This window comes from Bos indicus x Bos taurus, chromosome 24 (assembly GCF_003369695.1).
Source record: "Bos indicus x Bos taurus breed Angus x Brahman F1 hybrid chromosome 24, Bos_hybrid_MaternalHap_v2.0, whole genome shotgun sequence".
NCBI lineage: Eukaryota > Metazoa > Chordata > Mammalia > Artiodactyla > Bovidae > Bos > Bos indicus x Bos taurus.
The window spans coordinates 47,620,031-47,764,209 of NC_040099.1; the positions used below are offsets into that span (position 1 = coordinate 47,620,031).

Consider the following 144,179-nt stretch of genomic DNA (forward strand, 5'->3'; position numbering starts at 1 on the left):
CCAGGTCTAGGACCTCCTGGGTTTTCTCTTTGCCCACTCCTGCTCTCTAGCACTCGCCCCCTGCACCTCCTTCCTCCACGCTCGCCATCCCCACTGCACCTCTGCTCAGGCTTTGTTCTCAAAGGCAGTGCTGCCCACCCTCCCCTCCCCGCCTTGGTCCACCCTGAGTGCTCCTTCTAGGATCCTGAGGCATTTTGTGCCCTCAGACTGTGCTTTTGATCTGATTCCACACTGCTTTATGATCGGAACTGGCTACATCCATGACAGCATCTCAAAGGTCTCTCAAACAGGTAGAGTTGTTCTCCAGTATCCACAGTAACCAGTGTTTCAAAAGACTAGTTGATCAAGCACCATATTTGATGTAGAAATGTAAATAAAAATAGCCCCAGGCATCCTCAGGCGCAGCTAACTGTGCCTGGACCCTCCCTCTGGCACCATCTTCTAGAGTCTGCATCCTCCTCCTTCCCTTGATTTGAGGGGTGCCGCTCCTGGTTTTCTCATGTCAAAACAACTTCTATGTTCTCCAAAGACATAATTCTCGACCTGGAGGCTTTTCTGTGGAAGTGAGTACCACTGTCTCCTTAAGGTTTGGAGTGCCCTAGGGTGTTCCTTAGGACCACACTGCAGTATCTGCAGCTTCCACTGAGACCAATCTAACTCCTATTCCCCAGCCCTGAATAGAAGGTAAGGACTAAGCCAAGTTCACTTGGTTTCCAGGGGAAGGACGAGAACCACAAGGCTCATGGCCCCTGTTGCTTTGTAAAAGGCTGCCCTGGAACCCAGAGACGTGCCTTAGCACCTGCAGGTACAATTCACTTCCATGAACTGGGTTGGACTGACCCTCAATCCCAACCTCTCGCCCTGCTCCTACCCCAAACTCAGTCTCATTTCAGGGCTTGCCAGAACCTGGAGTCACCAAGGGAAAAATGAGAACAGCTGATCAAGAGGGAACCCCGTGGAAGGCAATAAAACCAAAAAATAAAAAAAGTGCTGCAGGAAAGAAAGAAGCATACTAAGCATTTTGAGGAAAACAACTTAAAAATTAATGGGCTCTCAAGAAAGAAAGGCATCATAAGAGGATCAATCAGGAGATTTTTTTCTGAGCCCCTGTCAGTTGGTCAAGAAACATTTATTGCATGCCCATTGCTGGAAATGTTGAAGTGGACACAGTGATGTAGGATAGATTTTTTTTTTAAATGTTTGGGAAAAACTGATTTTAGCCTCTGACCCCAAGGAGCTTATAACCTAAGTGGTGCTGATCGAATCTAAACCATTCTTCCCAAAGGCCCTGGTCCTGTTAAACTGTCGAGGTTCCTCTCACGTGTGCCCGTGTCACCCCACGTGCTCCCATGTGAGTTCTCGTGTATCTAATTCTCACGAGGTTCCAAGCGCTGCTGCCAGTTGTTGCCATGGTGGGAGGGAATTTTCAGTCTCGGTGGTTGGGGAAGACTTCACACAGGAGAGCGCATTTAAACTGGGTCAAGAAGAGTGGATAAATTTGGAAGTGCCGAGCGAAGGCTGGAGAGCTTTCCAAGGCAGAAAGGAGCTCACGATTTAGCAAGGAAGTTGAGTGTACCTAGGCCTAATTATAACATGATAAATGCTCTCCTACCAGTACAAACACATGACAAAGGGAATGCTTAGAAGGACAAGGAAGTTTGGAGCGAATAGAGAGGTCCATGGTGGGGGTGAGATGTGAACCAGACTTTGGAGGGATGACTAGTGTTATATCAGATTGAAAAGGGAAGGACATTCAAGGTACCAGGACCAGAACAGGCAAACACGGAAGCCAGGAAGAGCAAGTCTGAGGTGAGAATGTCTATGTAGAGCCAACACTTTGCTGATATTAAATAATCCATCTTCCTCCTACAGTCTTCCTCCTGTGGTCTTCCACTAAAGCTAGGCCCTGAGGTTTAATAATGGCAGGACAGAAAAGGATATATACTACATTAGTAGTAGCATAACTGTGACATTTAGAGTCTTTTTTATTATTTTACTATTCTCCGGCATCTCTAGGATGAAGATAAGGAGTTTTGAATGTCAGGTTTTATTGAGAATGAAAAAGGAGATCATAATTCCAAGAGTTCCATTCACATATCAAAAGCAAAGGTTGGACAACTGAATGCGGAGTTTTCTCTAGAACAGAGATGGGGGAACTTGGGATGTGAAGTAAGGAGAGTCATTTCATAAGGGAGAAAGTGGAATGACTCCTAGGGCAGGGACAGAGGAGGAGTCAGAAAGGAAGAGTAGGTTGTAAATAAATTAGAACGCCCAGAACTTCATCTTCCTTCCTCTCAGAGTCAAAACTCGTGTGTGTGTGGAGGACGCAGGGTGAGGATGGAGAGTGAGACAGAAACAGCATGATGGGTAAGAGGACCGCTTTCCTAGGCATAACCTGGTGAGCCACTCAGAGAAGTCCTTCTTACGACTCAGAGGCATATGTGCAACACAGCACAGCTTGGAGGCACGAGCTCGGGACTGGCAGAGGGAACTGACCAGATAGTCTGATAATCGCCTGTTGGCTCCCCAAACTTGAGCAAGATGCTCAGGACATCCCAAAGTTCCAATCTCCTCCTTTCCCAAGAGTCAACCAGATGAGTTGTCCTAAAGCTGGAAAATGAAGGCTGCTGAACAATGGAGACCTTGAAACCAAAGGCAATGGCAGACTGGGGTCATCAACAGGTTATACCAACATGTGAACAAAAGCCACGGAGTCACTCACGTGCACCAGCAGATTCAGTAAGGGCAATAGCCACTGAACAGACAGCAGGATGGATCGCTGGCAGCAAGCCTGCCCAAGGAACTGAGCACACGCACTGGAGAGCCGCTTCCCTGTCACCCACCTGCTAAAGTCACCTCAAGGAGGAAAACTGGAAGATGCCTTGAAAAATGGAGCATTTATTCCAAAGGGGCAATTAGATGCTCGAGAATAAGAGAATGAGTTATCTTTGATTGGCAAGTGTAAGGTCATTTCCCACTTCCCACACCCTCCTAAATAAAGCTAGATGGGGCTCATGAGGAATTTTAAATTAATGATATGAAATGAAGAAAGTGCGACTTTCTTTTCCATGGACTGAGACACAGTGTGTGGGAGGTGGCAAAAGAGAATAGCATGGACAGGGCAAGTCTGAAAGCCCACAGGGGACGCGCTCTAAAGCCGGGGTTTGCTCACTGACCATCACTTCGGGCTTTCTAAAATGCAGCTCCCACGCTCCTTTCCAGACCTGCTCAGTCAAGATTCCTCAGAGGAGGCCAGGGAAGCTACATTTTAAAAGCTCTCCTTGTGACTCCATTTGGGAAACTGGTCATCGAAACCCTGGTATTAATTCAAGAATTAGCCTTGGACAGGACATGGCTTCCTTCCAGTCAAAGGGAAAAGAGCAGTGCAGCATCCAGAGGCAAGTGGAACAGAAAGGTGACTTCAGTAAGACGGTCAAGGGTGGCTGGTACAAACGAATCTCAACACACGTGGTGGGAACAGCGGGACAGTCCTGACAGGGTTGCAAGGATGTCTGTCTGCATTTCCTGTTGTCTTTTAGAGTGGGAGTTACTGGATATGTAGAGGCTGTAGGAAGGGGCAAATGGTGACTGAGAATTGAAAATCTGAGAAGGAATGACTGATTGGAAGCCCTTTAGAGAAGCCACACAGAACCACCTGGGCTTGGAGCCCATGGCTTAGTCTTGACACAAGACAAGTATTCCTCTGCCATTGGACTGAGGAGGGGAGGGGAAGGAACTGGTGGTGAGGAGAAGGAAAATTCTGGAGCCTCACGTGGTACTAGCAGGGGGGACATCCAAGGGACAGTAAAGACACCTCTCAGCACGGGGCCTCTCAGAACCTGGAGATAAGATCAACTTTCCTTGCAAATTTTAGCTCCTAGTCCATGTTTAGCAAAGACAAAAATACCAAAGGCTTTTTTCAGGGTGGGCTGTGAAAGTGGATTGGAATGGAAGGAAATTCTCTTTTTTTTTTAACCATATCTATGTATTGTTCAGAAGTTTTGATTTTTTTATGAAAAAAAATATCCTTATATAAGTGTGTAGCTTAAAAAAAAAAAATACCAAAGCATATTGTGACAATTTTAGATTGTATGTAAAATATATACTTTTGGATAATACATTTTTAAGTTGGAAAATAAGACAGAACTTCACCTAATAACTGCCTAAGTGATTTACCAAAACATGAACAAGAAAGTAACCACAAATGGTAGTGTGGCATGTTTAATATGTAAGTCCAACACATTTTCTATGTTCATTATATCTGAACACAATGCTAGTTGATCAACAAAATTCCTTGGTTCCACTGCACACTTTTATTTTAGGACGCTTGCAACAGACATGACAAAGAAACATTTGGTTCCAAATACAATAACCAAAGTAACTAGTCAAGGTGAGGCACATAAAAATATCATGCATGAAATGTCTAAAATCTGTCCAACAGCAAATTTTTGTGTTGCTCAAAGCAAGTTAAAAAAATACATGTCAATTATGGCTTGCTTAATGCATTTTAGAGATTTTTCTTATGATTTGTAATAGCTTCCTCTAACTAAATGTGTTGCTGGAGATGCTTGAAACATTTCCCGTTAAAAATACATATATCCAAAGTAAGGAGGAGAGGAAAAACATGACACCGTGCAGTGGTTTTTCTCTGGTTTTTATCTGGGTGGGTGATTTTTTTTTTTTCTGCTGGTGTTTTTGTATTTTACAAAAATAATGGGTATTTTATAATGTTAAATAAAAGTAGTTCCATCTCTATGTTTCCAATAAAAGTCCACAAAATATTTTCGTGTATTTACATGAATGTGATCATCAACAGTAGTAGTGACCATTAAAGGGGAGTGTGGGGAGCTCGTTCAAACTTATGCTTGAAGAGAAATACCCAGACTTCTGAGATATATGGTAAGGAAACACTGGGCACACAAAGCTGAAGGCTGAAAAGTCAATTCCACTTTCAGGGGCTACCAAGCTAGGCCGTATCACGAGACGCGCTCACCTGCCAACCTCCTCAACAGCAGAGACTCAGACTCTCCACACAACTGCAATATCTGTAATCAAGAGGACACAGATAATTGCGGTGTTTCTTTTTAAAATGTGTCAGAGTTACGACATACTGTGATCCGTTGTTCTTACTGGTGAAGCTTCCCTAAAGCATGCCAGGTCTCCAGAAAGGGTCAGCGTGAGGTACAAGAGGCAAACAGCTCCTTTGCACGTAAGAAGTCCCAGAAAGGTTTTGAAAGTGGTGTGAATCATGTAACATTCTGTCATGTGATGATGGCCAGGGACAACCGGAATTAAGAACCTAGAGTAGACAGAAAATACATGGCTTTGGTTTTAACTCACCTTCACGGTGTGTATTGGAAGAGGTTTCTACTGGATGCTCCATGGATTGAATACACTTGAGCTAAACAGATCCCAGCGTGGGACCTTCATCTCCTACTCCTCACTGGCAAGTAAGTACAAAGCCTGGGCATGCTGCATGGAGAGCCTCCGGCCCCGATTCGCACCTCCTGGCACCTTCCTCCTCCACTACTTCACCGTGGCGCCTTTCCATGCTGAGCTGAGCCGGGGGCTCCCTTCTGGGGAAGTCAGCAGGGAGGCAGGAGACCGGAAAGTGCCTTGTGGGGCTGAGCCTCCCTGCCGTTCCCCCCTGCACCCTCATGAAAACATGCCTGGGGCAGCTGCAGGAGGATGGCACGCAGAGAGGGGCTGAGTCAAGTCCCCCTCCCTAGTGAGCCAGGCAAACCTGCAACTACGCAGAGACGCCCCGTCTAAATCGCTGACCTAATTTGTATACTGCATGTTTATAACTGCATGCCACGGGGCTTTTACGGCTGTCGTGAATTACTTCTGTGGCAACCGAGAATTGCCCCCGTGACTCGACATCTCTTGGTATGGGATCTCTCGCAGCTTTTCTGAGACAGGTTGGTGGCAAAGACCTTCTTCCCTGCTACCACCTCCTGAGGCTCCATCGACTGTGGATTCAGTCCTCCAGCACTGAGCTCCTCTTCTGGGTGATCCTCCTAACCACCCTGAACAGCAACTTCCTCATTTTGGAGGATTGAAGGAAAGGAGGAACTTGAAGCAAACTGGTGAAATTATCTAAAGTTACCACAAATTGGCAGAATCAAGGCCCAAACCCAAGACCTCTGATTCTGAGTTCAGTTGTATTTTCCATTACATCAGAAATGATAACCAAGGCTTACAACGAGCAGAATGTTATTCTGTCCAAAGTCATTCAAGACAGAAAAAGTTTGTTTAAAAAGGCAACTGAGTTTTATTTCATTATTCAAGATAACTGAAGTAGTTGACCATTACAGGGCTGTTTTCTTCAAGCATTCCACCCTTAGCACCTTGTTGCTTAAATGTCTTTTAAAACATTGCTATTCACAGTTGAGAAACAGCCCGACAACCAAAGAGACTAAATTATATAAATCTCCCACCATTTCTCAGTTATATCTTAGATTTTATCAATACTCCTCTTCGGCCAATCACTAATTATGTAAATGGTAAATGTGAAGATTAGTTGTTCCTTGGTGGCAATAGAGTGAAATACCAGTGAAAATATAAATTAAAAGAGAATATATGAAATATGTACCCATTTTAAAGGTGATCTTCTGAAAGATGTAATAACAAACCAGACTCTCAGACATCGCTCTCTTTTGTGATTTTGGCTCTTAAAAAAAGTTAGAAACAAATCAATGAAATATTCTAAGATAAGGCCGTTTTCTAGGGTTACTTTAACTGCAGTTTATAAGGGTGGGCTGGAAATAGGGGGAAGCAGAACAGAGAATTAAGTAACATTTTGGTGAATGAAAGTCACACCCTTTATTATATACATATTACTAGAAATTTTACTTCAAATTTAGTTTAGCTTGATTTTACTAATATGTTTTATACTTAGGTTAAATTTAAGCACCTAGATACTGGGATGATATCTGTTTAGTTTAAAAAGTAGTTAAACTTTTAGAGGACATCTTGTCAGTGGCTGTTGCTTTAGAATTTAAAAATTGCATTTCACTTTGCATCGTACTTCCTTTATACATATAACTTGGAGCAGAAAATTCCTCCTTTAACAACTTCAGAACAAAGCAAGAAACCACAGTGGTTTGCAGGCCACTAATTCTGTTACAGATGAAAGCATTCAATTATCTCTATAAAATTCAATTCCTTAGAAAATGTGTTTGTGATTGACTAAGTACATTTTTAAAATGTGTTAATACCACACGCTATTATTCAAGATCTTGATTTAAAAGTTGGAATGAAGTAGCTTGTGGTTCTTGCGTAAAACAAAGACTCTGTTTTTTTCAATGTAAAAATATTTTCAATACATCTTATAGAAAAACCTGAACGAACTTTTGGGCCAACCCAATAAAAAGGCAACCTAGAATACTTTTGATTCCAGATGTTAAGCTGGGCCTGTGAAAATTATTTTTTTCCACTGCAGCCCAAACATACTTCAAAAATGAAAACTGTTTCAAAGTGAGTCATCGATTATATTCTTATTTACGTAGCATTTATATTTAAAATACTGTGATCAAATACTGCCAAGAAGAAATTAATATCACTCAGAGTCAAGATCTCTCATGAAAAAAAAACCCTTAAACAAGATTTAAAATTAGAGTTAATTCTAAGCTCAAGATGGGTGGTCTCAATGGAATCGCTGCTGGGCAGTAGGTAAGGCCTCTCTGATGAGTACCACTTCTCACCATGAATCTGCATAAAATACATACACAAAATTCTGCATAAAATCTCAGAGGGCTCTCTATAATCCTCTCCAGCTGTGAGCAAAATGTTAAATTCCACTTAACACACACATGTATATGTACATGTTTAAGATCCCCCTGCCCTAAACAAGCACTCCATCCTGGGCTGGGGCTATGGCTGGTGTTCTCATGTCCTCCAGCTAGCCAGCTCAGCAGCACAGTCTCTATACAGATGGAGACCCAAGGTGTAGAGCTAGCTATGGCTTTTACCTCCTGGCTATCTAGGTTTTATTATTAGGTGCGGGCTTCGCAGTAGCACCTTCCCAGCTCGTGGCTGTCAGCTTCCTGCTCACCACACATAGAGGTTCAGTAGTTGCCCAGCTTTCATGCACATTCAGATTCACAAGTTCTGTTCCAAGATCTCATTTTGACTGGCCCCAAAAAAGTCCTCTCCATCTCTTTGTGATATTATTTCTTTCCTAAACTACTTTTTAAGCAATCTTATTAGGTATTAATAGGTGCAAAGGCAGCCAACAAAACAAATGGAAGATTGTAAAATCTACGGCAGATACGTATCCCAAACTCCATTTATTCTGTAACAACCAATAAGGTCACGTAGCTTGGACTGGGACACAGTACTCTGTATTCTCTTGCACCTTCCCAAAGATCGTGTGGTCTTATCACAAACTTGCTACCCGTAAGTCTGATTCAATGTTCTTGCCCTCAGTCAATGTGGTTGACTTTAAGAATGCAAACTAGCATCTCAGTATCTATTCACTGCAGCAGCAAACAGCTTTTATATATGCTGTTTTCTTTTGGACTCCTACATTGGCAAACTTCTAATTTTTAGGTTGGGCTTATCTTGTATTACTTTGATGAAAAGGATGAGAGTGTGTTAAAAAGAAGCTGGACAACTGCATGGTACACATATATTCTTGAGCAGCAGACAAATGTGGTCTTCACTCTAGTTCTTGGGCACACCTGGTGCCGAGAAGGAGTGCACCGAAATACATTTGTTTGATATTAATAGGCATGCTTCCCACACTAGGACTTTCAATCTGTTTTGAAGCAAGTGGGATAAAAGCATTTGCCAAATGTGGAGAAAGCCCAAACATGCAAACAATACTTCTCTCCTACTCTTCGGCCCACTGAATATGTGCAATTAGGGACACGGGGGTTTGTCCTAAAAATCTCATGGTGCAGATAACCAGCATCGCTATCAGTAGGTTAACACGCAGGGATGTTCCCAGGGTGAAGTGACGACGGGAAAAGGATCTGTTTTAGTCATCTGTCAACTGAAGTCATGCTGAAAATCAATGGCTCCTTTTAAATTAATAGAGCTGTATGGTGTAGCAATTTAGGCAGGATTTAAGTAGGTTTCCTACCAATACAAAATTGTTAACAAAATCAAGCTAGTCTCTGGGCTCTTCGGTACCAAGTAGCATAGTGCATTTTAGCTTTTGAAGTCCTTTTTGATACATCCTAAAGTAAGCATCTTAAATGGTCTGAAATAAACAGTCTGCTAACGATTCAGAAGTATTGATTCATCCTAGGAACTGAGCTCTTGCAAGGCACAAAGAAAGTCTGGTTGATGTAAAAAGTTTGTTTCTCAATTATTTCATAACAATGATACAATTATGAGTATGTATTATTTTTCAATGAAGTCTTTTAAAAATACCAATTGCTTTTTTTGCTAAGAGTACATTTTGAGAGTTAATGTGAATTTCACCTTCTATTCTGTTGTTCACTGAACAATCATGAGTATCAGATCATTAGTTTGGCACAGGAAAGCTCTGAAATAAACTAAAATGCTTAATCAGCTAGCTCTGTGAGGTATGTGCTGTGTGCGTCTATTCCAAGCAGTGTATATCTGTCTGCCAAGGGAGTGGGATAAACTTTTCATATAACACCAAACTTAAAAAATAAAAAGAGTCACTCATGCAATAGCATAATTCCATTATGTGAAATACACACAACAAAACTTTTTGTTTCCATATAATTTAGAGTGTGGTCAGCAAAATATAATCCCCTCTTTAAAAAATCAGTTTAAATTAAGATCAATAAAAACAATAAAAAAATTAGTCCCATAATAACATGGTTAACAACTCAAATGGCTTTTTTTTTAATGCTAGGAAAAATGTTCACCTTTCAATGGTGACAGTACTGTTAACACAGGTAGAGAGTCAACAAGGTAAAAAGTGAAAGCACATACAGACACACACAAATATATAAAATTTGACCAGAAATCACAGGACATTTAAGCAATGTTTTCTTAAGTAGAACTATTTTTTTTTTTTTGTACTTTAAATAGACTAAAGTATTTGGTGTGGGTGGAGGGAAGGAAATCAGTATTTCACAACTTTAACTTGAAAACCAGCTGAAATAAAGCCTCAGCTCATTGTTTAATTTTTTAAAAATGGAACCACATCATACTTCTGACAATCATAGGATTAAAGCTTACAAAGAACACATCTACCGTCTACATCACAGTGCACAGAGAGGATGCAGTCTGCAGACTACCACAGGGGAACAAGAACAGACTCTGCACCCTTCATATTGCATTACAAAATCAATGCCGTCTTAGAGGAATCTTGCCTCCCGTGTCGGTGTCATAGCTGGCAAGCACCTGAGGGCTAGGAGGCTATCAGAACTGAGGGTGCTGCTCAGAGTGGATCAGAACACCAGTTCCTTGATCTGCCCCTGGCTGATGCATTTAGTAATCACAATACGACATTCACTGAGAATAAACATAAAAATGCCACATTTTGGCTTCTTGAGCAGGACAGTCTGGGGAATGCAGAAGATAGAGCATCAAAGGCCGTATCTTTCCTCGAGAGAAAAAATCCACGCTCCTCAGTTTTCTTTTACCATGAGAATTTAAATTTCAGATATAATAATTTAACCCCATAAAGACATGATCTGTACTTACATATACACACAGGTTCTGAAGAACTTCACTGTCTAGTTGCCTCTTCTGTTTCATTCAACCACCGGGTATCTTTCCTGGATTACTGTTAGTCTCACTACCAAGAGCACGTTGGTGCCATTAGCTATTATTTGTCTTAAATCTCACATTCCATCCACAGTAATAAGTGACCGGAGGACACGTGCCGTAAGGCAATTGAACTTAATTGAAACTAGTACAATGTTTAAGGTGAGGTTAAGTCACAAGAATAGCCAGGGCTATCAGCTCCTCCTTGCTGTGTGGGCCTGGGCTTTCCTGGGTTTAGCACTCACAAAGTTTTGCATCCAAGGGGACCACCTCAGTCCCAGACATGCCAGGGCAGGTTGCCACCCTAAAGAGCACTCCTCATTCCTCCCTTAGGATCACTAGAGGAAGGGTAAGAATCTTCAAGAGCATATAGGGCTACTTATGAGGGAATCAGCTCAAAAATCTTTTTAGGACACCTGCTAATCGCTAGTTCCTAGAAGTCCACAAATATCTTACTTTAAGAACAGGTTGATCGAACTTAAGCAAACTGGTGAGCATGTAACAGTTCATCCTTGAAGCCTGTTTTCACATAAATCCTCTATAGGTTCTTCAGGTTTTGTCCAGTTATATAGTATTTTACTATATCTTTTTGAGATTTTTCAGAGCTAAATGAATAATCCAGTTTTATATCTTTTCATATTCTTTTTTTTATGTGAAAATATTCTTTGCCAACCATTTCCCACGTTTGGGCTTCATATGTTAACAAGAAGACTGCCAACTGGAGCCATTTCCCTCAGATTATAAAGGCCCAGAATTATGTTACTTTTAACTGTGCTCTACCAGAAGGTCTGGCCTTGGGGAGAGACGGCAAAAAAAATATATGCAGATATGCACATTTTTATTTTGCCTACAACGCTATGATCTAGTTCATCAACTGCACAACTGCTTTCATCTTAATCTTTATAGTTTTTCTTGTTTTGCCGTCTTGTATTACAGAAATGGTTAGTGTCACAGTTTCACTATCAGTAATAAAAAGATATAAATATTTATGCCTTAAAGGCCCAGGGTCAAAACAGCAAAAATGAAGCCTGAGGTAAAGCTGGTCTAAGAAATGACCATTTTCGGTTCTACATTTTGCCAAAAAAATAGGGTATTTTTAAAAAATGTAAAATCCATGCATGTTACCTACATGCTATGTATGAGATAATTCTTTCTCCTGATTTAATCTGTGTATATACTAGTTACATAAAACCAACAAATGACTACATTCTTAATGCAGGTACATATACATTCATCAGAAAAGGACCCTAATCTTTTTCACCAACAATTTTTTTTGTTTGAACAATCCAAGAATGTGAATAAAGAAAGTGACAAACAAGTATCATCTTAGGAATTACTGAGAAAGGAAAATCTCTTTGGAAGAAAAAGACTTTAGGAAGACTTCTATGCTGAGAACCAACTTTATGCCACAGCACTGTAAACGGCAGGACTTAATACAGAACCAGAAATACAGCAAGTTACCTAGAGACTAACACTGAAAAACAGCCAAAAGCTTTAAAGCCACAGGGAGAAAAAAAACTGTCAAGTGTGAAATGAAAAATATATAATAGTTAAGTATTTTTACAATTCTAAAACTTCACTTCTGTCCTTAAATCAATATATTATGAATTTCACGGTTCAATAAATAAGCATCTTTAATCAGAAAAGGAAGTAAAACCCTTCCCAGCACCACCCGCACCTCCCCGCCCACCCCCCACCCCAACCCTGCAAAAGAGCAGACTGGAAATTCTGGAGAGAGTAAGAGGTTTTTTTTTTTTTTTCTTTTTAAAGAGGGTAGAAGAATATAATCAGGGGTGGGGGGAGAAAAATCTAGAAGTCCTTTGTGTGGAGTTAATGAATACTCATTTCCTTCATCAGCGGCATTATTCTTTCAAAGGGCCCTTACATCTCAACCAACGGTGAAAATCTGGGTCTATTGAGGATTTCATGGCAGTGAACCAACAGACACTGAAGTTAACTCAGGCTAATAATACACTCTGGTCAGATCCTCTGTAAATCAGAAATGACCCAGAGAGTCTTGGAAAATTCATTTCTGCTGAGCACAGCTAAGAAAGTCATCTTTAGGCTATCCTTAATTACAGAAAACTTGACTTGGTAGTGGTACTTCCCAGGTTATCTAAAGCAGCAGTCTTATGCCAGGGGGAAAAAGAGTAGGGGCCCGGGGCACACAACCTAACATTATTATTTAAAAAAATCTTTTATGTAATCTGAAGTCAGTACCTTTCACAGAGACCACTCAAGAGCTTTTTTTTTTTTATGTCAGTTTCAGTTCTGATTCTTAATTGTCAAGCTGCCTAAAAATGGCATACTAACAGAACCACCAAATTAGGACCCTGGCAGAATAAAAAATTTACCCTGATGGTCTGTCCATGAAAGGAAGATGTCTGCAAGCCAACTTAGGAATTTTTTACTGAGATCTAACAAATAAAATCATTGAATACTGTTAAAATGTGTGCAGACAACCCCTACTGTTAAGATTTTTATATGAGTGTATATGTATATATAAATCCATACATACACATTATATAATTTATTTCCTACTAAAAAGACTTAAGGCAGTTATGCTATATATAAAGTTAGCTATAATATCCAAGAGAAAACAGTTCCTACCCAAAAAATTATGTGAACACATCAGACAACTTATCATAAAAGCGATCATGAGGCTATCTGTATCCAGTATAGCTCACATTTCCTGGTTGAGGCTCCCAACACAGGAATTCCACTCCCAAGATAAAATTTGCCCCTCGATCCCCACACACAAAAGGTAGTCTGAACAGACAAAATATTTATAAAAACTCTGAAATGGAAGATATTAAAAAGAACTCAACAGAATTCTGACAACCTCTGGACACCACACTCTACTGTTATTACTCTTGATTGTACTCAACACAACAACTCAAGATGCTCCAAGGTGGAAACTGGGCTGGTATTATGGGGAAATTATTGGCTGCAACTGCTAGAAAAGTTCATAATCCTAAACACAAGTTAAACAAAATGTGATGATTCATGCTATTTGATCGTCACACACATACACCACACATATTTAACTGGACAGAATTTCTGAACCACTTATAAGTGACTTAACTAATCTGAACATCAACCTTCGTGGTGAAAAAAGTTAGGACCCTGGGTGTGAACAGCACCATCCTTTTTGGTCTTTAGTAAAGTTCAAAGGATAGAAACACTCTGATGTATGCAGATAAAACATGGTTGGAAAGGAAGGGGGCAATCAGCAAAACCACTAGGGATACATGCTGTCAAGAGAAGCAAGCAAGAAAGAAATTCAGCTGAGGAATATAAAGGGCTCAGTAAAACAAAGTTCATGAAGGAAAGAAAATAGGCAGTTATTTGTTATGTCTAAACCTCAACGCGTTGCACCAGAGTGAGAGACAAGATCATGGGTTGCTTATGTCCACAGACTACTTAATTATCTAAAGAGATACTGGGGGAATGGTGGAGGGGCAGCAATCTGTGAATCAGAACCACTCAGCTATGAAAGTCAAGACTGTACATAAAGACAGATGTTAAGAACAGTGAGGATTGTCTTGCGTTATATTACATCCCACCATCAACCAGACCAGGAAGGCGCTGATGATTGAATAAATGCTCAAAGTATTTAATTTTTTTTTTTTTTTAAAGATGTGAAAGATATATTTGGACAGTTTTTGGAAGAGGTAGAGAAACGAACTGGGTACATATACTCTTTTATTTGATTTGAACTAGCAAGAGACTAGACTGATTGTTTTTCACCTTCAAAATCTTAGTCTTGATGAAACTGACAATAAAGGCACAAATAAAGTGAAATTAAAATAATTTTAACAAAGAAGAAAATCTGGCAATGTCTAAAGAACAGATGAAGTAAGCAAAAACGTTAAATATGATTTAAGGTTTAAAAAAAAAAAAACCTTAGATATTAACAACTTGCAAGTACACACTCAGAATACAGAATAAGAATACAGAACAAGAATATTTAGGTTTCAAGAAAAATTAGGCAGGTCTTCTTCTGACAAAGTGACAGGTCCTGAGGGAGAAAGTAACCCCCACAAGACTAAGAGTCAGTACCAAATCCCAGTCATCTTACCACTCAACGTCACACTGGCTGGGTAAAGAACAGGCATCAGTAAGTGTTCACTGAATGAAGGTATATCATAACGCACAATTACAACTAGTTAGTATGGTGTAGTTCAAACCCAGTCAGGAAAGTCAACCTTTTATTAAGCAGTGAAACTTTAAAAAAAAGAAATCTATGTAGAACTCCAATACAGAATAAAAATGAAGCTGCCACTGGCCAGCCAGGCCAAAGTCAGTGGGAATAAACTAGCCTCCAATTCCCTAAACCAGCCCTAAGATGTATGTAATCCAGTGTGAAAACCACCATTTATTTTGGAAATGTGATAGAGAGCATGATCCTTCAGTTCTCACGTTGTTAAACTGAGGACATTACCAGCACTGTGTAGAAGAAATTCTAAATGATGTTGCTAATTTAAATAAAGACAAAATTCTACAAAGAGGAGATCGTATCACTTAGAAGAACGAAAACAAACCCTGTAAAGGAAAAAAACAATCAGCAAAAATTAGGCCACAGTGGACAAAACAAAACGCAAAACCAGCATCTCATTAAAAAGCAGATTAAGACCACTGAACATATTCATACAAATGTAACCACCCCCACCATCAAGTCAACTGCTTGACTGGTCTAACTACTGAATACAATAGGGGCTTCCAAAGAGCTGAGTCCCAGCTTCATACTATGTAGAAGAATCCCACCACGACTGTAGAGACGTGATCCATTACTGAAATGCTACAGACGGTACTGCTTTGCTGAACATACCAATGCAAGAGTAACAGCCAGGACTTTCCACCATTTTGAGTTGTTCTTTGACCCCAGACAAGGAACAGTATTCCCTAACATCACACAACTTCCCAAGTACAAAGGGCAGAGCCTCCACACTTTCAACAGGTCTGAGGGTGGCGATACCTGGGACATTTATACCATCCACAAGACGGGCTGTACAAGTAGTGATCAGTGGGCAGCAGGACGTCTGGAAGCAAGCAGCCAGTTGCGACAACGGTGAAAATTTGCCCAAGGCAGAATTAAAGAAAGGGTTATTCCATTAAATGGTAGTGACCTGGTGCAAGCTTTTTATAGTAAGGACTTGAAGAAGAGGAAACACTAACAAGAATGACACATGAAGCAGTCCATTACAAAATAAGGCCACCATTATAAATTGTAGACCAATCTGATCCTCAAGTTTGGATCTGTGAAGAGGTTTTTGTATAAAGCATAAACACCTAATAAGTGATGAGTTTCCTTTAAAATATGCCTTTGCATTTGATGCCATTTTCTTTGCCAAGAATGCCTATTTTCCCCTGGCTCTCCGCATGGCTTGCTCCTTTCTCACGTGTTAGCTCAATCATCACATTACAGAAGCTTTCCCTCTGCTTTGCTCGATCACAGCCCCCTGTTTATCTCCTTCATAGACAAATACGCTAATTGTTAGAGTAACTGCTATCTCGGCAAAGGTAAGGGCCACAGCTGTCTTGTTCACCTTTATCCAAAGGCTAAGAAAGTTCCTGGCACACGTAACAGGTGAACAATAAATATCTGTAGAACGAAAAACCACTCTACCAAGTTTACACGAACATATACATGCATATACAAACATAGGAAAACGCGGAGTATCTGACAGAAAACAATCAAATGCGGAAAGTACTGAAAATAACACCTGTACATACAGGTGAATGTGGTTATAAAACACAAGTACCAACCAAAGAAAATCTGTCTTTAAAAATATGAAAACTTACTAGAAAGGGACCAGGAGTGGTTACTGGCTGTTTCTATTGAGATGCAAACAAGAAAAGTTTAAACTGGAATGAGTTAACAATAAACTAAATAAAATAAGGATTATCTGCTGTAGAATGACTTCCAACAGAGCTTTTGACACCTCTGGTCGTGCCTGTCCCTGCAGAGCATGAAGTATGGTGGCTTCTAACAGTCACCACATATTCAGGATTAGTTAAGAACAGCTCAGACCACAGGTATTCATAAGATAAAAAACTTGCTAAACGGCTTCTCCCCCAAATTTTACAATTCAGAATTCATAATTATGTAAAATAACATAGATTTTATAAACTTAATACAACATACCTTAAAAACAGATGGCCCCTATCTGCTGATCAGACCTCAGCACCACTTTTCTAGGTATTCTGCCGAAGCAATTACATTTACAAAAGTCCATTTCGTAATACAGTCTGGTGATTAAATCCAATGAAATTCAACTCAAAAGAGGTTTGCTACTGAAATATTTGAAAGTATCTTTTAAAAAGGGGGTTTATATTCTTAGATTGAATTTTCAGAAAGGATAAATATATTGAAGTAATTGCAGTATATCCCTGAAAATAATTATACTGCCACCTGTGCATTTTTTATGAGGTGTAAAGATAAATCAAAAGACTGCCAGGTTACACAAGTCTCTTATTACCTGTTGAAACTGAAATTTGGTGTAAGACAAAGGGACTTACTCCATATGAATTATCACTGTACTCAGAATTAACTGGTGCTGGCAGTATCAGTTCAACCATTGATGGTGATGGATGTCATGCTACACTGTTTTGGTGGAAAAGTAGAAATGGAGGAGAGGTTTAGAAAGATTTCCATAAAGTTTCCTTATAATGAGATTTAGCAGTAAGTAAACAAACACAGAAAGAATGAATATTTAAGACCCACTGAACACATTAAGGTCAAGGATTTCAAAAGTTAATCCACTTTTCTTCCCCCAAGAGTTTATTTTTGGTAAAAGGCAGAAAAATTAGTTTTTCTACAAGGGAAATCTGCTTCTAAATGATAATTTGAAAATCTTGATATATATTATATATTAAAAAAGACACACAAAAATAACAAAAAAGTGGGAATAACAGATTAGGTACTGTAACTTTATAAAGGCTTGCCTAAATCAAGAAGCAGCACACACACACCTAATTTATGCAAACTAAAGATGTATATAAACAGCACAATACTGTGATACTGGATCATGATACATTACCTGTACACATAACTACTACTGTTATTAATAAACCTTTGGGACACTCAGGTTTATGCCCAACAAGACATCAGTAAGTCTTTAAAATCTTCTCTTCCTCCTTTACGGGAGAGTATTTCTAGACATTAATTTTCCCATCTAATATTCGAACATAGGAAACCACTTCCACAAGGTGCTTTAATTGATGAGACCTCAAGTGCTGTTTTCTCTTGAATTTTTGGATAGTAAACAGTCCACGGGGACCACACACAAATACTATGACAGAAGAGTTGGTACATTAAGTCTTTTGATGGGACTTGATTGGTGATGAAGCTTTATGACATGCTTGAGCAACGCACTGAAGGGGATCCCATCTGAGTTAATACTTTGTCCAACCACTGTAGAGGTCCATTCAGATGAAGTTCAATCCAGCAAGGAGTGCTTGTTACCGTCTGCCTTCTGTTTAAAAAAATGAAAGAAAATAATTACGAAATCAAAAGAATAACAGGGATATGGAAGAACTAAGATAAATCAATAGGCTGTATATACGAAAACCTAGATTCTTTTTTGAACGAGTATTAAGTTCGGACATCTATTATTTTGAAAACTGTTTAATCCTTAAAGTCTAACAAAGTACTTATAACACTATAAATAATCACTGGCAGGGCAAGAGATATAAACCAGCACTGTCCCAAGCAAATCAGAATATACACAATCACTTTACTTATTAATCATCCGAAGAATAGAAAATACTCAAACAGAAAATGAAGTCCAAATGGAACAGAGTTCAGACTTAAAGTACATCAAAACAAAAATTCTGACCCAAGCTTACCACAGAATGTTCAAAGCTGGGGTCCAATGTCCCCTGACAAAACCAACAACCAACATCCCTTTTTAGCAAAATCATGCAGGTTTTTAATAAGAAACACCGCAAGTACTTCAACTAAACAAGCTATCCTCTAAAAATCGCAAACTGTTCAAGGACATCCTGTCACTTTCACATACAGATTTTAGTTCTTATTTATTATATACAGTAAGTCAGTAAGTCTATTTGCTTCAACGTGACAACGCTGCAAACATGAGGAAAGGCCATGATCAACTCTTCACCTCCAAGTGACACATGCTCAGTATAACCTAGAACTACCATTGTATTTCAGAGGATGTGGTTTTCTGTAGCAGCTGGTGTTGGTGCTCTGCGACTCCCTTCAGATTCTCAGTGTTCTCCAGCCCACTTCTAACTGTAGGTATCTGCATTTCTGTGCCTGCGAACCTCTGCTCTGTCCATATATGGAACAGACCACAAGTGCCAGTGAATTAACATCTCCAGGAACAGACCTCAACCAATGACACAGGAATTGGCATTTAAATGCCCAGTTTCCTTTCCCTCCAAGTGGCGTAATTCTGAGTGTCCTTTACTCTTCCCAAAGTTTTCCTAAGGGAACAGCTCTAGTGGTATGTGTCATATTCCCTCCCTTGCCTCTCTTCTTTACTTCCTCCTTCCTTGGCAGTGTTCCCTCCATTTCCTGAGTAAACGTCTAGCAGGCAAACCCTTGTCTCAGGGTCTGAGCCTCACATTATCTGTGCCCCTGCCTGATTATTCACTTCAGTACTCACTCACTTAACTGAGACATGAATTCTTTACACATCTGTATTTCCCCTTACTGTGTCTCCTGATTTTTATGCTGGGAATCAAGCTGGCACTTAAAGAAACTGAAAAATAGTTTAGAAATCCAAACATCAAATCTATCTCCTCAGCACCTGTGTCATTAAGGGTAAAAGGTTCCACAGTTCACAGATATATGGGTATCTAAGTTATTTTGATCTGTAAATGTTAAAGGAAACTTTATTATCCAAAGTAGATGTACCTGAAACTCCACTATCCATGAATACATACTGTATATTACTGCTTCTTGTATAGATTTTATATTATCTCTGGGTTAAAGAACAGCAGAGACCACAGTGAATGAAAGACAGTATCTCTTTCCACCAATCAACGTTGGTCTTAGCAGGAGACCCATAGATACACATGGCATTCTCCCTGACCTATGTAACTCATGTTTAATGCCACTCCATTTCTACCATGTTTCACAACATTATAATCTTTTGAAGGAGAAAAAGAATGTCTGACCTAATAAACTGGTATCAGACAGTACTATCCGAATCTAATTTTAATATCAACTCAATCCAAGTTCCAAGGAAAAAAGAAACTTAGCATTGTTTAAAGTTATCCCATCTCAAAGGGGAAATGATTAAAACAAAAGAGAGCTACAGCAAAGTCAAAAAATGAATTCTTGCACTAACATAACTTGGACAAAACAGTGACAAGTCTCACTTTAGATACAAATATATAACACATTGTATATTTTTATAGAAGTAGTCAAACCAGTAGATCTCAAATCTCATCATCACAAAAGTCATACACCTCAAAATTTAAGACAGGGAATCAAGTTCAAATGAAATAAATTCTAAGAAGGGTGCAAACTGCTGAATGAAACAGGAGTATTATTACTATACCATATGAGTATCTTCTTAAGCAGACATTCAGACTGTAAGTAATGTGAACTGGAGAAAAGCTAAGTATTTTATTTATAGTTTTATTCATTTTATTATGCTGATGAACTATTCCCTTTATTTGATGTGGAATCCAATCAACTGTTTAATCTAGCAACAGCCTAATTGATCTTACTCCCTGATGACAGATTGGTTCTTGGTAAAACTCAATTATGTAACTGCTACTACTATCCTTAGAGAAGAGTCAAGGAGAGCTTTCCTCAGGTCCCATCTCTACCACTGAGAACGTGTCCTTGGGCAAACTATTAAATCTCACCTAAGCCTATTTCCAAATAAATATTGAGTTTGGACCTTCTTTTTTTTTAAACTTTACAAAGACTGCAACCTTATAAAGAAAGAATAAAAACAGCGACAGTAATTCTTAGCCATGCCGAGAGGCGTGAGATACTGCATTTAAAACACAGCACAGTGTCTGGTACCCAAATACCCCCTTCTATTACTGAATAATGTTCAATCTTTTAACCTTATATTAAAGTCATCTCAACTTCTTTGTCCAGTCCTATTATTCTTTACTTTCTATACTCCAGTCAAACTGAACTGTATTCTACTGCCAGGATCATCACTTTCCACCCCTGTACACCTATGACTACTGATATCCTAGACACCTTTTAGAACCCAGACTCTGGGCTATCTCTACCTCTCCTGGCCCCAGCAAAACAGCTCTCCTTCCATGAACTGGTAACCCTTCCAATATGCCATTTACGGTGTTTAACACTCTGCATTCTGTGACAGTGCCTGTCCATACACGTTTTAATTCTATGTTCTATGGTGCCAGCACAGGAATTTGCAATAGTTTTGAATCTAGAGGCCTCCAACTTTCTTTTGTTATTTTACATAAAGATTTGCTCTCTATAAACTTCAATGAAAATACGGATAAACTTCAGAAGATTCAAGGAGTGGAAGAAAAAGAATTACACTCTAGAAACTTAAGAATTGAATATGTATTTCATACCGGTATTCTGCTCCCCACCCTTTCACAAAACTCATTCTTATGGTGCACATTCTAGTTAGCTGATACACGGCTTCAAAACCCTGATTAACGGACTGAGCCAGCAGAGCAGCAAATTCCTGGTTGTTGAAGATCTTCAGATTACAGCCTACAATTGAAAAAATATATAAAAACATTATGTATGAAGAAGATAGTATAAGAGAATCATTTTAAAAGAGCTATAGATATTAGAATGGTGGTGGTGGTGCAGTTGCTAAGTCGCGAAACCCCTTGGACCCTAGCCAGCCAGGCTCTTCTGTCCATGGGATTTTGCAGGCAAGAATACTGGAGTGGGTTGCCATTTCCTTCTCCAACAGACATTTAAATATGAGCATGCAAATCATCTCCTGATTTCAAAAATTAATAGCAAAGAAAAATTCAGCAAGTTGACATGATAGGCCCATTTATATTGCTGGATCCATACCTGGTGGAATTTTACACACGGTTGCAGGGTGCCAGCCGTATCTCTGATTACAGTTGGGGCTCTGCACAAAGATTGCACTGTCACTTAGGCACTCGGCAAAAACTTCCCCACCTATGTAATATAAGCGCACTCCTCTTCCTACAACGAAATATATATGGAATTAGTTTTACAACATTTACTACTTCAACATCACTTCTGAAGGATTCTTAGAGGAAAAGTAAAATGGTATAAAGTATCGTGATGATCTCTCCCACAGCTATGCTTTTCTGAAATCTAACTTTGAAACATACTATTATTTTTCCAAGTATTTTTCAACAATGATTTTATTGATTCATAAAGATAGTATGTGCTCATTCCAAGTGCTTAATGTAGAAAAGTGGATAAGCAAAATAAAGAATTTCAAACAAATCATATTTTTGAATAAAGCAATTTAATTTATTTGAAGGAATTAACTAATGTCTAGATTAATATGCCTTCATTAAGATACACAGTTTTTCTTTTTAAAGAACCCACTATGCTTAAGAAAAGAAATAATAAAAATTATCATCTGCCCCTTTTAAAACTATATATTATTGTGGTAACCAGATCTCTATTTACAAAAGCAGAATGAGGTAAGAAAAAATTATATTGGGAGATTTTAATATACCTCTTTCAGAATTTGACAAATCAAATATACATAAAATATAAGAAAGACAAGGATTAAAAAAAAAAAAACTGTGCAAAGCAGAATTCTAAGACGGCACTTAACATTCTCATCCCTGGTGTGTTTATCTTCTCAATTATTCAGCCAAACACTAAGTAGTGCTTAAATGAATTTTTCAGATGTATAGTTCTTAAATCAACTGACCCCAAGAAACGAACAGTATCTTCGGTGGGCCTGACTTAATCAGGTGACAAACCTTAGAGGGACTGGGCTGGTCCTGGCAAGAGAGACTCAAAGTGGGAGGGGAAGAACTTAACAGTCTTCACTGCTGACTGTAAAGATGCAGCAGAGCATGCAGCTGGCCTCTAGTTGCTGAGAGTAGCCTCTAGTGGACAGTCTGTAGGAAATGAGGATCTCACTGCTACAACTTCAAGGAAGTGAACTCTGTAGTAATCACCTGTGAGCCTGGAAGGGGACCTCAAGCTTCAGATGAGGTAGGGTGAAAAAGCAGGGTAACCCTACTTATTTAGAAGTAAATACGGTAAAGTTAACCTCCTGTTACATTTCTATGCAGAGCCCTAATGAGAACATAGAAAAATCAGAACTATTTTAAAGAAGGGTTAAACTAGTTAAAGAAGGGTGGATATTCAGAGGCCTTCGTCACTTACAAGACATCTGAGTACCTCAGTGAGATTATGTAAAGTTTATACATCAAGCAAGATCTGAGAAATTTCACACGGAGCCAACAAACATCTCTGAAGTCACTAGCACTTTGCAGTATCACAGACTCTTCAGTGATCACCATTACTTCTCATAGGAGGTAATGGTTAATTAAATGAAAACAGAAGCACACTATTATTAAAAGAAGTTTCTTTAAGGTGATGAGAATTATGTTCAGTTATTTTAGTAGCACTCAAACTATTTCCCTCATTGTCAAAAAACAAAAACAAACAAAAAACCCCAGTGTGCCAAAATGTTGCTATTCATATGTCTTAAATACATGCAAACTTACCACACTATGTGTTAAAACTAAAGATTCAAAAAAAATTAATTCATTTGAAAATCAAAATAGTAAACTTACTACATATTAACATAAACAAGTTTATGAAAACTAACTATTTCCCAAAGTAAGGAAAAAATTAGTGAGAAGAGTTTTATATCTTTGCAAACCTCTTAATGTCTGGCTTAAGACAGGAGAATTCTCATCAGAGTCTATGTTTAACTTCTTGCAAAATCGCAAGCCTTGTAAGCTCTGGAACACTTCACTGTCGAGTCACAAGAGAATGAGAGTGAAAATGGCAAATGGCACCTTAGTACCATTACAAAAACAGTTTTCACCTCATAAACTCCCTGAGAGGGTACCTGGGACAACCACATTCTAAGATCCTCTGAATTATTTCTGAACAAGTTAATGGTGGTTTTTGTTTTAGATATCTTGCTTTAGATTAATAGTGTACAGATCTATGAATTCACTGAAGCGGAGAAAAAACTAGGAGATGTACACAAACTGAAAAAAATTCATGATTTGCTAAAATTACAACCCTAAAATCTGAACATGACAACTTTATGACTGGTAGAGGCTCAGCAAAGGAATTTTAACACATATTTACTGACGGACTTCCCAGTGTCGAGGGTGCCAAATAAAGAGAAACTCAAGATAAAAGTTCGCAGAGAGAGGAAGGATCACCAGAATCACTATTGAAGGCGGTGAAGCTGTGCAACCTGACTGCACTTAAGCTGACAGAGAGAAGGCAGGCTTTCCTGCACACAATCTCTTGATGTGGTAAACCACGCAGTGCTCACGTTATGAGTAAACGGCACTGGTTTCTCACAAGGAAAACAAACATACCTATGTGTCTTCTTGTCATTTCTACCGTAGCATTTCTGTTTACGTTGGAGAGTAAACCTAGGCAGAACCTCTCAGAATTTGATGGATCTGTGAAGCCGTCTACGGTGAGCGAGGGCTGTGAGGCATGGAAGGTCTCTCCAACCCTCTGGTTTAATTCATAATATGCTATTGAACACCAAAACGCAGGCTCTGAGTAAGTAACTGGCTGCAAGTCTGGCAGAGGGGAAAAACAAACCCATAAAAGAAATGTTGTGTGAACAATTCAAGCCATGTCAAGCCAAGAATAGACTGAATATCATTATCTTTACATGTTCTATGCCAGCCTATACTGGCAATAGCCCAGGAAACAGACTTAACATCTACATCACGAACCCCAGATTCCAAAGATCACAGCAGATTTTCAGTTTCTCAAATTTCCCCTATCTCCTTAAGTCATCCAAATCTTCAAACATCTTTTTTAGGCTTTATGGTGCATAACTTGTTCCACTAGTAATTCTACCCCAATTGTACCACATGTAAAATAAGTCAATTTGCATTATACAATTAATTTTGGGTAGGATCGAGTAGAACAAAGCTAAAGCAAGGATTAATACATCAACAGCCCAAGATTAAAAAAAAAAAAAAAAAAAAAACCTGTCATGACAGGATACAAAACATGACATATTTTTGACATTTGTCGATTTTAACATGAGTTTCTCACTGAGTTACCCTAATTACAAAAAGAGAAAGCCTGCATATACACAAGAAATAAAAATACAACACAAAGTATGCAAGTGGAAACACAATGTAAATCGAAAGAATCTACGTATTTCATGGGAATACAAAGACCATATATATTTAAGTGCTGTAATTTTGATTAAATTGCGTAAGGAATACCACAGGAAAAAAATGACAATTTTGCAGAATAAATTCCAATGTGTAGAAACTAAAGAGAAATTGTGAAACTGTATAAAATGAAGACCAAGGTGCATATACACCCACAAACATACATATGCACATGTATCAATACAAATACATACACATTAGCAATCACACATATGTATCTCCCATATCACATGTATATGCGAGCAATATGTCTCTATATTTATCACAGTCTCATATTAACAACTGCTATTATAAAATATAATAGAAACTAAATATACCCATAAAGTCTAGCCATATAGGACATAAAATTCCTCATGAACAATGCATATGATTTCCATGAATAAAAATTAACTTCTTATATTCATTATGTGCCAGGAGAAAGGTGTTTTAGTAATATTGAGGCACATTATCAGTATCATTTTTAAAAAAGCACTAATTTGAACAAGCATCTGTTATTCATTGAGCTCTCTTTCTCCTATATATGGAAAATAATTACCAGAAAGGACATTTAAATAAAAAGGTGGAAGAGTACTTCTAAGCATTTGCAACTTACCCAAACTATGATTAACAGGGGAAAGAGTAGTAGGAGATAATTCTGCTGGAGATCCTGAAACAAAAGGATTCAATTTTAAAACAGCTTATGAAAGAAAGTATTTTCAAAACCTTTGACCAAATAATAAAATTTATTGTATCTAGCTGTATTAATAATCATAAATAATAACACAGATAATTTGCCAAGAATTCAAATGCTTAAAGGGACGTTTAATTTTGGGAGCTTCAATATATAAAAGATAGAAAAAAGTCCTGGTTTCAAGTGACCCTCTTGCAAAGGCATCTAATGTTGCCAGTTCTTGGTGTACCTTTCCAGAAATATTCTACAAACCATACAAGCAAATTTCTGTGCCTCCTGCTTTTTATGTACAAATGGTAAACACAATTCTGAACTTTGCTTTTTTATTACATATTCTTCTGTATCAACATCTAGAGATGCTGGTACATTTCCTTACTATTTATTTACACATCTATCCATAACATTACATTATGGTATATTATGATCCCATGTTGACAGGTGTTCAAGAACCAAGATTCCAATGAGCAACTAATCTTGCACATTTTGCATACTCTGAATTGTATCTGAAGAATAGACTCTAAAAGGGAAATTGCCAAATCAAACGACTTTCCATCTGTAACTTGGATAAGTTTTGCTGAAATTGTCATCTACAAAGGTTGTATCAGTTTACACTCCCAGTCACAAAATAGTGAGGGGAGGCTCATGTGTTATTGCTGATAAATGAGAACAAGGTCTCAACAAGTATAGTTTTAATTTGCATTTCCCTTATAAATGACACTCAGCAGCTTGATATTTGTCTATATTTTATTTCCTTCCTGTAAATAGTCTGTTCTTTTCTTTTGCTCAATTTTCTGTTGTGGTGTTGATCACTTTTCTCACTGATTTACAGAAGGCTCTTTATGTTTTAGCAATATTAGTCCTTTCATTGTACGGGATGCAAATACTTATTCATCTGTCTTATTTTTCAGCCCGATTTTGATTAAACAGTATTAAAAAACTTCTATGTGACATAATTAATCAATCATTGGGGGGTATGTGACATTTTGATAAAAGTGGTGATGGGGAAATTCTTTTCTTACTCTTAACTTTAAAGAAATACTTCTAGTATTTGCCCGTTAAGTATGATGCTGGTTTTGAGGATAAGAGATAAAATTCTTTATTTAGAAATTTTACATAAATAATCATAAGCAGTAAAGATCTGTAGATTTATGTTATAAGCACAAATGTTATGCTGCTTCATAAAGTCAAGCTAGAAGCTTTATGTCTTTTCTATGTTCTGTAACAGTTTAAATAGTATTGGAATAACATATGCTTTAATAGTTTGGTAGAACTCCTGTGTGAAATCATTTACAGTTAATCATTTTCTAGGGTTTATTCTAAGACATCACTCTATTTCCTCTACGAAAGATGACTGTTAAGACAGCTCTACTCTCTGGAGTCAGTTTCAGCAAACTATATTTTCTTAGAAAAAAGTATTTGTTTCTTCCAGTTTGAGGTAAACTGGTTAAATCTAATCAAGAAAATAAGGAAGGAAGGGGCACAAACACAAAAAGTTAAGAAGAAGAAGGAACACCACAGACAGAAGAGTGAGACATTACTTCACTCAATTTCAGGCAAATTTTGAAACATGTTTGCCGTAAACTGTCGTTAAATAATCATAACTGTAGGATACACTTTGTTTTCTCATTATCCTCTACATATTTTGAGAACGTTACCCAAAAAAGCAAGACCTACAGCTCCCCAGTTTTAAAATTATAGCAATGGCGCCGATGTAGAGTAAGGCCAGAAGCCCCCTGATGTGCCCCTCCCTCTCCACACCACCGTGAACTAGAACACCAGGCACACAGGTGAAACGGCGGCCCCCACGCGAACAAACGAACCAACAAATACAGAACAGGTGATGATTTCTGAGAAGCCAGAATAGCCTTCTGTAACAAAGTTCTTGTGTTCTTTTTTGTTCCTCAGTTTGAAAAATCTGTTGGCAAGTCATAACAGGTACAGCTATGAAAGGTCAAAACATATTTAGAACAATGAACTAAAACCCACTGCTGTTTCCTGAAGCTAAGATAAAATAAACAGAGCCACTATTAGAAATGGAGGAAACGGCCCAATTTTTCATATCTTTTAACTGCTTACTCTCTCTATTAAATACTTATTAGAAATGACCAGTAGAGTCATGGTTTATTAATTTTGACTGAGTCCAGTCGTATGTGATGAAAGTTAGAACTGAAGATTATGAAAAGTTGGTTATAATCACATACAAAATTTTTAGAATTAAGATAAAAATGTATTAGGTGGCAGAAGTTTTTAGAAACTTAAAAAAAAAAAAAAAGAGCCAGGTTAAATCATGATTACTCTGTTAGTTATTCATATATACATGCTTCTACTGAAGTCTGGGACTCGCAGTTATGAGAAGCAATAATCTCACTATTTAAAGCTAGTTTCTATTACTTGCAGCTAAAACATCTAGAGAAATCCTTGTGCACACAAGTTTGCATATATTTGTAGGATACATTTTTCAACAAGCACATGCTGAGCAAAAGGAATGTGAGGTTAAATTTTTATAAGGACCCTCCCAGGACGTTCAGTCCCACCAACAATTTATGAGCATTTCTTCACGCCATGTCACTACCTTTTGACATACAACAATTTGAAAGATTTAAATGGGGCAACTCCTACATTTAAAATTTTTATTTATTTTTATTTTGTTATAAATAGTGCACTCATGTCCTTTATGTCCATTTATCCATTAAGCACTGTCTTTAACCTCTTGATTTGTAGGTTTTAAATCTAGAAATCAATTATGAGACTTCTTATACATATTTCCCCCAAGTTTTTTGGTTTTATCTTTCAAAATAAAAAAATTTTTAATAACATTATTTTTTAGAGCAGTTTTAGCTTTACAGTAAAATCGAGCATTAATAATGTACAAGAGTTCCCATTTACCCACAAATGTACAACCTCCCCTGCCATCAGTGTCTCAGATCACAATGTACATTTACGACAACTGAGGAACCTACACAGACATTATTACTCAAAGCCCACAATTTATATTAGGGTTCATCTTTGGTTGCTGTACATTCTATAAATTTTGACAAACGTATGATGACTTGTATTCACCATTATAGTAGCAGCAATCTGAATACTTATACTGTCCTAAAAATCTTTGTGTATTAATCCCTCCCTCCCCTTGAATCCCTAGCAATCACTGATCTTTTTACTGTTTCTATAGCTGTCTGTGTCTTTTCCACAACGTCATATAGTTGGAATCATAGAGGTATGTCCCCTTTTCAGATAGAGTTCATTTGTAATATGCATTTAAGGTTCCATGTATTTTCATGCCTTTATCTGGCAGATTTCTTTTTAGCTGAATAACATCCCATTGTCTGGATGTGCCATCGTTCATTTACTCATTCACTTACTGAAGGACACCTTAGTTGCTTCCAAATTTTGGCAATTAATGAATAAAGCCACTATAAACATCCAAGTGCTAGTTTCTGTGTGTACCTAACATCAACTTTCAACTTTAGGTGACTACTGAGGGGCATGACTGCTGATTGCATGCTAAGTATGTGCTGCTTTGTAAGCAGCTGCCAATCTGTCTTCCAAAGTGGCCATACCATTCATTTTGCATTCCCATTAGCAATGAATCAGAGTTCCTGATGTTCCACTTCCTTGCCAGATTTCAGATTCTGGTCATTCTAAAGGTATGGAGCGGTAATGTTCTAAAAGTCATTTACTTAAGTTTATCAACCCTTTCTTCTGTGGTTTTATATCTTGCATAATTCTTGCTCAGATTATTTTAAAACTTCAAGTTCTCTCCAAATGGGATTCATGTTGATATGACTTACATATTTAGTATCTATTTTATAACTTTTTGAGAAATATTAAAATTAGTTTGAATTTCTTGAGCAAAATTAATGGCAAAAAAATGTATATTTTACTTTTTTTAAGTTTCAGTATATAAACTAACCATAATTATCATTCAAATAAAAAAATAGACTTATTCTTCCAAAAGGAATACATGGGAGGCCAGAAAAGTTAGTTAAAGGCCTTAAAATAATTTCATTTTATCATCTTTAAATTAAAATTACAAAAAAACAGTCCCAAAGAACTAAAATTATCTATGATTTTGTTTTTATACCAAAAAAGGCTTAAACATATGATTTTTTAAAAACTCATTTACTGAATACAGAGACCAATCACATTCACAAACCTTTCAAAAAACTGATCGTCATGCTGGCTTACTCCTTCCACCATATCCCTACCTGATCACCAACCAAATCCTACCTCAGCAAATACTGCAAAAGCAGGCATTTTTCTCCATCTCTTGAGAAACACGCCAGAGGAAGCCTATTGCAATAGTCAGGAACAGAATTTCTAGAATCTGAGATCCTAGGTGCAAATTCCTCTCTTTCTATCTATCCTTCTATGACATTAATTGTGGTACTGCTTTTTATGAATTAAATACCTGCTTTTAATTTTTCATAATGAATATCCACTTGTTGAATAATTCAAAATGCTGCATCAGAAGTTTAATCTGTAAAACACTGTCGAACTTTTGACACAGAATGGTAAAAATTTGAGATTAAGCAAAAATAAGACATAGAAACTACGTAAATCCAGTTTAAAAACTACATACTTCCTTCGTGTTTCTTTATTATGTTCTATGTGTTTCCAAGTTTTCTATAAGCATGACTTGTGTTCAAAATGAGAATACAGTTGCTCTCCTTTTGTTTTTATTAGTAATTTGTAGAGGGTTCCCCTTATGGTTAGAATATAGAAGACTGTTGGAAAAACCCTTACTCCTACAATAAGAAAGTAACAGAAACACTAAAAAATTGTATTTTTACCAAAAGTGACCCCAAAACTACAGACTCATTTAAATTGTAAGTCATTTACCGAAAGGGATGAGCTCTTCCTACATTAAGTAGGGAGTGGTAACCATTTTCATTGCTGGGAGTATCTGCCAAGTTAGCACACACAGGACTATTCTTGCCAAAGGACAAACCAGCTAAAAATTTAATGGCCACACACAGGCAACTGGAATATGAGAAGCTCAAGCACAGATACAGTCCTCTTCACTAGCCAATTCTAACTCCCATATCTGACTTGTTGAAGGCAGGTGAAAATTCCGAGTAAACCACACCCTCTATCAGACTAGAAATGAGGGAAGGCGTTCACAGTCTATGAGGTTGGAATGCGGACGTCCCATCTGGGTCCCTGATACACGCAATAGAGATACGAAAACAAGCAAGATCTCTGAACCAATGAAAGCTTGGGTTCATCATTTATACACAACGTTGATGGATGTTTATGTTTATATGAGACACATTTTATAACAAGAGTCACTTCATCAGAAGGATGTAATTCGAAATGTGCACCATTTAATAAAAGACTCAAAATACATGAAGCAAAAACTGACAGGACTAAAAGGAGAAAGAGAGAAACCCAAAGTCACATTTAGAACCAAGTCAGAGTTAAGAAGATTTAAACAGTATCAGCAATGACCTCAACCAACAATGACACCTAGAGGAACACTACAACTGCACAAAATTCTTTTCAACTGTAAGTGGAACTGTAAATCAAAGTAAGTATACCACACCACAGCATAAAATAATTCTTAGTAAATTCCAGAGGCCTGAAATCATGAAACATAATGGAATTAAGCTAGAAATCAACAAGCTATCTAGAAAGCCCCTACACTTCTAAAAAATCATGGATCAAAGAAATCAAAGAGGAATTAGAAAATACTTAAATGATAACAAATAATAATGAAAAATAACATTAAAATTTGTGGTATGAAGCTAAAATAAGGGTTGGAAGGCAATTTTCAGTTTTAAAAGCTTATATTAGAAAAGAATCAATGGGAAAAAAATAGAAAAGAATCAACTATCTAAATTTAAACTACAATGCTCTAAAAAGACCAAATTTAATGCAAAGTTAAGTAGAAGAAAATAATGAAGAATAGAAACAAATCAAGTAGTAAAAAGAGAAACACAATAGAAAAATTTAACAAGCCCAAAACTGGGTATTTAAAAATATTAACTGATACAGCCCCTACAAGATTTATCAAGAAGAAAAAAAATAAATTATCAGTATTTTAAGTAAATAATCAAGATTTGCATGATCTTGCAGACATCAAGGGGATAACAAAACATTAGAAATGACTTTATAGCAATAAAATTTACCTCTCAGATGAAATGAACAAATATCTTTTAAGACACAAGCTACCAAACCTACATGAAAAATAGAAAATAGAGAATCTAAACAACTCCCAATTTTAAAAACCCTTCCCTTTAACAGATGGTTTCTCTAGTAGGAGCTATCAAGTAGTTAAGGAAGAAATAACAATCCTATGCAAAATTTTTCAGAAAATAGGAGAAAATCTCATCCAATTTAGAGTCCATTACTGATATTGAAGCTACACAAAAACATTACATGAAAACTAAAGACCAAAATCTCTTATAAACACAGATTTGAAAATCCTTTTAAAAATTATCAAATCAAACCCACAAAGATTTTTATTAAAGTGCAATTTATCATAACCAAATAAGGTCAAAATTGGTTTGTTATCAGAAAAATCACTTTGTGAAATTCACTTCAAAAAGGAATAAAACTGTATGATCCTCTCAGGAGACGCAGAAAAAGTATGGACAAAATTCCACGGCCATCATTACAAACATTCAAAGCACCAGGAACAGAAAGAAATATCTTCAGTCTGATAATCTATTAAAAATCCATAATTAACATCTCACTTATTCAGGAATTATTAAATGTATTCACCCTATGATCAAGAACAATGTAAAAATATCCATTCTTAGTATTTTTATTCAACAGTTTACTGTAGGTCTTAGCCAGGACAGAAAAAGAAGAAAGCATAAAAATGAGAAAGCAAGAAGTAAAACTGTTTTCAGAAAATCTTAGGAATCTACAGAATACTAGATATGAAAAGTGACTTTAGCAAAGTTCAGGAAAAAAAACCAACAGACAATAATCAAATTTTACTCTATATTCTAGGGATAAACAATTAAAAAATAAAATTGAAAAATAAATTTATAATAACAGCAAAAGGTTCAAACAGTGAAGTATGCATCTCATAACAGCTATACATCTATGCTAAAAACTATAAAACACTGCAGAGATGGCACACCCAGTAAGACCATTACTCTCAAGTTCACAAACCTGACCCTTTTTTCCTGGCAAATTACTTTCCTATTTTGAGAAGATCCTAATCATGACAATCAACTGCTCCTGCTCTGAGATCTCAATTCCCTCAATTTATTTCTAATCTCCATGCAGTCAACTTTAATGGTTAATTCACCTTTTTAATATTTTCTCTAAATACACTCATACAGTATTTACTATGAGTTAGGTTCTATAATTATCCCTAGTTTACAGATAAGGAAACTGGTGCCTACATCATCAAGCAGAGAGCAGAGGGACAATTCAAGTCCAGGCAGTCTAGTTCAGAGGCCAGTCATGCTATCCAGCAGCCATGCATCTGGTTAGAGATGCTGTCTTCTGAGTATAGCATGTGAACCTTATCTAGGGGTACACAAAATGACCAGGTTGCAAGAAAAAAAGGTTAGAACTAAACCAAACCTGTATTTCTTATGATGTTCATTCAGCCTGATCCCTAAAGTCCACAAGCTTTAAAGAATGAAGGCTTGACCAGAGAAATTAAAACACAAAGCAAAGCAAAAAATAACATGTACCTGCTCATACAGTTCTGTATTTTACTTTATTTGTCCTCTGGCTTTATTATTTTTTTTTAATTTTATTTATTTATTTTGGCCCCGAGGCTTGCAGGATCTTAGTTCTCCCAACAGAGATTAAACCCGTGCCCTCTGAAGTGCAAGCACAGAGTCCTAACCACTGGACCACCAGGGAATGCCCCCAACTATTAACTCCTCCTATTCCAGAAGGGTTTCAAAGATTAATTTAATCATGTCTTCCCTCAGGAAAAGCATGGACCAGAGTTTAAAGAGAGGTCAATTTTGTTCTAAATTGGGATCCTGCAGCAGTCAGAAAATTCTTGTCATTGCACTAAGAGAATAATAGATAGCAGGTGGAGGACTAGTATTGAAGCAACTTTTTAGCATCTCATGAATCAAATATTCACACTGTCACTGTCATTAGAGTAAATACTTTTAAATGTGTCATTTTGAAAAAGATAGTAACATTTCCTCCATTGAAACAGAATTAGAAATATTAGGTTATGTTCAAAGCTAGCCCCAAAACAATGAATTCATTTTGATTCAGCTTATTCCCCCACACTGGATTTTGACCCATTACCATAACTAAGTCATGTCCGACTCTTTGGGCTCCCATGGACTGCAGCATGCCAGGCTTCCCCGTCCTTCACTATCACCCAGAGTTTGCTCAAAGGCACGTCCATTGAGTCGGTGGTGACATCTAACCATCCCATCCCCTCTGCCACCCCCTTCTCCCTTTGCCGTCAATTTTTCTCAGCATTAGGATCTTTTCCAATGAGCTGGCTCTTCCCATCAGGTGGCCAAAGTACTGGAGCTTCAGCAGCAGTCCTTCAAATGAAGAGTCAAGGTTGATAGCCTTTAGGAAAGACTGGCTTGATCTCCTTGCTGTTCAAGAGACTCTCAAGCGTCTTCTCCAGCACCACAGTTTGAAAGTATCAGTTCTTTGGCTCAACCTTCTTTACAGTCCAACTCTCACATCTGTACATGACTATTAGAAAAACCATAGCTTTGGCTATACAGACCTTGGTCGTATAGTCATGTCTATATGACACGACTACAGACGTCTCTGCTATCTCTGTATACGCTGTCTAGGTTTGTCACAGCTTTCCTTCCAAGGCAATCATCTTTTAATCGCATGGCTGCAGTCACCGTCCACAGTGATTTTGGAGCCCAAGAAAATAGTTTGTCACTGTTTCCATTATTTCCCCATCTATATGCCATGAAGTGATGGGACCACATGCCATGATCTGAGTTTTCTGAAAGCTGAGTTTTAACTGAGCTTTTTCACTCTCCTTTTTTCACCTTTATCAAGAGGCTCTTTAGTTCTTCCTCACTTTCTGCCATTAGAGTGGTTTCACCTGCATATCTGAGGCTGGTGATATTTCTCCTGGCAATCTTGATTCCAGCCTATGATTCATCCAGCCCGGCTTTTCACATGATGTATGTGAGTTAAACAAACAGTGACAATATACAGCCTGACACAGTCCTTTCCCAATTTTGAACTGGTCCGTTTCTAACTGTTGTTTCTTGACCTGCATACAGGTTTCTCAGGAGACAGGTAAGGTGGTCTAGTATTCCAATCTCTTTAAGAGATCACAGTTAGTTGTGATCCACACAGTCCAAGGTTTTCTTACAGTCTTGTAGTTAGGGATGTCCTTGGCATAGATCAGCTTGTTGGAGGGCAAGTCTTTGCCCAACTTGTGCTTGGATGTGGAGCAAAAGTTCATGAAGGTCTGGGCCACCACCAACAGGCAGTGGCTACCACCATCACAATGGCTATCCGTGAACCTGGTCTTGGTCAAACACAAAGTGTGTTTTTGATCGCATTCACTCAGAAGCACAGGGAAAGCTGCGGGCAGGTGGGCGCATGGTCAGCCGGGCATCAGCAGCCCTTGGGACATGGGGAGAGGAGCTGGCCTGTGGCCTCCCCATCCTCCCAGCTCTGGCCTACACGGTGACCATGGATTTCCATGCAGCTGGGGAGACAGGTCCAGAGAGCCAGGCAGTGAGTGAGGGCTGTTCCCGCTGCACCATTGCCCCACAGTCCCAAGATGAGGTGTGCATACCCAGAGGTGCTCTCACGTGGGGTCACCCATGGGCATGGCCATGGTCCTCTAAGCCTGAACACTTGCTCAGGACTGGGTTGGCTCCGGGAGACACAGCCCTGCAGACAGCTGATCTCTGACCCCAAACACCACCTGTACGACAGCCATCAGCTGGGTTACCAACAGCCTCTAGCCACGTGTCACTGTTTAAATCAAATAAAGATAAAAATTCAGGTTCTTGGCTGCACCAATTATGTCAAGTACTCCTAGAAGCATGTGGCCACGTGGACAGCACACACCTAGAACCTTCCACCATTCCAGAGAGGTCCCTGGACTGTGGCCCACCAGGCTCCTCTGTCAATGGGATTTTTCAGACAAGAAAACTAGTATGGGGTGCCATTTCCTTCTCTAAGGGATCTTCTAGATCCAGGGATGGAACCCAGGTCTCCCACACTGCAGGTGGATTCATTACCAACTCAGCCACCACGGAAGTGCCTAACCAGTGATTATATTCATCTTACTGCTCTTTGGATGTTTCACCTATATTATCCAATGGGCACTAATTGGAATCCTTATGCCCTTTTGTGCCTGGCTTCTTTTACCTAATATAATGCTTTCAAAGTTCATCCATGTTCATCCATGCACCAGCATTTCATTCCTTTATGTGGTTGGATAATATTCCCAAGTATGGATATAACTCACTTAATTTATCCATTAATCATCTGATAGACAATCTGGGTCATTTCTACTTTCAGACTACTATGAATAATGCTTACATTTATGTGCAAGTTTAGTTTGGAAATGCTTTCAATTTTTTCGGGTGAAACTGCTGGGTCTTATTGTTATTCTATATTAAACTTTGAAGAACAGCAAATCTTTCCAAGGCAACTGAACCATTTTCCCACTAGCAACGTATGAAGACTTTTAACTTCTCCGATCTTCATCAAGACTTCTTCTTATTCTTTTCTGATTACGGCGCTTCCTTGGTGGCTCAGTGGTAAAGAATCTGCCTGCAATGCAGGAGACCTGGGTTCAATCCCTGGGTCAGAAGATTCCCTGGAGAAGGAAATGGCAACCCACTCCAGGATTCTTGCCTGGGAAATCCCATGGACACAGAAGCCTGGCAGCTACAGTCCATGGTTTCACAAAGAGGTGGACTTTTTGATTACAGCCATTCTAGAGGGTGTGAAGTGATATGTCATGATTTTATTTGCATTTTCCCTGATGACTAATGATGTCATCAGAGTATATTTTTATGGTATTCATGTCTAAGTGTCACAGAAGCAACTGTCTATCACAGGGCAAAAAGGAACATGGCTGATTTAGGAATACAGTTCTGTGAGGTCCAGTGGTTAGGGTTCTGTGCTGAGGGTAGGGAATGAAGAACCCCATAAGTCATTCAGCCACAATTAAAAAAGAAAGAAAAAGATTCACAACATGCTGTATCAAATGATCATCATCTACTTTTCTTCGTTATTTACTATTCTGAAAAGCTATAAAGTATGATTAGCTATAGCAGAATTTCTTAACTTGGAAATCGAAATAATGAAAGAATTTAAGCAACAGAATTATTGTAAAGCCAACCACCCAAGCCCTTGCCATTTAGAAAATCACTTAGATTATCATAAATATAGAATGCCTTAGTATAAACTGCGTAGAAAAGCTATGCTATAATTTGGCAGGTTGTGATATTAAGGTGTCCAATCCTTAAGATGCAACCAAGATGGAATAGATCAAGATATACAATTACAGGTACATCACAGCTACTTCACTGGTAACCTACTAGTTATGATGGGTTATACACATTCTATTATATAACAACTTTTCTATGTGTGTAACATTTATTACATGTCCAAATTTTTTCTTCATTGTGTTTAAAGTTGACAGCTAAGTATTAGAAATTGAAGTAGGTCAAGTACAATATACAAGGTACTTTATGTAAACAATCTACTATAAGTCAGAACTATTAAGTTAAAAGAGCACTAAAAAGCTGATCCCCCTATCTTACTTCCAAGTTCCTCTGAAAACCTGTTATTGGGTTAATTAATTAGAGTCTTTCATCACAAAGACATTTATTCATAAAGTCCCTAAAACTTTAAACAGAAGCACACTTGAAAACACTTGAAAAATATCTGAGTGTTCCCTGATTTTTATTTAACTCTAATAAGAGAAAATCTTAACAATTATTCTGCAGAGTAGTACATGTTAATCTTTCACTGACAAAGAGGGTCCTCTCTCTGATTGCTCAAATATGATTAAATCAAAATAAAAGATTCCATTTTTTTGGATAGGCGTCCCAACTTTTCTAAATATAAGGGTTAGTAATAATTTTAGTGAATTTCAAACACGACAAAATTGTGTATTTAATTACTGAGTAATTTTGAAAATATTTTTTACCTGTATCCATACTTTGGTTCAACTGTTGATCACTTGTTTCTCCATCTTCACTGATATATCCAGGAGGTGGCGTTTCTACAAAAGTTTAGAACAAATCAAGCACAGCTTCAATTTAATCTCAATGCCTTTTCTCCCAGCTACCAAAGATACCAACAAATCACTCCAAATAACATATGAACGTTATATAACATCACTATAAAAAGCAGTACTGGATACTGAGGGCTTATGATTCAGGTTCTGACCCAAACCTTATAGGTGAATCCTTAAAACCCACTTGTAACACAATTGAGCTCTCTGTGCATATTTTCTTAGCATTATTTACATATCTGGCTCATTCTCATTTGTATATTTTCTGGGGCAAGAGCCAAAAATATAACTTCAAAGATGCCTGTTCTTAATCAGAATGTTTAAAAGAAATTAGTAACCAAAGAGAATTTTTTAACTAATGGCTGTCGTAAATGGGTACTTAGACACACAACATAGGCACACAGGTTTCAGGATTACAAAGTAATACAGGCTGACATACTATACTAGGTTCTATAGGGCAAAATACGGTAATATAGTTCAGGAATGGTCTAGCCTGAATTCTATCTAAAAAGTGGATTGCTTGAGTAATTTCCAGACAGTAAGTCCTGAATGCTTGAGGCAGAAAATAAAATTCAAGTAAGACTGCTGCTACACAAAACTGAGGTCAATTACTTTCTGAAAATACGTAAGATTCTAATGTGTCATTTCCAAAATGACAAAATGTTTATATTCAGAAATATATGAGCAAAATGTTTATATTCAGAAAGTACTTGAATATCTGAATAAGCTTCATGTAAAATACAAAATTTATACAATTTTACCAATCATAATTCCAAGCAGGAAAAAAAAGTTTAGGTGATACAGGTTAAAGGTCTCCTTCATGAGCTCTTAACAATCTCTCTTCAATAAGTTAATTTTAAGTTTTAACTTAAGTATCAAACTTTTCATTTTAAATGTCAGTGCCCCCCAATTTTTAATATGAGAATAAAATAAATTTCTTCATAGTAATACTCGAACAACAAAGAATATAAAAATAAGAATATATACAGTTATGTGCTATTTTATTTTTTTTATTTTTTATTTTTTTTTATTTTTTATTTTTATTTTTTTTGGGCCTCGATCAGAAGGACTTGGGCCCCCCACAAGCGGCGCCGGGGAGTTATGTGCTATTTTAAAAGTTAAATCAAATAAAATTAAAAACAGCTAAGCTTTGCCAGTTTAACCACAATGTCTCAAAGGTGTAAATAGGGAAAAATACTGAACTGATAAATATGCTATTCTTTTTCATTTTTCTCCATTATTATTTATATATAAAATAGTAAACAACAAAGGTATAATACTAGTGTCTTGGAGGAAATGTTACAATTTCTTTCGCAGTGGAATAAAAAGTGAACACCAAGGTTTTGCTCTCAGTTGGAGCTGGGTAAAGATCCACTGTCCAGAAAAGCAGGTTAAGTATAATCCACATGTGATTTTCCACTTTGTAAAAGACCCATATTTAAACAAAGATGATGGAAAATCAGCCCAAATATCTCCACAGGTAAAAGTCAAACATTTTGATTAACATCCTTCTACATAATCACTGGGTAGGTGTCTTACAAGAGCGAATGCTTACACCTCAGTTTCCTAAGGATTGCTGAATTATACTAATTTCCACATCAGATTTAAGGACTCCCTCAATCCAACACACTACTCACATGTAACTACTTACAGCCAAATTCCTCTCCCTACAAAATGCCTTGTGTTCACCTTGCTTCCACTTGTCCTAGCCCCCATTTTCCACAACAAACTCTTTGCCCCGTACTAACTCCTCAAAATGTTTATGTTTCCCAATAAAAGCAGCTTTAAATCTTCTTTTGGAATAAATAGTAATAAAAGAAAAAAGCATTAAGATAGTCAGAAAACACTTTTTAACCTTAAAATTAGCTGTTTTTAAAAAGTCTTTATTTACTTTATGTTTTCAAAATTACCTCCAATGAACAAGCATTATTTCCATGATGAGACACATTAAGACAATTTCTCACTATAGCTGAAACTTGAAGCTCCTTACACATCTTCAGTGGTATAAATAAAACATAAAAGTGGAATAGATAAATACTACACACGGAGAAAAAAATTCAAACACCAAAAAATCCCATATACAGCTAAATGCTCATGCTTATACCTTTAGTTTATACTGGACATGTAATGTAATAGAGCGGAATTTGAGAATCATGTAGTTCATTTATTTTTCAGCATTACTGAGTCTCAGATGAAAAAGAACTAAAATGTAAGTTTCCTCTACAACATACATGTTGCTATGTCTGCAGAACTAAAATTTTTTAAAAGCCAAACCATAACTTATTATTAATAGATGAATGTTTATGAACAAAATTTGTATCTATCTCACAGTTTAGGAGACTCAGAAGGCAAAAATACCTGGGATATAATTACTCTGTGGCTCGATTCCTGCTGGGAAGTTAGTGTTTTCTGGAATGGAGTGGGTGTAGTCATCCAGAGGGGGCAGTTCCGTTAGGATCTCGGTATGCCGGGGCACCAGCACCGGGGGCAGAACTGAAAGAGCCAAGAAGTCCAAGTCAACGGCAAGCAGGTGAGAGCGGGCCCTGCTACCAGAAGCTTCCACAACAAGGAAGAATTAGCCCGATTACTTTCTGAAGTTTAGGATCGACTTATTTGGTATTATTCGGCTGCTGAGAAACTGACAAACCTGATTATGATTTTAATTTACCACGAAGTCCACAATCTAAATCTCCAAGTTCTGATCTACCTCGTACTTCTGGAGAAAGAGTGATCCTGATCATATTATACGACCACAGAAGTTCATAAATCCTCATTGGAAAGGTTGCAGAAAGATTTGTAAAATCAAGTTTTTTTCCCCCTAAATATAGCAGCATTCTAGTAAGTTTCAAGTACTAAGTAAACTGAGTAAGTAAACTGTAAGTCCTGCTGAGTTTTACTAAACTGCTTAGTTACAAATGGTATCATTAAAGTACATCAAAAAACCAAAGAGCAAAATGAATTAAAACAGTTAATGCAGCAGATAGGTAATGAAACTTACTCAGTTCTAAGCAGACTGCTATCTATAGGATTAGAATTTCCTAGATATGTACGTTGATGTGAAATGTTATTTCAAGAAACTAACATATCTTTCCCTCTAAGATATATTTTCCATAACATATAATCAACATTTTTTTAGTATTTTTAATTACTGCCAAAAAATATACTGAATTCAAGGTAACTTTAATTAGAGTTTTATGCTCCCCTGGGGGGTCAGACGGTAAAGAATCCCCGCCTGCAATGCGGGGGACCTGGGTTTGATCCCTGGGTCAGGAATAAAAGGGAATGACAACCCACTCCAGTATTCTTGCCTGGAGAATGCCACCGACAGAGAAGCTTGGTGAGTCCATGGGGAAGTAAAGAGTCAGACACAACTGAGCAACTAACACTTTCACTTTTCACTATTAGAGTTTTATACCAAAGTTTTCCTGGGTCAATTAGGTGTAAGAGTACCTAATATACTTAAATTCAAGCATTTAACTAAAACGAGGGAAAAAAACTAATTTTCCTACCTGGTGTCTCAACTCTCTGGTAGTGGTAAGGGTTTACACATACTTCATCCTTTTTAAGATTAAAAGCATATTCGCAGTTTTCAATTGCTTTGAGTTCATGATGACTGTGAAGATCAGGCCAGCGCCATAATCGGCAATATATTACATGAGGCAGTCCTTTTCGATGGGACACCTGAAGACGACCATCTAGAGACCTGTTGGGAAGCAAGGGGAAAAGAAAGATGGGAACTTTTAAAAAAATAAACATACTCAATTGGGCTAAACTAGTACATTAAGAGCATAAAGAAAGGAATGACAGACATTTAGTTAGTTTTAGTGAGTACAAGGAAGAAAAACGTACTATCTTATGGATCTGACATAAAGGTAAGCAGCAGCACTAGGGTATTTTTCTTATAAACATGCTACATAAATGACTCAAATGTCAATCAATGAACAGGGAGCCGCTTGGGGAAAAAATGTTTTTTTAAAAAAAGTCTCAAACAGCTACATTTGAAAAATGTTATCAACTTCTATCTCTAGTGACTCAAACTCTTACTTAGGGAGGCTTAAGGACATTACTTCTGTAGGTGACTGAATTATCAAAAAAAGGAACTAGTGTGAAGAATGATAAATACCAACAACAATGTAAAGTAACTTACTAAAACTAACGTAGTTCATTACCCAGTTGTGACCGTTTTGAGTACTGAGGTGTATTTTCTATAGCTCACACATAAATGCAGATGGTGATGAAAATGATGAGATGAAATGGACAAATACCAATATGCTCAAAAAGAGAATAAGGTGATTAAAAAAAAATAAAGAACCAAAACGAGTCAGCCTAGCATTAATTGTGACATAAGGGGTTCAGTAAATAACCATGTACTTATTAGTATAAAGATGAGATTTAGATGACAGCAAGAAATTTAGCAAAAACTGGTTATGTATCTACTGGAAAATTAGGCCAACAACAGATTATAATCTACCCTCACACTAAAATGAGAATATAGTTATCGAAGCTCCTATTCTTTAGGGGATGCAGTTATTTAAAGAAGATTCAAAACTAGAATTTCATTGATCAACACATCAGCGGAAACATTTAATATATTTTTAATACTGGCAAGCAGTTATTTTAAATGCCATGCCTTATTTTACATTAAGGAAACATCCTAGGCAAAATCATACTAAGCAACCCACGTTAGGTCTTCCAAAACACCCTCCCTCCCACAAGATCTCTAGGATTCCATAGAGGGCAGAATATTCACCTGGTTTGTTCAGAGAAGCTGTAAAGGCCTGTTGTATCCCACTGATCTATCGTATTTGGTGTACTCAGTCCCCAAATTTCAGAGCAAGTGCTGTGCATAAATTGAAAAACAAAAAATTGATGTGAACATGGAAGCATGGTTATTCAAATTACCATGATGTAAAACATGGAAAATGTACAGAATACTTCCTTCACCCAGAAAATATACACTGCTTCACTTTTTCACGGGCATTTAGTGCTGATTTCTATATTTTCTATATGAAGGAAGCCAATAAATGGAACATGTGACTCCAGATAAATTATGATTATGTTTTTAAAATGTGAACACCAATGCTCTCTAGCTTAATGAAATCATACCTGTGCCTTTTCCAATTTCCTCTACTCACAACAGAGGATCCTATGCCATTAAGTCTTACTAACAGTGCTTCATTTTATAATGCAGTTTTAAAAAAAAAATCTAAAAATGGATGTCAAATGGTATTTTTAACAAAGATAAAATTTCAATTAAAACAGACATATATCCAGTTAAAATTTCAAGCTTATTTAAGATACATACATATTCAGTTTTACTGAAAATTATTATTGCTCTTAAAACTACAAAGGACAAGGAAATGGATTTTGACATCATCCTAGCGTAGCACACTACCTGAAAATTTTTAAGAAATTGCTACAAGGATTAAAGATATGTGAAAGCACAAAATTTGTAAAAGACACTATGACTAAGTTGCTGTATCTAGTTTTTTTCATCAATTCACCTGAAAGACATACACCAGAAAGATTTTTTGAAAAATCTTATTTGAAATTTCAAAATCAAAATTTTTCTTCCACATTTCTTTCCAGAACAAGGACAGTCCAGATATCAGTCTGCCTATTTTCCCTGCCACCACTTCATCTGTGTGAGACGAGGAGAAAAGAAGAGCTTAATAAACAGTCTGGAATCGAAGTACTGACTGCCAAAGGGGTCTCAGATAGCAAGTCGTACTTTTTAAAAAATGAGAGTCAAAAGACAATTTCTGAAACTCCATTCCAACTTCTTACCTGTTACAAAATCATCAAAACTTAAAGGAAGAGAAAGAAACATCTCAAAACCACTTTTGAGCATCCTTTGCTAACGAGCTCACTCACTCAGCATTTCAAAGGGCACTGGTGAAAAGCGCTGCCTTCCTGAGGCTGGGCAACTCGTCCAGGCCGGTGGGGCTGCTCAGGGCCTCCTGTAGGGTTACTGAGCTGCACTCGCGGTGGCTTTGCAAAATGCATTTTCAGACACTTTGGAGCAGCTTGTTGAGACATTTTTACAGATTCTCTTGGATTTTTTAGGCTTCACAAGTTTAACTTCCACTTCTCAGACTACAAAAGTCAGAAAAGGCCAAACTGGAGGCTAATTCAGACCTTTTTTTTTCTCCCAAAGGTGCACTGACTACAAAACCATGACATAAATGGTTCTTTTATTTAAGATACTTATCAAATATCTACTGGAAACATATAGCACCAAGTGGTTTACAACACAATGAAACCAACCCAACTCTGGTGTTTCATGAATCTGAATTCAAACCTCCGAAGGAACAGTATACACCTTCCTCTCTTTAAAAACAGCCGAAGGAAAATGCCTGAGAAGAGTACATAATGTGGCTATTCTGCTCTTGAGGCTAAAATAAATATTTCACTCAAGAAACTCTGGAACTGTCATGAGAAGCAGAAATATAACAGGGCATGAAGAGCTTAAGCTGTGCTTTATTCAAGCCCTGAAATTTATCAGAGAACAATAAACAGTAGCTGTTAAAAGCGTGCAATCAATCTAGAGGCAGACAGAACTACGTCCCAACTCTTAACTCGGCTACTTTTCCACTGCCATCATGGGGCATTTAAGCCTCAGTTTTACTGACCATTGCAATCAATCTCTCTCATGCAAAGTGGAAGGTTTATTTAAAAATAATAAATTTGCTTCTATCAAGTAAAATTTTTCCTCATTTATATATGAAAATTTTCTTAAAGAATCAATTTATATCAAAATATACAAAATACCTAGGATAAATGTAATTATAAATGTGTCAAAACTACTAAAATAAATGCTTTATTACTAAAGAACATAAAAATCAACCAAAGAGAAAAACATACATCTTCCTAAATAGGAAGCTAACATAGCAATATCAGTTCTGCCTAATTTCTATATTTGATGGACTCTAAACAAGAATTTTAAAAAAAATTTAAGACTCAAACAAAATTGCCCAACATATAACATATCAAAAAAAATTACAAGAATGACCAAGAAAATATCCACGAAGAAGCAACTGGCTCTACTAGTTCCTGAAACACATTATAATCTTCAATAGTGGGAACTGTATGAAATTAATAAAGGAATACACAAACAAAACAGAATGGAGGTTCTGCAGTAGAACAGCCTCAATCAGGCAAACCTTCCTGTGGATAAAAATGACAGCCTTTAAACAAAATATAATAAAATTAACTATTTGAAAACAAAATAAAATCAACTATTTGATAACAGTGGAGAGACAAAAAAAACAGACACAAACTGAAGGAAAGTCAACCTCTCTACAGGGGTCCTGCACCAGGTGAGATGCATTTGCGTGGCTCCGTATCTAAAGGCGCCCCACAGTGGACGCTACCCAGGGGAACCAGACCTGAAGCAGAAAACAGCGCTTTTAACGAGCTGCAGAATCAGAGGGTGGATTTGGGGCTACCGGAAAGGCTGGAAAAAGAAGAGGGAAATCCCATAATGAAGGAAAGAAGCCACAAAGGGAGGGGGGGGGGACATCAAAACAGGAGTGTGAATTCTGGCCAGACCCTAAACTGTCCCTGTGGGAGAGGCTCTGGAGGCCTGTTCAAAACCAGCACTTCAAAGTCTAAAAGAACTAAGCTCAGATTTCAGCTACTCCTTTCCTCAGAAGCAGTTTGCACTTTAAGGTCACCCAAAACTATTTGTAAGAACAAAAATCAACACTCTTTAGAGAAAGATAAAGAGAATTTAGTCTCTATGATATTTTGTCCCAAATATCCAATACAAAAAAAAAATCACAAAATACTAAACATGTGAAGAAATAAGAAACTGTTACCCTCTGGTTAAAAGAAAAAACAGCCATTAGAAACAGACCCACTAAGATGGATCAACAGACAAGAATCTTGAAGTAACTATTATGAGCATGCTCATGGACTTAATGAACCAATAGGAATTTCAGGGAAACTATTAAAACAAATGAAAACTCTAGAACTGAAAACTACAAAGTCAGAAATTAAAAATTAACCTGATGGAGGGAGAAGACAGAAGAGTCAGTGAATTTAAAGATGGATCCATAGACGTTATCTAATTAAAATTGAATAAACTGAATAACAAAAGTCTCAGTAGCATGTGCAGTCCCCAAAAGAGGACAATTAAGAACAGACAAAAATATTTGCAATAATAATAGCTGAAACTCTTCAACTTCAGTGAAAAACTAAACTTATACTTCCCAGAAACTCAGTGAATAATAAGCAGTTTAAAAATAACACCCATGAAACAACCAAAAACACACTAGGGCATATCACTGTCAAACTGCTAAAAACAAACGCTGAAAAGAAAATCTTTAAGCTGGTGAGAAGTATGAAAACTCTTTCGAAACACAAAGGACTCCATCCAAACCTCTGCAGTAGAAGACTTGACCAAACTCTAACATGGCTTCTAGAAACCTAAGGCCTTGTCGTGTGACACAGACCCTTTGGAGTTCCTGTCTGGAAATGCTCAAGACTGCCAAAAGAATTTACCATTTATCCCAGCCAATACTGATACACAGGCTTCTGACCTCCTTTTCCTGCGGAGCATCTATTTAAAAAAGCTTACAATTGTAAATCCTTCCTGTCTCTTTGAAATGTATATATGACTCCTACAACTCAGGAGGGGAAGACCTGAAAACCATTCCTTTGAAATGTAACTGATCATCAGGAAAAAAGGGCCTCTGTCTGCCTCCCAGTCTGCCCTCTAAGGAAAGGCAGAAGCCTAACTTCTGATAAACGCCTTTCGGCAAACACAGATGGCCTACATCAGTGACACTGACCAAACCTCTAGCCTACTTGTGTATATGATTTTTCACTTCCCTGACTATGTTGCAGACCCCACCCTTGACCCCCGTGCTACTCACTATTCCAGTCACCTCTGGGCAAATTGGAATTGGGCTCCCATCTTACCACCCCGATGGCAATAGTTACTGAATAAAATTTGCTTTTTATCACCTTTAACCAACGACACGCAGCTTTAACTTTGACAGCGGCCTAACCACAATTCATACATGGAGAGGCATAATAACAATTTCTCATTAGAAACAATGGAAGCCTGCAGGTAATGGAATAGCAGCTTTAAAGAGCACCAAGGGAAAAAACCCTCAACCTAAAATCCATAATCAACAAAATTCAGGATAAAGAGAAATGACAACAGATGTAAGTTAAACCACAGGGGAAATTTTTAAAAAACTAGAAAGTAGAGGTATGTAAGCAAATATAAAAGATAGTATTCATTTCAGCTCTTCATTTCTACAGAAAGATGATGACGAACAACAGAAAAAAACCTATAACTAAAGGCATGCGGGTATAATTTAAATGACAAGGGCAGCAGAAGAAACAGGAGGCTTTTTAGAATTACTACACTATTGCGAAGCTAAAAATACATACTATCACTGGGAAAGCAACCCCCTACTTAAACAGCCAGTAGAAGACTTGACCAAACTCTAACATGGCTTCTAGAAACCTAAGGCCTTGTCATGTGACACAGACCCTTTGGAGTTCCTGTCTGGAAATGCTCAAGACTGCCAAAAGAATTTATAACTAAAGAGCATAGAGAAAACTATTAATAAAACAAAATACTAAAAAATAAGTCCAACGGAAAGAAAGAATAAATAAGAGATGATAACTGAAAACAAAGTGTAAAGAGTGAAACAAAGAATAGCTCCAAGCCCATCAGCGTTAACATCACATAAACACACCATATACTCCAATGAAGAGAGACGTGTCAGAGTGAATACAGGATGCAAAATGCCTACCAAAAGGGTGTACTTTACACATACAGATGGGCTGAAAACACAAGAGTGGAAATATAGTTCATATAAGCAGTGAGTTTAATAAAGCATAGTACCAGAAATAGTAAGACTCATGTCTAAAAATATTACCAGAGATAAACAGACATATTTCATTGAGAGGGCCAATTCATCAGTAGACCTGTATGCATTTAAAAGTTCAAAATACATGAAGTAAAAACCGACATATCTAAAGACAGAAATGAACAAATCAGTCATCAGAGTTATCTCACTAACTCTTAGGACAGTCAGACTATCAAAAAAAAATCTATATATCATAATAAGAGCTGTACAATACTATCAACGACCATCTAACTGACATTTATAGAATCTGCTTCAAGTACACACAGCATATTTAACAAAGAGAGCAAAACAGTGCCTGACAATCAGCGGGTGGGTGGGTAAGTGCCTGGTTGTTTAGAAGAGGTTAGAAAATTGCCTAAATTTTTCTAGAAATGCTAATTTCTTCCCAGAAATGGCTTTCAATTTACATCACTAAAAAAAAACCAGACCAAACCTAGGACAATTTTCTCTTTCCTTCTAGTCTTTATGTTCGGGGACATGTAGTTCAAGACCTCCCAAGAGGACTCTGTCAGTTTTCATCATCATGTATTTTAACAAGAATGGCATGTAATGAGAAGTTATCCACAGATCTACGGTATGTTGTTGTTTAGTCACTAAGTTGTGTCCGACTCTTTTGTGACCCCATGGACTGCAGCCTGCCAGGCTCCTCTGTCCGTGGGATTTTCCAGGCAAAAATACTGGAATGGATTGCCATGCCCTCCTCCAGGAAATCTTCCCAACCCAGGGGAACTCTCGTCTCTTAAGTCTCCTGCATTGGCAAGCGGGTTCTTTACCATTGGAGCCACATGGGAAGCAAAAGATCTTCAAAAGCAAAACATCTGGAAAAAGAAGAATTATTGATACAACATGGATGAATCTCAGAAATATTTGATTCAGAGAAGCTGAACATGAAAGACTAGATTCTGAACGATTCCATTTACATAAAGTTCGAGAAGGGACAAAACCAACTGAAAGTGCAAAAAATCCCAACAGTAGTTGCCTCTGGAAAGAAAGAGAAGGAAGAACTTCCCGAGTGACTGAACGAAACCTTCTTTATCTTGATATACTGTAGCGATGGACAGGGAGGCCGGACGTGCTGCAGTCCACGGGGTGGCAGAGTCGGACACGACTGAGCAACTGAACTATGTGCATCTGTCAAATCAAAACCTACTGAGCACCATGATTTGTGCACTTTATGATCTGAAAATTTTACTGAAAAATACAAGCAAGGGGGGGCAAAATTCAGACACTGAAATAATAAAAATGGAAAGTAGCAACAAAAAATTATATATTAATTTAGTATATAATAAAGGTCCCTATGAATTGACAAGGAATGATCTCTCAAATAAAATATTAAGTTGAAAAAATGTACAGTATTTTTAAGCTACTCTGTTTTAAAAAAGAAAGACAGTAAAAATATCTTCCAATGTCTGTACAAGCGTACAGGAAAGACACACACACACACACACACACACACACAGAGTGAACCGGAGTTACTTGAGGTGGGGAGAGGGAGGGAAGAGAAAAATTTTCAATGTTTGTTCATTCTGTTTTTACATATGCATGCATATATATGTTTACACATAAAATATATACAGATTTTAAAACTATGCCAACGTATTGCCTTTTACCAAAATTAAATCAAACAAAAGAACACTGCCACAGAATTAACGTAAGTCAAGTTGTCTTGACATTTCTATTAAAAGATATGCTTCTAACCTTAGATAACTAAGAATAAGAAGTACAGATTGTTATTTTCTATTCTGCGCCATTTCAGCTCACTTAGGGCATTATATAGGAGATAACAAATGCCAGTCTGAGGCCTGTTTATTCTAGCCAAATGTCCTCTTTATCTAACATGAGCCTTTGGTACCCATTTTCTTCCACATGCATTTATGTCAATGGCCTGCACCTAGCCCCCTTTTAACCTGACTACTAATTCTTTAGGTATGCCTAGCAAAACAGGTTAATTTTTAAGACCTAGTAGTCTAGGGGATTTAAATCAGGCAGTTTTAATTACTCCCTCTTCTTTAAAGAGTCTTTCTACCCAAAGTTTTAATTTATGAACAAAATAAACCCCATAAGACCTTGAGCTTCCAAAGGTCTCTGTATCCCTACCACATAGCAAGCAAGGTAGCTGGTGACTAAATTAGTATTTTTATAGCATAAAACTGAATCAGAATGTTCCTGGGCACACTAAATCATAATACTTTAAATAACAGTGAGGAAAAATGGCTCTCTCAGGTTTTCAGTTTGTTAACAAGGAGTGGCCAAGTTATAACTGCAAATATGGACAGTTCCTAAAAGGTATTAAAAGAAAAAAATGCAGGAAAAATGTCAGAAAAACAGCACTGATTACAACTACTTTATAAAACTCTTGTACATTCTCTATTTCAATAAGTCCAAAATGCAACATTATCTTATACTAAATAAGGAAAAACTTCCAATTTTATTTATATGATGTGTCCCAAAGTGAAGAAATGTACATCTGAAAACCAGTGAAATAAGTAATAACAATTACCTTTGTAAGTTAGCCAGGCCATATGCCAGGCATAATTAAGACTTTAAATGTATTATGGACCTCATAAGAACCTGCAAGCTACTTGCTATCTCACTTTAAGTTTAAGGTAACTGAGCCTCAGAGGGACAGTAAAACAATCTCCTAACAAGTGGCAGGGCCAAGATTCCAGCCCACTCTTGTCCAACACTTTCCACTTCACCAGGAGCTTTCTGAGTTTTTGTTTTCACAGCACTTCTGTCAGCATTTCTGTGACTAAAACCTGGGGATCCCTGGGCACCTCAAATACAGTACGGTCAGGAGTCTCCAATAATTTTTTTAAGTTGTATTTTCATCCCGAGTAAACAGTAACATAAACCTTCTAGCCACGTGTTCTGGATAACCTGGTAAACACCAATCTCGCTCTGCTGCATCATCTCAGTGCCTCAGTTTGGATCAGGGTTTGACAATCACCTCAGCACCAAAGGTAAGCAGAGAGACTGACTTAACGTGTGAGTGATGAGACCACACCAAAAAGGCCAAATGGTATTAGGATGTGCTACATAAACTATGCTTCCTAGTACTCTTAGAGAAAAGAGGTGCAGAATTTAGCGATACAGGGCAGATGATAATATGCTGACCTTAAAAGAACCTTAGTCATTCAGCACCACAATCACAATGGAAACAAACAATCAATATTAACAAATCATTGACTTAATGCTAGAATTTTCTGTTACAGAACTCAGTATAAACTGGCCTTTTGATAATCATAAACCTTCACTAAATTATGTTTCTACACATTTAAACAACAAGAAATGTCTACATATCACTTGAAAGTGAAACATATCAACGCTTCACTGTTATAAGGAAGAGAGATGGGTCTGAAAACATTAAACGGATAAAAATACTTGATAGGAGAAATTCATATGTTCCAAAGAAAGTATTACACTTTATTAATTACAAAATAAACTGTAGCAATAGCACTGTCCCATACACATTAGCTCAACATCTCCTAAATTTGACTATCTGACTTTAGGACAGTCTAAATACTCAAAAGTTTAAAAAAATTTGTATGCTAATTGGTTAAAAACAAAAACTGGTCTCAGATAAATTCAGCCTGGTCAAAATTTGATATAGATATAGTTCACCAATGCAATTAACATACAATAATATGCTGAACTAAGACACAAGAGACCAAGCGTAAGTCATTTACAAAGCTGTCCTTGCATAGATTCAGTCAGATGAGCAAGCATGTCCATAGCAGAATCTCATGCAAAGTCCTGCAGACCTTGTACCAGAGATTTCTCCACAATAAACCTCATTATGTTTTACTAATTCATTATTTTTCATGACTTTATTGCCTAAAGAGTTTATTTCTTCTACAAATCAAAAGGAGTAAGGATCTAGACCGTCATGGGGAAATCCATATATACAACGCTGAACACTGAGTAAAATTAACAGAATGGCATCAACAAAAGAACTTTTCTGGAGGCTCCAGTTCGATTACTGATGTACTCATGAGATAACGAGGGGTTTCCCAGGTGGCACAGTGGTAAAGAATCCACCTTACAATGCAGGAGACACAGGAGACACTGGTTCAATCCCTGGCTTGGGAAGATTCCCCCAGAGTAGGAAATCGCAACCCACTCCAGTGTTCTTGCTTGGAAAATTCCATGGACAGAGGAACTAGTGGGCTAGTCCATAGGGTCGCAAAGGGTCTGACGCAACTCTCAGCATGCGTGCAGGATATATGAACACATATGAAATAATTTGCATTGACCCATCTAAAACTATTTCTACTTACAATAGAGGAGGTCCTTCCATTTTGTATGTGACTAAAAAAGGCTAAAAGTTTATATCAGCTCAGGAACCAAGAGCTGATAACTGTAATAAAAAAATAAATTCTTGTCTCTATAATTCTGTATACTGTATGTATCTGTATACTCCACTTTATCACCATTATACAGCTGAAGTGTGGGATCAGAAAACAGGAAAACGCCTACCTCCAGATAGTGTTTAACCTTCCCTCCATTACCAAGAAAGGAGCTTTAGGAACAACCTTGTTCTTAACAAATTAGCAAAGGATATAAAGGAACAATTAAGAAATTTTCATTGGCTACAGAAAACTTAAGGAAAAACTGCCAACATTTATTTTAAGCATTTGCTATGTACCTGGCACTATTCTTCATACGTATTACATAATTTATACTCGTACCAACCCTATAAAGTGAATTAACATGAACATTGTTTTCATATAAAAAAAATGAATGTGAGCAGTTAAATAATTCAAAAGGTCACAAAGCTACTGAGGTAACAGCCAGGATTTGTATCTACTTCTGGCTGGCTTAAGAGCCTAAATTTTTCAAGGTATACCTTTGCAGAATGATGGTTTAAAATCTGTAGTTTTAAGCTTTTATATGAACATGTATTAACCATATTTTCTCATTTTCTGTATCCTTGACATGCTGGCATCTGGAGCTTTGATTTCAGAGAGACTACCCGCCTCCCAGGTCTAGAGACAGCAAGGGACTCCGTTGAGAGCTCACCTTTCAAACACAAATCAACAGAGCTCACACCTCTACTATTAATCAAACTCTGACACACCAAGCTAATATTCTTCCTGCCCTACATCAACCTAGGGGTATGTTCCTAGACATCTAGGAATCACTCTGTAGCCCAGAGACTGACCAAAATGACTAAAACTTCCTAATCCTAAACTAACTCAGCATGTCCATCCAGCACTGTCACTCCTTCCCTGGAAAACTGCAATGAAAGCGCGGAGCCACGCTGTCCTTGCCCCAGTATCTATTTATCAGTCCATCTTATTTTTGATGTATTCAAAATTAAGTTGTAGATACTTTAAATCTAGACACTGAAAGCATACATATATCGCACTGTTCACTCTTTCTTAGAGGTAACATTTACACAGAGTCAAACAGATCTTAATGGTACCATTTTGTTAAGTTTACATTTTATCAAATACATAAATGGGTAACTGTATCCTGACAAGAAGTCCCCTCCTACCCCTTTCTCAGTCAATCCCTGCCATCCCCTCCCCACCCCCAAAGGCAATCTTTTTTCCACTGCGATGGCGGCTGTGCAGTGGTATTTCACTGTGGTTTCACAATGTGCGTTTTCCCAATGACTAACAATACCACACACTTTCTATTTGCTCAGCGGTCCTTTCCATATCTTCTTTTGCGATGCATCCAAATCCTTTGTCCATTTCTAAAGTAGGCAATTTCCTTCTCACTGCAGAGTTAAGAAATACTTTATAAAGTGCGGATACAATCCTCTTTTTAGTTAGAAATACGTTCTGCAAATATTTTCTTCCACTCTGCAACTTGTTTATTCATTTAATAGTTTTTGATGAAATGCTTTTTAATATTGATGGAAGTCTAACTGAATGTCCTCTTATTGCTTTCCATATCCTTTAAGAAAAAAAAAAAAAACAAAACAACACTTTGCCTACGTCCAGGTCACAAACAGCTGAGAAAAGAAGAGAAGAGAAAGGCAAAGGCAAAGGAGAAAGGGAAAGATACACCAACTGAATCAGAGCTCCAGAGAACAGGAGAGATTAGATAGCCTTCTTATGTGAACAATGCAAAGAAAGAGAGGAAAACAACAGAATGGGAAAGACTATAGGGATCTCTTCAAGACAATTGGAGGTATCAAGGAAACACTTCATGCGAGGACAGACATGGTAAAGAAAGGACAGAAATGGTAAGCACATAACAAAAGCAGAAGATATTAAAAAGAGGTGGCAAGAATACACAGAACTATACAAAAAACGTCTTAAGGACCTCGATAACCACAATGGTGTGGTCACTCACTAGAGCCAGACATCCTGGAGTGTGAAGTCACTGGGTTTTAGGAAGCATTACTAGAAACAAAGCTAGTGGCGGTGAGAGAATTCCAGCTAAGCTATTTCAAATCCTAAAAGATGATGCTGTTAAAAAGCTGCATTCGGTATGTAAGCAAATTTGGAAAACTCAGAAGTGGCTACAGGACTGGAAAAGGTCAGCTTTCACTCCAATCCCAAAGAAGGGCAATGCCAAACAATGTTCAAACTACCATACGATTGTGCTCATTTCATGAGCTAGCACAGTAATGCTCAAAATTCTGCAAGCTAGGCTTCAACAGTACATTAACCGAGAACTTCCAAGATGCACAAGCTTAGAAAACACAGAGGAACTAGAGATTAAACTGCCAATATCCACTGGATCACAGAAAAAGCAAGGGAATTCCACAAAAGTATCTACTTCTGCTTCACTGACTAAGCTAAAACCTTTGTGTGGATCACAACAAACTGTGGAAAATTCTTAGAGATGGGAATACCAGACCACCTTACCTGTCTCCTGAGAAACCTATATCCAAGTCAAGAAGCAACAGCTAGAACTGGACATGGAACGACTGGTTCAAAACTGAGAAAGGAGTTTGTCAGTGCTGTATATTGTCACTCTGCTTATTTAACTTATGCAGAGTACACCATGCAAAATGCTGGGCTGATGAATCACAAGCTGGAATCAGGATTGTGGGGAGAGAAACATCAACAACCTCAGATATGCAGATGATAACCATTCTATTGGCAGAAAGTGAAGAGGAACTAAAGAGCCTCTTGATGAAGGTGTAAGAACAGAGTGAAAAGGTGGGCTTAAAACTCAACATTCAAAATACTAAGATCATGGCATCCAGTCCCATCCCTTCATGGCAAATAGATGGGAAGAAAGTGGAAACAGTGGCATTTTATTTTCTTGGGCTCCAAAATCACTGCTGATGCTGACTGCCTGCAGCAATAAAATTTAAAAGATGCTTGCTCCTTGGAAGGAAAGCTGTAACAAACCCTTGTGTGTTTAGTCGCTTCAGTCATGTCTGACTCTTTGCGACCCTATAGACTGCAGCCCACCAAGCTCCTCAGTCCATGGGATTCTCCAGGCAAGAATACTGGAGTGGGCTGCCATTTCCTCCTCCAGGGGATCATCCTGACCCAGGAACTAAACCCACCTTTCTTATGTCTCTTGCACTGGCAGGCAGGTTCTTTACCACCAGAAAGGTTCTGAGAAGCCCTAGACAAACCCAGACAGTGTATTAAGAAGCAGAGACATCGCTTTGCCGACAAAGGTCCAGACAGTCAAAGCTATGGTTTTTCCAGTAGTCATGTACAGATGTGAGAGTTGGATCATAAAGAAGGCTGACAGCTGAAAAATTGATGCTTTTGAACTGTGGTGCTGGAGAAGACTCTTCAGAGTTCATTTGACAGCAAGGAGATAAGCCAGTCAATCCTAAAGGAACTCAACCCTGAATATTCATTATAAGGACTGTTACTGAGGCTGACTTGGCCACTTGATGGGAAGAGCTGACTCTCTAGAAAAGACCCTGATGCTGGGAAAGATGGAAGGCAGGAGAAGGGGATGACAGAAGACGAGATGGTTGGATGGTATCATTGACACAATGGACATGAGTTTGAGCAAGCTCCAGGCGATAGTGAAGGACAGGGAAGGCTGGTGTGCTGCATTCCATGAGCTCGCAGAGAGTCAGACATGACTTAACTGAACAAACGTAATTCAATTTGTTCACAACAAATTAGTCAAAACAAGGTCACAAATTATTTTCCTATACAAGCTTGACAGTTTTAGCTTTTAGATAAGAACTCTGATTCATTTAGAATTACTTTTGTTGAATGGTATAAGATGGGACCAAGGTTCCTTCATCCACATGGACAGTCCAATTCCCCCAATATTATTTGCTGAAAAAGACTTTCCTGTCTCTATTGGATTGCTTTGGCAAACCTGTCAAAAATCAATAACCATTTGTTGGTTGTTCAGTTGCTAAGTTCTGACTGACTCCTTGTGACCCCACCGACTGCAACACGCCAGGCCCCTCTGTCCCCCACTATCTCCTGGAGTTTGCTCAAATTCATGTCCATTGAGTCAGTGATGCTCTCTAATCATCTCGTTCTCTGCTGCCCCCTTCTCCTTTTGCCTTCAATCTTCCCGAGCATCAGGGTGGCCCCAATAACCAAGAACCCACATCTCTTACTGTTTTATAGAACCATCTATTTTAAGGTTCTCTATTTTATCTTATTTATCTGTTTTCATGACAGAATCACAATATATTATTATTGGAGCTTCACACACAGTCAGATAATTTAAGTCCTCGAACACTGTTGATCATTTTCAAAACTGCTTTGGACATTCTAGGTCCTATGTATTTCCATGTAAATTTTAGGCTAAGTGTGTATATTCTATGAAAAACAAATACATATATTTTTAGGGTCTGATGGAGATTGATTTGATTCAGATTAAACTGGAAGAGAACTTAATACTACTGAGTGCATCAATACACAAATATATGTCAGTTTACGGCATGATAGTTTAACAGGAAGGTTGTCTCAGAGGTGTCTCCATCGGTTTCCTCCTGAGAAAAGGTCCCATTTTCTTTGTTCCTCAGAGGTTGAGTAACTTAAAAGACTGTATGTTGGACGCTGAACATCACATGATGGGGATGCTAGATTCCTCCAAGTGTTAACTGGGTTTGTTTTGGCAGGTAATTAACTTGTTTGTACTCAAACTGCGAACTCTTAAGTCTTCAAGCAATTTCCATCAGTTTTTACCTTCAGCCAGACTGCACTAACTCAACCCCACACACATGTGGGTTTAGGGGTCAGCCTAGTGATTTCGGCAGTTTTACAGGAAAACCTGAGACTCCCCTTCAGTGGCTCTCTCCATGCTAGAATTCTCCGGTCACTCATCAGCAACTCTGGTTGTCCTCAACCCTGATCTCTGCTTTGTCAGGCCAGAAAACGTGAAGTTCATATTGAAATTTTAGCTACTCTATCCATTCTGCATGGATAAAAGCAATAAAAACAGAAAATTTGCCTGTCACTTCCACCCAAGGGTCAAATCTCCTTCAAAATGTCGATTCTGTTTACTCTGTAGTGCCTTATTTTTCTTTGTATTCTGTGCAGAGTTGATAAGGTTTATCTGAGGGAGTGTGAGTCTGATAAAAAGAATTATCTGACTATGTGAGAAGAATTCTCTTACTTATTTAGTCCTTAATTTTTAAGATTTTGAAATTTTAATATACAGATCTTGTCTTTAAAAAAATGTATTCTTAGATATTTTAATTGTATTGATGCTATTTATAGAATTGTTTTAATATTAATTCCACTTGTTTGCTGTTAATGTATTGAGTATTTAATGAAAATACAACTCATCCTGTAAAATGCAGCCTTGTTAAATTTACTCATTTGCTTTAGTGACTGTTTTTGTAGATCCCTTGTTTCTTACATAATCACGTCATCTACAAAATGTAAGCGCTCTGACCCATTCTTTGAGCTCTTTATGCCTCTTACATTTCATTTCCCTGCCCCACTGCACTGCCTAGGTCTTCAACTATTGATAAAATGATGAACTGAAGAAGATATAAGAATGGATATCCTTGTGCTCTTAGGGAAAACATGTTATTTTGTAAGTATAATCTTAAGCTGTCAGTTTTTCTTAAATGTGCTTTATCAGACTGAGGAAATGTCTTTACATTTCTCATTAGCTGGGAATGTTTGTCATGAATGGATGATGAATTTTTATCAAATGCTTCTAACCAAGTACAGTGATCACATTGCTTTCCCCCTTTGTTATTGCTCTGAATTACACTGATTAATTTTTGAATATTATAAACTACCCTCTCACTGTTGAGCTAAATCTCACTCAGTCATGATGTGCTCTTTGTATATTGCTGGAGAATATGTGTTTTGTTAATTTTTTATACCTTTGCTCATGACTAATACTAATCTGTAAATTTTCTCCTTTTTGTGCCATCTTTGTCAGGTTTTGGTATTGGGGTTACAATGACCTCATAAAATAACGGTTTTTCTGAGTTTCTGTGAGACTGATGTTATTTCTTGCACAAATGTTTTGAATTTACCAGTAAAACCATCTGGACCTGGAGTTTTCTTTGTGAGAGAGATTTTGATTATGAGTTCAATTTCTTTTTCACTGATATAGGGCTATCCAAATTTTCCACTTCTTCCTGCACCAGCCATAGTAACATGTTCTTAAATTTGACCATTACAAATTACTGGCATAAAGTTGTTGAAAATATATTCATAGTATGCTTTTAATGTCTAGGATCTAGCACAGTATCATCTCTATCATTTCACACACAGCTGATTCGTGGTTATGGGCTCTTTCATTCTTACGTCCATCAGTGTTACAGGAGAGTTTATCAGTTCTACTGACCTTTCTAAAGAATCAGCTTTTGGATTTATTATCTCTATTGTCTCTTTTCTAATCACTGATTTTCTGCTATTTTTTATTTTATCTTCCTTCTACTATTTTCTTTGACCTTTTCTCATTTCCTAGGTGACATCTTAGATAATTTTTCTAATATAATTATCTTAAAGCTATAAACTTCCCTGTAAGCATTGTTTTATCTACATCCCACTTATTTTACATGGTGTAATCTGATTATCCTTTAGTTTTGATATATATTCTAATTTTGCTCACAGTTTTCTTCTAAATAACCCATGGGTCAAAGAATTATGATAATTTCCATTTTTTAATACATGTCTTATTGGTATTGATTTCTAATTTTGTTCTGTTCTTGGCAGAGAACATACTCTGTTGACTTTTAATCTTTTAAAATTTACTGAACCCTGCAAATAGTCTTTCCTGGTGAGGGTACCATGAGTACTTGAAAAGACTTACTACACTGATTTAGATCTACTTTTCTATAAATACCAAAATAGTACTGTAATTTAGATCTTCCATGTCTTTACTCACTTGTTTGGTCTTATTTAACTCTCTATAACTACAAATTTGTGATTCTGATACATTAATTCTATCAAGTTTTACTCATATATTTCGAAACTTTTATTAACTAGATACATGTTTATGGTTATGGCTTCTCAGAGATGTCATTTTATCATCTTCTGGCCCCACTGCTTCTACAAAAGGTCACATGTCCTTCACATCATTATTTCCTGGTATGTAACATGTCACACTGTTCACTGGCTGCTTTCAAGACTTTCTCTTGCATGGGTTTGACTATGCTGCACTTGGTGTAGCTTACCGTCATTTACCCCTAATGAGTTTAATGAGGAATCTGACTATATTTTGATGTTCAACTGTGGAGAGTTTCAAGTTCCACCATGTCTTCAACCCTCTGCCTCAAATGTGAGCAAACTGGTAAGGAAATCCTTGTGGCTGGTCGGAATTTTAAACCAAGAAAAGTTTGGGTACACACAGGAATGCGGGAATTATCAACCCAGCCCCACGACTCCCATTACTTCTTTCTCAAGTAATTTTTGGACCAGTCTGGAAGCCTGTCCTGCTTTTCCCGAAAGCTTTATCATATGAGCAATAATCTTTTTCATTCCCTTTTAATATACGTTTGGCTTCATCAGTCTCACATCAAAATCAAATCTGGGGAGGGATCCATCCCATGTACAGCTCACACAGATCAAGCACTTACTATGTATCGGGCACAGCACTAATCTGTTACATACACTAGATCACTTAACCTCCCAACAGCTCACAAGTAAGGCAGTTCACCCACTTGACAAATGAGATCATCAGAGCACAGAGATAAAGTGACACGTCTAAGGCTGCACAGCTAGCAAGTGGTGGGGCCAGAGGCTGCATTCTTAACTCCCAACTCTACTCTGCCTCTTACACAGTTCAACAAAAATAAAAACATGGCAGATAATTAAACCAATAACTTTGGAACAGCATTTAGATAAATAAAGCATTATAGAATGTGCTTAACTATAAAAACTAGAGCGGTCACTGTAAGAGTTAATTTCTCAGGAAAAAAACATTCTTTGGACAATGAAATTAGTAGAGTCACTCCCAAATCAAAACAGGAGGAGACAACACAATTTCCATAGAGTCTAATAAGATAAAAGGGATACTTTTATTCTTCTTGGTTTGGAACAGCTCTTCTTAGAAACAGAAGAAAGGACCAAGAAATGACTGAAAAAGTTACTGACCTTTCTCTTTAAATGTTATGTTGAAAATACTCTTTGAAATCTTGCTAGGTGCTTCTACTGCCTTTGAAAAATAGCAAAATATCCCCCACACAAATAAAATAGTCCCTATAATTGGAAAGATTTAAATATCAATTCTAAAAATAGTTGCTCAAAATATTTCAAGTTCTTCCAAAAAACAGAAACTATTACTTAAAAAAAAAAGCCAGCACCAAAGTAGGCTCAAGGACATTTATTTTAATAATACAGCTGATGGATTTTTTAAATTTATTTTAATACATATTCTGTTTTTAACAATTAAAAAAATAGTATCCTAAAAGACAAGAAATCCTAACAAAATATAACTTTGTGGTCATTTCAATCTATTAAATGCATAAAACTTAAAACAAGAATTGCACTACAGAATAGAGTTCTGTAAAAAACTCAACTTATTAATCACACATTATTGTGATGCTGTATTTGGCTGTAAAGAAATGACTTTCTAATTTGACAATTTTAATATTAGCATCCTAGAAGATAAAAATTAACTCACATTCGTATACCACTTTGAAGTTGACAGTGGGATTTTACATGTAGAGGTTAAAATGTTTTACATGGTTAATGTAAATTATATAAGCAATCACATAAAACTTATGGGAAAAATTACTGTAAGTTAATTACTTTTCATTATAAATTTCTGTTCACTATCTAACTCTGAACTTTTACATCATCCTTAATAAAAATACAGCCTCCCTTAACTTCCTCTCCCCTACTGGCCTAGCAAACTTAGGGTAAACCAAGTTACGGAAAAATTATATCCTCTTAATACATAAAAAGCCGTAAACACAAGCAAGGTTCATAAAAGAAAAAAGTCTGGGATGAGGGAGATAATCAAGAATTTTACATGTTTTAGTTCTAATTTAAGCATTATTCATGATAAGTTTCATACGAGTCTCAAGACAACCAATTCACATTGTTTATAACAACCCAAAAGCAAAGCTAAAATAATACTGGATTTTGAGAACAGAGATTGAACAGTTCAAGGGGGAAAAAAAATGTGATGGTAATAAAAGAAAACTCTAGTTGTAATAAAATCGTTCCTGGGGAAAAAGCATCATTGGATAATTTAACAGGTATACAGTCAGATTTTTGTAAAAAAAAAAAAAAAAAGTGTTAAAAGGCTGTGCACTTCATGTAGACATACGTAACATTCCTCCATTCTCCCCACTCAGTTTGCTTGTCCCCAGTGTCACTAAATGTGGATTCCCTAGTTTTCAAAAGGAGAACATAGACAGTTTTTAGAAAACCTGTTCAGTATTCCCATATCATTACCCTCAAGCAAGCTCCTTTTCAAACTGTTTTCCTCATTTCTGCATAAAATCTCAAAAAGGTCACATGGCTGTTCTAGTACACAATATATATAAAGTATATATATATATATATATATACACACACATATAGTATATAATACATATAATTAAAAACTTCTTTGAAAAAATTTATATTTTACTACTCTCATCTAAATCGAAACTTTTATTCTCTCATTGAATTTTGCTAACTTCAACTCTTCCAGAACTCTCCAGCTGTTACTTTTAAGGGCCCTGTGGGTTCTGGAATAGCAAGAGGGGATTTTAGAGGAGGAGGGAAGAGCCCTATAAGGTCAGAAGCCAAAATGCTACCTTTTTCCTGCAGTTAGTTTCTACTGGAAGAGTTTCTCTGGCTGTCCGGTTTGGGTCACTTTGACTCTCCAAGTTGAGCCTCTTGATCTTTTCAAGATAAGTCAACTTCAACTACCTTAGAAAAGTCCACCTGGCCCATGGGAAACTTCTACGGATACAGAAGCAGCTCAACTGTTCTCTTACTTTTTTTTTAGGCTTTTTCAGGTGACAGTCAAGTACCAGTCTATTTCCCACACCTCAATTCAAACTGAGGAGTTCCCTGACGCCCCTCAATCTGGATAAAAGGAGAAGGGAAATGCCAGAGCAAAAACCTACTCTCTCCAAGTTTTCATATGGGATCTCCCTCACGAACTCATTATCGTGGGAAGCAGGTCAGTGATAGGTTAAACTTAACAATACTTGTCTCAGCTAATCTTTCCTGCAATTCCTGCATAAATGGTATAGCACCTCAATTCTGATTGTAGGTTACTTGTAACCAGTTCTCACATTTGGGGGGGTCTCTGAATACATATCATAAGAAGTCTCACTTTAATTAGCTGTTACAATTTTACTTCCAGGTAAGATATAAGCAGGTCATACATAGCAAGCTAATGTTCCCTGTTGCAAAAACTAGAGGGAAAAAGGTTAACAAAAAAAAATTTATTCAAAGACAACAGTGAGCACAGCGAGCAATTAAAGCAATGAGATCCAAACGAACAAAGACTGAGAGAAGAGAAAACACTTTCTGGTGAACAGAAAACTGTCTGCGCCATTTCCTTCCCTGGAGTCACTTGTACATTCCAGGTACGAGCTGAGCACCAGGTTCAGTCTGGGAAAAGAAACTCTAATGAAGAAAATGAACACGGCCAAACCTGTGACAATCACAAGATTCTCCTCCCTCAAAGATGTCTGCCTAATTTTAAAAATGCAACCATCAGGAGGATCAAGCACCAAACTCAAATTATGGAAGAAGAGTTGATATGAATCTCCCACAATGCTAATGACGGAAATAAATAAATAAAAGGTATGTGCCAGTGCAGACTAAAACAAATTAAAATGGCAACCAAGCCTCAACCCAGATCAGCCACGAAGATTAAAGTGATCAGCCTGTCTACCTAAGAAAAAGTTAATGACTCTTTGGGGAAGACATCATTTGTAGCATCTATAAACATGGCTGCAATTTTTTAGATGCGTATTATTTTAGCTAGGTTGATTCTAGGCAGTTAAGTGAATTTTTCAAAGCAAAATACATCAGGTGAATGGGACAAGAAAAGTGAGGATGATGTTTACTGTAATGAGTGTTAAATTTAAAATTAAATAGATAATAATAAATCTGGGTAATAATTCTGTAATTTTATAAAGGAACCTAGGTTCTAGGGCAGGTATGTTTTCTCTGATAAGGTAAATGATAAAAATGCCCCATGGAAGAATGTATTATATACACACACAAAAGGACTTTGAATACCAGGATCCTACAGCATGTGCTACCTCAGAAAAAATAAAAATGTAAATGTAGGCATCAGATAAAAGTTAAGGATCTTAACAATGTGTCTTTCAAACTGTGTTTCACAGGAGCCTAATGAAGTGTTCATCAGAAGTGCTTTCACAACTTATACACAAATATTGCAGACAGAAAATGACAAGCTGGATGCTGAGGCTGATAGTCTCAAAGTTCTAGTTTGCATTTATACACTGTTTCACTGTTTTGACTAACTGATTTTATATTTTAATAGTTATACTAAATCATGATAATTATCTGGCAGAAGTGTTTACTAAGCAAAGACGGACAATTATAATTCAATATGAGTTCTCTGAGAAAACCTGGAAGGAAAATGAAGACATGGAATACCTGGGAACATTTCAAATAAATCATATTCATGACTATAGTGCTTTATAGCTTATAAACCAATAGTTATAGTATTTCAGAAGACCCCAAAAGAGTACTGTGAAAGAACTCAAGATAGTACTGACCCCTTTCACAGATGAAGAAATAGTAAAAAATACAGTTACACGCCTCAGGATTCACATTCATCAGTACTGAAGCAGCTTACAAGTCACCAAACTTAAAATTCAGAGTTCTTTCTGTCATAGTACTCCATGTATATTATCTCACACACACATCTATGTATGAGGGAGGAAGAATCATTCTTATTTTCTTCCGAAATAAAAAAGCACTAATTTAAGAAGAACAGAAGGATACTATAGTTCAGTTTTTAAAGACTTTTCTTTAATTCTTTCTGGGTTATCCAGAGAAGCAAAAGAGTAGGAATATGAAAATAAAAATAAAAGCTGACAATCTGCATAAAGTTTACTTCAATTACTCTGATGCTTTAAAAATTTGGAAGATGGAAAACAAAATCCCAATGTCAGTGACAGTATTAATGAGATACTCAGTATCCTGGAAGGATATATAAGACAGTAGTAATACAACAAGGTGAGGATATGGGTGATGACAGGAAGGAGAGGGAGGAGTTTTCCCGCTGTATAATCTGTGTTCGAATTTGGAATCATGTACAACACATACATACTAAACTTTTATCTTTTTAAGGAACATACTTTTTAAAGGAAAAAATATAAACACGTGTATAACATGTTAAGAAAATGAAAACATTGTTTCTCTGTAACAGGAAAGTTGACTTAATTTAAAGGATTTTAAAAAATATATAAGAATAGTCTAAGTATTGCCAAAAAAGTTCTTCTTAAACATTTAATTGTGCTGACTACAAAAGTAAAGCATACCTTCATAGATAAATACCAGGGAAAAATTATAGGACATTTCTCTTTTTAGGTAATCCATAAGTAATCACTATTAACAATTTGGCATTACTTCTTCTAAAGTTTCAAGATTAAGCATTAACATTTTTATACTTTATCAACTTATGAAAATTCCTATTCCTAATTTGTTAACATGAGCACTGGATTTTATAAAAAAGCTTTCTAGATCCATTAAGATCAGAGCTTTCATAAATACGAATATGCAGTGTCTCATATTAATGGACCTCCAATAGGTCAATCATACTAGCATTTCTGCAGTAAACCTTACCCACTCATGATTTGGTGGTTTTGTTTTTATAATTTGAGCTTTTTTATTTATAATTTTTGGATCTATTTTTACGAGTAAAGTTGGTATAAACTTTACTTTGCTATTCAATTTTACTTTACCATTCAATTCTGGTATAAAATGAGTTATGTAAGTTTCCTTTATAGTTAAGGGAATTATGGGTTATGATTGGATTTATCTAATTCTTTGCTATTAAAAACAATGCTGAAGTGAACACCAGATATCTTTGACCATATTCCTGACTGTTTCTTTAGGATGAACCATCAAAATGTCATAAATGGTCAAACACAAAGTATCACCTTAGGAAAGTCCTTATAATTGATGTTTATAAAAAAAATTCTGTATTCCTGCTTATTTACGTACAACGACCATTATCAAATTAGCATTCAGACCTCATAGCCTCCTGTTTTTAACTTTACAAGCTCTCCATCTCCACTGCTGTCTGGATTTTGTTTTTCTGTAGATAATATGCACTGAAGGCCAATTTTTCTTCTTTTGACTGATTCGTTACCTAAACATCAATTGCCATTCTGATTTCTGACTGAGTTGTCTCGCGATGGAAAAGCTTCATGAAACTTTATTCATACTATTCAGCTCACTGTAGCTTAGTAGGTTAAGTTTTACCCATGAATCACTTTGTGTCCCCACATACAACAGTAGGAAGGAAGCAGTGACACATATGTGCAGCTACAGCTATCGCTTTCTTCAGAGACAAAGTGATGAAGGCAGAGCTAATTATATGAGGGGGATGGGAGGGACATAAAGTCAGGTCTGGGTTTCTTTCTACCCACAATTTAGTCCCACTCTAACATCAGCAGATGGAAGCAGAGGGAAAGAAACGGTTGAGAGTCAACGAGACACTAACCATTTAAGAATATCTGCCATTTTAAAAATTAAGTAATTTATGCTTCATGTTCATCAATACATGATGAAAACATCAAGACATCAATACCTAAAGGTATTTTATTAACAACTCAGTTGCAATTTTAAGCTAACAGACTTACAGTAAATCCATTTTGCATTACATCTTAAATAATTTTGCTTAAGCTGCGGTTTGGATTCCTCCACAATGGGCCCTTTCTGCACCCACTCTCCCTGTTTTACAGTTGACACCATGACGAGTTGACCAAATGTTTAAGGATATTCAGGAGTTAAGAAATGACTAATAACCTGATACAGTTTTCAACTATTAACAAGAAAGCAAACTTCAAAAAATATATGGTTCCAAACAGTACAAGAAACTTAAATTTTTCGATAACAGCCAATATTAAATCTACTTTTCTTGCAGTATTAAAAAAAAAAAAAAAAACCACCAAATTAGACAAGCAAGTTTCTAAGCTTCAATGAACTTTTATTAAAGAGTGAAAAACAAGATACTGGACAATCAACACTTCACTTTCATTAATCGGGTAAAAGTGTTGGGGGAAAAATCTTTAAAGAAAAAGAATGTAAAAGAAAAAAAATCTCTGAAACTAGTGTGTAAAATGAAAAATGGACAAGAAGGAAAAGAAATCTGACTAAGGGGACGTCCACGGTTTAAATACAAAGTCTATACATTTCAATCAAGAGGCTGCTACCTACTGAATCTCCTTAAGAGGCAGGACTGCACGACTCTCCTTGCAGCTCCGCTCCGTCAACACTTCACTGCACTGGCAGCAGAGCCTTAAATGAAGCCGTGCAGAACCACGGCCCCATGTCTTCCTGGACCGGACCGCACCGCTCCCTTGGATGAGGAGGAAACATACTAACCAGTCTCCCACCTCCACTCTTGACAGTCTCACAGCCCTTTTCCTCACGTCTTTCCTAAGACTCTCTGATGTCTCCCCCCTCACCCAATCCCCAGAGCTCAGTGTGAACGGCCAGCATGGGATGCAGCGCTTCCTCACTACCATGCAGCCTCTGAGGCAGGCCGTCTCCCGTCTCCTCCCCTACACTCCCAGGACTCCGGTGAGCAGCCCTCCCCACCCTCCCCACCTCCACTCTGGGTGAATCAAGCTTCTCCTAACTACATTCCTCCTTAACATCCATCCAACTCGGCCACCAATCTTTCTTCAGGAGGAAAATTTTCACAAGCTGCAGAATAGAGAAGGCTTCCCACTTTGGACACAACTCCCTGAGCATACATCTTTCAGAAAGCCTACTGTATGTTATAAAACTATCTTTCTTGTTTTTTCAAGTTTACCTCCCTTACTAGGAAGTAAGCAACTCAACAGCAAAGACTATATGTTGATATTAACAACTGTTTACTGAATTGAAATGCCAGGCATCTATAAATATTTCTAAAATGAAAGAATAAACCAGGAAAAGTGACACTTACTTAAGAAATACATGAAACAAGCAAGGTAAAAGAAATGGATAATTAATCTACCAAACAAGGCAGGAAACATTCTGTTAGTATTTGCAAGTCGATAGGCTGGTGTTACTAGGTCTATTATCAACAAGCATCCACAGTGTATTTCCCAAAACTCATTAGAAACATGTCAAGTAGAATGGCTTCACGTGCCATGTGCTAGCCTGTGTGTGTGACACTGCAAACAGTCATTTTAGAAAATGCGATAAACTGACACTCCCTCACACTCTGTAATGTGCACAACTATGGCAGGACAAATTAGAACCACTTGCTACTTTATTTTAAAACACTGTTTCTGAGAGTGGTACTACTCTGAAAACGATTAAACGTACACTAATAAAACTTCAACCTCTTAGGTAACACATCCTTCTAATACAAGAGGCAGGTCTTCAAGACAGGTTCTGACCAACTACGACACACAGGAAGCTGTCTTACATACGGTTCTTTGTTAGAAGTAATGTTGTAACTCAAATAAAAACTATACAAAATTCATCACAATGTGAGCTGTCTCTGTTAACTCCTTACTGAAGTTTTGACCAAAGGAGGAGAAAATGGCCAGTCACTACTGCGCTAGTGATAGAAAATATTTGACTCTTTATTCAAATTCGATCACAGAAATTACAAAAGTATACAATGAAGCATTTAGGCAATGAAGGTAAACGAAGATAGTGAAGATAAAAATACAATCTAAGTATTTTATTTTGCTTGATTAAACCATCTCACTGTTCAAGAAAATGATATATGTCTTAATGAGTCAAAATTAATGTGATAGGTTAAGAACAGCTATCTTATTTTAATAATCACTACTGACTTGAAACTAAAAAAATTTCAGTAACGTTCCCTTAGATTCCTTTAAGCAACTTTCAACAGTAAGGCCCTCAAATTTCTTATCTAACAACACTTACCTTGGTATGGTAACACATTTAGTATTACAATTCTGAGTGGTGATGGCTTTCTCAAGCTCATCTAATCGTCCTGTTTTCTTCAGCTTCTTCACCAAACTTTTAACTGCTTTCTCACACCACTTTTCTTCCTGTCCATTCTGCTCTCCTCCACCAGCTCCTCCAGATCCACCAGCTGACTTCTTCCATCCCAACAGTCTCTTCACAACTGGTGGAGTGAATGGCAAGATGGACGACATGTTCTTACCAAAAGCGGTGGTCCACTCTAAGAAAATATCCTCCTTAATCTAACCTAGAAGAGACACCGAAAGAATAGTTTAGAGGCTAACTTTACGATCAACCACTAGTTTCAGCACAGTACCAAAAGGCAATTATGAAACAGAAATTCAAATTATTACTTTCACAACAGACGTTCAAAAGTTATCTTTTTCACCCTTGAAAATATCTTTACTAATTTAAATGAACTGTGAAAAAAACAAATTCTTCTAAAAACAAGACAATGTTGTAAGTGGATAAATGTAATACTTTTGCAAGTGAAACCTTGCATCTTTATCAACACTGGACAAGTTTCTCATCACCCATGTGACTTTATGTTTAATTTTTAATGGTATCAATAAAACATTTCACCAAAAGAAAGTTTTCCTCACCTTTTGGCATTTCAATCTATTCTCAAAACTTGTTAACAAAAGATACTTTTTAATTTACAAGCCCAACAACCCCAAAGTTTTAAACTTTCATAGCAAAGTATCATAAAGGAAAATCTAAAGTTAAAACAATGGAAAAGGCATCAAGTGTGAAGTAAACAAGAAGGAAGAAATAAAAGTAAAAAGAGTCTGTGAAGAAAAGACTTGGTTCACTTTTACCATTCCCTGAGAAGACTTTTAATTAAGCTTCTTTTAAAAAAATGTTCATTTTTATCTAAGTAACAATATGTATAGGGAATAAAGTCAAATACAGCTCCTCTTCCTACACCAAGGTACAAATTCCCTAAAATCTTTTAAATTTATTCTTGCTATTTATACCTCAGTAATGACAGCCCTTGAAATATCAAGTTGAGATATACTTATCGACTTTTCTACAGGAAAATCAGGATTTACACCACAGCCACTTGCTTTCCTCCAACTTTAAAAATAACCATCTCCCAACTGTAGCTTTGTACCTGATGATATGAGCAGTAAACTACTGTATCATCATGAGCTCCTTTCTGTACAACTCTCTTCCCTACAGCTAACTATGTTAGTTTTCCATTTGCCCAGTTTTCTAAGCAGCTACTGCAAATTCTTCCCACACTCTCCACAAGCCCCTCAATTACAATTTAATGTCAATGGCTTTAATCTCAAAGTAAGACATAAGATAATTTGCCACTTGAGGACAGAACTGGAGAGTTCAGATTTGAGAAGAATGGAAAATATTTCAAAATCTAGCTCTGAGAAATTCAGTAGAAAATCCAACTACAGCAAAGTGAAATAACAAACTTTATCAGGTATTTGCTAGATTATATACCAGAAAGTATTCCATAAAGGAGTTCCACTTCTAATTAGGATGTAAAAGATCACAATAGATCATCACTTTCACCCTAACAATCCAAACAAGACAGAAAAAGATATAAAATCATGGTTTTTCTGAACCCATCAGGAAGTTTAAGATGCAAAGTAACCTGAGTGGAACTAAATTCCAAAAAGTGTGTCTTGATAGAAAAAGGAACCCACAGATGGTCTCTTTCCTGGTGGAGCGGCTATGGAGGAATAATCCCACCACAGTGAGAATAAGCAGAAATCAACCTAAATTTTAATACATTTTAACAGCAACATGTAAGCTGACAAGATATATTAGAATTCCAAGGATTCCACAGAACAAGTCTGCACTACTCAACCACTCAATCCCACAGACCTGCACCAAGTATTGGCCAAAATGTGCCAAAGGGCAGAGGACAAGGCTGGAGAGCTGAGCTAACCCAAGAAGCTAAAGGTCCTCCTCAAAGGCCTTGCAGAGGAGAGGTAAGAGAAATTAATCCAAGAGACTCCAGACATTGAGCTAGGCTGAGGTGGGACAGGAGAGCTGAGACAAGAACTTCTACGGAGATACTCTGTAAATTGAACTACCAAGGCTAGGGTAGGAAAGGATTGCTGAGAGAAAGCACTGGAAGATATAAGAGCCTGGGGCAGCACTCCAGAATCACAAGAACCCAGAGAAAAGCAGAGAAATCACCCACAGTTCAGAAAGCTGATGGCTCAGATACAAAGCATAGGGAGAGAACTAAAATTACAATAAGACAACAAATCTTATAGAATGTGAAGTCTTAACCCTACTCTTAAAACACTTGAGCTTATCAAGCTAAAGTCGCAAACAAGCCGAGAACTAGGTCAACTACACACACATCTTATCACTTAGCCTCACAAGAAATGATGGGCCACTGCATTGATTTTACACAAACATTCAGCATTCACTCAAAAATTACAAGACAGAGAGAGTAGCAAACCACTGTCAAAAGAGGACAGTATTAATATAATCAGATCAGAGGTTCTAGATTTGGAGATTATCAGACATACTTTTAACTATGATGAAAACTGATGGAAGAGACAGCATGAATAACGAAATAGAGATTTTCATCACAGACACCGAGCTATAAAAAAAGATCACGGGGAAATGTGAGAAATGAAAAATACAATATCAGAAATTAAAGATCTCTTTAGATGGATTTAGAAACAGACAAAAATAAGCAGTGAATTTGAAGACAGGCCAAATTAAAGTGCTCAGATTTAAACACGAAGAGAAAAAAAAAGTGTGGAAAAAAATCCCAGAACATCCAACATCAAATGTGAACTTGGGTTTAAGTGGAGTTAAGTGGAGTATAACTGGGGTCCCAGGAGATGAATGGGACAGAAAAAGCATAAGAAGAGATAATGGCCAAGAACATTGCAAAAATGATACCAGACATCAACCCACAGATGCAAAGGAAACAGCTAACAGTCAATCTGCTGAGTATTTCAACCTACTGAATATTAAAGATAAAAGATAATGGAGAGCTCCTCCCCGTTAAGCGGCCATCTCACAGGAAACAAAGGCTTCAGCCAGGAGAGGAGATAAAGGAAAGCCTCCCACTTCCCAGGCCCAGGGGAAGATCCCCTGCCTCAGAGGGAGGAGCAGAACCCCATCTGGGAGGGTGGGGGGAGCCAAACCTACTTGTGCACCTGCCACGCGACAAGCGGCTCACGTGTACCATCCCTACGGTCTACTCCTAGAGGAAGGCAGGAAAGAGCCCCCCCACCAGCAGCAGACAACGTGCCCTGATGCTGAGGAATGAGTACAAAGAAAAGCTGTCTGAAAACGCTTCCTAAGACCTACTTGACTTCACACTCAGCATGCCTGGCTCTAGATGAGTGACCACACCATCGTGGTTATCCAGGTCATGAAGACTTTTTAAATATAGTTTTTCTGTGTATCTTTGCCACCTTGTCTGCTTCTGCTAGGTCCTTACAATTTCTATCCTTTATCATGCCCATCCTTGCATGAAATGTTCCCTTGATATCTCCAATTTTAAGAGATTTCCAGTGCTTCCCATTCTATTGCTTTCCTGTATTTCTTCCCATTGTTCACTTAAGAAGACTTTCTTATCTCTCCTTACTATTCTCTGGAACTCTGCATTCAATTAGTGTATCTTTCCCTTTCTCCCTTGCCTTTTGCTTCTCTTCTTTCCCAAGCTATTTAGAAAGCCTCCTCAGACATCACTTCATGGCAAATAAATGGGAAAACAATGGAAACAGTGACAGACTTCATTTTCTTGGGCTCCAAAATCACTGCAGATGGTGACTGCAGCCATGAAATTAAGACACTTGCTCCTTGGAAGAAAAGCTATGACAAACCTAAACAACATATTAAAAAGCAGAGACATCACTTTGCCGACAAAGGTCTGGATAGTCAAAGTTATGGTTTTTCCAGTAGTCATGTATGGATGTGAGAGTAGGACCATTAAGGCCGCTAAACACCAAAGAACTGATGCTTTTGAAGTGTGGTTTTGGAGAAGACTCCCGAGAGTTACTTGGACAGCAAGGAGATCAAACCAGTCAATCCTGAAGAAAATCAGCCCTGAATATTCACTGAAGGACTGATGTTGAAGATGAAGCTTCAATACTTTGGGCCAGCTGATGCGAAGAGTCAACTCATTAGAAAAGACCCTGATGCTGGGAAAGACTGAAGGCAGGAAGAGAAGGTGACGACAGAGGATGAGATGGTTGGATGGCATCACCGACTCAATGGACATGAGTCTCAGTAAGCTCTGGGAGATGGTGGAAGAACAGGGAAGCCAGGTGTGCTGCAGTCCGTGGGGTTGTAGAACAGTCAGACAAGACTGAGCGACCAAACAACAACTTCAGACAACCACTTTGCCTTCTTGCAGTTCTTTTCCTTTGAAATGGTTTTGGTCACCACTTCCTGTACAATGTTACGAACCTCCGTAACACTGTAGTTCTTCAGTCACTCTGTCTACCAGATCTAATCCCTTACACCTATTTGTCACCTCCACTGTACAACCGTAAGGAATTTGATGCAGCTCATACCCGAATGATGCTGTGGTCACTCACCTAGAGCCAGACATCCTGGAGGGTGAAATCATTGGGCCTTAGGAAGCATTACTACAAACAAAGCTAGTGGAAGTGATGGAATTCCAGCTGAGCTATTTAAAATCTTAAAAGATGATGCTGTTAGAGTATTGCACTCGTATGTCAGCAAATTTGGAAAACTCAGCAGTGGCCACAGGACTGGAAAAGGTCAGTTTTCATTCCAATCCCAAAGAAGAGCAATGCCAAATAATGTTCAAACTACCATACAACTGTGCTCATTTCACATGCTAGCAAGGTTATGCTCAAAATCCTTCAAAGCTAGGCTTCAACAGAATGTGAACCGAGAACTTCCAGATGTACAAGCTGGATTTAGAAAACGCAGAGAAGCCAGAGATCAAATTGCCAACATACACTGGATCATAGAGAAATCAAGGAAATTTCAAGAAAACATCTACTTCTGCTTCATTGACACTAAAGCCTTTGATTGTGTGGATCACAACAAACTGGAAAATTCTTAAAGAGATGGAAATACCAGACCACCTTAGCTGTCTCCTGAGAAACCTAAATACATGTCAAGAAGCAACGGTTAGAACTGGACAAGGAACAACAGACTGGTTCAAAATTCGAAAAGGAGTTTGACAAGGCTGTATATTGTCACCCTGCTTATTTAAGTTCTATGCAGAGCACATCATGAGAAACGCTGGGCTGGATGAATCACAAGCTGGAATCAAGACTGCTGGGAGAAATACCAACAAACTCAGATATGTGGATGATACCACTCTAATGGCATAGAGTGAAGAGGAACTAAAGAGCCTCTTGATGAAGGTGAAAGAAGAAAGTGAAAAAGCTGGCTTAAAACTCAACATTCAGAAAACTAAGATCATGGGAACTGGTCCCATCACTTCATGGCGAATAAATGGGGGAAAAGTGGAAACAGTGCCAATTTTTCCAAGGAGCAAAACTGGTTTACCAGTTTAAAAAAAAAAAACAAAAAACCAAGCACCTCATTTACAGTATATAAGAAAAATCCTTATGATTCTCTTAACTGATGCAGGAAAAGAAAAGCATATGACAATGCTAATTTAACATCTATTGTTGTTTAGTCACTACGCCGTGTGTGACCCTTCTGTGAACCCATGGACTATATGGGCCACCAAGCTCCTCTATCCATGGGATTCCCAGGACAGAATACTGGAGTGGGTTGCCATTTCCTTCTCAGCAATCTTCCTGATTCAGGGATCGAACCTGAATCTCCCGCACTGGCAAGCCGGTTCTTTACCACTGAGCCACCACAGAAGCAATTTAATATCTATCCACGATCAAAAACTCTTAAGAGAATTAGAAACATAGATTAGCAAGAAGTTCTTCATTCTGGAAAAGGATAACTATGAAAAACTACAGCTGGCAACATATCTAATGATGAAACATTAAGTCCCTTTCCCTTATGACTAAGACAAGGATGCCCACTGCCACCATTTCTATTCAATAACGCACTGGATGCTCCAGCCACTGCAATAAGGCAAGAAAGAAGTAAAACACATAAAGACTGGAAAGAAAGACGTATGTTCTCTGGTGATATGACTGTCTCTATTGGAAACTGCATAAAAATCTATAAAAACACAGGTAAAATTAGTAACTGAGCCAGTAAGGTTTTATGATAGAAGGTCAACATATAAAACTAACTGTATCTCTACATACAAGCAAAGAACAAATGGAAAAGGAAATTTAAAGAAATACAATACACAACTGCAACAACAAAAAAACCTACAGGTCCATCTAAATTAAGATACTCAGGACCTTTATACTAAGAAATGCAAAATACTGCTAAGGTAAATGAAAGAAGACTGAAATGAATAGAGACCATGTTTATAAACAGGAAGACTCAATATTATTTAAATGTCTATCCTTCCCAGTTTGACATACAAATGCAAGCCCTGTTGAAATTTCAGCAGGATTTTTTTTTTAAAGAAACTGATATGTTGATGCTAAAATTCCCATGGAAACAGGAGATCTAGAACAGTAAGACCAATCTTGAAAAATGAATGATTTTGGAGGACTTATACCACCTTATTTCAAGACTTAGTAGTCAAGATCATAGAGTAGACATAAGAAAAATAAACAGAGTGAAATACAAGAGTTCAGAAATAGACACACACGTATTCAGTCAACTCATCTGCTAACAAGTGAAGTGAAAGCCACTCAGCTGTGTCTGACTCTTTGCAACCCCATGGACTATACTGTATAGAATGGAATTCTCCAGGCCAGAATACTGCAGTGGGTAACCTTTCCCTTCTTCAGGAGATCTTCCCAACCCAGGGACTGAACCCAGGTCTTCAGCATTGCAGGCAGATTCTTCACCAGCTGAGCCACAAGGGAACCCCAATACTGGGGTGGGTAGCCAATCCCTTCTCTAGCAGTTCTTTCTGACCCAGGAATCGAACCAGGGTCTCCTGAATTGCAGGCGGATTCTTTACCAACTGAGCTATCAGGGAAGCCCTTGCTACAAACATTACCAAGGCACCAAGTCAATCTATTTTCAACATTTTTTCAACAACATGGAAAACAGTAAGCCTCAATCACTATCTTATACCATTTTCAATGTGAAAGGAAAATCTTATCTCCAGAGGGAAACAAAAAATACTTTTATGTCCTTAAGATATAAAGAGCACTAACCATAAAAGAACTGTAAGTAACACAAACCTCATCAAAACTTAAAATGTTTGCTTACCTAAAGACACCTTTAAAAAAACGAGTAAGTCACAGATTAGAGAAAAAATGTTATAAATATATTTGGCAAAGGACTACTATTCAGAATATATAAAGAACTGAAAGTCAAAGAAAAACATGAACTCTGTTTCTTAAAAAAATAGGCAAAAGACAAATTACAGATATTTCATGAAGAGGATACAGGAGTGCAATAAGCACATTAGGAGATGTTTAACATCAACATTCTTCAGAAAAATACAAGTTAAAACCTCAATGCATTTCACATCTAAAACGGTTTAAAAATACTCTGACACCACCAAATGCTGGTGAAGACACAGAATCTACTAGTTTGCTATTGCTGCTACAACAAATTATCACAAACTCAGTGCCTTAAAACAATATAGAGTTACCGAAATGAGTTTCAATAAATTAAAGAAAGTCTAAGTATTGTCAGGATTGGTTCCTTCCGAAGAGTCTAAGAGGAGACTTTGCTTCCTTCCCTTCAGCTTCTGTTGGCCTCCTGTATCCCTCGGCTTTGCCCCGTTTCTCCATCTTCGAAGCACATCACTCCCATCTCTGCCTCCGCTTTCTGTAATCAAACGTCCTTCTACCCTCCTATTAGGACACTTGAGATTACATTTAGGGATCATCCAGATATTTCCCCAAAACCTCCACATCTCAAGATCCTGAACCACACCTGGCAAGTCCCTTCTGCCATATTAAGTAATATTCACTGGTTCTGGGGATTAGAACATGGGTGTCTTTGGGGACCATTACTCGGCCTGACATGTGTAACAGGCGGAATGCTCACACCCTATTGACACAAGTGTAAAATGGTTCTGTGCCTTTGGAAGACTGGCAAGCTCCTACGAAGTTCAACATACATCTACCCTATATCAAAATAATTCCACTCCTAGACATATGTTCAAGAAAAATGAAAACTTAGGTTCACAAAAAAGAGACTTGTACAAGACTGTTCACAGCAGCCATATTCACAATGGCCCAAAACTGGAAATAGCCCAAATACCAAGAAAACTGGAAAAAAAAAATTAAATTGCCGTATATTTGCACAATGGAATACTGCTCAGGAACAAAAATGAGCAAACTACTTATACACTTCACAACACAGATGAATCTCAAAATAATCATGCTGGGAAAAAAATAATAAAGTTATTATTTAAGAACAAAATATACAAGATATACACTGATTCCACTTATGACTTCTAACAAGTGGGGAGACTAATGTAGTGACAAAAGTCAAAATAACTGTCTCAGGAAAAGGTAGGCGCACACAGCGGAATGCTTAGCCAGAGGCACAAATACTTTTCTGGGGTGATAAAATTGTTTTCTATCATATTTTGAGAAGTAATTACATGTGAGTACACAATTACGAAAACTCATAGAACTGAAAATTTAAGGTTTGGGCATTTGTCACATGTAAATTACAACTCAAAAAAATTAAAAAGCACCTAAACAAATATACTAAGAAGTTCCAAATAAACAAAGTTAAAAGGATTTCTTAACCAAAAACTTACCAAACCTTCAATATGCCAACTCATACTGGAAGTTTCAGAAGCGAGGCAGTGACAGCTGCCCAACAGTATAAGGAAGCCTGCGTGTGTCTGCCCACACCCAGAGGTGAGCCTCACGAGCGCTTCTAGCCGTATGCTGGGGACAGGGACAGGTGAGGTCGGGGGAGGGGCTGTTGTCTAAGAACAAAAACTGAGAGCCCAAATGACATCCAGTCACAGACTTAATTGGGGCAGTGGTGGCAAGGCTGCTGTACAAGGGGAACACATTTACTATTCAATAAATAAGTACAACTCTCAAAAAAGGACTCTGAATTCTCCAAAGGTCATTCTCAAAAATGATCTTCCAGCTAAAGATACTGAGGCCTCGGTATAGTTTGCTAGAAAATAAAGGTCACAACCTAATTATCAATTATTATAATCATATTCATTCCCCTCAAAAGGAAAAAACAATTAAGTCCCCAACCTAATTCAGGAGACTGTCCCAAGGGTCCCAAATTTCATAAATTTACTTGGCCATAGTAACTTTTTTATAGGGACGTCTCTGGAATTCTACATAGCAACACTGCCCCGACGTCCTTGATAGCCCAACTGTGATTTAGATGCTAAAAATTTGAAAGAAGTAAAAAAATAAGATTATGTGACTTCCTTTAAAGTTTTCCCACTGTGAGGTAAGTAAAGAACAATGAGAACTGCACAGTAGATAGCACCATTAAGCTGTACATAGAGTGAGATGCTGTAAAAGTGCACATAAATAAGCATACATACAAATGCTATATATTATAGTATACCAGAGTAAATATTATAATTGAAAAATACTATAGCATATAAAACCACAACCTGACAAAATAAAGCAGACACATAAAACTTCACCAAACACAGGTAGACATTTACAAACCAAAGCAGACATTTGCAACTAACAGGCAGCAAAAAGCATATTTGGCTCCATTTTAAACTCTGCTGAGTTCCTACTGTGTGTCACAAAGCACGCTCTAGTGGAGCCAGCTGCATAAGCCTCAATATCATGTGACAGTCTTATCCGAGCACTGAGAATATGCTTATTAATTCAACCTCTGGAAGGGAGACATATCACAAAAGCGACAACAAAGCAGAAGTGTGAAGAGAGAGAGAGAAAACGAACAGCAGGCAGCAAGTTCAGTATGTTTGAGAGACAGGAAACGTTTTAGGAGTTACAAAAAAAGAAGAAAAACAAATGCAGGTATTGCTGGAACACAGAGTACAAGGAAGCAACACAGTAGGAGAGAGAAAAAAGCGAGGCCGGTCCAATTTAAAACACTGAAGACAGAAGTTACCGCTAATATTAAGAGCATTACTTCAGTGATTGCACAAACAATTCACATGTGTTTCTGGCCAAGTGGATACGGACAGTTTAGGGAAAGGGAGGATCTGAAGATAATGGTCACTAACCAGTGTAAACCAAGCAGCACGGAATAATGCATTAATCACTATTCAGAACACAGAAACAGAGGCCAATCTGAAAACTAAGGTTACAGGGTCTGTATTAACACATGGCCTTACTCGTGTTCATCACATGACCGGGGGCAGCAGAAAACACAGCAGAGGCTCAGCAGAGGGTAGTCAGTGGAGGAGAGTGCACACCCAGGCAAGGCACAGCACGCAGCCCTGTGGAGAAGGCGTGCGTTCAGAGGACCCTCCAGGCACCGTACAAGCTCCACACCCATTTTATCCTTAGAACAACTCTTATTCCTAAGTAACAGGAAAGAGCCCTGTTCCTTGTGAAAAACTGCCAGAACAAGCAAATACAACAAGATGCTATCTAAAAGTGCCTATACCTTTAGTTCAATTAGTTCAGCCATAAGAATTACAGCTAGGAAAATGAATAAAAATCAAACTTTTCTATTACCAGCAAAATGAAAGGGATTCCCAGCGTCAGGAAGAACCTGAGTAAACAGGGTCTCTGTTTCACTTTTGTTAGGAAAAATGTTTCTTGTGAGTTAAGCTGTATTCTTAGGGATCTGAAAACTTTCTATAAAGTCTTTTATAAAAACTTTTTTCTTCATGGAATTGAAAACATGAAAAGTTTAAGCCTATTCTGGGTCATCTGAATGACTTCATGACCTAGTACGGCCATGATGTCAGTGCTCCATGTCTTAGAAAGAGCAGTTATGATCACTTTGGAACTACGTCATCACTTCAAGTTACCAGTCTTAACTTGTCATGTCTTAGTAATCATGGCTGGTTAACTCCTGGCTAATTATCTCTGGAGAATTTTTCAATTATGCAATAAAATAATTTTTTCAGTAATGCTAATATAATTAGTTGGGCATTTTAAATAGCTAAGGTATCATATATTTAGCCAAAAGTTTTGAAATGTAAACAGATTGAGTTTAGGTTTTTGTAAGATATCGATTTCTGCATGTTCCAACTTGAGGACAAAATAGAGTAAGAAAACAAGAAAATTAATTTATGATCAAGTTATCAAAATATGAATGAATCTTTTACATCATACAGATTTCCTTCAATAGTGTGGTAGCAAGCTCTGTACTCAAGTCAGAAATGTTTTTCTCAACATCTGCAAGAATTGAAAAGTTCAGATACTAACCCTGCTTCTAATTCCAACTGTGATACTTACATAGTGCAAATTTCAACAGAATAGGAAAATTTCACTTCACAGCCATAGAAGAAAGCTTATCAAGTGATATTTTAGTAAAACTGGGATTCCAAGATTACTCACTGGAAAGTTTCAGTTAAGAAGTCTGATTATCCCGAACTAGCAAATAAAGCCAAGTTATTAATAACTGTAAAACAGTTTTGCAAATGGCATTCCCTACATTTCTTCAGTCTTCAATTTGCTATTGTTCGTATACTGTTTTTTATTACGATAAAAAACCCTATCAACTGAATGTGTATTACAAAAAAAAACACCTCGAAATCCTCAGAATGTTATTTTATTTCCTTACATTGTCTTTTAACATACAAATTTATACTTAAATCAAAATCTTATGATACAATTTTGTTAATTTCTAAAGAAATCTCTTTCTACATTCAAATATAGTAGCAAACATTTACTAAGTGCTTACTCAATGACACAACACATTAGTCTAACAGGTAAGCATTAACTCATTTAATTCTCTTAAGAATTCAGTGGGGTGGGTACTATTATTTACAAATGAGGAATCTGAGACACAGATACCTTGATTTTTTAAAGATAATGCTCCTTCTAGTTATTCTTATAGTTTACATTTGCTTTTCACATTTAGGTTTTAACTTAGCAGGAATTTCCATTTAAGGGGTGAGATGGTAATCTCAGTATCTCCTTTAAGGATACCTATCTTAAAGATATGTGTGTGTGTGTGCATGCTCAGTCTCTCAGTTGTGTCCAACTCTTTTCGACCCCATGGACTGTTAGCCCACCAGGCTCCTCTGTCCAAGGGATTCCCCAGGTACGAATACTGGAGTGGGTTGTCATTTCCTCCTCCAGGGGATCTTACTGACCCAGGGATGGAAACTGCATCTCCTGTACTGCAGGCGGATTCATGACCACTGAGCCACCTGGGAAGCCCATCTTATAAGCACCGTTTATTAAATTAGTTTATCTTTTACTAATTCAAAATGCCACTCCTGCCACATACCAAGTCCCTGTAAATAAATGTCTCACTGGGGACTTCATATTCTGCCCCCTGGCGGGCTTATTCACGCCTACACTCCTGCTACTGCTCTCAGGCAGATTTCGATATTTGAAAAGCGAGTCCTCCCTTACTCTTTTTTTTAATATGGATGTTACTTTTAATTTGATGGACTTCCCTGGTGGCTCAGTGGTAAAGAACTGTCCTGCCAATGAAGGCAGCTCAGGTTCGATCCCTGGGGTGGGAAGATATCCTGGAGGAAAAAATGGCTCCCCACTGCAGGAGTCTTCCCTGGGAAATCCCCTGGACAGAGGCGGCTGGTGGGCTACACCCACAAGGCTGCAAGAGTTGGATGCAACTTAGTGACTGGGCTTCTCCAGTGGCTCAGCTGGTAAAAAATCTGCCTGTAATGTGGGAGACCTGGGTTTGGAAGATCCCCTTGAGGAGGGAACGGCTACCCACTCCAGTATTCTGGCCTGGAGATTTCGACGGACAGTAATATAGTCCATGGGAGAGTCGGACGTGACTGAGAGACTTTCAATTTCACTTTAGTGACGACTTTTAATTTGATGTTGTCAAATTCCACCACAACCCTAAGAATTTTCGAAGTGTGATGAATTTGTATTAATTTATGACACTATGTTGGAGAAGGCAATGGCACCCCACTCCAGTACTCTTGCCTGAACAATCCATGGATGGAGGAGCCTGCTGGGCTGCAGTCCATGGGGTCGCTGAGAGTTGGACTCAACTGAGCGACTTCACTTTGACTTTTCACTTTCATGCATTTCCAGTGTTCTTGCCTGGAGAATCCCAGGGACGGGGGAGCCTGGTGGGCTGCCGTCTCTGGGGTCGCACAGAGTCGGACACGACTGAAGCGACTTAGCAGCAGCAGCATGATACTATGTATTCTTATTTATGCAAATGAAACATTTCCACTTATTTTGGACTTAATACCCATCAGTAAGCTAATTTTCTGTATAAAGGTGTTACACATCTCATTAAATTTACTTTTCCCTCCAGTTATCTTGAATTTTATTGTGGCTAGAGTGTTTATTTTTTTAAAAAAATAAGTATTTCAGTCATACAAAAATATATATTTAAATACCCCTGGATCTCCCATCCAGCTCTGTCAACTCTCAGCATTTTGTAGTATATGATTAGATATAAGACATGACAGATGGATTTAGCTCAAGTCTCCTATGAACACCTTTATTATCCCACTGTCCTTCCTCTTGCTTCTCAAGAGATAGCCATGATTTTGACTTTCCTCCATGGTCATTAAAAGGTTTTGATACACATGGTATCCGTAACAATAAAGTTTTGCACACTTCCATAAATTTGTGTCAAGCTTTGACACTGCTCACGTCACTTCACTTTTTTCATTCATTATTAGAACTGTTCATGCCAATACATAAATAATCTTCAACTCTAGGGCATTCATTTTAGCTGTCATATAGCATTCCACTGTATGACCCCAACAGTTCAGTGTCTGCTGCTGCTGCTGCTGCTGCTAAGTTGTTTCAGTCGTGTCCGACTCTGTGCGACCCCATAGACACCAGCCCACCAGGCTCCCCCGTCCCTGGGATTCTCCAGGCAAAAACACTGGAGTGGGCTGCCATGTCCTTCTCCAATGCATGAAAGTGAAAAGTGAAAGTGAAGTCGCTCAGTCATGTCCGACTCTTGGCGACCCCACGGACTGCAGCCTACCAGGCTCCTCCGTCCATGGGATTTTCTAGGCAAGAGTACTGGAGTGGGGTGCCATCGCCTTCTCCAGTTCAGTGTCTAGTCTCCTTCTAAAGAGGAGGTTGTTTCCAATTATCCACTCTTACAAACTCCCATCAGTAAGTAGTTTGGCATGTAACTTCTCATTCATATAGGAGAACTCTTTAAGGACAGAAGCTTCTGAACTTCCTGATCAAAGAAGAAACCCCACAGCAAGAAAAACGGTTTCTCACTGTAGCCTCACACACACACTTAAAACAGGCATTTTTATTATATGTTACCCTCTGCCATCTAAATTGAGGGTTGTGAACTACCGATGACTATGAAATCAACTTAGTTGATCCTGAGCAGTATCTTTTTTAAAAGAACAGAAAAGAAAAAAATAAAAACAGAATATGTAGAAAACAGATCATACTCGATTTCAAAATTTTTAATTCAGCCGGTGTCTCGTATATCAATATATTTCCCACCATGGGTCTGTAAAAAACATATGAAAAACAATGCCTTAGGACATATACCAACGAGTGGAAATGCTGCCTGGCAGGACATGCACATATACATCTTTACCAAGTACCAACAATATGATTACACTAATTGTCATTCCCACCATGAAAAAATGAGTTCCTATTTTACCATCATCAACACATTATTTGGTCCCTCAAACTTTCATCAAAAGCATGAGTGCAACAGAGGGGAGGGCTGTCAACACTTAGCATCTCCCCAATTACTAAGAAATTTGAGAATATTTTCATGTTTACTGACTTTTCAGCTTCCTGTTCCTCTGAACCATTTGTTCACATTCACCATCTTTTTCTTGCCCCTGTGCTTAGTCACTCAGTCGTGTCCAACTGTTTGCGACCCCACGGACTGTAGCTCACCAGGCTCCTCTGTTCATGGAATTCTCCAGGCAAGAATCCTAGAGTGGGTTGTCACTTCCTTCTCCAGGGGAACTTCCTAACCCAGGAATTGAATCAGGGTCTCTTGCATTGCAAGCGGATTCTTTACCAGCTGAACTACCTGGGAATTCTTCATATAATCATCTTTTGTTAATTACACAAGCCACATATATCTTCACCTAGCAAGTGACTTTTAATGGTCTTTTTTTAATAAAGTATTTCACTTTAAAGTGCTCAAGTTTATCAGTATTTTAAATCATGTATACAAAGAAATAGAGAAAAACAACAGAATAGGACTAGAGATCTCTTCAAGAAAATCAGAGATACCAAGGGAACATTTCATGCAAAGATGGACTCGATAAAAGACAGAAATGGTATGCACCTAACAGAAGCAGAAGATATTAAGAAGAGGTGGCAAGAATACACAGAACAACTGTACAAAAAAGATCTTCACGACCCAGATAATCACAATGGTGTGATCACTCACCTAGAGCCAGACATCCTGGAACGTGAAGTCAAGTGGGCCTTAGAAAGCATCACTACGAACAAAGCTAGTGGAGGTGATGGAATTCCAGTGGAGCTATTTCAAATCCTGAAAGATAATGCTGTCAAAGTGCACTCAACATGCCAGCAAATTTGGAAAACTCAGCAGTGGCCACAGGACTGGAAAAAGTCAGTTTTCATTCCAATCCCAAAGAAAGGCAATGCCAAAGAATGCTCAAACTACCGCACAATTGCACTCATCTCACATGCTAGTAAAGTAACGCTCAAAATTCTCCAAGCCAGGCTTCAGCAATATGTGAACTGTGAACTGCCAGATGTTCAAGCTGGTTTTAGAAAAGGCAGAGGAACCAGAGACCAAATTGCCAACATCCTCTGGATCATCAAAAAAGCAAGAGAGTTCCAGAAAAACACCTATTTCTGCTTTCTTGACTAAGCCAAAGCCTTTGACTGTGTGGATCACAATAAATTGTGGAAAATTCTGAAAGAGATGGGAATACCAGACCACCTGACCTGCCTCTTGAGAAACCTATATGCAGGTCAAGAAGCAACAGTTAGAACTGGACACGGAACAGACTGGTTCCAAATAGGAAAAGGAGTACGTCAAGGCTGTATATTGTCACCCTGCTTATTTAACTTATAAGCAGAGTACATCATGAGAAATGCTGGGCTGGAAGAAGCACAAGCTGGAATCAAGATTGCTGGGAGAAATATCAATAACCTCAGATATGCAGATGACACCACCCTTATGGCAGAAAGTGAAGAGGAACTCAAAAGCCTCTTGATGAAAGTGAAAGAGGAGAGTGAAAAAGTTGGCTGAAAGCTCAACATTCAGAAAATGAAGATCATGGCATCTAGTCCCATCACTTCATGGGAAATAGATGGGGAAACTGGAAACAGTGTCAGACTTTATTTTTTTGGGCTCCAAAATCACTGCAGATGGTGACTGCAGCCATGAGATTAAAAGACGCTTACTCCTTGGAAGGAAAGTTATGACCAACCTAGATAGGATATTCAAAAGCAGGGACACTACTTTGCCAACAAAGGTCCATCTAGTCAAGGGCTATGGTTTTTCCAGTGGTCATGTATGGGTGTGAGAGTTGGACTGTGAAGAAAGCTGAGCGCTCAAGAATTGATACTTTTGAACTGTGGTGTTGGAAACCCTTGAGAGTCCCTTGGACTGCAAGGAGATCCAACCAGCCTATTCTACCTAATCAGTCCTGGGTATTCTTTGGAAGGCCTGATGCTAAACCTGAAACTCCAGTACTTTGGCCACCTCATGCAAAGAGTTGACTCACTGGAAAAGACTCTGATGCTGGGAGGGATTGGTGGCAGGAGGAGAAGGGGACAACAGAAGATGAGATGGCTGGATGGCATCACTAACTCAATGGACGTGAATCTGAGTGAACTCCGGGAGTTGGTGATGGACAGGGAGGCCTGGCATGCTGCAATTCATGGGGTGGCAGAGTCGGACACGACTGAGCGACTGAACTGAACACACTTATACCTTCTTAAAGATCCTTGAATATGCTGTCACCTTTTAAAAGTCAAATTGCAAAGTTTTGCTGTTCACCGTTGCAATCTATTTTGGTGTGTGATGTAGGGTAGGTATCTTCTCCCCAACAGAAATAATCAAGTACACCAGTACCATATACTGAATCACTTCCCTAGTATTTACAAATGCTACTTGTGTTTCTAGGCTTTTTTTTCCCTTTCCTTCCATTAGTCTATATCTGAAACAAATACCATCATGTCTTAACCATGAAAGCTACAGATTATGTCTTGGTATCGGACAAAATGAATTCTCTTTCACCTTTCTGCAATTTTACTTGGAATGACACTGAATTTATAAATAAATAGAGGAAAACTGGTATTTCTGATACTGTATCTTCTATTCATAAATAGAAATATATTTTCTTATAATTGAATATTATATGGGTCTTATAATTTTTTCCATTAAGATCCCACATATGCTTTTATTTTTTCCTAGGTATTTTGTAGTTTGTGTTGCCATTTTAAAGGGTGTCTTTTTTAAATTCAGATTTTGCTTGTTGCTGGCATATAGTAATACATTGGTTTTTATATACAATTGAGCCTTGAACGAGAAGATTAGAGATGCTGACCCTCCACACATTTGAAAATTCACATGTACCTTTACAGTTAGCCCTCTATATCACAGTTCTACATTTGAAGATTCAATCATGAATGGGGTAGTACATAGTTTCTGGGGGGGAAAAAACACACACACACAGAAGTAGACAGGCACAGTTAAATTGTCAACTGTATTAACTTAAAAAAAAAATCAACTTTATTGAGGCATAGCTTACATACAATAAAATGCACAAGATGTTAAATATGTAATTCAGTGAGTCCTGATAAATACATACCTCCATATAATCACCATCCCTGTCAAGATACAGAATATTTTCACTGTCTCAGAAAGTTTCCTTGGATCCCTTCTGAGTCAATATACCCTTCATATTCCTGATTTATATCAAAGTAATTTTCACCTGTTACATAAATTCAGAAAGTCGTAAGCATGCCGCAGGTACACTTCTATTTTTTTTAACAAAGACCATTTACTCAAATTAATAAGTTTCCTTATATTCCTAATATTCCAAGAAGTTTTGTCAAGGATAAGTACTGAATTTTATCATATGCTTTCCTTCACCCATTGAGATTATCATAGAGCTTTTTCCTCTTTTGATGTGTTAATGTGATGAAGTTCATTTACAGGTTTTCTAATGTTTAATCATTTTTACGTTTTGAGACAAACCCTAATTAATCACAGTGGCTTTTTTGTTATAAGCAAATACTAACATTTTATCTAAAATTTCATTGCTGTGCTTATTATTGAGGTATAGCCTGTATGTTTCCCTTCTGATACGACATCTGTCCTGACGGCTGGTGGTACTAAAATTACAGTAGCCCAGCAAAATGATTTTTTCTCATATATTTATTCACTGCATCTCTTCTCCTATCAGGACCAGACCACATAACATTTTACATGACACTGGAATTACTGGCTCTTCGTAAGTTTTGTAGAACTTGTCCATCTGGGATTTTCACTTGGGGTTTGGATTTTTTGAAATTTTTATTTAATTTCATTTCTTTGTATTTTCTAACTATGAATTAAGATTTTAAAATTATAATCAAGTTTCATATCCTTAAGCCACTTTTGGTAGTTTATTTTGCTGCTGCTGCTGCTGCTAACTTGCTTCAGGCATGTCCGACTCTGTGCGACCCCATAGACGGCAGCCCACCAGGCTCCCCCGTCCCTGGGATTCTCCAGGCAAGAACACTGGAGTGGGCTGCCATTTCCTTCTCGGAAAAAGAAGGCACATATATATTAGAAATGAAAAAGGGATAGGACTGCAGACAAACTGAGGTTTCAGAACTGAGATACATGAACAGCTTTTGCCTTTCGATTGGAAAACAGGTTGAATGGAAATTTATTTTGCTAGAGATTTCCATTCAACCTGTTTTCCAATCGAAAGGCAAAAGCTGTTCACGCGTCTCAGTTCTGAAACCTCAGTTTGTCCGCAGTCCTACCCATTTCATTTCTAATATATTTGTGCCTCTTTTTCTCCTCTGTCAATCTTGGCTAACTTAGTCTTTTCAACTTAGCACCTTAAGTTTAGTCATTTCAATTATATTTTCCCCCATTAATATCCCTCAACTTTATTTCCTTTTGCTAACACATTACATTGTATAGTTAATGCATTTATTTTTCTTTACTAAACATTCTTAATTCTTCAATAAACACTTGAAATTCTAAATTTCCCAGGTAGGCAAATGAGCTTTTGTTGTCTCCCAGTTTTGATGACTAGCATTTTCATCACCCTAAACATTTCTCATTGTTTTCCAGCATCCACTATGGATTTGGGAGCTGGCACTGTCCTCCTGCTGTTTCTGACTTAACCGTGCTAGGGTCCCAGAACATGACTCGCAGGGTGAGAATTCTTAGCCATTTGTCAACATTTGCTTTGAGGTTTGATACATAACTAAGTTTTAAAAATTCCACAGGTATCAGAAAAGAATATATTGTCTGTAACTGTTGCATGCTTGCTAACTGCACATTTCCAATCCTGTATAACCTTATTTTTTATCTATCTTTTCTTAAATCATTGTGACGTATACTAGAATCTCCTAGTACGATTATTACACATTTGTTTGTTTATCCTTGTAACTCTGCCAATGTTACCGTATAGATCGCTACAGACCGTCCCTATCACACCCACCTTGCCCTGCACCCAAATTCTTAAGTACTCTGAAGCTGCTCAGTCACGTCCGACTCTTTGTGACCCCATGGACGGTAGCCTACCAGGCTCCTCCGTCCATGGGATTTTCCAGGCAAGAATACTGGAGTGGGTTGCCATTTCCTTCTCCAGGAGATCTTCCCAACCCAGGGATTGAACCTGGGTCTCCCGCATTGTAAGCAGCCGCTTTTACCGTCTAAGCCACCAGGGAAGCCATCAAATTCTAGGATGACATAATTTTAAAGTAAAGAAATGCAAAAAGTTGTGCTAGGCATAATCCCCATTCGAGCTGCTGTAACAGAATTCTGTAGACTGGGTGCCTTATTAAACAGTGGAAACCTCTATTTCTTACAATTCTGGAGGCTGGGAATTCCAAGTTCAAGTTCAAGGTGCCATCAGATTTGGTGTATGGTACGGGCTCGCTTCCTACTTCATAGACAGCTGTCTTTTTCCTGTAACCTCATACAGCAGAAGGGGGCAAGGGAATTCCCTGGGGTCTCTCTTAAAAGGGCATTAATCCCATTAAGGAGGGCTCCACTCTCATGATCTAATCACTTCCCAAAGGCCCCATCCCCAGATAACATCACACTGGGAATTAGATTTCCACTTAATGCCTAGCACAATTTTTTGCATTTCTTTACTTTAAAACTACATCATCCTAGTTTAAGAGGCATTTAATTAAACTTTTTTAAGTTTTCATTCTCCTTTAACCAGTAAGCTTAATGTGAACTTATGTACTGGTTTATGGACATACTGAAGCTAACTTTCTATCATCTTATTTTGTTTTCTAATTCCTAAGCAGTTTCTTCGATTCTTTTTCCCCTTTCCTGGCTTCTGCTTGATTGATCACTACTCATCATTTCAACCCCTTCATCCCCGCTGATTCGGAGTTACACATTCTATTCCAATTCTTTCAGGAGGCACTCCTTAAATTTTTAATGGAAAACTTTAATCAGTGGTTGTAGGTGAAGACAGCAAACAAAAACCAAAATAACACACAAATAAAGGAATTTAAAAAGAAAAGACTCTCATGAGGATAGGGTGAAGAGTAAGAAGAAAAGCAAAATTTTGTAACTGGAAAATGGATGGACGAGTAATAACTGTGAACAGATTTCAAAAATTACTACTAACTCTAAGCTACCTGTGGAGAACCATTCTATTTACACAGCAGAATTCTCAAAAGGTTAAGTTGTGGACACTACCAGGCATAGCAGGAGCTGAGGACCGTGAGGGGGAAGGAGATAAAAGAGACAGGATTGAGTGAGGATATCTGAGAAGCAATTACCACCTACTTAGATCCGCTCCCCCGCTGGGTAACTAACTGCCCCTTTCCCTCTGCAGAAGACTAAACCTTTATTCTTGGCAGAGAAGAAATCAGTCTACCTGGACTGGGGAACGGTCTGGGTCCTGTTAGAAGAGATGGAGTAAATGAACACAAGGCATGCTAAATGCAGACACTCCCCAGCCCTTTCCTTCACTGAGTTCTGGTTCCCAAAAATACTAGAAGCCAGACCTTTACCCATTTCGTCAGAACACGACTCCTCTCTGGGGTACCTAACCAACCTAGGAGGAAAAATATACAGACATTGAAATCAAGACTTTACCTACAAACAGTCCACTCAGATTATTCTTCAATGAAACTGAAAGGAGACATGCCTCACCCAAATGCATAGTTTCCAATCAGCTTTTCAGACCCCTACTTTCTTAATTAAGGATTACTTGGATTATTTGAGGAAAAATGAAGCAAAAACAGAAAAACGCAGCTTTAAGAAGTTTATATAGAGAAAGAAAACACTGTCAAAATCATCACTACACTCAGAGAAACAAGAGACTATAGCAACCCTGACCAAGAGCGCATGTTTTACAGAGGAAACAAGCTTTACAAAGGGAACCATTCAAACAGTAAAAGAAGAGCTCTTGGACTGCCCAATGTTCAAACATCAGAGATGACAATGGAAGGAGGGGGAATTATCAAAGAAATCAAGAAATATCTCCTGAACTGAAAGATGGGAGCTTCCTGATTGAAAAGGTCCATCAAGACCCCAGGCCAATGGATCAAACATGCCCACATAAAGGCTGGTGGCTGTAAAACTTCTGAATGCTGAGAACACAAACGAAGAGCCAAAAGTTCCCAGATATAAATTTTTTAAAAGGTCATATAGAAAAGAATCAGAATGGATTTGATTTTCGGAACAGTAAACTAAGTGAAGCCAACAGAGCAATGCTCTCGTAATTCTGAAACACAATTATTTTCAACCAAGAATTTTATTAGCCACCCAGGATTGAATAAGGGTATTTTCAGACATACAATATCTCCAAATATTTTCCACATACATTCTCTCTCAAGGAAAGTCCTGAAGGGAAGGATACGTTTTATAGAAAGAAGGGAGAGCAAAAGAATAAGAAATCTAGCAAAGGAGAAAGGCTAAGGAACCCCATGAGAGCGGAGGGGGATCCCAGGACAACTGCTGCATCCCAGTGTCGGCAAGCAGTGCAGAGTGGAACGGGTTCAAACAACATGCAGCAAGAATGATACCAGGCTTCTCTCCAAAGTGGACAGACATTGTAAAAGTCAATGGAAGCATGACTGCCACTGATGAGACCCACTAAATGTTGAGAATGAATGTGACAATAAATAACCACCGGGTCTCTTTTAACTAACATCCAGATTTCTGATCCTATAGATTAGAATGCAAAGGAAAAAAACCTGCCGGTTAAGAGGAACTCTCATACGTTCAGACATGTTTATATACATATGGAATTTTAGACCCAGTGCCGCTCAACAAAAATAGCATGCAAACCACATATGTATTTGTAAACCTTCTATCAGCTACATTTTTTTTTTAAAGTAAAAATAGTTGAAAGTAATCATAGTTAAAAGTCATCCGCCAACAGTCGGACTCAACTGAGTGACTGAACTGAACTGAATCATTTTAATAATGCAATCAGTTCAGTCTAGTCACTCAGTCGTGTCCGACTCTTTGCGACCCCATGGACTGCAGCATGTACTAATTTATCCTACCATATCTAAAAAGGGTTTTCCCAGGTGGTTCAGTGGTAAAGAACCCGCCTGCCCATGCCGGAAACATAGAGATAAGGGTTCGATCCCTGGGTTGGGAAGATTCCTTATAGTAGGAAATGGCAACCCACTCCAATAAGCTTGCCTGGAGAATTCCATGGACAGAGGGGCCAGGCGGGCTGCAATCCACGGGATCACAAACGGTTGGACATGACTCACCATACACACAAGCATCTAAAATATTATCTCAGTGTGTAATCAGTATTAAAGATGAAAATACTTTATTTACAGTAATTTTTTTTTTTTTTTACTGAAGTATTATAAATCCAGTGTGTTTTATACATGCAGCCCATCTCAGTTTGGACTAGCAACATTTCAGGTGTTCAAGTGCCACACACAGCTCGTGGCTATCTACTGAACACAGCAGCTCTAGAAAGATACAGAACTGGATAGTAGGAGGTAAGAGATCTGAGGGAGAGTTACTTTTCATCACTTACTATTTTGTTCCTTTTGAATCTGGCATCATGTGCTCTTATTATTCAAAAAATGAATAAAATACATTTCCTAAAATATACTATAAATGTAGATATCCTCTGACCTACTTCTAGAAATCTCTTCTATGGATGTATATAATGATGCAGAAACAGTTATTTGTTGCAGCACTATTTTTAACACAAGACTGGAAATAAACGTCCATCAACAGAGGACTGATGAAATATATTATAGACACACATACAAAAAAATACTGTGCAACCAAAAGAAAGCTAAAAAGTACTTATTACATTCTGACAAGGAATAACCTACAGGATGCATTATTAAGCAAAATACAAGACCATTTTTTGTACTAAAAGGTAATGCATAGACAAAGTTGCTCATATATGCGTAACACTTTCAGAACAACACAAGAAAACCTCATAATGCTACTTGCCTTTAGAAAGGCAACTGAGTAAGGCGTAGCAAGAGACTTTAGAGTGTGTATCTTCTGAATTTCAAGTTTGAATACAATAATGTATTACCTACTTAAAAAGCCCACTATTCATAAAAACCCCCCAAAACCCAGTATTCTACATCTATAACTAGTGTCTGCTTTTTATTTACCATGTTTGGCATTCATGGGATACTTAAGCCCATCTACAAAGACTAGTGTTTTTCTAGTTTTTCCATAGAGAAGCTTGAAGCTTGTTTTTCTCAGAGTCCATAGAAGTTTCAATGTTATTGGAACAGATGTATATATATATGTGTGCATTTTAGTATACAGTTTCCAGAATTTTATCTCCTTTTCCCAAATGGCCATAGAACCCCAGCCCAAGCTACTGGATTATTTATCTAATAAATTCCCCAAGGCTTTTCCTTGACACTAACTGATTTTCTAAGCTTCTGATACCTGGAGACTTTTTTCTCCTTTGCTTCCCTCTCTAGATCAGCTATATATATATAGCTGATAAAAAAAGTTGTGCATTTTATTCAATATTTGAAGGAAAAGGAAAGGGCCTAATCTGTGTCTCTTTGTATGATTTTAAGAAATCTAGATAAAGGGAGTATACAGTCAATGATGGCAAACACTGAAGCAGTATGATAATGGATGAAGACTGCTAAACTGGGCAGTTCAGAATTCAGTGATGACTTTTTTAAGGACAGCAGGAAGGCGATATGGAAATGGCTGACAAAAAAACCACGAAATTCAAGTGTCGAACAAAGAAAGTCATTCAGTGCTGAAAGTAACCGTGGATGTCAAACATCTTCAAATTGCAAATATGAAATATCCCCCAAATATCTATATATTTATTTCAAAAGAAAATCAAGTTAGACATTTCAACATAAAATACGTGAAATGTGATGGTGCTGCCTCAAAAAGAACACCTAAGTTCCTGCTGAAATAATAAAAAATCACTATGAGATTTTTGGCAATCCACATTCAAACATGTATCACACAGGATAGGGAAAAAAGCAAGATGTATTAATGACCTGGATTTTTACAACTGTTTTAGTCAAAGAAACCAGGACAATAGAAAGCATTAATGAACACACACACACATAAACGCCAGTTTAAAAAAACATTTCTCAATTCTCACTGTAACTGTCTTATTCCCAAAGTTGTACACTAGTAAGGAAAGGCACTGCCAACTGGAAACCCAAGTTGGCCCCATGGAAAGCCTTTTAAAAGGTAATGTGCCTTTTAAATAAAAGCAAAGAGAAACATCCATGTGTTCAGTTTTACGGAGTGTTAAAACGTAATGTCAGAGCTTGAATTTAACCCTAAAAAGCAGGTCACTAGTTGAGAGAAAATCCACGTTAACGGAGGACTGCTGAGCAGAGTCTATCTGTTCCTCAGTTCAGCTACTTTCCTTTCACTTTTAATGAGTTGTGTGGAATCCATAGGCCTATATTCAGCTTATAAACATAAAATTACATACTCGTTTATCATCCCCAGATTGTAAAAAAGGATGCAATTATTGAGACTACACAAGCCCAGACTCAAATCAGCATAAATATTCAGTACTCCAACTTCTCTTCAAATTCCCAGAGTCTGTATTGACCTTCTGCTGAAGCAACAACTTACGCCCACATCAACAGGGTGCAAGTCCTCAGAGTGTAAAAGTCCAACTAAAACAAAAACTAGAGGATGCCCAACAGAACTTTCTTTAAAATTAACTAAAATTAAATTCAATATTCATTTCCTGTTACAGTAGCCATACTTCAAGTGCTAAATAGTCACATGTAGCTGCCGTCTATGGGGTCGCACAGAGTGGGACACGACTGAAGAGACTTAGCAGCAGCAGCAGCTGGTGTATACTATGTTGAATGGTGTGGGTCTACACCAAAGATCCTTCTCTACAATCTATTATTCCTCTAGAGCTTCAAAGCCTGCCTGGGGGTAAAAGAATGACAGGGAAACTGCACAGGCAGGACTTCAGTAACTGCCACTTGGCTCACATTCTGAGATTCTGCATAATGTTGCTGTTGCTGGCAGGAGCCTTCCTTCTGGTTGCTGCTGAGTGTACATAGGTCCGTGTGAGGTTTAAAAAGTGGTTTAGAGCAAAAATGACCAAGGCACAACCCTCAGGCCAAAGCAGGACCCTCCTGATACTTAAAACATTACACAAAAAGTTTAACTGGCCAGCTTACCTGAACTACAGCCTAACCACCTGTCTATAAAGTAAAACATGGTCTAAACAAGGAAGATTTGCATTCATTGCCATAGATAGAGCAACTCTAGTCAACAAAAAAGTTTCCATAGTTCATTCAAATCAAGGGAGAAAGCCCATGTGCTCAGCTTCCACTGTACCATTTATCAGGAGTTTATTCTGTGAACTTTGAACACCAGATTCACCACCCCACATTTTGTAATGAAGGGTGTGATTAAAACGGAGCACTTCTTTTAATATTTACAAATCCGTAACCATTATCTCTTTATAGAATTTTTGGAAAAAGCTGAAGTAACATATGCAAATGTACTTTATCTTAAACAGGCAAACTACAAGATCACAGATTTACTACAGTACGTCCTCAGATGGAGTTTCTGAATTCAAAGACTCAAGGTAATAAATTTGATGAACTTGCAGTGGCTCCTCGCAGTTATTCTTCCTTACTAGCTGAATACTTTAAACCTGAAGCTAGGCCTACCCCCTCCAAGAGAAGAGAGGTGGTGGGAAAGGGCACTACAGACTGTTTAAGGAAATGCAGGTTTTCAGATGCAAACTGGACATGGGTACTGAACAGATCAAAACTAAAGTCTGCACTCACATTCCATTGTTCCAAAGTGATCCCAAGATTTTGAAAAATTACAGAACTATCTGGAAGAGTTAGTGACAATTTCATAGTAAAATTTTAATGAGAATGAATCACTTTAGGATTTGTTTTCTTAAAAGCACAAACCTAAAGACAGATCTAAATGACCAGGTATCTGTTCTCTATCAGTGTGGCTCACTTATTATCCAAAAGAAACCCGTACACTCTAGAATGTATGGCAAGTGTGTTAGTGACAATCACCTTAACTACCTTAATATTTCTGGCTAACTAGCCAAACCAGAGGCAGGGTCCAAACCCATCTGACTTGGCAAAATTACATTCTTTCTACATGAAACTACTGAAATTGAAACTCAGAGCTATCCTTGAGATGCGTACCTATAATCAGTATTGAAGTATGTCCTAATTGAACAGATCACAATTATACCAATCTGGAGAAATGATCAAAATTAAATCAGAGATAAGCAATAAGCCTCAAACTGCATTTTTAAACAAAAAGGGCTGGATTACTTTTGTACCACTAGTTTTTTTTAAAGTCCCCCTTTTTTTTCCCAAATAGCTAAGGCTATAATTACAAGGTCACCAATTAATATTAATATTTGATGGAGTAGATGGTTTAGAAAGTACAACCTGGAGATAGGAAAGAGGAAGATCCAAAAAAGTTATCAAGGCTAATATTGAACAGAAGTCACTTATAAGAGGCATGAAATCCTCAATAGACAGACCAGCCAACTGTCCACACTGGTTCTAGAAATCACTAGCATACTTACTTTATCTTAAAACCCAAGTGAACAATTGTACATGACATCCCTGCAGATTGACAAACAGAATGACTTCCTCTGAAGAACAGGTATGGGTGCTATACCATTCACATCACCTTTCTTTACTACTGGCCTAGCAGGAAAGATTTTTCAGTCTGGAATCAAGGCCCCCAGAAAGGCAAAACTAAAGAAAAGGAGCTTGGTCACGGTAGGTACTGTGGATCTTTCATGAAATAAATCATTAGAATCACGTTCTACTCCTTTAAGAACATGTGTTAATCATCCTGAATGACGATCTAAAGTATATTATGTCGATTACCACGCTCTTTAAATAGATTTTCCCAAATATGATTTAAGCTAATTGATGAACATTCATTACTATGCTTTCAGGTCTGGTCCTGCACTGAATGGTTCCAGACATGCTAGTTAGGCTCTGAGTATTTGTTTCTGTGTCTTGCAGATTATCTCCATTATCCTCACCAAGCTGCAATCTGTTTTATCTTACAATGGACAGTAGGCTAACAGTTCCCCATCCTCCTAGTCCACTCCCCATTAGCCTGGCCTCAACCTCCCACATTACCCACAATCTATTTGTCTCTAATCTTCTGTGGGTTAGAAGTAAGATAACTTTGCTTGTTAGAAACATACGAAATAAATGCCAACGGGATCTAATTAAGGGCAGCGATAACGCTCCCGTGACTAGGGCTATAAGCTATGGACTCGGGGCAATCTGGCTACCCTTGGCCTTTCTGCTTAGTGTGTTTCTCATATGTATGTTATCATAGGTCAAGGAGAAGAGGGTAGGAGAGTTGTCTGAATTAGAAAGAAAACAAGTGAAAACTACAACCAGAAGAGAACAAAAGAGATACCTGAGAAGACCCTTATGTCTTCTCAGCCACTGTTTTAGATACCTTCATACCCTCATCACAATCATTTACTCTTTCTAATAACCTTAAGAAGTAGGTGCTATCAGCTCCATTTTCAGTCAGAAAACCAAATCCCAGGAGTTAAAAGTAATTTGTCCAAAAAACTGAGAAACTGACTGTAAGCCTTGGTCTCTCTGACTCCAACACCCAGGGCCTTTCCACTACACAAGATTACAGCCCAATCCTTAGTCTTGGTTGGGTAACTGTTCTTATACTTTATTTCTGGTTCTTTCATTGGAACCTGACCAGTTCAGGTTTGCTTTCTTTCCCTAACCATTTTCTATCAAGTGAAGCAAAAGTCGCTCAGTTGTGTCCGACTCTTTGCAACCCCACATGGAATTCTCCAGGTCAGAACGCTGGAGTGGGAAGCCTTTCCTTCTCCAGGAGATGTTCCCGACCCAGGAATCAAACCAAGGTCTCCAGCATCGTAGGCGGATTCTTTACCAACTGTGCTATCAGAGAAGATATAAATGGCAGTGGAAAATCAAACCAAGGCCAAATGAGGCTAGCTCTTCAAGTGTTCACCTGCTCAGCAACAAATACTCATGTCTGAAAGACTGGTCATACCTTCAATTTGTAGAGACTGTGCAAAACTGGTGACAAGTTCCCTCTTTCCAAAAAAAATACATGAGCTGTTCCCAGAGACGATGAGAGTGAACATGTGACCCCTTCCCCAGTGCTGTGCTCTATGCTCAAAAGAAAGCGGTGCAAGCATACTTCAGGAAGTGGCTCAGTCCTGTATTACAATCTCCCTTAATTTGTATCAATACATGAACATGATTTTCTAAACACTGGAGAACAGGGCAAGGAGACATGAAGACTTCCCACTTTTCGAATTCCATTAAGAAACAGGGTATACTTGTTCCCTGTTACTTTATTGCCTAGTTCAAGGCTTGACACACAGCAACACATCATTTTACTGTTTAATAAATGAGTAAATGTTATCTGTTCAATAAATACAAGTTACGTGTTAAATAAATGCATATCCTTCCTGGACTGGTTTTGAAATCTTTTTGTTTCACATTTTCTGACATACCTTTGTGATACTTACTGGAAAACATCTACAGATAAAAATGGCTCCTCTACTCCCATCAAAAGACATGCCCCTCTCCAGCCTCTAAAAATGACTCTTGTCCCAAGAATATGAATAAGGCTCCATCTGCCAGACTGCACTAAATACAGATTTTATATGCATTACAGAAACACCTGTATAAAAAAGCTGCTACAAGAAAGGAGGCCTCAGAAGTCCTAAAGTACAAAACCAAACAAGAATAAGGAGTGCTTTTGGACTTTTTATAAAAGCCAAAGTTGAAAATATCTGCAAAATAACTATTCAATAGATCTTTGATCAGCAGGTTATGCAGCTGAACTATTCTGTCACTCAGATTTTCCCTCAGCGTGAAGTAACAAGATGTCAGCAACACGTTTGAGGTATTTACAGTATGAAAATGAAAAGGAGACCTTTTGCCATCTTGAAGTAGAAACAACCTTTGTTCTTACTAAAGAGAATTTCTGCTGAAATATACAAAACTATCCCCAAATTCCTACATAAGAGTTAAAGCACATACCAAGCCTGACAAGCCACAAACAACAGGAAATTACTCTGCACAGTTTCTTGCAAACTATTATTTCATGAACCTTACAGATGTGTGTGTAGAGGTTTGACCATTTATGACTTTAAAAAGCCAAACTTTGCTGAACATTTACAATGTGAAATCACTTTAGAAGGTATAGCTACAAAGTATAAAAACCAAGTTCTAACAGCAATTTCATACTAAAAAAAACCCAGAATGGATGTTTCCAAACACCTTACATTAATTAAAATAGACCAATGAACTACTTCAAACTCAACTTTAACATTAAGGGTTTAAGTGGGCACTCATCTTAGAAATGCCAATAGATTTGAACTATTCTTATTTACTACAACAACTAATTTTACAGCAGGAAAAAAACTTAAGAAACTTTAAAAATAAAATCAGTGTTGGTCTCTGACTTTGATATAAATGTTTGCTAAATGAACTTCTGGTGGAGAAAATTCTATCAATATCCTGTATGGTATTTTTTTTAAGGCAAATGAAAAAAACATTTTCAAACTATGACACATTTATGAAGACCATTTTACATTATTTCTTTCATCTCTGTGAATATTTGCTTCATTTACTTGTTCACAACTTACCAAATTTAACTATTTACCTTACACATTCCCTAACCCTAACTTTTTTAAGGGATCAAAACTAAAACAACTTATTATCAAAATAATAGAAAGTGTATTATCTATTAGTCTCAAGGAAAGCATCCTTAACAATCAGTGGTGAAGGTTCAATTCATATGAAATCAAAAGAAAAGATGGAATTTTTGAAAAGATGCAATTACTCCAAGCAAGTTCGCGAGATCACTTATTTATTCACAACAAATTCAGCTGTGTCGTGTTAAAAGTTTAAAACACCACAATTTAGGATACCCCAAACTGTAACAAACATGACAAGACTGATGGAAAAATGCTACCTCATTTTCGTTTTACCTGGAAATGTTTCTTTTTAAATAAAGGGTTAGTTGACAACAAACCGGCAGTATTTAGCTTTTTCAAGGGTCAAGAGGAAGGAATAACAAAACCAACCTAACTACTGTTTTTTCTTTTGTTCAGGATCAAAAGGAAACCATTAACTACGAAAGGATTAAGTAAGTAGAAGACAAAAGTACTCAATCCAAGGGCAGTATTCCCCAGGAGAGAAGAAAACAATTAAAGAGGCAGGATTTGAAAACCAAGTTTGAAATACGTGAAATCAATTAGCGTGCTCTCTAAAGGCGTGTGATTAAAAAAAAAAAAACTAATAGGCTCCACTCACAAGAGCAACTTTCACAAGCTAGTAGAGAAGTTATGTGGACGGAGTACCAGCCGTGTGCGTGTTTGTGTGAGAGCACACGCTCGCGATTCTGAACCCCGAGACCAGAATGGTTAACAAAGGTTACAGCACCAGAGGAGGGGGGGAAAAAAGTGGAAGCAAAGTCTCGCATGCTCCTAACTCGGGCTTCCCAACAAGTCCCCGAAACCAGAGCTCCGTCCCTGCGGGATTTGAAAATCACCACCACAAACTACCGAGGGTGACCGCCACGGAGGAGGAGGGGACGGGCCGGGCCACACAGCCGGCCCCCGCCCCGGGCCGCGCGCGCGGGCGGGCGGGCGAGCGGGCGGGTGGCTCCAGCGCCGACCCCGTCCCCCCGGCCGCCCCGCCCGCGCTCCCGCAACCCGCGAGCGGCCCGGCGCCTCGCCACACCCCGGCCCCCCGGCCCCCCCGGCCGGGCCAGGTGACGCGGCCGGTCCGCCTCACCGACCCCGAGCCCCACAGAGACACACCCCGGCCCCGAGGCCCCGCCGGGCGCCGCGGCGTTACCTGGACCGAGGCTCCGGGTCCCGCCCCGTCAAGAGCCCGGGGGGGTCCGGGACCTTTGTTCCTTCCTCTTCCGAAGGGGATGGAGGGGCCGGGAGGGGAGAGGGGAATGGGCCGACTGGAGGCGGAACTGAAAACACTCTGGCGGCCGCCCCGCCCCCCCAGCCGGAGCCCGGCCGGCGGCCCGGCGCGCGGGGAGGGGACGGGAGAGGGGGGCGGCGCGGGCCCGGCCGCCGCCCGCGGGGAGGACGGGGTGGGGACGCGCGTCCCGCCGCCGCCCCCGCCGCCGCCCCCGCCGCCCCTCCTCCCCTCGGGCGCGCGCCCGCCCGCCTCGCCCCCACCCGGGCGGCCCCCGACGGCCGAGCCGTCCTCCCCCGCCGCGCCCGCCGGCCCCACCTCCGCTTCCGCCCTGCGCCCTCCGCCGCCGGCCACAGCGGCGCGGCGCACCCACCTCCGGGCGGCTCGCTCGGCGCTCGCTGGCTGGTGGCTGGGAGCTGCTCCTCCGCCGCCGCCGCCGCCGCCGCCGCGGCCGCGCGGTAGCCCCGCCTCCCACCCCGGGCCGCGAGCCCCGCCGATTCGCCGGCGCAGCCCCGGGGGGCTGGCACCCTGCCGCCCTCTGATTGGTGTCCCCGGACGCCCGTTAGGGGCGCGAGGTACGCTGGCCGAGCGCGCGGCCTTGGGGGCGCGCGCGGGAGACCCTGGGAGCGAAGAAAGGGAAGGGGTTAGGCCTGAGCGCCCGTGTTAGGGCCAGGGCGCGAGCTGTGGGCTCTGAGAGGCGCGGGCCGCTACCTCTCCCCACCTCCTTTCCCTCCGGCCTCCCCGCCCTCCCGGCCGGACCGGCGGCGCACGCAGCCAATCAGCGCTCTGGGTGCTCGGGGTGTGAGCCGCGCGTCGGGGGCCTCGAATCGGAAGGGAGACGTCGCTCGCTGATTGGTCCCGCCTCCCCCGTAGAGCGTGAGGCAAGGCGCGGCCGGGCGGGCGGCGGAGGACTTAGGCGGGGTGGGATGCCCGCGGTTTCGGTTGGCTTCGTCTCTCGCGCGCTCGCACGGGAAACTCTGGGAAAGGGAGTCGGGGGCGGGGAGGGGAGGCGCGTAACCTGCCGTGAGGGCGACCACCCTTCCGTCCTGATCTTGGCCCTGGTCCTCCGTCCCCGTCTTTGGCCGGCACCACTGGGTGGGGCCTGTCGGAGGCCGCCGCCCGGCCCACCTACTCTGTAGTCAAGCCGGGAGTGGAGGCGTACTTATCCTCGGGGTGGGAGGCCCCGACGGTGGGCGAGCTAAGGGGCCGCAGAGGGGTGTGCCGAAGCCTGCGTCCCGGACCCACGCGCGGGGCGCCTTGTGCGAATGAGTGGGCGCGGCCCTCGTGGTGGTAAACGGGGGCGGGGTCCGAGATGTAAATAAGCCCGGGGCCGAGCTCTTTGCTTGGGCTGTAGGGTCTGGTGGCGGGGCGGGGGGTCACAGGTATTTTTCTTGAACGGGAACTTGGTCCTATCTTCGTGAAAAAATGGTGCTCATCATGCGTGCTCTGAATGCTCCTTGTGAAGTCTAGAACACAAGTGCCTGGCAAGATATCCCTCAACTGCTGAGTTATCTGTTCGGTTCTTCATGTCTGCACTTCTCAGGCACTGTTCTTAGACCCCATCCTCGCACGTCTGCACTACAAAGCCTCTAAGCTGCTAGAAACTTTGGTCGCCTTTTCCTTGCAGACCCAGGGCCTCTGCCTGAAATCTTGAACCCAGCCAATCACATCAAGCGATTATCAAGCATGCACGATGTTAGGCAGAGAACACCATAGAACTTCAAGTTGAGAAGAAATTCGGGTCTCACATAGGTCGTTGGTGGCTTAGACTAGACTTGTAACACGGTTTTGTTGGTTCTTGTCTGGCACTCACATGTACACTGCTTCGTGAATTTAACAGAGGACTCGAGGCAGAGCAGCACTGGCAATACAAATCAGCAAGCAGGAAGTACCAAATGACCGTTACAAATAGAAAGGCTTTCTGAAATGCATTCTTTATTTTCAGAAATGAAGGCTTCTCTTAGGAGGATACCTACTGTTGAACCTAGAGAGATTCAACTCAGATCCTCTGAGTGTTACAGATTTTCCAAATATCCTTTTAAAAAAAAATCTCCATATCTACTATCTCTCTCCTCGAACATGGAAGTACTTTTCTCATCAAAAGTTTGTGATGAAGAGCATGAACCCTGGAGTTGGGCAAATTGTAGTTTTGAATGCAGCTGTGCTTCAAATCAGTGACCTTTTTGGCAAGTAAAATTCTCCTGCAATGATAGCTGCTTAACTATAGTTGTGTGAGGGAGGTGGGAGGAGGGTTCAGGATGGGGAACACATGTACACCCATGGCTGATTCATGTCAATGTATGGCACAAACCACTACAATATTGTAATTAGCCTTCAATTAAATAAATAAATATAGTTGTGTGATGATTAAAGAAAGTAGTAAATATGAAAGTGAATAGCACATGGTTTTGAAGTTCGAAGAAAACCAATAATCGTTATCATTTCTTCTCTTCTGTTGCCTGCAGGCACATAGGTCACGATGAACCCACTCAACAGAAATCTTACCTTCAAAAGTTTACCTCCAGGGTGGCCTCTCCTCTTGTAAATTTAGAGGCAGTTCTACTCACCTCTTTCTAAAAACAGCTTGTGAAGGAGAGCTAGGAAGCCAATTGGTGGAGCTGTTCCACCTCTTAAGACTTCCCTTTCCATTTCCCAGAACCACCAAGGAGGATGTTCTAGGGCAAAGGCTATTTGATGTAGAAGTAGGAAGGCTGTTTATGGTTTGTGGTCCTTCTTCCTACTAACAGACCACCAGTTTTTAAATGAAATAGCCCATAAAAAGCTACCTGGGTCACACAAGTGTTTTCTCCTATGTGACCAGGGTGTGCACTTGGATGTCCCTGTGAGTGAGGACAAATAGAAGCAGATCTGACTGGAATTCCAGAAGAATCTGCTCCCAGTGTGAGAGGTAGGTACTTTGAGTGGCACATTAATTCAATGGATAATATACTTGAGGTCTAAGACCATCTCTCCAAAGTGTCAGACTTTGAATCCCTAACTCTTCCATTTAGGAAGCCTTCCAGGATTTGTATGATCAAGTAAAGGGGAGGAGGGGCAATCTGGCTACCAATGCAGTCCCCAAAAGGCTTAGGAAAGGAGCATGCCTTCTGCCACTCAGCTAGAAATGCATCTGAGCCGAAGTGGATCAAGATAGAAACTGAAGGCAGATGGAGCAGGGATCGCCGTGGCAGCAATCAACTTAGAAATTCATTAGGGCACCTCAAGATCTATCAGTAGGCCCCAATTATATGTTATATTTTAAATCTTATGTTTATATGAATAGACACCTTGTTTAACACTTTATTTTGCATGATACTGAAAAATCAAATCTATTTAAAAGTAGTAAAATGTTCCAGAAAGACACATAAGGAAAATGGTAACAGTGTTTGCTTCTAGAAGGAGAGCCTTGAAGTCATGAGTGGAAAACTTTTATCATTAATTCTTTTGTAGTTTGAGTTTTAAAGAATATGTGTGTGTGTGTGTGTGTGTGTGTGTGTGTGTGTGTGTGTAATCTCCATGTATTGATTTTTCATAAACTAGAACTCACATTCCTCCTCCTTTCTGCTAAATCTGTTAAGTTCTTCCTTGTTACTCCAGCCCAAAAGATATCCCTCACCTATGAATTTTCTCTCATGGTCAGAAAGATTTACATACCATGACTTTGCTTTGATTAATGTCTTGATCTATTAGTTTAGTCTTGAGTAGTTTTTTAACTTCTCATGTGTGTGTTTTGTCTTGCCATTTAGATTGTAAATTCCTGAAGGACAAGGACAGTAAGCATCTTGTTCTCAGTTGTTTCCCCACAATCTGAGATAAAATACCACATAATTGGAGAAATATGAAATACAGCATTTGTATAGCAGAAAAAGGCCGTATGTGTGTCAGAGGTCTGCAAGCATTCTACACAGCTTTGCCCCTTCCAGTTTGTATTTGCCCTCAATAAAACGTTTGAGTATCTTGTGAACATCCAATCTCTATATTTGTTCATCCTCGTGGAACGAAGTTGCGGTATTACATCTCAAAGATTCAGTTATTTGCGACTGAAAGGATACTGATTAATGAGATGACCTGAGTAAAAGTTGTAAAGAACAAAAGTGTGGGGTTATTTTTGTTGTAAATGAAGAAACCCGATACCAACTGCATTTTTCTCTCAGTATGATGAAATTTCATGTTTTAAATGAAGTTATGTTGAAGATGTGTACACCTGCCTCTACAAACACACATTCACATGCTAATTTTTACTAAAAATAAAAAATATGTAATATCTGATAGGAAATGCTGGAGAATAAAGCATAAACAAGAAAAAAGAATTTCAGCAAGTATTTATCAGATATCTCTTATATGCCTATCATAAAAGCATCGGTTCTTCATGGTAGAGAATTCTCATTCCATGGCAAAAATCACTCAAGAAAATAAAACATGCAAGTGGTTTTTTGATTTAGAAAAGAAGAGATTGGAAGAGAAATGACTATGGTTGAAAAATACATTTGGAGAAAACAAGTTATATTTATCATCATTATCCAGGCATCTGATAATATTTCTATCTGTACATTTGAAAGCATAAAGAATCACTGGATAATTTATGGTGAGATAGCTAATCCAATGATTGTTCAAACATTACTTGGAAAATTATAATTCCAGTGAAATGAGCATTCCCATAAAGGCATTTAAATGTTATCTGAGATCTCTGTATTTGAAATAAACTAAACAGGGGCCACTGTCTAAATCCTAGAAGGACAATGGACAAATTATTTAAAGTTCTATTGTGAGAGGGATAATTTGGTAGTCAGTTATCAACAATAGGGCCTTATGCCTTGATTATAATTGTCTGTGTGTGACAATATTGAGTGAGCCAGGCTGCTGCTAGGCAGGATAAATGTATGAAGGTATAATACACTTAGAAAATTTCAAGCTTATTAGCATAATTGTTCTGATGAAGACTGAAGAGCTTACTTAACTGACTGGAGTAGACAATAGATGCATAATCAGTGTCCTAATGATTGAATTAATGAGCCCCCATTGTTTGTCCTTACTGTAAGCAGTCCTCGGCTATGAAAAAGACATTTTGCTAAAAGAGTCTGACAATTGTGTTAGCTGATGAGTGGCCAGAATGTAATTAATGATGGAAGAGAGCTGATTACTATTGGGTCCTAAAGACTTCAACGGTGGATTTCAAGGGGCGAATTACATAGCTACGGAGAAGTTTCCTATCAGCTCCCCCTTGCCTTCATACAATAATGGAACCTGATCAAAGCTCTTATTTGCAGCTAAGGAAACTGAAGCCCGGGCTTTTCCAAAGTCCTGTGACCACTTTAGGGGCTATACATACATTGCCTCTGCTGCTCTGGCACTGCCTGCCGACTTTGACCTGCCCCTGGTCTACGCCCTCCCCTATGCCTTTGCTACCCTCTTCAGTCTCCCTTTTACCTTCTGTGCACGTGTCCTAACCAAACTTCACAATGAATATGGGACAGGTTTCTCCTCCACACCTGAACCTCAACACTAGACAAATATGTCTGTCTCCAGATCTATTCTCCAGACATTTCCTATGGAAAACCCGCTCCTCTGCCCGTGGAAAAAGCTTCTAGCTATTCTCTGTTCTAGATTAGAATCAACCCTTCTACACACACACACCTATGACACTCTCATATCACCTTTAAACTTTTTTCTTCAGAACTCTTATCATTATCTGGAATTATATCTATTTATTTCTTTACTGATTTATCATTTGTCACTTCTCCCTGCTGAATGTAAGCTCTGTAAGAGCAGAAAACTTGTCTGCTTTATTCACCAGAGTATCCCCTACTCAAGCATGCCTATTTCATTCTCCATATTGTCCCTAATTCAAGCATACCTGGAGGTACTCAATACATATTTTTGAATGGATGGATAATTTCCCCTCACACTCAAAGCATGTGAACAGTGAACTCATTATCTTTTGTTTTACTCTCTGGTTGTGTTCTATCCCAGTTCCCTAGAAAACAGAGCCTGAATCAAGAAGGCTGACGCTTTCTTTAGGAGATATTATTCCAGGTCAGGGACAGGGAAAAGGCAAGAAAGAATGGAGAGCAGCGTATAGCGATGCATGACTGTGCTGAACACCTGCTTCACAGCAAGCCTTGACAAGCGCAACCACTTGGCCAGACAGACAACATGGAGCACTCATGCCTTGGAACATCTGAGGAAGGAAGGAATTTTATCTTATGTCTCTAGTTGCCCACTGGTCACAGCTTGCCCCACAGGGGGCTAACTTTCCCATACTTCCCAGGTGTGTGATCTGTATCCTTTGGCAGCCACTCAGAAAGCAGGTCCCTGCCCTGGAGGCCAGAAGGGGTAGGAAAAAAACTTGGTATGTGGCTGGTCGGCCTTAGGCTGTCAAATCACGAGGGACTTCACTAAGTCACTCATGGTAGCAGCTAAGACAGAGCAAGAGGCCCAGAAAATCTGACAAGACACATGAATGGGGCCTGCTGGAGAGCAGTTGTTACCACAAGCATAAGAGCACGTCAGCTTCCTTCACTGCATTATAGCACCCACAATAAGTGATAAACATTTGTTGAAGGAATGTGTGTAAATAGCATCACCATCTCTGACTAATGTAAGCCAGAACCTTGGAATCGTCTGTGATCTTTATTCTTCTTGCCTATATATCTAATTGACACAAATTCCTCCATCTCCTTAATACATCTCCGATCCAATACCTCTTGTCCAAGGTCACTGCCTTGATTCAGACCTTCAGCATCTTTCATTGGAATTCTTGCTATAGCTCCTTAACCGGTCTTCACATCTTTAGTCTTCCTCTCCAATTCAGTCTCCTTCCTGCTGCCAGGAATTTTTTTTATAGCGTATTTTCTGAATGCAAATCTGATAATGTTACTATCCTGATTAAATTGATAGTTGTTTTTTTTTTTAAGATAGAATCAAGCCTCTTTAGCATAACCCAAAAGATCCTTCATGATCCGTCCTAGGCTACTCTCTTTAGCTTTACACCTCCTCCCACCCTGCCCTTGTACCCCAGCCAAGCGGAATTCCTGGTGTGTTTCCCCACACACCATACTCTTCCATGCCTCAGTGCCTACGTTGTGCTCTTTGTTCTGTCTGCAACGCATTTGTGCTTGATGAACCTCTTGTTGTTCTTATTTAGTCGCTAGTCACTAAGTTGTGTCTGACTCTTTGCAACCCCATGGACTGTAGCCCGCCAGGCTCCTTTCTCCATGGGATTTTCCAGGCAAGAGTACTGGAGTGGGTTATTTCCTTCTACAGGGTGTCCACCCGACCCAGGGATTGAACCCACATCTCCTGCACTGGCAGGTGGATTCTTGACCACTGAGTCACCTGGGAGCCCTGATGAACCTCTACTCGTACTTCAAAACACTGTTTCCATGTAACCCCAGTTCATCCATTGAGGATCCATCCACCCACCCACTCATCCATCCAGGGTTCACTGTAAACAGGTTTCTTAGTTGCAAGCAGCAGCAGAAGCTGATATTTGCTGAATTAAGAGAAAGGCAGTTCATGAAAGGATACTGGGTGACTGACAATTGCTGGGAAGTCTGCAGAAACAGTCTCAGACAGTAAGCAAGAATAAGGAAGTCTGGGCAGCAGCCAGGATCACAACCAGTATAGTGGTACAGTGCTTCGAAGGAGGTGACCACCACCATTCAGAACAGGATACCGCAGCTTACACTTGCAGTCCAGCAGCACTGGACACGGTACCATCCATTACTGGCACTACCAGCACTCTTGGTCCTGGAAGGCAGATGTCACTGCAGTGCCTGTTATTGCCGCCAGAATGGATTCTCCACCAAACCTACTTTGTATTACTCGGGCTCTCTCTTTGAAGTCTGTGGCAGACCCATTAGGCTTGCTAAGCTTAACACATATTCCTTGCTCTAATTGCAGGCAGCTTGGGAATGTAAAGAGGTGACATTTTTGGACATCTGTGTTGTAAATGGGATCTGCTTCTCTCCAGTAATCTTTAGATTACCCCCCCCAAAAGGAAAGGGGATCAGATTTTGGGAAACCCCAAATGACAAATGTGCTCAAGTTCTGTCAACATATAAATTGACATCTGCCTGTATTAGGTTCTCTTGGAGGCACTAAGGATACAAAATTGACTGAGGTGACTACACCCACTGGCCTGGTCAAAAAGAAAATAGCAAGTGTTAGCAAGGATGTAGAGAAATCAATGGGAGGAATGTAAAATGGTGGACTTCGGAAAACTGGCAATTCCTCAAAAGATCATACAGAGTAACCATGTGCTTAGTCTCAGTCGTGTCCGACTCTTTGAGACCCCATGGACTGTAGCCCACCAGGCTCCTCTGTCCATGGGGATTCTCCAGGGAAGAACACTTTAGTGGTTTGCCATGCCCTCCTCCAAGAATCTTCCCATCCCAGGGACTGGACCCAGGTCTCCTGCATTGCAGGTGGACTCTTTACCATCTGAGCCACCCAACAATTCTACTGTTAGGTATATATCCAAGAGAAATGGCAACATATGCTCACTTAAACACACACACACATGTTCATAGCAGCATATTTATAAGTGCCAAAAAGTGGAAACAAACACCCATCAACTGATGAGTGGACAAAGTGTGGAGTAGCCATACAATGTAATATTATTTGGCAGTGAAAAGGAATGAAGTCTGAAGCATGCTACCACATGGATGAACCTTGGAAACACTGTGCTAAGACAAAGAAGCTATTCACAGAGGACCACATACTGTATGATTCCACTTATATGAAACATCCAGCATAGGCAATTCTATAAGGATAGAAAATAGATTTGTGGTTGGCTAGGTCTGAGAGCCAGAGATCCTGGAATGTGAAGTCAAGTGGGCCTTAGAAAGCATCACTACAAACAAAGCTAGTGGAGGTGATGGAATTCCAGTGGAGCTATTTCAAATCCTGAAAGATGATGCTGTCAAAGTGCTGCACTCAATATGCCAGCAAATGTGGAAAACTCAGCAGTGGCCACAGGACTGGAAAAGGTCAGTTTTCATTCCAATCCCAAAGAAAGGCAATGCCAAAGAATGCTCAAACTACTGCACAATTGCACTCATCTCACATGCTAGTAAAGTAATGCTCAAAATTCTCCAAGCCAGGCTTCAGCAATATGTGAACCGTGAACTTCCTGATGTTCCAGCTGGTTTTGGAAAAGGCAGAGGAACCAGAGATCAAATTGCCAACATCCTCTGGATCATGGAAAAAGCAAGAGAGTTCCAGAAAAACATCTATTTCTGCTTTCTTGACTATGCCAAAGCCTTTGACTGTGTGGATCACAAGAAACTGTGGAAAATTCTGAAAGAGATGGGAATACCAGACCACCTGACCTGCCTCTTGAGAAACCTATATGCAGGTCAAGAAGCAACAGTTAGAACTGGACATGGAACAACAGACTGGTTCCAAATAGGAAAAGGAGTACGTCAAGGCTGTATATTGTCACCCTGCTTATTTAACTTATAAGCAGAGTACATCATGAGAAATGCTGGGCTGGAAGAAGCACAAGCTGGAATCAAGATTGCCGGGAGAAATATCAATAACCTCAGATATGCAGATGACACCACCCTTATGGCAGAAAGTGAAGAGGAACTAAAAAGCCTCTTGATGAAAGTGAAAGAGGAGAGTGAAAAAGTTGGCTTAAAGCTCAACATTCAGAAAACGAAGATCATGGCATCCGGTCCCATCGCTTCATGGGAAATAGATGGAGAAACAATGGAAACAGGGTCAGACTTTATTTTTCTGGGCTCCAAAATCACTGCAGATGGTGACTGCAGCCATGAAATTAAAAGACGCTTACTCCTTGGAAGGAAAGTTATGACCAACCTAGATAGCATATTGAAAAGCAGAGACATTACTTTGCCAACAAAGGTTCGTCTAGTCAAGGCTATGGTTTTTCCTGTGGTCATGTATGGATGTGAGAGTTGGACTATGAAGAAGGCTGAGTGCCAAAGAATTGATGCTTTTGAACTGTGGTGTTGGAGAAGACTCTTGAGAGTCCCTTGGATTGCAAGGAGATCCAACCAGTCCATTCTGAAGGAGATCAGCCCTGGGATTTCTTTGGAGGGAATGATGCTAAAGCTGAAACTCCAGTACTTTGGCCACCTCATGCGAAGAGTTGACTCATTGGAAAAGACTCTGATGCTGGGAGGGATTAGGGGCAGGAGGAGAAGGGGACGGCAAAGGATGAGATGGCTGGATGGCATCACTGACTCGATGGACGTGAGTCTGAGTGAACTCCGGGAGTTGGTGATGGACAGGGAGGCCTGGCGTGCTGCGATTCATGGGGTCGCAAAGGGTCGGACACGACTGAGCGACTGAACTGAACTGAGATCTGAGAGCAAAGAGGGATGAGATAGAGAGTAACTGCTAGAGTTACATTTTTATCCCCAGCAAGAGTTTCTTGCTGGGGATAAAAATGTTCTAAAATAGATTGTGGTGTTGATTGTACAAATCTGTGAATATACTAAAAATTATGAAATTGTATACTCTTAACTGGGCTTCCCAGGCGACACTAGTGGTAAAGAACTCACCTGCCAATGCAGGAGATATAGAGCCGTGGGTTTGATCCCTGGGTCGGGAAGATCCCCTGCAGGAGGGCATGGCATCCCACTCCAATATTGTTGCCTGGAGAACCCCAAGGGCAGAGGAGCCTGGCAGGCTATAGTAAATCGGGTCGCAGAGTCAAACACAACTGAAAGGACTTAGCACACGTGCACACTTTAAGTTGTTGAACGTGTGGTCTGTGGCTATTTTTTTTTTTAATGAATGAGATAGAAAGCTCTCTCCTCAAGGAGCTGACATGCTTGCGGGACAGCAAACAAGCAGGTAACATACAACTTAAACTAAATGGTCAGCCTCTTCCTCGTTCCTACCTCTTCTTTCTTTATTCCTCAAAAGAGAATAGATCCCGCCCCCTCCCCTTCACAACACTTATTATACTTTTTAAAATCATCTTTCTCTGAAAAATAAGATCCTTGAGATAGGATGTGTGCCTTTGAACTATGAGTCAACAGGAGTAGGCACAGTGCCTGGCATGTAGTAGGCTTATAATAATTGTCTGTTCACTGGAGAATAAACGACAGAGCCAGGACTAGGAGGTGGGTGTCCTGAGTCCCAGGTCAGCACTCCTTCCAGTCACAGCGGTGTCTGACATGAAGGCTCCCCAGATTGGACAGCTAGCCGGGAGAGTCTACACGGAAGCAAAGGTGCTTTTACAGGCGTCAGTCTCCAGGTACATGTTTACGTTTTACGCTGTAAGCGTAATTGTGCTGTTTCCTCCCTCGTTCCGCATGTCCTTCGAATAATCTTTCTACTCACCTCATTCACAGCTTTCTCCCTAGAGTTCATCACACTATAGCAGCTTGGCTGGCATCTTTAGCATCTTGTAATCCTGAATACTCAGCAGTGACTGGGGCTCCCTGGACTATGCACGCAGGAGTTCAGAAGCTCAGATTTTGGTTTTTTAATTATTATTATTTATTTTTGGCTGCAGTGGGTCTTCGTTGCTGCCTGTGAGCTTTCTCAAGGTGCAGTGCACAGGCTTCTCACTGTGGTGGCTTCTCTCGATGTGGAGCACAGGCTCTAGAGGACAGGCTCCGAAGTCGTGGCACACAGGCTTAATTGCCCCATGGCATGTGAGATCTTCCTGGACCAGGAATCGAACCCATGTCCCCTGCATTGGCAGGCTGATTCCTACCCACTGGACCACCAGGGAAGCCCTGAGGCCCAGATTTTAGAGATTTGGTTTTTCACTTATCAAGAACCACCAAGTAGAACTTTTACAAGTAAGGATTACCTTTAAAAAATTATTTTTTTCACAGCCTACTGAGATATGATTTTGCAATGAATGTTCTCTACTTCTTTTCCGAAACAGCTTTTTTTGGAGACATAATTCACATACTATGCAACTTGCCCATTTAAACTATACAGTTCAATAGTTTTTAGTATGTTCACAGAATTATGCAGTGATCATCACAACAGAACATTTTGTCACCCCCAAAATAAACCTCCTACCATTGCATTCACTTCCCTTTCTCTTCGCCTTGCTGCAGCCCTAGCCAACCACTAATCTAGTTTTTTGCTTTTGTAGATTTGCCTATTATGGTTGTCTCATGTAAACGGACTGGCTTCTTTCACTGAGTACAGTGTTTTCAAAGCCCATGCATGTGGTAGCATGTCTCAGAACTTCATTCCTTTTCACGGCCAGATGATACTCCATTGTATGCATATGCCACACTTGTTTATTCATTCACCCGTTGATGAGCATTTGAATTGTTTCTGCATTTGAGCTTTCATGAATAATGCTGCTTTGAGCATTCTTATACGATTTTTTATACTACTGCGTAGATCCTAACTTTATTCTCAAATTTCCTCTCCCTTTCTGATCAGCTCTAAATATGCTGTCCATCAGTCTACAAGATTCTGCCAGGCTTTTTATAAAGAATCATTCATGGATATTGAAAGCTTGGCAAACATACAGCCTTGCTGCTTTTGGAGTTGGCTGCCAATATATAAAGTATTTCATTGAACTAATGAAACAATTATCTCTCAAATGACATTTTGTGACTTCTGTTTGGAGATGCCAAGAAGCCAAGTTTTCCTTTCATTCGACAGAGCTGTGTGTTCCTGGAGAATCTCCCCTGTATTAAGGACTGTGCACTGTGCTGGGAAGAGAAGGAACAGGGCACAGTCCTTGCCCTACAAGATCCTTTATTCTGTTAGAGGAGGCAGCTCATTGGGTTTGGTCAGGGTAGGCTTCCCAGAAGAAGAAGCAACTGTAGCCAAGATGGTACCATCCAAAGTTAACCAGACAAAGAGTCAAGACAGCAAAGGGAAGCAGGTGTGCAGAGGTCCACATGTGAGAGGAACATGTCTAGATGGGAAGGAGGAAGGAAAAGAGAGAGAGAGGAGGGGGCATGAGGAGGTAGGGAAAGAGATGAAACTGAACAAGAATGCCAGGTAAAGAGAAGATCACTGCCTAAAGGGGAAGGGTTAAAAATTCCGCAGAAATGAGCAGTCACAGAATGGTTGACTCATAAAACAAACAAACAAACAAACATGAGAACTTGTTGGAAAACATACACTATGAAAAAGAAATCACGATTTGTTATTTTTCAATCCTCTTTTGGGGGAAACAAATATATTTCCTTTTAATCAAAAGGTTCAAATTTGGTATCAACTTGTAATACTAGTAATGTTTTAAATCACTTTAGTAAATATGAACTCTTCATAAATATGGACTCACTTTTAATAAATATGATTACTCACTTCTCTGAGGCTATAAAATGTTTCCTAATGCTTGGATTTTCACTTCCAGGCATTATATGGTAAATCAAGTAAGACATGAAGAAAGTGAAAGGAATGCAAAAATATTTTATATATTATATGTATTACTTAGAAAAACAGCACTACAAAATAATTCAAGTCTGGGCACTAATCTCTCTCCTTAGCACAATTATAATTAATGAAATTTAAAAATAAAAGAGCCCTACACCAAGAGGCCTTCAACTAAGAGTCTTTTAAATATTTTTGCTTTGGAAATCTTTCTATTCTCTGGTTCAATTCAGGGTAGAACAATGGGAGTGTAGTAAATACACATTTATTAGATGTTACAAGCAAAAGCACTATTCTGTGGGCTATGAGGATAGGAAGGGTAGAAAGGATAAAAGGGTCCAAAGCATGGCAGGTGTGGTTCCTTCTCCCAGTGACCTTCAACTGAGAACAAGGGAGCTCAGGACAGGGGAGACAGCGAATGTTTATTGCTAGTCCTATCACTGGATGGCTCCTAAAGCTTGCTTTATCTCCATTAATTTTCAAATGACCCCAGAAATACGGAATTTTTCTTCTAAACAGCAAAGTTTCCAAAGAGGTAAAATAGCTTGCCTAAGATCAATAAGCTACAGTGGACATTTCCAGTTGAGCTAAAACCCAGGAAATGTGCACCAAGTGCAGACATCTGGGCAACCTGCTTGTTCTGCTGAGCCAGAATGAGGCTGGGTTCTCTCGTAATTGACCTTCGGGGGTCTTGTTTGCATATCTACCCTTTGTGGAAGGCAATGAAAGGATGTTCTGAGACCTGGGGATGGGACCTGGGCAGCCACCCAACACATGTGGGTGTGTTTCTGCAAGGCGTTGATTCTACTTCCAGACCTAGGAGGAAGCACAGGGGCAGGCACATTGCTGCTCATGCCTGGGTCACCCCAAGACATTCTACCTAAATCTCCTTGGACCCCCAAGATGTGACTGTATCCTTGGGTGCAGGTAACTCAAGGAGTAGGGCCAGGGAGCCCAGAGAGGTCATGAGTTGTAGCTGGGAGCAGGATGCTTTCTCCTGGATACAGCAGGAATGTAGCCCAAAGGCACCAAAGCCACAGGGCTATGTGGTCAGTGGGCTGCATTTCAGAAGGACTAGAGATGGAAGTGTTCCCAGCAAGAAGACTGGGGGACAGTCAGGCTTACTGATGCAGGGGGTTTCTGCTACAGTGTTTTAGCATGGCCTTGCCTGGAATGGACTTCCCTTGTGGCTCAGTTGGTAAAGAATCTGCCCGCAATGAGGGAGACCTGGTTTCAATCCCTGAGTTGGGAAGATCCCCTGGAGAAGGCAAAGGCTACCGACTCCAGTATTCTGACCTAGAGAATTCCATGGACAGTATAGTCCATGAGGTCACAAAGAGTCAGACACGACTGAGCGACTTTTACTTGCCTGGAATGGAGGAGCTGTTCCCTAGAATGGAGAGCATCTTGTCCTATCATATTTACTAAGCATATGCTGTGTGTCAGACACTGTTCTAGACACTGAGCTAAGTCACTTCAGTCGTGTCTGACTCTGCAACCCTATGGACTGTAGCCTGTCAGGCTCCTCTGTCCATGGGATTCTCCAGGCAAGAAAACTGGAGTGGGTTTCCATGCGCTCCTCCAGGGGATTTTCCTAACCCAGGGATTGAACCCACATCTCCTGTGGCACCTACATTGGAGGTGGATTTTTTACCGTTGAGCCACTGGAGAAGCCCATTCTAGACCCTAGAACACAGCAAATAGTATTAAACAAACAAACAAAAAAATCTCTATCCTCTTGGGGTTGCTGCTAAGTCACTTCAGTCGTGTCTGACTCTGTGCGACCCCATAGACGGCAGCCCACCAGGCTCCCCCGTCCCTGGGATTCTCCAGGCAAGAACACTGGAGTGGGTTGCCATTTCCTTCTCCAATGCATGAAAGTGAAAAGTGAAAGTGAAGTCGCTCAGTTGTGTCCGACTCTTAGCGACCCCATGGACTGCAGCCTACTAGGCTCCTCCATCCATGGGATTTTCCAGGCAAGAGTACTGGAGTGGGGTGCCATTGCCTTCTCCATCCTCTTGGGGTGCTGTATTCTAATTGTGGGGGCAGGAGGTAGAACATAAGAAAAATGGGCAGTAAACATCAGGGAGTTAACTTTGGAGGAGAGAGATAAAGCACGGAAGGAGAATAGGACATGCTGGGGTAGGGGAAGAGGGCAGCTTGCAGTTCTCAGTAACACAGAAGCTGAGACCTGCTGGAGGCGAAGGAGCCAGCCGAGTAGACGTGTGGGGAGGAGGTTCTCAGGCAGCGGGGAGTGAGGGCAGTGGTCCGGGGGCAGGGGCAGGCCAGGCGGACCAGTTAAGGCACAAGGAGGGCAGAGTGAGCAAGGGAGAGAGTGGGGAAGGGGCGGGGTGGGGCTGTGGGTAGGGGCCATTTTAGGGACTGTGCCTCTAAATAAGGCACAGAATAAGATGAAGATCCTGGGCATATTCAGCTTTGAGGTTGTAGGGGTGGAATAAAGAGATAGCTGGATTGGCCAGGGTTGGGCTATTGCCACCCCAAAATAAAGAATTGGGAGCAGGCAAAGGAACGAGGGGGCTTCTCAGGTGGTGCTAGTGGTAAAGAGCTCACCTGCCCAAGCGGGAGACATAAGAGGTGTGAATTCAATCCCTGGGTCGGGAAGATCCCCTGGAGGAGGGCATGGCAACTCACTCTAGTATTCTTACCTGGAGAATCCCGTGGACAGAGGAGCCTGACGGGCTACAGTTCATAGGATGGCAAAGAGTCAGACACGACTGAAGCAACTCAGCACTCATGCAGGCAAAGGAATGAGGAGTAATTACAATGATGAATTATTCCACTTACCACTGTTGTGGAACCAGCTACCTTAAAATACAGAAACAACCACAGATGCTGTGTGTCAGGAATTGGGGTAGGATACAGTGGGGATGGCTTTTCTGTATTTGATGATGTCTGGGGTCTCACCTGGGAAACCTGAAGGTTGGAGGGTGGGCCAACACGGTTCATGCTGCCATAGCGGGGCAGCTTCACTTCCATGTCTGGCGGCTCACGCTGGCGGCTGGCCAGCACACCTACACATGGTCTCTCCCTGCAGCCCAGCTCCTCACAGCCCAGGGGCCTCAGCAGCCTAAATGGCCACTCAAGGCTCCCAAGGCGAGTGTCCTGAGAGAAAGTGGAAGCTGCCAGTGTCTTAATGGGCACAATGTCACCATGTTCTACTGGTCAAGTAGTCACAGAGCCCAGATTCAAGGAAAGGGGACATAGGTTCCATCTCTTGACCGGAGAAGTGGCAGAGAAGAATCATGTTTAAAATACAGGACCAGCTGAACTCGTTTAAAGAGAAAATGTGGTTAAAGGGCAAGAAAAGGCCATAACAACATTCTTAGAGTGAACTCTATCATTTGGAAGTAAGAAATATGAGGAGAATCCAGCCAAGGAGAATATAATGGTAGTGGGAAAACCGAGATAATGTGATGATTGTTTCAAGAAAAGGGAAATGATCCACTGTGTGTGGTGTTGCTATTAATAACAGGTCAGAAAGATAAGCCTGAGAAATGCCCCTGGGCATGGCAAAGTGGAGAATGTTGATATCATGACAATGACAGGCTTAGTGAACCCATGGGGATGAAAGTCTGATTGGAATGGGTTAAAGATAGAATGGGGGAGAGAAGGTAAGGACAGCAAAGATAAGACATGTCTTTTGAGTTATTTTGTAAAGAGTAATAGAAAAATGGGACAGACTAGTAAAGGGAGTTGCAGATTAAAGGAAAATAAGATGGAACATAAAAGATTTTATAGGCTGAAATGAACGATCCAGTAGAAAGAGGGATAGTGGTGGGAATGATGTCCGTAAGTTGGCGAGAGTGGATGGGACCTGGTGTACAGTGGATGGTTTCATGTACAACATGGATGGGCCACCTGATGCATACCTGGTTCTTACTCTTTTTATGTATAGACTTCAGATATAGTATAGAAACAGATATGCAGAGTATCTATAGGACTAATATTTCATGGGGGGGGGCATATTTAGGGAAGAATATATCTAAAAAGACTTCTTTAAGGAGTGTGGTAATGAAAAGAAGGGTTGAGAAATACTAGTCTATTATAATCGAAAAGAAGGCAGGACGTATGTATAGATAGTAGGTATTTGGGTGCTGTGGTAGGGAAGGTGGAAGCTCGCTTCTGATAACCTCTATTTCCTTAGTGAAATAGGAACAAGAAGAATCAAATGTTAGGAGATAAAAGGGAGTTCTGCAGGTTTGACAAGAGATGAAAAAGTTTGAAATTGATGTTTTGGCAGTTAGGAGTGGGAATTAACTAAGGGCTCACTTGATGCCAGTGAACATTTTAATATGAGACTCACTGGCACATTTGTATGCGTTTCTCCAACCACATTTAGCTGCTCAGTTTAATCAGAGGTTGGGGAGGGGCCTATCCCAAAGAAGGACTCTACCTGTCATCATTGTCCCACCCACTCTCAGTGGTCCCCATCACAGTGAATGTTGCCGGGTTTCACACCAAGCACCTGCAACTCTCCATCTGAGAACTTCCCGTTGGCCTGTGTTCCAGGCAGGCCAGGAGTGCTGGGAAGCCAGTGCCCTCAGGCGTCATCTTCAGCCAGTGATAGATGGGATGCCCCCATCTCCTTGCCCCTGGGTATGGCAGGGAGGGAATAGCCTCATGAGTGTTTGCATACCTGCTTAAAAAACGCCCTTTATTCGCTTCCTTCCCTTTCATGTCTGACTTTCACATATCCCTACCAGTGCTTTCTGGGATCACTTCCCAAATATACTGCTTACACTCAAATTCTTATCTGAGGGTCATCTTCTGAGGGAACCAAACAGGACAATGATGAATCATAGCTTTTAAGCCAGGAAATGAGATAATTAAGTACATGATGGAGGGCTTGGGGGATAAAAGGGTTGAAAGACAGTAAAAGGTGATAGGACCAGCACGTCTGAGGAGCCAATGAGATTAAAGATTTGGAGTCGGGTTCCAGACATAGTGATTAGAGAGTAGGACACTTGAAACTGAGATTATGAAGTTATTGGTGAAGACAAAGTTTAAGGTATGACTTTGGGGATGTGTGACTTGGTGGGGTGGAGAGTGAGATCGTTGCAGGTAAAGGATCAAGGAACTGAGAGGCCAAAGACTAGGCAAAAACATGTAGGGAAGAATGATTATCTTTCATTTGACTTCTGCCTCTCCCATAGAGTTATTCTGAAGATTAAATAATATAATCCGCCTAAAGGTGTTAGTATAGGGTTTGGCACGTAGTTAGTGCTTAATAAATGTCTGTAGAGACCCACAGATGAGCACGTGATGTAAACCACACCAGTCAGTCCTTCCCAAGGAGTGTTACAACTCAATCCGTTGAGGAAGCACTGTCTTTCCTCTTTGGTTACGAGGCTGGAAGTTTGCAGCTGCCTAAGATAAAGAATCTGCCTGCAATGCAGGAGACCCAGGTTCAGTCCCTCAGTTGGGAAGATCGCTTGGAGAAGGAAATGGCAACCCACTCCAGTATTCTTGTCTGGGATATCCCATGGACAGAGTAGTCTGGTGGGCTACAGTCTGCTGCTGCTGCTGCTGCTAAGTCGCTTCAGTCGTGCCTGACTCTGTGCAACCCCATAGACAGCAGCCTACCAGGCTCCCCCATCCCTGGGATTCTCCAGGCAAGAACACTGGAGTGGGGCTACAGTCTATGGGGCTGCAAAGAGTCAGACATGACTGAGTGCCTAACACAATATGGCAACCTTCAGAGCTCACAGGTGGCACGAGTGATAAAGAACCTGCCTGCCAATGGAAGAGACAAAAGAGATCCCTTTTGGGTTGGATCCCTGGGTTCGAACCCTGGGAAGATTCCCTGGAGGAGGGCACGGCAAGCCATTCCAATATTCTTGCCTGGAAAATCCCATGGGCAGAGGAGCCTGGTGGGCTACAGCCCATAGGGTCACAAAGAGTCAGACACGACTGAAGTGACTGAGCACACACGCACACGGACATGGCAACCTACACTGCCCCACAGAGAGAAAGACAGATTTAGGGCAACACAAAGACAGAAGCAGAGAGAACATGGAGAGAAGATCCTAGCAGTGAGATTCCCAACAGTCAGTTCTCTCTATAACCAGATCTGCTGCTGTTGCTGCTAAGTCGCTTCAGTCGTGTCCGACTCTGTGCAGCCCCATAGATGGCAGCCCACCAGGCTTCCCTGTCCCTGGGACTCTCCAGGCAAGAACACTGGAGTGGGTTGCCATTTCCCTCTCCTATGCATGAAAGTGAAAAATGAAAGTGAAGATGCTCAGTCGTGTCCAACTCTTAGCGACCCCATGGACTGCAGCCCACCAGGCTCCTCCATCCATGGGATTCTCCAGGCAAGAATACCCGAGTGGAGTGCCATTGCCTTCTCCGATAACCAGATCTACCTTCCCTCATTTACAATGATTGCTTGATTTCAATAAAACTTTTGTAAAACTTTTCATTTTGTTTGGCTTGAACTAGTTTGAGTAGAGTTTCTATCATTTGCAACAATAAAAAAAAAAAAAATAATAGAAGAATTTGCCTCTTGCTTTATGCTAGCCTGAGTGATCAAACCCATGGTTCATACATGGAGATCTTTCAGAGCCCTAGAGAGGAAGAAGTATGGTGAGATTCGAAGAACATCTGACAAAGATTCATTCCTGAGTTTGTCTCAACTCTGCCATTTGTTAACTGAGTGAACATTATACCTTGAGATTTCACTGGGAGACTAGCCTTCCTAACTTAGGTTTAGCAAAGTCTTTGTCTGCATCATCTACTTCAACTCACATAGTAGATGATGCACACAGGAGACATTTGTTTTAGAATTCGTTGCCAGAAAAAAACTTTACTTCTCTCAAAGAATTGGCAAGGGTTTTCTTCATGGAAAGCGAGAACTACATAATCAATTGTGTTTGTTCACTTTGGCTTTTCTGGAAGCTCAGAGTACAGCTCAACATGGAGGACCTTATACTCTGCATATGTGAATATGTGAATTTTATATTTTCCTCCTAATCTTAGTATTCTATTCTTCCCATGTGGCACTAGTGATAAAAAAAAAAACAAAACAAAAACTCTTCTTCCAATGCACGAGACATAAGAGATGTGAGTTCAGTCCCTGGGTGAGGAAGATCCCCTGGAGGAGAGCATGGCAACTTACTCATGTAGTCTTGCCTGGAGAATCCCTCGGACAGAGGAGCCTGGTGGGCTATGGTCCATAAGGTCACAAGGACTCGGACACGACTGAAGTGACTTAGCATGCACACAATCTTAATATTCAATTCTAGTCTATTTTTCTTAAAGCATATTTATATGTGTTATATAAAAATTTTTATATGTGTTATATAAAAATTCCTCAAATTATTTATGGAATAAAGCATAAATAAACAAGTGAACACACTAGTATTTAATCTGAGGGATGTTCCTTCTCCCTTTACTGTAAAATGATGGAGTTAAAATTTTCAGCGGAGATGGCAAATTCTCAAGCCTCCATTTTACTCCAAATTATAGTAGTCATAGATGGCTATAAAAAATGAAATGAAAACAACACAACCAGGTTCAAAAACAAGATAAAAATCTCCATTACCCAGAAACAAAATAGAAACATCAAGAAATAAAAAGGGCTGAAGCCACAGCTTGCTAGGCTTTGGGTCTAGAGGCAGCAGCCATGGCTAGGAGTTCCACTTCTGCAGAATAGTGAGGATCAAATGTGCTGCACATGCAGTGGAGTGTTGCAGCCACCAGCACTTACCTGACCAGGAAGGGAAGCTGAAAAAGCAAACTGTTTTGAGCAATGTGTGAGCTTACAGCTTTTATAGAGGCAGGAGGGAAGTCTAGGGAGGTAGGAGACAGACACACAGGCCCACAACCAGGAACAAAAACAAGCAGCTCACTGGCCTGGTGACTGGATCTGAAGCATCCTCAGTAATGTTATAGGGCAGAACCCCCAACTGCATATATATATATATGGTGCTCAGTCATTCAGTCATGTCTGACTCTTTGCAACCCTGTGAACTGGAGCCCACCAGGCTCTTCTGTCCATGAGATTTTGGGATTTTACAGGCAAGAATCCCCAAGTGGATTTTTACTTCCTTCTCCAGGAGATCTTACCAACCCAGGGATCAAACCCATGCCTCCTGCACCTCCTGCATTGGTAGGTGGATTCTTTATCCTTGAGCAACCTCGGAAGCCCCTGTGTATATATAAGACCAACATTTCTAAGACCTAGATTGAGACACTGGGTTGAGGGTGGGGGGAAAACATAAGAAGTAACCACAAACCTGCTAAATAGGGAAGAGAGAAAAAAAACAAATATCCCTCTCAAAATGAATTTCCAAACTAAAATTACTGCAAGGCATTTGAAGACATTTAAGGCTAAGAACACTATAATCATAATCAGTAATGAAAATACAAATTTACTCCATTAGAAATGCATTTTAGAGGCTGTTCTAAAGAAGACTTAAACGTAAGTATTTCAGCATGCTAAAATCATATCCATAATAAGAAAGATAGGAAAACAAACAAGCAAAAGTAGGAACAGTTATATGTGGCAAAAAAATGATTCAAAATTTGAAATAAAATTACAGATTTTGAAATTAAAAACCTCATAAGCTACTGAGTACTTTTTAAGAACAAAGTAGTAAATTTGATGACAGTATCACAAAATTTCTCAGAATGCAGCACAGAACACATAAAAAGTTTTAAAGAAGAGTTAAGAAACGTGGAGAATAAATTGAGAAACTACACAATACATCTAATAAAAGTTCCAGAAGAGAAGAATGCAGGGAATGAAGGAGAAACAATAGGAAGTAGTAACTGAAAATTTACCAAAATTAAGGCATAATACAAGTTCTTGGTTTAAAAGTATGGAATACCAAGGAAGAGAAAGAAAATTAAATCCACACTTAGATACTTTAAAGTAAAACAGTAAACTATTAAATGAAAAAAATTTTAATTGTTTGAGATAAAGACAGATCACCTAAAAATAAATGACTACTAGAGGTTTCTTATTGGCAACAATACAGGACAAAAGGCAATGGAATAATATCCTCATAATGCAAACAACTCTATTTGGTGAGCCTGAATTTTATACCTAGACAAACTGTCATTCAAGATGCAGCAAAATATAGACTCACCCACGTAATCTAAGGGACTTTACTACCTGCAAATCCTCACTAAAGGAGAATATTTACACTTTTTAATTTAAGGAAGTAAAAAGTTGAAGAAAAGAAAAAAGGAAGAAAATATTCAAAGAAAGTAAAGCAAAGCCTTGAAATATAGGCATACCTCAAATGGCATGTGATGGGTTCAGTTCTAAACCATGACAAAAATAGGGAGACCACAATTGAGCTGCATAAATTTTTTTGTTTCCCAGTGCATATAAAATTTATGTCTGTGCTATACTGTAGTCTGTGATGTGCACCATAGCATTATATCTAAAAATAGCAATATACATACCTTAGTTTAAATGTCCATTACTGCTAAAAAAAAAATGCTAACCTTCATCTGAGCCTTTAATGAGTGTTAGTAGTAACATCAAAATCACTGATCACATATCACTGTAGCAAATATAATAATAACAAAAACTTTGAAATACTACGAGAATTACTAAAATGGGACACAGACATGAAGTGTGCAAATGTGGGTGGGAAAATGGCACTGAAAGACTTGCTAATAGAATTGCTCTGTAAGGGCTGCCACAAAACTTCAGTTTGTGAAAAATGCAATATCTGCAAAGCACAATAAAATGACATGCCATAGAATGAAGTATGCCTGTACAAGGAGAAATGGTGAGTACAGAATGAGAATGTATGTTTCCATAAATTTCACTACTACTACTACTACTAAGTGTCTTCAGTCGTGTCCGACTCTGTGCGACCCTGTAGACGAAAGCCCACCAAGCTCCCCGTCCCTGGGATTCTCCAGGCAAGAATACTGGAGTGGGTTGCCATTTTCTTCTCCATGCATGAAAGTGAAAAGGGAAAGTGAAGCCGTTCAGTTCTGTCTGACCCTCAGCAACCCCATGGACTTCAGCCTTCCAGGCTCCTCCATCCATGGGATTTTCCAGGCAAAAGTACTGGAGTGGGGTGCCATTGCCTTCTCCGTAAATTTCACTAGTACTGACTGTAACAAGAATAAAATATGATTATATATAACAAAGGGAGGGTAAATTAATTAGAAGATTGTGGGCACAGTATACAATAGCTAAAGTGTACTCATGTTATCATTTTTAAAGAAGGATATAAATATTTAAAAAATTAGTTAAATATGTATAAATTAAATATTTAGAATGATCACTTTAAAGAATAAAAATAGTATCTCTAGCTTCTCAAAGAGGGGATTTAAGAATAGAAATATAGAAAATTTTATACACAGAAGTGTGGAACGGAGATGAAGAAGCAAAGGAGAATATAGTAAATAGAAAACAAATTAAGATGGTAGAAACAAATATGTTAACAATTTTAATATATAGAAAAGAAATTCACGTAATAAAAGATAGATTATCAGATTGGATTTTAAAAATTCAACCATATGTTGCTTATAAGACACACCTAAATGAAACCATATAAAAAATGTTAATAAAAGAATGGAAAAAATATATACCGTGCTAATACTATCCAAAAGAAAATAAGGACAATAGTAATAACACCAAACAAAATTTACAGCATGGACTCCACATAGGGCTAAGGGGTATAAAGTTAAAGTTAGTTACTCAGTTATACTTAAATCTTTGTGACCCCCATGGACTGTAGCCTGCCAAGCTTCTTTGTCCAAGGAATTCTCTAGGCAAAGAATACCGAAGTGGGTATCCATTCTCTTTTCCAGGGGATCTTCCCGACCCAGGGATCACACCTGGGTCTCTTGCATTGCAGACAGATTCTCTACCATCTGAGCCACCAGGGAAGCCATATAACAATAAAAGTAATGATCTTAAAAGGATATACAATATTCATAAACATATGTTTACTAATCATGTAGCTTTTAACTACACAAAATAAAAAGTGATACATTTATAGGGAGAAATTGACAAATCTGCCACCCCAATGTAGAACATTAACCTGCCTCTTTTAGAAATTCCTATATCAAGCAGACAGAAATTAGATAGGTTATGGAAAGTTTGAATAACAGTAGTAAGAAGTAAGACCCATGGATTGTTTAGAAAACCCTGCTGGTTGGAGGAGGGTTAGCAGGCTCATTGGGAGAAGATTAGAGCAAAAACTCACAGGCTTGAGCCCTGTGTCAAGACAGCATCTGCAACCAGCAAGCTCAGGCCTACATATTTTGAATTCAAGGGCAGGGTCCCAGAGGAGCACACAGTAGGACAGGGACTTGTGGGGAGGGGATGGCAGGGAAGGTCAAGACATGGCCTCTACCTTGACTGGGCCACTTTGGGCAAATCACTTTGATTTATCTGCTTCAGTTCTACAAAACAGAGATAATAATTAAGACATATATCTCCAGGTTTTGTAATGAGAATCAAGTCAATGTGCTAAAAAGAAATTAAAGTGGCTGGCACATATTGAGTGCCTGCTATATGCAAAACATGGTAATAGTTGTAAAAATTATAAAGGCAATCACATAGAACCTGCCTTTAAAACTGTTCAATTCAGTTCAGTTCAGTTCAGTCGCTCAGTCATGTCTGACCCTTTGCGACCCCATGAATCGCAGCACACCAGGCCTCCCTGTCCATCACCAACTCCCGGAGTTCACTCAGACCCACATCCATCGAGTCGGTGATGCCATCAAGTCATCTCATCCTCTGTCATCCCCTTTTCCTCCTGCCCCCAATCCCTCCCAGCATCAGAGTCTTTTCCAATGAGTCAACTCTTCGCATGAGGTGGCCAAAGTACTGGAGTTTCAGCTTTAGCATCATTCCTTCCAAAGAACACCCAGGGCTGATCTCCTTCAGAATGGACTGGTTGGATCTCCTTGCAGTCCAAGGGACTTTCAAGAGTCTTCTCCAACACCACAGTTCAAAAGCATCAATTCTTCTGTAAGATGGTGTTGTCCAGCAACAATTTACCAGGGATTTTGCTTCATCACTTAGCCAGACAAGCACCTGCTTTGGTATCAGACTGCACTCAGCTCCACGATTCTCTGTCCATGTGCCTTTTTTCCTGCTCTGTCAAATGGAGGTGATGACAGTGCTTATCAGATTGGGTTTTGGGGAGAAATAATTGGAATAACACAGTAAGCATATTTTCAGACACATCAAAATATTCAGTAAATAGCTATTAATATTACCTGTAGGATTCAGTAAATAACTACTGCCATTAATAATGTTAATAAGATTAAAACGTGAAAAATAATGCAATTAGGATAAATGAAGTTGAAGAAACAAAAAGAATTTAGTTAGAAAATGTACTTGGTCAATGTACCCAAGTCCAGAAAGACAAAAGAAACAATATGAGTTGGAACTAGAAAAGCATTTATCTCCCCTTAGTCTAACACTTTTTATGTGATATAGGATTATGAAATCTAACCAGTCATTGTTTTTAATTCCCCCATAACAATGGCCACATCACAGTTATTTTCTAAGAGCCAACTGATAGAAGCATAAAAGCCTATAATTAGGGATCTTACTTGGATTGTGAAATCAATAAGAAGAACCTGTCATTTTCTGATGAGGGAAGTGATGTTACCAAATAATGCCTGAAGATTAATCTTAATTTTCTAGCACATATTATTGCATTTCCTATGTTACCGACACTTTTACATTGTTAATTTTGCTCTTGTGGCTTTACAACACCTTTCTGAAAGAGGTCTGAGCACATAGAATTTTCCCTATGTGAAGAAGAGATGGACGTAGAGAGTTGAAGTACCATCCTAAGGTAACTGCTGCTGCTGCTGCTGCTGCTAAGTCGCTTCAGTCGTGCCCAACTCTGCGCGACCCCATAGATGGCAGCCCACCAGGCTCCCCCGTCCCTGGGATTCTCCAGGCAAGAACACTGGAGTGGGTTGCCATTTCCTTCTCCAATACACGAAAGTGAAAAGTGAAAATGAAGTCGCTCAGTCGTGTCCAACTTTTAGCAACCCCATGGACTGCAGCCTACCAGGCTCCTGCATCCATGGGATTTTCCAGCAAAAGAGTACTGGATTCTTCACACAGCTAGAACAAATAATTTCACAATTTGTATGGAAATACAAAAAACCTCGAATAGCCAAAGCGATCTTGAGAAAGAAAAATGGAACTGGAGGAATCAACCTACCTGACTTCAGGCTCTGCTACAAAGCCACAGTTATCAAGACAGTATGGTACTGGCACAAAGACAGAAATATAGATCAATGGAACAAAATAGAAAGCCCAGAGATAAATCCACGCACATATGGACACCTTATCTTTGACAAAGGAGGCAAGAATATGCAATGGATTAAAGACAATCTCTTTAACAAGTGGTGCTGGGAAATCTGGTCAACCACTTGTAAAAGAATGAAACTAGAACACTTTCTAACACCATATACAAAAATAAACTCAAAATGGATTAAAGATCTCAACGTAAGACCAGAAACTATAAAACTCCTAGAGGAGAACATAGGCAAAACACTCTCTGACATACATCACAGCAGGATCCTCTATGACCCACCTCCCAGAATATTGGAAATAAAAGCAAAAATAAACAAATGGGACCTAATTAAACTTAAAAGCTTCTGCGCATCAAAGGAAACTATTAGCAAGGTGAAAAGACAGCCTTCAGAATGGGAGAAAATAATAGCAAATGAAGCAACCGACAAACAACTAATCTCAAAAATATACAAGCAACTCCTACAGCTCAACTCCAGAAAAATAAATGACCCAATCAAAAAATGGGCCAAAGATCTAAATAGACATTTCTCCAAAGAAGACATACAGATGGCTAACAAACACATGAAAAGATGCTCAACATCACTCATTATCAGAGAAATGCAAATCAAAACCACTATGAGATACCATTTCACACCAGTCAGAATGGCTGCGATCCAAAAGTCTACAAATAATAAATGCTGGAGAGGGTGTGGAGAAAAGGGAACCCTCTTACACTGTTGGTGGGAATGCAAACTAGTACAGCCACTATGGAGAACAGTGTGGAGATTCCTTAAAAAACTGGAAATAGAACTGCCTTATGATCCAGCAATCCCACTGCTGGGCATACACACTGAGGAAACCAGAAGGGAAAGAGACACGTGTACCCCAATGTTCATCGCAGCACTGTTTATAATAGCCAGGACATGGAGGCAACCTAGATGTCCATCAGCAGATGAACGGATAAGAAAGCTGTGGTACATATACACAATGGAGTATTACTCAGCCATTAAAAAGAATACATTTGAATCAGTTCTAATGAGGTGGATGAAACTGGAGCCTATTATACAGAGTGAAGTAAGCCAGAAGGAAAAACACCAATACAGTATACTAACGCATATATATGGAATTTAGAAAGATGGTAACGATAACCCTATATACGAGACAGCAAAAGAGACACTGATGTATAGAACAGGCTTATGGACTCTGTGGGAGAGGGAGAGGGTAGGAAGATTTGGGAGAATGGCATTGAAACATGTGAAATGTCATGTATGAAACGAGATGCCAGTCCAGGTTCAATGCACGATGCTGGATGCTTGGGGCTGGTGCACTGGGACGACCCAGAGGGATGGTATGGGGAGGGAGGAGTGTGGAGGGTTCAGGATGGGGAACACATGAGAAATAAAGGAATAAAAAATTAAAAAAAAAAAAAAAGAGTACTGGAGTGGGGTGCCATTGCCTTCTCCACCTAAGATAACTACCTAGTTAGAATTTTATATAATAGTTTAAAACCAAAGAAAATAAGTCAATCAATCCAATGAAGATGTTGCCTGCTTAGACTAACCATCTAAAAGATGAACTGATGTATGTATTCTTTTAACAAATAGTATTTGCCCTGGGTCTGGGAACATATGGAGTCTCAGTCATTGCCCTATCAGAGAAAAGGACCTAGAAATACTTTCACAGGAGAGAAAAAAGGTACAATAGACTCACAACACTGCTCTGGTGGTATAGTGAACAATGAATATCAATATTTGCCTGCCCATAACATTCCTTTCCAAACTACTCCTCTTCCACTTAAGAGGATCTCACAAGGGCTGCCATCTTCTTAGATTACCTCAATCCTATGGCCACAGTTGATTGGCCTGGAGGTGAAGAGCATCTGACTTCATCTGTGGCAATGAGAACCCTACCTAGGACCACTAACAGCCCATATGGCAACTTTGTGGGAATTAGAAAAGATGTCCCTTCCTCAGGACTCTTTTTATGGCCATCTGTGAGGAAACTGGGAGAAGGAAATGGCAACCCACTCCAGTATTCTTGCCTAGAGAATCCCGTGGACAGAGGAGCCTGGTGGGCTGCTGTCCGTAGGGTCGCAGGGTCAGACACGACTGAAGTGACTTAGCATGCATGCATGTGAGGAAATTATTGAAATCTACAATGCTTACAGTATGAACAGTGCCCCTGAGTTTGTGCAGTGACTTCCTTCAGCAGGATTTTTGAACGTCAAACTAAAAACAGTATGACAGGCAATGTCTTTGATGATAACATTCAGGAGCCAAGGACAGTCATCCACTCTGACACATGGAGAAGGCTGATCTGCAGTGAGACAGAATGAAGTCAGTTGGTGGAAAGAAGCCAAATACAGACAGAGGGAGGTGGTTCTGATCATTTTGGGGCCACGATTCCAATTGTTCCTGGAGGCTCCACTGCCTCCCTGCCTCTCCCATTGTTTAGATGTTCGACTCTTTCTATTTTTCCACAACCAAAACATTCCTCTTTTCTGCTTACACAAGATCAAATGGAATTTTTTGTTACTTGCAACTAATGCAGCTGTGAGTTTCATTCCACTAATTTCCACATCCCTCAATTTTAAAAGCTAATGCGGGAGGACACTTTAGCTTTAATCTCAACTTGATCAAGTATGATTTTTACACAAAGGGAAATGGCTCTGTCTCTATCTATTCCAACCCAGTAAGTAGTTTCTCATTCTATGTCCATGCCTAAAAAGAAAATTACATGTTGGCTGCCCACTTTAATTGTTTGTAATCACTGAAATTTGCAATCCCATCCTGTGGTGTGTTCTGAGACCTCTCCTCATGGGGCAGTCTTTCAGTGTGTTCTGTTGGCAGTCTCTGTAGCAATTAGAAAATTGGGAAACGTATAAAATCCAGAGGGATATCAATTTTGGCATTTCTTTTCTTCAAACCACGTTGTTGTTAGACATGTGTGGAGCCCTTAAAAAAATTAAGTGGAACCATAGGTTTTACTACTGACTACATATAGAGCTCATCTTGGTCCACGAATTCTTCGTTACCCCACTGGTAAATTCAAGTCTCTTACGTTGGTGCAAAAGTAATTGCCGTCTTGCATTGTTGAACTTTGCCATTTGATTAATATTGGAATACATTCTTAAATACAAGTAGTTGTGTTATACACCATTTTAATGCTCATTTCTTGCTTTATGTTTTTGTTTTTTGCTAATGATTTATTACTTGCCATGTATTTTATATTTATTTTAGACTATGGAAAAGTTGTTAGACAAAAAGCAAATTCAAGCGATTTTCTTATTTGAGTTCCAAATGGGTCATAAAGCAGCAGAGACGGCTCACAACATCAATAATGCAGTTAGCCCAGGACCTGCTAACGAGCGTATGGTGCAGTTGTCATTCAAGAATTTTTGCAAAAGAGACAAGAGCCTTGAAGATGAGGAGCAAAGTGGCCGGCCATTGGAAATTGACAATGACCAGGTGAGAGGATCAGTGAAGCTGATCTTACAACTGTGTGCTGAAGAGTTCAACATCGACCATTCTATAGTCGTTCAGCATTTGAACCAAATTAGAAATGTGAAAAAGCACAATAAGTGGGTGCCTCATGAGCGGTCAGAAAAAAAAACAAACAAAAAACTGTCGTTTTGAAGTATCATCTTCTCTTATTCTACACAACAACAACAAACCATTTCTCTATTGGATTGTGATGTGGGACAAAAAGTAGATTTTATACAACAACCAGTGTTCACCGGCTCAGTGATTGGTCTGAGAAGAAGCGCCAAAGCACTTCCTAAGCCAAAGTTGCACCCCAAAAAAAGTCATGGTCACTGTTGGTGGTTGCACAATCAACGCTTCAAAAGTTGAGTGAATTGGACTATGAAGCTTTTCCTCATCCACCATATTCACCTGTTGTTGTTATTCAGTTGTGTCTGACTCTTGGACTGCAGAACTCGAGGCTTCCCTTTCCTTCACTATCTCCCGGAGTTTGGTCAAACTCATGTCCATTGAGTCAATGATGCCATCCAACTATCTCATCCTCAACTTTGTTTAGAGGTCAGTATCTTTATTAGACTTTCTTCCCCCCAAGAGTACATGACTCTTTCTTATGCTTCTCTTTGTCAGATTGGATTTTAATTTTTAGTTACAGTCAACAATGCAAGGCAGGAAGATTGAATCTCTTTCGTGTGCATGCATAAACACATCTGGGCTTCCCTGGTGGCTCAGCAGTAGAAAATCTGCCTGCCAATGCAAGAGACCCAGGTTTGATCCCTGGGTTGGGAAGATACCCTGGAGAAGAGAATGGCTCCCCCAGTTTTCTTTCCAGGGAAATCCCATGGACAGAGGATCCTGGCGGGCTATACTGTCCATGGGGTTGCAAAAGAGTCGGACACGATTTGGCGACTAAACGACAACAACAAATACACGTATCTAATTAAATGCAACTGTAAATCATAAGGCTAATTTTAAAACAAACGTAGAAGAACTGAGGTCCATTCTTCTGCCCATCTTCAATGTGCTTCAAATGTGTGTTTTCTCTTTGGAATAGGAAGGAGTTATTTGGAACCATGTTATCTGGCAAATCATGCCACAGTATGCAATTTCAGGTTTGAGAAAAGCATTATTAAATTATAAGACCGATTTTCTATGTGGCTCAAAAGCTGCTTCCCAAAAAAAGTTCCAAAGGAAATCAACAAAAAACTTTCCGGCAGTGGAAGCATCCTTAAAATAGTTATGTAATCTTCTAAAGAGATTACTCAGAAGGGGAACCACTCATTTGGATAGAAAAGGATGTATATGCTTGCCATTTAAAAGAAATTAAGAGATAAAAAAGCATAAACAAATGCATTTGCATCAAATACAGCAACATATATATTTATGTTTCTAGAATATTCACCAAAAGATTCTGGAAAAATTGGCTATCTATAGATAATCAAATTAGATCTTCACCTTACGCTATAGCCTAAAATAAATTCCCAATATATCAAAGTGAAAAAAGTAAAGTCATATGAGTTTTAGCGATTAAAAATGTGAATGAAGTATAAGCAAATATTTTAAATGGTCTTGGGACAGATTTCCTAAGCATAAAATTATGAAAGAAATGTAAATGCAGGAATGATATATCTGTTTACATAAAACATAAGACCAAAAAACATTTTATAGGAACACTGTACATTACAGAGTGAAGTAAGTCAGAAAGAGAGAAACAAATATTGTATATTAACACATATATGTGGAATCTAGAAAAATGTACAGATGAACCTATTTGCAGAGCAGGAATAGAGATGCAGGCATAGAAAATGGACACGTATGCACAGGAGAGGGTCAAGAGGGATGAACTGGGAGATTGGCATTGACATATGTGCCCTGCCATGAGTAAAACAGACAGCTAGTTGGAACCTGCTATACAGCACAGGAAACTCAGCTCTGTATTCTGTGGTGACCTAGATGAGTGGGATGGGGAGTAGGGTGGGAGAAAAGTTCAAGAGGGAGGCGACATTTGGGCACATATTGCTGATTCACTTGCGCAACACTATAAAGCAACTATACTCTAAATTTTGAAAAAGAGAGAGAAACACTGTGCATTAAATAAAGCAAATATTCAATACCCTTAATACTATATAGAGCAAAAAATTTTTTTAATTTATATAAATATGAGATTTTTTTTAAACGTTCAGTTTTACTAGGCACCAAAAACATTGCACATTAAAAGTTTTGTAACTGGAGTAATATTTCTAAGTATCTGACTAATGTGGGGTTTGTGGGGCTTTGGATGGGTTTTTTGTTTGTTTTGCTTTGCTTAATGGTTCTTAATTTTGCTTAATGAACACTTGATGTTCCCCAGCCTAAGAAACCCAACTGTATTGAGTTAAGGGGAAGGAGAAGAGCTGCGAGAGTGGGAGGCAGGTAGTGTTCTTACCATAAGAAAAAGGAAGAGTTAATAATTTGCTTTTGATACCAAAATAGGTTTGTACAGCATGATAAAAGTCTTGAGAGACAGACTTTGTCAGGAGAAACAGGATTTGTAAATTCCTGTAGCTCCTATTTAACCAGACTAGGGACTAACCCAGGAGGTCTCAGAGCATTCAGTCTACTCTCCTGTAGAAGGAAGAAACTTCCATCTCTGCCCATGATGGCTAAACGCCGAGATAGGTTGACTTCAGGACAAGAAGGATATAATATTGAAGCAGCAGGGAGAACAAAGAGACCTTTCCTGCTCAAATGAAGAGAACACCAGAGAAAGATTGATTTTTTTTCCCTTACTACTTATGCCAGGCAGATACTTAAAAACATCCAAATAAATTTTAGGGAGCCCAAGGCCATTGGGGCTGGCAGTTTCCTTGCCCAGATGCGACACAGGAAAAACCCTACCTATAGCTGTTTCAAGCCCACAGAGAGGCTGAACAGGGGGTGCACAGTTAGACAAACTGCACTCTCCTGGTTCTGCATGGCCAGCTTGCAGCAAGCAAAAGATTCATGTGAAGTCACGTGCCTTGGTAGAGAGTGCAACAAGGCTGACAGGGTCAGAGCACCACAGAAGCAAGCTCAAAAACCCCAGCAGCGGATGCTAGAACATCATCCCAAGAGACCGGGTGGGGGCAGGCGTCCTTCAGCAGTACCAGATTCAGGTAATGGATCATTCCAGTGTCCGAGAAGTTGTTGCCTTATGGGGGACTGGTTTCTGAAAAGTCTGAATTTGTACATCAAAAATACGTGTTTAACCAGAGGACCGGGAATACTGTTCACAGGCAAGTGTAAAGGCTCCCACCATCCAGAGGCGAGGCGCTCACAAGGAATACCAGAGCGTTCTCAAAGCACACTGAAGCTACGCTTCTAACACGCACAAATGCAACTTGAGTGACTGACCCTGCTGCTAACATCATATCTTTTTTTTTTTCTTCCGTGAGTTTTATTTTTTTCTGTTGTACATTTTGGTACTGTCTTTCTTTTTTCTTTTTTTCTGAAAATTCCAAGAGCAGAAGAGCCTGGCAGGCTACAGCCCATGGGGTCACAAAGAGTCAGACGTGACCGAGAGACTGAGTGCATGAACATTGTCTTTCTTTCTTTTTTTTTTAAACCATGCATTGCCTTTGAAATAAATGAATACAATAAACATTTTAAAGATATGCTTTTATTTTAAACAAGAAGAGGAATCAACAGAATGAAAGAGAATTAAGCAGAAGAAAATCTAAGCTGATGTCTTAGCTAAAATTAATTTCTCTGAAGTTATGTACAATTGGCTCTGCACATGCCACATTCACAGTGGGTTGAATCCCCCAGTGTGGAACCCACAGATATGGAAATCCCACTGTCCCCACACCTTGTATTAATATACAAGGGACTCGAACAGCTGTGGAGTTGGCTATCTGGAACCAGTCCCCCACGGATACCGAAGGGTGACTGTACACAATAAAAATTCAAAGGTTAACAAAATTGCTTTCCTTAATTTAGACACACCTTACTTCATATATATCTCTTTAAAAAAATTTTAAGATGAAAACGAGCCAGCTCCTGCACTGACTTTCATCATCTGTATTGGGGAAGTCCGGTATATCCCTGCCTAATTAAGCGTATGCTTACTGGGATTAGCGCTGGTGAAGAGATTTACCACCTAGCGAGGCTTGCGAGGCTCCCAGCACCATCTGTGCAGTGAGCAGTGCCTGGAGGAAAGAGTGGGACAGAGATCTGGTGACTCACTGGACCCGGTAAAGATGCTGTCGAGACTCACAGAAAACAGGATATGATAATTCTCTCGAGGCTTAGCCCAGCTCTGCTGTGGTTTCCTTGATATGCTCTCTGATTTCCCAAGACCAGACTTCGGTTTTTATTGCTCTTGCGGTGGTTTTTCCACACACACCCTGGTTCAGAGCAAATGATGTAATGAACTCGTGAGCTCCTTGCTTCTCCAGGAAGCCGAGAGGAACACGTGCCCAAGGTCATATGTGGGCCGGTGGCAGAGTGAGGACCCCACTTGGTTGTCCTGACTGCTCATCCGGGAGTACCAGAGTTTGAGGAGAATGCTCACGATCAAGGCTAGACCACTTGTTTACTTATCGACACTCATGAAACCCTTTACATTTTTATGATCCACTTGAGGGCGGCTTAAATTCAGACCCATCTAGCTCTCACTTGGAATTCTCCACAGATGACTTCTAAACTTGGGCAGGGATGAATTATATTTAAATATGAACCATTTACCCCCCTGGGACCTTCAAAGATTCCCTTTTCAGAGCTCCCTGCACCTGCCGGTAACTGGGTTTTCTCAGTAAAGCAGCTGAAGTTTATCATTATCATCATCATTTTGATAGTAATACCAGCATACTGTGCGTGCTGCCTCTTCAGTCACATCCAGCTCTTTGCAAACCCATGGACTATAGCCCGCCTGGCTCCTCTGTCCGTGGGACTCTCCCGGCAAGAATACTAGAGTGGGTTGCCCTCCCCCAGGGGATCTTCTCGACTCAGGGACTGAACTCACATCTCCTTTGTTTCCTACACTGGCAAGCAGGTTCCTTACCCCTAGAGCCACCTGGGAAGCAAGCACATTGAACAGAAGTAACCGCCTCCCACCAAATTCCAGTGGAAAGCAATTCTCCTTCACACACTCAACCACTCAGTTTTCCTGAGACACAACTGCTGTTATAAGATTTTCAGGTATCTTCACAGAGTTGTTCCATGAATACAGAGTTGTTCCATGAATACGCAAGTGTATGTATACATACGTATTATACCGTTGCCTCTTGCTTTCTCTTTTATATTTAATCTTTCTTGACTGGTGTTCCATGTTAGCATGTATGTAGCAAGGCAGCTCTTTATTTTCAATGCCAAATATACCTAGCGCTTAAAGATTTACCTCTAAAACTGTGATATTCTGTTGATTACATTCAACCAAAACTTTTCTTTCTATTCCTTTCAAGATTAGAATTGGGAAGATTTTTAAACAATAAACGGTCAGAAGATATAAGGTAAATTTCTATAGTACCGAGCCATAGAATCTAATACCTCAGTGTTGGAAGGGACCTCAGAAGTCCTACAGTCTGATGTTTTGCCAGTAAAAGACCTCCTTCCATGCTCCTCCTGACAGTGTCACACAACTTCTCTCTGGGGTAACCTCCACGGGCAGCCCATTTCCTCCCCAAATAAGCCGTTCTACCTCCAGAGAGTCTGAGGGCTTCTTACATCAAGGTGAAACTTGACTTCCTAGTGGTCCTTTCCGGAATCTGATGACTGCTGCCCTGGCACCTCCAAACTTACCTTCAGACTGCTCTTCTCTGGGGTCTTCCACTCCTCAGGACCACCCTCCTCCTTGGCAGGCACCTTGCTCCCATTTGTCCGAAAAGGAGGCAGTTAGGCCAGGGCAGGGCTGCAAAGCTGAGGCCAACACAGACCGAAGGCACACAGTTGTGTCTAGGGACAAAAGGATATCACCTGTGATCTTGCTCACCTTTTCCGAATATTTCCCTACTTTCCCTGAAAACATTCTGAACAAATGATATCCCGTGGGTTGAGTAGCCATATTTTCTGGTACATGCATCAGCCACCAGCCAAATGTTTGCTTGCTCTGCAGGGAAGACCATCCCATTTGCAGCAGGCTCAGAAAGGAGCAGGCACAAGCATAGGCCGGCTGGTACTCCGCCCAAGGGCTCCCTCTGGTTCTTGGAAGTTTAGGGAAAAGTGTGGCCACCATTTGCAGTTGTGCTGTTCTTTGAAGACTATGAAGTCAACTTGGGAAGAGCTAAAGTGATGTTTATCCACATTTGTCTTTGATTCATAGGAATATCAGTAATACAGTCCCTGATTTGGTGAACTTACTGGGTTAACAGTTATTGCTTGAAAGTAAAATGGTACTAATCATGATAGATGAGAATAACCAACTACAGAAGTCTCTCCACCTAGCTATAGCTGTCTATATTTATGTCTATATGATATTTCATATAATACATTGTATAAATACATAAATATATAATTATATGGGCTTCCCAGGTGGCTCAGTGGTAAAGAATCCACCTGCCAATGCAGGAGACGTGAGTTTGATCCCTTGGATGGGAAGAGCCCCTGGAGTAGGAAATGGCAACCCACTCCAGTATTAGTGCCTGGGAAATTCCATGGACAGAGGAGCTTGGCAGGCTACAGTCCACGAGCTCGAAAATGCGTGTTTGTGCATACTAAGTCATTTCAGTTGTGTCCGACTCTGTGCCCCATGGACTGTAGTCTGCCAGGATCCTCTGCCCATGGGATTCTCTAGGTAAAGAATAAATAATGTAATATATTTATTTATATTTATAGCTAAATCATTACTGAGATGACAAGGGACACGCCTGCATCAGATCTGCCCAGTGGATAGCCTTACACTCAGATCACAGCATGAGGAAGGCCATAGACCAGGCAGCCCTGAGGGACTCTGTATGAAGAAAGACTAGGGGACCAGAGTTAAGAGATGTGCACGCAGCCAGACAAAAAGAGGCAGGAGGGGATTCATCTGAACCACCACTCTGGAAAAAGCATGCTAATCTAAGCAGGAGTGCTCTCGTCTTAGTGCTGGGCTCATTAAACAATCTTCTGTCTGTGGATCTGATTTCCCAGTTACCTGGATACGAGGCAAAGGGGACCAAGAAGAACAGACATAGTTCCGAGTGTGCTGATCCAAGAAAAGGCATATTTCCCACTAAGTCAAGAGGCACATGGGTTTCTGGGTCTAACTTTATTAATCTGGAGAGCAGTGTTGTTCCTGAGCACCTGGCCAACTATAGATAAAATGGAAACAAACTGTGATGCCACCAGAACAAGACTGACTGGTGAGACCCTATCTGGGGGCCAGCTGTCACTCTCTTTAAAGGCAACATTAGTCCTCCTCTAGGGGGCCCATTTCTCAGCTCCTAGATAACTCTTTGGCATCTGATTCTCATTCTTTCTTTCCACACACCCATCATCCCAGTAGCTTTCAACATTCATGTCAACAACATGAGGAATGTGTTGACTTCTGCCTCCTCGACTCCACATAGAGCTGCTCTGACCCCCTCACCATCTCACTCAGGGCTTGGCTTTGCTTAGAAGGCCTTAGAAGGCCCTTGTCCTTAGAAGGCCCTCTCTGCACGTGGCTGATTCTACAACCACCAGTAAATGACCCTCTTTGGTGCAAACCCCTGGCCTCTGAGATGCTACACTTTTTTGATTTTTGGCTATCTGACTTTTCCTTTGCTCTCTCTGGTTTTCTTTCTTTCTTTTTCCCTTTGATTTAGGCTGCACTGCGTCTTCATTGTGCCATGTGGGCTTCTCTAGCTGCAGTACAAGGGCTTAGTTGCCCTGCAGCATGGAGGGGATCTTAGCCCCCCGACCAAGGATTAAGCCCATGTCCCCTGCATTGGAAGGTGGATTCTTAACCATTGTACCACCAGGGAAATCCATCTCCTTGGTTTTCTAATCTACTAATATCAGCTAGCAATGGCATGTAGCCTCACATGAGAGTAACCTTACTACAGTGACATTAAGGAAAGAAGGATTATTTTTCTTGTATCACAACAAAGGTGGAGGCAAATAGTCCAGGATGGATGCAGTGGCCCTATGGGGTCCCCACTCTCCCAAGCGACTTCTTTCTCTTCTCCCATCCTTAGCACATAACTTTCATCTTCTTGATTAGCCATGGGTACCTGATGGCTGCTGTCTCTTGCCTCTTGTCCTCTGTCCAGGAGGAATAAAGAGAAAGGAAGGCTGGCTCACGCTGCAGCCTAGGCTGGAAGATGCCAGAAAGACTGCTGTGCTGCTGGACCCAGAGCTCTCCTCCTCCTTCCTCAGCGGTCTCAGAAACACGCAGGCTGCAGGGTCCCGCTGTGCGCAGTCTCCTCCTCCAGATCTAGGGAGCCCTGTATGCCAGCAGCACAACCTCGTCGAGGGACTATGAGGATAAAACTGGGTACCACATGTTTAAAGAGCTCAGCACGGAGCCTGTCATGGCGAGCACCTGTTCACGCTCCCAGCCAGGACTTCTGCCTCTGCCTTGCCATTCACTCCTTAGCTCTGTCCACTCCACATCCTGTTCTCTGGACCCTTGTCCTCCCTGGGTTCCTGGGAGGACTCGTGCAAGGCGATGGGTGTGGAGTGCAAGGGCAGCGGCAATCAGAGGGGCAGATGGGATGACTTGGGTCAGGAAGTCCCTGCAGTGGCCTCCAAAGGCCTCTCTGCTGATCCCGGCCTGACTCACCCACAAAGTCCTCTCTCTTGAGGGCTCTCTCACCTTCCCAGGCCTCTACCTTCTCTTCTGTCCTGAGGAAGAATTCTAAGACTCTCAAGAAGACAAGAGATTTCAGAGGTCATCTTATCCAACATCCTCCAGGGCGGGCTTGGATTTCCTGGCGGCTCCTTGTACACACAGGATGGAGCGCTTGCTACCTCTGGAGGCCCCTGTTTTGTTTGGGAGACAGTGCTGGGAATGTGAGGGTGTTGAGTTGTAACTTCTGCCTCTGGTTCTACCTGTGGGCTCTCCCGGGAGCCTCTTCGGGTCCCTGCAGAGAGATACACTGGCCCCTGTTACCACCCTCTCCCCTTCGTGGGCCCTACAGCCTCCCTCCCTCTGGCCTTCGGTCCTCATCTTGTAGTTCCCAGTCCGGGTTCCTGGGGGAACCACAGTGGAGCGAGAGCTTTGCCATGGCCCCAGATCCCAGGGTGACCCTTGAACTTTTCTTTTTTTTTTCACATAAAAGTTGTAACTGGCTTAGACTTTCAAGTTGAATAAAAGGCATCAAATACTGGAAAAAAGAAAGAAAAAGGAAGCCAGGAAGAAGAAAGCCTGTCATGTAGATGAGGGGGAAATAAAACCTTTCAGAAATCCCCAACACACTTCCACATAGGTCTCATAGCTAGAAACTGTCACACGTTTGCCCCTGTGAGGGAACAGGGAATGTATTTTGGGGGCAGACACAGTGTTGCTTGGGGTCAGGCCTTAAAAAAAATCAGATGGACCCTGGGTAGACAGCTATCACATTTTGTTCATCTGTTCATTAGCTGGTGGGCCTGTAAGCTGTTTCCACGTTGGGGCTCTTATGAATAATGGTCACCGCTGTGAACATTGATGTGCAGGTTTTTGTGTGAACATATGTTTTCATTTCTCTTGGGTCCTCCATGACTTTCTTCTAAAATAGGGATTAGCAGATTTTTCCAGCAAAGGATCAGATAGTAAATATTTTAGGCTTTGTGGGATAATCTCTATAGAAGTGACTCAAATTTGCCATTGCAGTGAAGAAAAAAAAACAAAAACAGATAATATGCAAACCGATAGGAATGGCTATGTTCCAATAAGACTTTATTTATGGACACTAAAATTTGAATTTCCCATAATTTTCACATCATGAAATAGTATTCATCATTTGATATTTTCCCCCCAACCATTTAAAGCATAAGAACCGTTCTTAACTCACAAACTATACAGAAAAAGAAGCAGGCTGGATTTGGTCCATGGGTCATATTTTCCCAGCTCTTGCTATGAAACATCATCATGTTTATTTCCTTTGAAGCATTTATCCCAAACCTTGTATGGCTGTTTACTTGTTTGCTAATGCAGTTCTTCCCACAAGAATGCAAGCTTCATCAGATGGCAGAGGGTCAACATTTTGTTGAATTAATAAATGTACTCTAATTTGTTTGATTGATCCCATATAAACAGATGTTTGAATTGTTTTCAATTTTGTGATGCTACAAATGATACTGCCAGGAATGATTCTGCCAATAGGTATAAATATTTTAAGTTTTGCTAGACTTGACAAATTTTCCTCCTAAAAAGTTATATTAGCAGACATATGATTATACCCATTTTTCTCTACCTTAGCCAATGCCAGGCAAACAAAGAAACCCCATTCTTCATTTATTTGCATTTGTGTTAAAGTTGTTCATGATGTGGTAAACTTCTTCCTAATTATTGGTCTTGATTTGTAAGAGCTTTCATCGATTTTTATGTAAAGGAAATTAGCCCCTTAGTTGTCAAATGTATTGTAAATATGTTTTAGCACTGTTTTTATGTTTTGATTTTTTTTGACTTTTGACTTTATGAGAATGTCCTTCTTTTCCCATACAAGATATTCAAGTTTTCAAAATGGTCAAACTTAAGTGTTTCCTTTACCGCTTGCGGTTTCCTTCCTCACTCCAAGATTATAAAAATAATTCATTGTTGTTTTCGTCTAGTAATCTTATGGTCTCTCTCTCTTTAATGTTTTAATCTTTGAATTATTGTTAATGAACACTCGGCTATGCTGTTCTTAGTCACTCAATTGTGTCCGACTCTTTGCAACTGCATGGACTGTAGCCCACCAGGTTCCTCTGTCCGTGGGATTCTCCAGGCAAGAATACTGCAGTGGGTTGCCCTGCCCTCCTCCAAGGGATCTTCCCAACTTAGGGAACGAACCCAGGCCTTCTGCTGCACTGCAGGCAGATTCTTTACCGTCTGAGCCACCAGGGAAGCCCTCAAAATATGGAACACTTCATGAATGAGAACGAGCCTTTTCTTCTAAATAATGAAGTAGATATCTGTATAAGCCATATTTCCCCCTGTTGATTTGAAATATCAATTTTAGAGGATACTAAATTTCCAAAAATCTTTGATATATTCAAATGTGCTCAGATGCTCAGAAACGTCTGACTCTTTGCAACCCCGTGGACTGTAGCCCACTAGGCCTTTCTGTCTGTGGGACTCTCCAGGCAAGAACACTGGAGTGGGTTGCCATTTCCTCTTCCAGGGGATCTTTGTGACCCAGGGATCAAACCCGCGTCTCTTACGTCTCCTGCATTTGCAGACGGGTTCTTTACCACTAGTGCCACCCGATTAGGAGGTGATATTCAAAATACTTAAAAACAGATACAACACAGATCCCCCATTCATTTAGAACAGGGCACCAACACATCAGCACCCAAGTGGGCAGAGTACACAGCGCAGTCTAGCCCACACAGGTCACCTGAAGTTGGCTCTGGATCACTGATTCACCTGCACCTGTCAAGCTCCATCTCTGAGGCCAGCACCCCTGGGGCTGTGGTCTCTAAGGGCCTCATTAAATGTTTGACCCAATAACGAAAATAGGTATTTGGTTAGGTTTCATAATAAATGACTTGCTAATAAAGCTACTTTTACTCAAGGCTTCTATTACTTGTAGCTCAAAGCATCTCATTCGATACACAGGTCCGTGTACAAAGGTGAGCATGTGCTCCTGCCACATCTACCAGCTTTTAACATCACTGTAATCCTGTATTTGTGTGTGTGTGTGGGAGGGAACAGAAAATTTTCCTTAGTTGCTGATGCTCTGCACTCTTTGAATAGTGTTAAAATTAATCTGTTCCTTGAGGTGCTCACCAATGAAACTCTCCAGCCTGGCACTTGGACAGCTTCCTTCTTCAATGTATCCCCTGGTGTGTGTTCTTGCTGTTGCTCATTTGAATTTAACTTCTCTTTATTAATTCATTTCGAATCATTTATATTTCCTTAGGAAATTGTCCATTTCGGTCAGATTTTAAAATTTATTACCATAGAGTAGTGAAAACGATTCTCTAAGAATTACTGACTCACACTATTTCATTACAGTCAGTCAGTGGAACCAACAGAGCTTCTTCCTTTTGGAACTCATGTGGGTTTTCATTGTGGTCTATTTGATTAAAAGATTTCAAATGTTTCAGGTAGTGTAACAGGGGCAAAGAGTAAGCTCTCTGAGCTGAAGCCCAGTTCGCCCACAAACCAGTGAACTCGGGATAGTTGTTTATGTTCTTGTATGTAATATGGGGATAATAGTAGTATTGTTGTGAGTTTTAAATGACTAATACATGTAAAACACTAAGAACACTGTCTGGCACATAATAAATATTCCAGAGATGTTAGATTTTATTATTATCATCCTGTAGTATTATCTCTTCTGGAGCATGTTTTCATAAACTTTTTGATTTTAATGCTACAGAGTTTTATTTTAAAACGTGATGTTTACTGGAGTGATTCTTCTCTTATTCTTTATCTGATTTGTACCTGATATATTCCTTCCAATGTCTTCCTCTTTTCTCTTTGTAGTTATCAGTGTGACGGAGGAGAAGACGGGAGGGGGGCAGACAGGCACATTATTCATCTTCGGATAGAACATTCTATTCCAGCTCATTATTTGCCCGAGAATCGTACGTATGGTTTATCCTTAATTTTCTCCCCTTTTTTCCGAAGTGGGGTTGTAAGAGTACTTAGAATTTTAGTGGGAAGGTGGGTCACTGGCAGCCTCTGAGGGGGAACCTCTGCCTGCGAGGAGGGTTGGGGAGTGAGTGGCAGTAGCAAGGAGCCCAGTGGACTGTGACTGTCTCCCCCTCACTGGCAGGTAGCACATCCCATGAGATAGGAGCTTTCTTTTGGTTTGGGGTGTTCCCTCACTTTGGGACCAGCCAGTCATCCTGAAGGGTGTTCTCAGTTAGGAAACCGGATGAGATGGCAGGACGGCAGCCTGGGGTTCTTTAGCCCCATCTACTTGGCCTTTCTTTGTTACGGAAATGGGCCCCAAGCAACACATTCCCTTTTCCCTCTGGGTCCTGCTCACTTGCCCCTTATTCTGTATCCACAGTGACGGATTCTGAAGCATGATGGAGCAGGAGTCCACGGGACCGCCCTCACTTCAACAATTGCAACACCAACTTCAAGTTTGGAGGTCCTCCAGACCACTTCTGGGTTCAATAATTCATTAGAAGGCCTCTTGGAACTCACTGAGAGCTGTTAGAATGATAGTTTATTACTGCAAAAGAATACAGATGAGGGTCAGCAAGGCAAGAGGTCCATAAGGCGGCGTCCAAGAGAGTTCCAAGCACGGAGCTTCCAGTTGTCCTCTTCCAGTGGCGGTGGGGACAGGGCTGCCCTTCCAAGTCATGTGTGACAAACACAGAGAGCACGGCCAACCAGGGCAGTACACCCCAGCCTCAGGGTCCAGAGTTTTATTAGGATGCTGTCACATGGGCATTGTTGACTCCTGTGTGACTGGTCTCAGCCTCCAGTCCCTCTGGAGGTTAAGCCTGTACCATGTGACCAAATCCCCCACCTTCAATCACATCTTTTTAGACTATCTGAAGTGACCCAAGGCCCCCAGACAAACAAAAACATTCCAATCAGGCATGACATTCCAACAGCTTTAGAGATTACCTCCCAAGAGCTGAGGGCAAAGACTGGACTTCTCTTTAAGGGGCAAGATTAAATTTTTTACTTACATAGCCCCTGTGAACACTCTTAATTACATTTCTTAATCTGTACATGTTTTGAATTAGAGGGAAAAGGTGTCAAGACCTTGGTATTCTCCTTTCTCTGGGATCAGTTTTCTTTATATCTGGCTCTTAGGGCTCTTGACATCTCAAACAGTGCTGGCACATCAGAGGCACTCGGTAACAGTGTGTTGAACGGATGAAGAATGAATGAATGACTGTTTCTTAAATCTGTGTTGTGAGACTGTGGTCGTTACCTAGCATTTATCACAGTTGGAGTTTTTTTTTCTTTGTTTTGACCTTTGTTCATTCCGAGTCTCAGAGAGCGTGCTGGTGCAAATATGTGTTTTGCCATCTCTCTGGAAAGGAGCCCTTTTTACAGAGGAGGAAGCTAATATCCAGAAAGGCTGAGTCACACGTCCCCCGATGAGGGACAGATATGGGCATCAGCACACAGGTTTCACAACTTTTAAAACTTCTCTTAGCCAAGTGCTTTAGTTCCTCTTTTCCTTCCAAAACTGACAACATAACTCCTTCTTTCTA

At 39.7% G+C, this 144,179-nt stretch overlaps 1 protein-coding gene and 1 long non-coding RNA gene across 5 annotated transcripts; one reads left to right on the top strand and one right to left on the bottom strand.

Annotated features, from left to right (window-relative positions):
* Positions 1-9,793: 9,793 nt before the first annotated feature.
* Positions 9,794-100,573, bottom strand: SMAD2 (SMAD family member 2). Of its 4 annotated transcripts, none has more exons than XM_027525903.1 (11): positions 100,246-100,572; positions 68,176-68,464; positions 42,622-42,711; positions 41,381-41,574; positions 40,230-40,364; positions 37,785-37,859; positions 25,607-25,660; positions 24,190-24,402; positions 21,698-21,835; positions 21,238-21,382; positions 9,794-18,173 (listed from the first exon to the last, which is right to left on the bottom strand). In XM_027525903.1, exons 2-11 carry the CDS (start codon positions 68,409-68,411, stop codon positions 18,050-18,052), a joined length of 1,404 nt encoding a protein of 467 aa, XP_027381704.1. In that variant the 5' UTR covers positions 68,412-68,464; positions 100,246-100,572; the 3' UTR covers positions 9,794-18,049. The 4 variants fall into 4 exon arrangements, with proteins under 4 accessions (XP_027381704.1, XP_027381703.1, XP_027381706.1 ...); XM_027525902.1 differs by lacking the exon at positions 100,246-100,572 and adding an exon at positions 99,798-100,008; XM_027525905.1 differs by lacking the exon at positions 42,622-42,711 and having other exon boundaries at positions 100,246-100,573.
* LOC113882778 lies at positions 100,360-103,838 on the top strand. Its single transcript, XR_003508444.1, has 2 exons — positions 100,360-100,447; positions 102,694-103,838. It is a non-coding gene; the product is annotated as an uncharacterized LOC113882778 (long non-coding RNA).
* The last annotated feature ends 40,341 nt before the right edge of the window (positions 103,839-144,179 follow it).

Coding starts and splice junctions, on each gene's coding strand:
- SMAD2 (XM_027525903.1), bottom strand. CDS start 68,411: ATGTCGTCCATCTTGCCATTCACTCCACCAGTTGTGAAGAGACTGTTG. Junction 25,661..37,784: donor GAACCAAAGTATGGATACAG/GTAAAAAATATT, acceptor CTTTTGTTTCAG/GATCTCCAGCAGAATTATCT. Junction 24,403..25,606: donor CCCTGTTAATCATAGTTTGG/GTAAGTTGCAAA, acceptor CCCCTCTGCCAG/ACTTGCAGCCAGTTACTTAC.